The sequence below is a fragment of the Elaeis guineensis genome, chromosome 2 (assembly GCF_000442705.2).
Source record: "Elaeis guineensis isolate ETL-2024a chromosome 2, EG11, whole genome shotgun sequence".
NCBI classification, from domain to species: Eukaryota; Viridiplantae; Streptophyta; class Magnoliopsida; order Arecales; family Arecaceae; genus Elaeis; species Elaeis guineensis.
Window position 1 is genome coordinate 112,956,751 of NC_025994.2, and position 117,680 is coordinate 113,074,430.

At 39.9% G+C, this 117,680-nt stretch overlaps 6 protein-coding genes and 2 long non-coding RNA genes across 24 annotated transcripts in view; 4 read left to right on the forward strand and 4 right to left on the reverse strand.

Moving 5' to 3' along the window:
* The window catches only part of LOC105044328 (protein FAR1-RELATED SEQUENCE 4), a 4,710-nt gene extending 150 nt beyond the window's left edge, over positions 1-4,560 (forward strand). The window contains exons 1-6 of one of the 4 annotated variants that reach the window (XM_073252790.1): positions 1-215; positions 505-3,033; positions 3,146-3,217; positions 3,316-3,371; positions 3,803-3,971; positions 4,128-4,560. The exon at positions 1-215 is cut by the window's left edge and continues 148 nt beyond it. In XM_073252790.1, the coding sequence (XP_073108891.1) occupies positions 739-3,033; positions 3,146-3,217; positions 3,316-3,371; positions 3,803-3,830 (2,451 nt within the window). In that variant the 5' untranslated portion in view covers positions 1-215; positions 505-738 and the 3' untranslated portion in view covers positions 3,831-3,971; positions 4,128-4,560. The remainder of the gene's footprint in view (positions 216-504; positions 3,034-3,145; positions 3,218-3,315; positions 3,372-3,802; positions 3,972-4,127) is intronic. The other 3 variants (XM_010922184.4, XM_019849016.3, XM_019849017.3) reach the window with 3 other exon arrangements.
* A 1,330-nt stretch (positions 4,561-5,890) lies between these two features.
* On the reverse strand, positions 5,891-11,456 carry LOC105044352 (uncharacterized). Of its 6 annotated transcripts, none has more exons than XM_073252794.1 (13): positions 11,123-11,456; positions 10,428-10,504; positions 10,259-10,339; positions 9,468-9,596; positions 9,292-9,378; positions 9,074-9,127; positions 8,824-8,914; positions 8,661-8,731; positions 8,449-8,572; positions 8,024-8,076; positions 7,802-7,895; positions 7,237-7,334; positions 5,891-6,139 (listed from the first exon to the last, which is right to left on the reverse strand). In XM_073252794.1, the coding sequence occupies exons 1-13, from the start codon at positions 11,196-11,198 to the stop codon at positions 6,125-6,127; spliced, it is 1,050 nt and encodes a 349-aa protein (XP_073108895.1). In that variant the 5' UTR covers positions 11,199-11,456; the 3' UTR covers positions 5,891-6,124. The 6 variants fall into 6 exon arrangements, with proteins under 6 accessions (XP_073108895.1, XP_073108892.1, XP_073108893.1 ...); XM_073252791.1 differs by lacking the exon at positions 5,891-6,139 and adding an exon at positions 6,276-6,553 and having other exon boundaries at positions 11,123-11,454; XM_073252792.1 differs by lacking the exon at positions 5,891-6,139 and adding an exon at positions 6,276-6,553 and having other exon boundaries at positions 8,503-8,572; positions 11,123-11,452.
* A 4,331-nt stretch (positions 11,457-15,787) lies between these two features.
* Positions 15,788-26,229, reverse strand: LOC105044360 (protein tesmin/TSO1-like CXC 5). 2 transcript variants are annotated; one of them, XM_073252797.1, is made up of 10 exons: positions 26,009-26,229; positions 25,658-25,923; positions 24,997-25,023; positions 24,788-24,895; positions 21,245-21,422; positions 18,903-19,250; positions 18,413-18,516; positions 18,216-18,310; positions 16,833-17,234; positions 15,788-16,203 (listed from the first exon to the last, which is right to left on the reverse strand). In XM_073252797.1, the coding sequence occupies exons 2-10, from the start codon at positions 25,885-25,887 to the stop codon at positions 15,986-15,988; spliced, it is 1,710 nt and encodes a 569-aa protein (XP_073108898.1). In that variant the 5' UTR covers positions 25,888-25,923; positions 26,009-26,229; the 3' UTR covers positions 15,788-15,985. The 2 variants fall into 2 exon arrangements, with proteins under 2 accessions (XP_073108898.1, XP_010920528.1); XM_010922226.3 differs by lacking the exon at positions 24,997-25,023.
* Positions 26,230-31,064: 4,835 nt separating this feature from the next.
* LOC105044377 (golgin candidate 5) lies at positions 31,065-51,425 on the forward strand. 6 transcript variants are annotated; one of them, XM_019854071.3, is made up of 21 exons: positions 31,068-31,393; positions 31,490-31,544; positions 31,663-31,876; positions 32,664-33,673; positions 34,695-34,766; positions 35,395-35,469; positions 40,854-40,968; positions 42,461-42,522; positions 42,627-42,674; positions 43,685-43,969; positions 44,157-44,216; positions 44,320-44,403; positions 44,593-44,658; positions 45,077-45,175; positions 45,257-45,475; positions 46,251-46,365; positions 46,477-46,703; positions 47,712-47,771; positions 47,856-47,969; positions 50,958-51,032; positions 51,143-51,425. In XM_019854071.3, exons 3-21 carry the CDS (start codon positions 31,732-31,734, stop codon positions 51,176-51,178), a joined length of 2,967 nt encoding a protein of 988 aa, XP_019709630.1. In that variant the 5' UTR covers positions 31,068-31,393; positions 31,490-31,544; positions 31,663-31,731; the 3' UTR covers positions 51,179-51,425. The 6 variants fall into 6 exon arrangements, with proteins under 6 accessions (XP_073108901.1, XP_073108900.1, XP_019709630.1 ...); XM_010922262.4 differs by having other exon boundaries at positions 31,490-31,505; XM_073252800.1 differs by having other exon boundaries at positions 31,065-31,393; positions 31,490-31,876; positions 50,938-51,032.
* On the forward strand, positions 47,976-50,851 carry LOC105044369 (uncharacterized). The gene is made up of 2 exons (XR_831889.3): positions 47,976-49,242; positions 49,360-50,851. It is a non-coding gene; the product is annotated as an uncharacterized lncRNA (long non-coding RNA).
* A 1,967-nt stretch (positions 51,426-53,392) lies between the features above and the next one.
* LOC105044398 (uncharacterized) lies at positions 53,393-56,592 on the reverse strand. 2 transcript variants are annotated; one of them, XM_073252801.1, is made up of 7 exons: positions 56,452-56,518; positions 56,240-56,304; positions 56,012-56,062; positions 55,859-55,931; positions 55,678-55,743; positions 53,935-54,014; positions 53,393-53,751 (listed from the first exon to the last, which is right to left on the reverse strand). In XM_073252801.1, exons 3-6 carry the CDS (start codon positions 56,041-56,043, stop codon positions 53,955-53,957), a joined length of 231 nt encoding a protein of 76 aa, XP_073108902.1. In that variant the 5' UTR covers positions 56,044-56,062; positions 56,240-56,304; positions 56,452-56,518; the 3' UTR covers positions 53,393-53,751; positions 53,935-53,954. The 2 variants fall into 2 exon arrangements, with proteins under 2 accessions (XP_073108902.1, XP_019705088.3); XM_019849529.3 differs by having other exon boundaries at positions 53,393-54,014; positions 56,452-56,592.
* Positions 56,593-61,148: 4,556 nt separating this feature from the next.
* LOC105044405 (uncharacterized) lies at positions 61,149-81,684 on the reverse strand. 2 transcript variants are annotated; one of them, XR_831904.4, is made up of 5 exons: positions 81,006-81,684; positions 72,984-73,382; positions 68,338-72,848; positions 67,836-68,143; positions 61,149-61,484 (listed from the first exon to the last, which is right to left on the reverse strand). It is a non-coding gene; the product is annotated as an uncharacterized lncRNA (long non-coding RNA). The 2 variants fall into 2 exon arrangements; XR_012139145.1 differs by having other exon boundaries at positions 67,836-72,848.
* Positions 81,685-98,882: 17,198 nt separating this feature from the next.
* On the forward strand, positions 98,883-104,471 carry LOC105047365 (DEAD-box ATP-dependent RNA helicase 35). The gene is made up of 2 exons (XM_010926276.4): positions 98,883-99,971; positions 103,253-104,471. Exons 1-2 carry the CDS (start codon positions 98,962-98,964, stop codon positions 104,115-104,117), a joined length of 1,875 nt encoding a protein of 624 aa, XP_010924578.2. The 5' UTR covers positions 98,883-98,961; the 3' UTR covers positions 104,118-104,471.
* The last annotated feature ends 13,209 nt before the right edge of the window (positions 104,472-117,680 follow it).

The following is a 117,680-nucleotide window of genomic DNA, read 5'->3' on the forward strand; positions in this document are numbered from 1 at the left end:
GGTGCTGCATTGACTCGAAACGCCAAAGTCGGAGAATTTGTCCCACAAGCGGGACCCACGCCACATCATGATCGAAAGATAGGGCATTGCAAGAGGTGCGTGGAACAAAGCGAGGCAACAAAGCACCCGGCTTTCGTTCTTCCTCCTTTCCTCTTCTCTCTTCAACGCCCTAATCGCTTCGCCGGCCGCTGCATCGCGCCCTGCCCGTCTCTCTCGTAAGCAACCCCCATCCCATTCTCTTTTTCTCTTCCCTCTTTTTTTTTTCCGTATATATTGCAATAAAAATATTTATAAAAAATGTTTCCTGCCATCTCCAGCTTCTGTGAAAAAAAAAACCCATGAAAAAAAAAAAAGAAGCAAGTGATTGCAAAATCCATCCAAGATTATTTTTTGAACATATTTTTTTGATTATGTCATTACTCTAATTTTTTCCTCTTTTTTATCGCTTTTTCCATTTTTGTCACATAAAAGAAAATGTATATCTTTTTTTTTTTTTTTTTCCAGGAATTATATCGGCTATACCTTATTTTCATTTCGTTTTAGTGAGAGAAAAAGTTAACATATTTATCTTTTTTTGAATCGTCATCGGTTCTCTTCAACCATTTCACCCCAACTTTGTCAAGACCTGGGTATAGTTCTCAAAAATGTTATCTTGGATTGCTTCACCCCTTCCATCTCCCTATTTTTGTCACCTGAATCTCTGATTAGTTTCGAAAACTCACCTCCATGTAGTTTAGTATGGAAAGCACCCCCAATTTGGAATCTGAAATCGGATTGGAAGTCGATGACACCGAAATGGATGCCGAAACCAGCTTGGATGAGGATGACAAGGAACAAGAATTCGAGGAAGCATCCAAGAAAGGCGATTCAGTTTCCACAGCAGAACTGCATTCTCCATTAATGACTCCTAATAGCACCGAAGGAATCAATTTAGAGCCTTTCGTAGGTATGATATTTGAGTCGGAAGTAGAAGCGTATCATCTCTATAATGAGTACTCTAAGCGGATGGGATTCGGGATCAGAAAGAAATTGTGTCGTCGTTCGAAGGCCAACAATGATATCATTGCTGGATGGTATGTTTGTTCGAGGCAAGGCGCATACGCCCGGCGTGGAAAGACCGCGAACCCACGATTCGTCACCAGGGTCGGCTGCCCCGCCGAGCTGAAGGTGAAGAGAATGGCTATCAAGAAGTGGCAGGTGACCGATTTCATTAAGGAACATAACCATGAGCTTGATCCGGAGAACGCACGTTTGTTTCGTTCGCATAGGAAGTTTCAAGCACCCGAGCAGAATCTAGTGGAAATTGTGAGTAGAAATGTTGGAATTAGAGACCAGGTGAATGTTGTGGATAAGGAACAGCAAAGATTTCTTTCTGCGGCAGATACTCATGCACTGCATATGCATTTCATGCGCATGCATTCGAAGAATCCAGCATTTTCATATGCAGTGGATTTGGATGAGAAACAACGTGTGAGGAATGCCTTTTGGGTTGATGCAATATCTAAGGTGGCTTATACTCATTTTGGTGATGTCGTGATGTTGGATACTGCTTTTCTGACAAGTAGGTTTAAGATGCCGCTCGTGTCGTTTGTAGGAGTTAACCATCATGGGCAGTCTATTTTGCTGGGATGTGGATTGCTTGTAGATGAGACTCCAGCATCGTATGTATGGTTGTTCAAAGCATGGCTGGAAGCAATGTCAGGGCAACCTCCAAAGGCGCTGATCACCGACCGGAGTAATTCGATAACTGCGGCTGTTGCGGAGGTGTTTCCTGGGACTTGTCACCGGTTCTGCCTATGTTGTATCTGCAAAAGGGTCTCTGAGAAAGTGGGTTACCTATGGAGAACTCAAGCAAACTTTATGAAGAAGTTCTACAAATGTATCTTTGACTCTTTGACGGTAGATGAATTTGAAAAGCGATGGTCGAAATTTATCCAACATTTCGGTCTTATGAATGATGAATGGCTTCAAGGATTGTATGATGATCGACGAAGGTGGGTTTTAGTATATATCAAGGACACCTTTTTTGCAGGGATGTCTACTTCACAACGCGGTGAAAGCCTGAACTTGTTTTTGGATAAACATGTCAATCGCCACACTAGTTTAAAAGAATTTTTGGAAAAATATGAGCTAGTTTTGGAGAGCAAGTATGAAGAGGAAGCTCAAGAAGACAGCAGATCAGTTCACATAATGCCTGAGGAAAGAATGCATCCATCACCTTTTGAGCTACAAATGGCAAATGTTTATACAAGAAACATATTTGAGAAATTTCAAGCTGAGGTTTTAGGAATTTCTTCAGTATTTGCATCAAAGATCGAGGAGGATGAGGAAAATACTATTTTTGCAGTGAAGGCCTATGAGGTGCAAGAAGATAGTAGAGATAAAAAAGTGAAAGAAAGGGAGTACAGAATTATTTGGAATGCTGAGGCAAGAAGGATATATTGTATATGCCGTTTGTTTGAGTTTAAAGGTTATCTTTGTAGGCATGCATTGGCTGTCTTTCTAGCATCAAGTGTCGTAGAAATTCCATCTCATTATATACTGAAACGATGGACAAAGGATGCAAAAGCTATTAATGTGTTGAATGCTGGTTTGAATGAAAAAGATGACTGCTCAGCATCTGTAACGCAGCGTTTTAATGATATATGTGTGCGATGTATCAAATTAGCACAGGAAGCATCCTTGTCGAAAAAGAGTTATGATGTTGCATTGCAAGCATTACAAGAAGCTTTGGAAAAAGTTGTATACGAGAACAACCGCCCCAGAAGAATTATTCAAAATTACAACCCACGTGGTTCTACGTATTATAAGACTAATGAGGGAAGCCAAGCAAATAATATAGGGACCCCCATGTTGTATGTGCCAAATCAACCAGGGACCATGTTAGTTGTGTGCAATCCTGAAGCTTTTCAGATGGCAGCTACTTCCAATAAAAGGGTCAAGCGTGGAGCAGAGAGGAGAGGAAGCAAACAAAAGGAACATAAGAGTGGTGATTGCATGCAATTATGTCACAGCGTCACTACTTCCACAGAGGTTTGCCAGATTCAAGTTGACTTGATACTTATTTTACCCACATAACATTGCACTATTTCTTGTGATTGACATATTGCTTTTCACTGAATAAAGTATCATAATCAATTTCTAGATTCTTCATGTTTGTTCTGGAGTAAATACCATGCTCACTGGATGCAGCACACAAATGACAGTGGAACCCATGGTTTGGCATGCCTTTCCTGGTTATATATAATTGTAGCTCTGGTTCCTTAGATTTTATATATCAAGTTTTCTTATCTGTGAACAATGTTTCTCATACAGGACCAACTTAACCAAGAACCATCAGTCAATGCAGCAAATAACAATCAAGACATCAGGTTGTTGTACATGCTTGCTGTGACAAGTTTACAGTTTTCTTGAAAATGTGAAATGAGTGATTATTTTTAATCTATGCATTTTAGAATTGGCATGCTTTCAAATTTATCACATTAGGGCCATATTAATATTGGTGACTGAGGAATTTGAGCAAGGTGCTCCAGGATTTGCCAAGCAAAGCAACGATAAGTATATATGTATCCAGGATGCAAGAACAGATATATGCTGTATAAGTAAGGAAAAAGAAAAGATGTATCCATCTGTACCTGCAAATTTTAGACCCGGGAATTCATCTGTCTTGTCAGCAGTTGGTCATTACTATTATGTCATATTTGATGATAACCATCATTTTCTTGCATGGTTGTAATCATGGATTCTCATACTGACGTTGCTTGAGATCGCTAAAGAAAATAATACACATCCAATGTTTCAGGTTAGACATGGGAGACAACAGCTATTGACTAAATCTGCCAGTTCTGCTCCTCTCAGAGTAACATATCATGTTTCAAAGTTGAAGGCTCTTGTCCCGTAAACCAAATAGGATGGACTCAAAGAAGCATTGGCATCTTACGAGCTTGCTCAACTCTTCGTTGGAATTACTGGTAGGATTCCTTGTTGTTTTGGTAAGATATCATGCTTTGTTTAGGTGAATGGTATCACCCAAGGGTGCTGGGACTGACAAATTGGAGTTTTGGGCTATCTATCTATTCTTTTCAGTTTACTTTCTTGACAGTTTGGTGTTGCTGGCTTGTGTTTAGGTCATGTTCTGCAAGTTCGATCAGAAGTTGGATGGGGGATTTGGGAATGTGGTGTCGGAGTGAGCAAATTGTCATTTTGCGAAACTTGCTGGTGTTACAAGAAGACACATGCAGATACTCTTAATACACTTGTATTGCAGCCAGCAGGAATGCATTCTTTCTTACCTTCTTTTCACGACCTTTTTGCCCCTTGAAGAAGATCTCTTCTTCCAATACCCCTCCGCCTTCAAAGTCTAATATAAATTTTTACTACTTGATTTTATAGATTGTGCTTGCACAATGTCAATATGAATCACCACCAGCAAATTTTAGCTGATAAATGCAACTTTATGTTTAGTAATCTATAATTATTCTCTCATTTTTTGGTTGAGGAAATGCTGTACTGATGGAGATTATTTATTAAAGTTGCTCTGCTTGGAGGTTATTCCCATTTAATCAATGGTTGGAGTTTTCATGTCTTTTTTTGTTTTGGTTGGTAAAACATATTCATTCTGGTAAACATTTAAGCAGCTTTTCATCTACAATCACGAATTCCATACCAATTAGGATTATAGAAGAATCAAACTATTCAAGCTTCCCCCTGCTTTATGGCCAGCTTTTTGGGTGATTTTCATTGCAGCTGGTGGTAGCGGCTTCTCTAATGATTGCAACGTAAGAACAGGGTGGGTTGCAATGATCTAATTTCTCACTTGTATCAAATATAGGATCATAAAGTCTGCATGACATGTGCGTGGTTTCAATATCCCTTGCTGATAGCATGTTTTGCTAGATATAAAGAGCATCACAGCTCGATGCACACAAAGCATTTATCAAATAATTTTTGTCATTATGTTTTTATTTTTCATTTTAGATCTCTTATATTTTGGAACTTCAAAGGAATTGATATTTGTTTTCGCCTCATGTCAATATGGGGGGAAAAGCTGTCTGGATAAAACAAGCTGGGTTTTGGATGACACTTTGGAGAAGGGGATGTGCTATGTAGGTGGGTTTTACAGATTGGCTAATGCTTGTGCCTGTTCAATTCAAACTGTGTCAGAATTGATGTACCAGTATGTTCTTGAGCACGAGGGAGCGCTGAGAGCAGAGACATGGTGGTTCTAATATATTTCATGAATCAGGAGCACTTGAAGAACTCTCGTATGTTATTATTCTTGATCATCATTCCATAGGTACTTTATCATTTGGCTTCTGCAAATTTAGGATCTAAACAATAACAGGGAAATCTTCCTCCTTCATAAGCTTAAAATGATTTGGTTGAACTACTGGTTGCAATTCAGGAGTTTTGGGCTCACTTCAAGTGCCAATCACAAGTAATGTTTGCTTCAAACTTCAAATGACAGGGCAAGTATTATGACCTCGTTCAAACTGACTGTATGCTGAGCTGCATCAGCTTGATGCAGTGCTGTGCATTAATTTAGGTTACACTAAGATGTAATTAGAGCTGCTGTAGCTGGAGTGGCTGATGTCTGTCTCTATACTTCAACCCGCTCAGAATTAAACCTTTCTGTGTATAGGTCATCCAAAGTCATACTAAGTCCATTTTTACGCCTGTTGAAATATTGGACAATATGGGATGCAATGAAACTGTTGTAACCAAAAATGTTGTTATACGAGATTTTCAAGCCAGATGTACTGTTTTTTGTGTGAGATTTCTTTTTGGTCAGGTAGCATGTTATCTTAGGCTGCATTCTCGTGATAAAGAACCGCTCTCATTCTGATGCAGCATCTGTCAGACTAGTAAGATCTGTTTAAATCATTACACGTAAGAAAAGATGATGTGATATTAACCAATGCTGAGGCAAGTTGTCTTAACAGCTTATCTGTCAGTGTTGCTGAAACAGAGCAATACTGGATAACCATATTGAACTGTCCTCCAGGTTCTGCTCTTACATTTGTCATGCAAATTGTTGGATAGTTCCATGCTAGGGGGAACATGCAAGAATGGCCAGATTTTACAGGCTTTAGGCATATAAGCGTCTCGCCCATTGAATCATGCATCATTCTCTGCCCTCCTGAGAACATAAATAACATCAACCTGTATTATTTTCCCTGCTAATATGGGATTTAAATACCTGCAAGAATTGTGCATACATTTGCTAAAACACACATTTTTTTGTCAATGTAGACTAAGCTTTGTGAAGTGGTAAATGAAGATAATGACCCATCCCATTATTGACCAACTATACTATTTAAACTCATCGAAAATTTGCTTAGCTTAACAAGCTTTTGTTTACATAGAAGTACTAATATTGAAAAAGGGAAAAATAACAAAGAAGCCAAGGAAAGAACAAAAGATAGATCAGAGCACTCTGGAGCAGAAGGTTCACATAAGAGAATAATCACTTGAGGAACTTGTCAAACCAGTCACTTGCTTCCTTCACCATCGATGCTGTCATTTTATGCCCAATCCCAGGTTCTGCTATTAGCTGTACAATTGCCACTTAACATTTTAGCAATATGACCAAATAACAGCACTATTATACACCTTCCCAGATTGAAAATCACATTTATATTTGCCTACATAAGACTTCAGGAATACAACTTAGGAGAGAAGGAAAAAGGGGGCAGTATTACTTAAAGAGGAATAAAGGCTTTAACAAAATTAGACAAGATATTCTGTTACAGTAGACTTGACTTCATTAGAAACTCATGACAAAGCAGGGTTCCGTATGGCAACCCCTAATTAATGAGGTAAGCGTTGGTCATATTCAAGATTATGCATCAGCTGTTTGCTCTTGAATCCACCCAAGTGTGATGCTTATGGGTGGCAGGTGTCTAAGTATTGGAAATTTAAAATTTAAAATTATTGTTGAATGTTGCTGAAAATCCCTTTACTACATAGTGTAGCTCTTTTTGGGTGATGAATGTAGATTCGTCAAGCCTTCCCTTGCTCCATATTTCCCAAATGTCTTTCAAATGTAAGTGAATTTTGGAAGAATGTTCCCTCATTGAATGAGCTTAAACTGCCTGTTGAATTACACCACTAAGCATATTCTTATTTTAAAACCAGATAAATATTCTGATTAGATATTAAGTGATGCAGCAGTTGTTGTGATTTTTTCGGATGAAACAAGTTCATGTTTTTCCTACATATGATAAGCAGCCATACCTTAAATTTCTCTGGACAGTTAGCTCGTTTATAGGCCTCAACTGCTGTAGAACAAGGAATTTCTATACCAGCAAGAGGGCAGCGAGGATCTTCAGCCCCTGTTTTTCAGTGGTGGCACAGCATCAGTGGATGGATAACATATATCAGTCTCAAGATTAGCCATACAAACATTTTCCAACTTTCATCATTCGGCAATACAAGATTTAATTATTTGTGTAAGGTTTAAAAAATCATATTGAATAATCTTTCCTACCATATTTCATGCATCTATAATGATTATATAACATATTTGCATGTACATAGTGAATTGAGGACCATTACAAAAATATAATGTCAACTAATCTAGCCTGATAACGGCGACCGGTTAGCCAAGCCCAAAGATAGTGTTCAACCTATGACTTTACCTTCATCATTAGACTGACCATAAAATGTTCTCTTATATCACTAAGTAAACATAATATATTTAAAAGGAGCAACTTAATACTTTGAGCAGAGCAAAATGAGTAATCATTTTCTCTCAGAAAGAAAAAAGACTTATCATTTGAAACAGCTGTAGTAAATATACCATTTAAAATAAGCTGAGGGCGTGGTGCAATTATTGGGATTGTGTAAGGTGAATCAAACTGCGAGGCTAGACCAGGAGCGATTCTATCCCAAACCTGGATTGAACAAGCAGAAGCATGAACCATAAATAGCAGTCCCTGTCATGAAACTTTTTGGGTGCTTTTGCTTAAGAAAATATCCTTTTAAACCAGTATCAAAGCTACCAAGACAATGTTGTGCTAACCTTTTTCACAACTTCTTTATCAAGTGTGCTCTTGCCTAAATCAATACGTGCTTCTGTAACCAGTAAAAATAAATCAAGATTTCCATATCCAAGATCAAAATAACATTCACTATTGACTTCATGCTCACAATTTTAGCCAGAAAGACCAACTGTTTCTACAGAAAAAGTTAAATCCAGTAATTGTGGTTCAAAAGAGTAATGTCCAGAAAAATGGCTATGATGAATATTGCCTTGTATGCAACTTATCTTTCTGAGTTTGATGTAATTGTACATTACTGAAACTATCATAGTTAGAACTTATGGACAAGCAACTGGAGCAAATTCCAAAGTATAAAGTTTTTAAGAACATTGCCTCAGTATTATCCTAAAAAAGGGCACATGGTGAGAATCCCCAGAGGCCCAACTCACACTGGCTAGGCCATTACCTCGCTTGAATAAGATATGAAAGATGAGATTGAATCCCACACTAATAAACCAACCTTCAAAGACAGATTTTATACTATCAACTCGAGCCTGCCACTGGTCGTTCTCTATGGCCCATTGAAACCCCTAGAACAAACACAGTTATGATCAGCTAGATTCAAATTTTATTTACAGTATAATATCTTGAGAACAAGGGAAACTTTTATTAGCTTACCTGAACACCAATTATAGGAGCAACCACAGAGTAGCGGGTATCAGCTGCTGCAGCAAACCAAGCATGCATTCCTAAAACAAAGTTCCACATGAGCTCAAGCTGTTTCAACTCATTTCATTTTTTAGGTTAAGTTCAATCTGCTGTCAGCCTTATTTTTCCCAACCTCCAAGTGATTCACCAGTGATCCCGATCTTAGAAGCATCGATGTCCTCCCTCTGCATAAGATAATCTCCCAATTTTATCAAGTCCCACACCTGCCAATATGGTGATATACCTATATTAATTAGTTCTTTCTTTGGTTGTTGTGGTCATAAAAGTTTTGTCAGTCAAGTCCTAGACCTGCTAGCATACGTAGATGCACTAATTGGTACTGCATATATACATATATGTACACTTGAAGGAGAAAAGAATACCGTATCAAAAATGAAAGGCATCGTATCACCATTTTTCCAAGCTAAAACAAGAGCCTATTTCAAGACAGACCATGTTAAGCCAACTATGAAACTATCACAAAAGGAACTGGTGAAAACGTGAAATAAATTGTTGAAATTTCAAGAGAAAGAATGTGTTTAGTTCTTCTGACAGAAACCACAAGATATTCAATGGTGGAGGACAAGGATGGTTAAATTACATCTTGGTACGTTGTTGTGCTGCTGGCTCTTTCACCATGGTAGCGAGAATCAATGGAAACAGTGATGTATCCCCTCGAAGCATATGCCTTGGAAACAATATTACAATTAATGAGGTAGCCATGCTTCTATTAATTTCCTATGCTACTTCTGAAAAGGTCATGTTCACTTATTCTACCTCCAGTAATGGACGCAACCATTCCTTGCATTTGTAAGAGCTATGTAAAATTACAATAGCTGGCCTTCTTTGTAAAGTACTTTGCTTGATGCTTAAAATCAGCACAGGCAAACGACCCTGCTCACTTTCCTGCAAAAGGGGCAAATGTGTCAAGCAGAGTTAGCATAACATCTTTTCTTGTGACCATGTATTTGGAATGTTCTAAAACACTCCTTTTAAGAGTCTATACACAAGCTGTATATATAGTCTTATGAAACACTGATAATAGCAAGCATCTTGCAAGAGGCTGAATTTTTTAATATTGTTAAGTAGAAATTACATGCCAATTCATGCAAACCCAAATTTGCAGTTTGCAAAGTTGATCGAACTCTATAAATTTAAAACATACAAAGAAGATAATGCTCCTAAACTTTGTAAATGATTAACCGTAAACATGATGAGCTTAGCATGATCATCATGTGACTGAGCTATATTGGTAGGATACAGCAAGTTTTCATTCCAACTTGATCCATAAAATCTGTACACTCCACTAGTCAGAGACGACAACAAAAATTCACATTCCCAGCACCCAGTTTTCAGGCTACAATCTGTATTTGTTGTTGAGTATGAATAAGAAGATAGGCATGCTGAGTCTGGTTTCCAAAGCATCAGGAAGCATCCGCTACTTCCACTTTGATCACTAGGTTGTTTCATAATATCCTATTTCTCCTTAATTAACTTAATAAGTTACCACAAAATCATTTTGAATACTCAATTTAATAAACAAGGGAAGGGTAGAAAAATATATATACCTCAGTAATCAAGTAAAGATTTTCTTCGATCAACCTATCCTTGAAGTCCTCAATATTCTCCTTCGGACAAGATTCCATTACCTGCAAAGATGCACCAAAAGTACCTCATTGCTCGAGAAAAAAGGTAGTAGAAAGAGCACTGTATCAAGTCCTGTTAAGAGGTTCTCACATCCCTTGAACCCAATATAGTGTTCCCCTGATACATTGGATTTGTCACTGGCTTTCCAAGCTCCACTGAAAGAGGAACTGAAGAGAGGTGACAGCAAATTAAAAGCAGCACCACACAACATGACAACCCAACAACTAACATCCAATTGAAACTTCTAACAAGTTAATGCACAAGAGCATAAAGATGAAAGGTGTTCAAATACCATAGTGATAAAAAAACAAGAATCTTTATGAGTAATCACTGCACAATCACGAAAGAAATCAAACGACCAAAAGTAGTAGTATTTAGGACAATAAGCGTTACAGCCTCTAACTTCCATCTAAAGCACAAAACTTTTTTGTGGACGAAACCAATCGGCGGGAAAAAAATTCATCGACAAGAACTGATAAGAATCGCAAAAGAACAAAGGAACATCACTTTCTAATTGAATTTCTATGAATAACCAAATAAAAATCCCTCCTCACGGCTCAGAAATTGATGGATCTCATAAGTCAGAAATGATAGACACCCACAAAAAGAAAGATTCTTTCGGATAATCCCAAGCAAACTAAAATCCAAATAATTCATACCAAGATTTTTCTTTTTCTTTTTTTTTTTTTTTTATAAGCAACATCAAGATTTTTTTAACAGAAAAAAAAAAAAAAAGACAGGATTTTTTTTTTTTAAAAGCATGACGGTCGGGAGGAAGTGGAAACCGTCGGGATTCCGCCGCCGGCTGCGGAGGACTTGAAGGAAGTCAGATCGGAGCTTGGCTGCAGCGTCTTCTTCCATTTTCCGGCGAAGGAATCTGAAATCATTGCATTTTTCTCCATCGACTCCAACTCGGTTCTTATAGGTACCGCGACGAAAGCCAGTGCTCGGGGAGGTGCGGTCGCCGTAGCACGTGCTCTCCCGGCCGAAGCACGTGATGGGCGGGGCCCGCGCGTACGGCAGCGCCGTGGCAGTCGGTGGCAGTGGCTCCAAATGAAGTCCGGTCTGATCTCAGGTCCGCGAGCCTCGACGCTTCGTTAGCTAACCCCGGCGGATATTCTTATATATATATATATATATATATATATATATATATATATATATATAATTTTATTATTTTATTATTTATTTTTTTAAATAGAGGCACTGCTGTTACAGTAATTTAATTCTACGTGGAACGGAGTCGGAGAAGAAAGTCTTACCCCTGAGCATTTTGCGGTCTCGGGGCCCTGGGACGGGAAACCGGCGTTCAGACTTCTTGAATGCTAAACATACCCCACCTTTATTGTTACCAGAATCATTCAATCGCTCCCAAGCTACACGCTGGTCGCACAAGGTGGATGAGTATTGCTCGAAACAAAGGGGGTCTCTTTATCGGATATCTTCTTATTTCTTCGAACCGGAGGGCGTTTTGGGAAACAAAGGATCGAGACGCAGGATGCCACGCCATACGGCGCTTCATCTGTTGTCGATCCGGGGCCGATAAAAACTATATTATATAATATTTAATATATTATATTACTTCATTTTATATATAATATAATATATAACTCTTTAATTGCTGTTATAATATTATTTATATATAATTTTTTAATTGTCATGATATAATTCCATACGGAACATATTCAGGAGCATTGCAATGTCAAAGCAATGGGACTGGTCCTGCGCCATAAGAACCCCAAATTAATGTTGGTATCTTGGAAACAAGGTTTGCCTAGCATCAGCTGATAGAATATAACCAACTTCCGCTGGAACCTCCTTCTTTGGGTGATCTACAATCCCGAAAGATATAATCTAGTCTATCCTCCATTTGATTGCCAGATAGCATCTCCATTTGATTGCCAGATAGCATCTTGACCAAGCGCGGCAAGCAAATCACAAGTTAGCCAAACTTAGAGGACTACAAAAGAGGGTAATGTAACTGAAACGCATTTTCGACATATTTAAAAATTATCCATAAACTCTGAAAATATTATTAATAAAAAATACTTTAGCATTAATAATAATATAAATCAATAGTATTTTAATACATTAATTAAAATTAATAATAATGGTATCTTAATAAAAAAATAGATTTCTACTAACAATATTTTAACACATTAATAATTTTTAAAGTATGTTAATGTGCCGACAAAATTTTATTTTATTAAAAGTTAAAATATATTTATTAATATAATAAATTTTTTATATTAACAACTATATTATATTTTAAATAAATATGTAATTAATAAAAAATAATATATCAAGGATGATATATTTTTTAAATAAGAAAAATTACATGATGCCAAATGGAGAGCCCATATATAGGCGGCAAATGGAGAGACTCTTATATATTGAGCAATTAAAATGTTATAAAATATTTATTTTAATATATTAATAAATATTATTAATATTATTATTGATCGCATATAAATAGCCCGTATCTTTTTTGTAAGTATACATCTATTTTAATATTTTTAAAAGATTAATGATGTTTAATAATATACTAATATATTAACAAAATAATATTTATCAAAAACTAATAAAAATATTTATTAATAAAATAAAAATTTTAGATATTAATAAAGATTATTATTTTTTAAAAATTAATTAATGAAAAATAATATTTTCAAAATGATATATTTTTAAATAAAATATATATTTTTATGTATTATTTATTTTATATGCTAGTTCAAGATCCAAACTACTACGACATTAACGGAGCTCAAGATGGCTAAGAATATAAATCAATCTCAAGGATTGTTTTTTAAAAAATTATTGGAAAAATAATTTTTTATTTTTTTCATCACTATATTTTCATGTTTATTGTTTTTTAAAAAGAAGTTAATTAGTCTGAACAACTTACAAAATAGTATGGACCGTAGACGTTACGCCCTTTTTATTGTTAAATCTTACCGAGGTTGGTTCTGATGTTGGATCCCATGTTTAGGTTTCTTCAAAGTTCTCGTTTAAATTTAACAACTATTGGTATTAAAGAAGAGTTAGTGTTGGTAGTCTAAAAAGCACTACAAAAAAAGCATTTGCCATTATTGTAAAAGATCGCAATACCATGACAGCAATTATTAATTTGGCTGGATTGGCTGGAGGTGGCCCTTTCCATGCGCTCCCAGTGTTTTTTTTTTTTTTTTGGTCAGACGCTTAAGGAGATGCTTCTTAGATAAAGAAACATGACGACTAACCTGCGCCAAGTGTTTAATATATAACGTCTCTTTTTAACCAAATACGGCCGTGTTGGGAGCCGTGATACGTTGATCAGTGGCCAAAGCTGCCGGAAACTTTTGGTCCCATGCTTCAAAAGGAAGCATCGTGTCAGCTACCGACGACTTGCACGTAACCAACCGTGTCATGAAGAATGACTCCCAGTTTGAAAAAGCGTTAAAACCTGTTCCTCGTGTTTCCTTTAGCTTGCTAATAAAATAGGACAGAAGCGGTTTCTTTTGCACGGAAGAATGATGCAATTTTTTTCGTGCGCACCACCATTGGAATCCAGAATAATTACTTCAAGATTTATACGGGCGAATGAACCAAGAAATTCAAAATATTTTAAGAGCTATGCGGAGAGCTTTCCAACCCAACAATCCATGTCGTTAAAAAAAAAAAAGGAAAAAGACCAATCATCCTTTTCAGATTATATCTTTCATATAAAAAAATAATTAATTTTTTTAATATTATATAAATCTCAAAAAATTTTAAATATTTTATTTTATCTATCTTTATAGATTTCAGAAAGACTATTGCATAATTCAATTGTGCATGCCACGAAAAAAAAAATAAATCTTATATATAAAAAATAAAAATAAAATTTATAAAATAAAATTTTGATTGCTATTAATTTTTGTTTTCACTTGATCCTCCATCACTGTTGCCCGCTAAAGTCGAGCCTGTTATACTTCTAATCTAATCTTTTTTTCCTTCTTTTTCCTGATGCAGCTTTTTGTCTTTTGTGCCTTTATTTTTCTTGCTGCTTTCAAGAATGTTTTGCTTGCTATTTTATATTCTTTCTTCACCTTGATGCTTCATTGTGTCTTACTGCACATCAGGAAAAGTAAATGAAATTTTAAATTTTAACTTTCCTAAAGATTTGCTTATGAATTAGTATAAAATCATCCTTACAAGTTGGTTAGTAATGTCCGTATTGATCCATCCACTATTCTGAAATAAATAACCCTATACAAATGTTTAACTCAAACCCTTAATACCCAAACTGGCACTTTGTATGTCACATTCCCGATATCCAATTATTCCCAAAGTGGGAAGATATAAACCTTGAGATTTCTCCTATTATTCCTCTGACCACAATTATACCATTGAGATGGATGATGGGATTAAATACTAAATTAATTTGTATACCTCAATCCCTGTATCTTTTCACAGAATATAAAACATACACAATGTTGTTTGGGCTCCAACTGAAATTTTTCATTAGATCAGGGAAGCTCCCTGGAGAGATGCAGGTTCAGCACTACAGTTTTGACGATATACCCCTCCATCCGCGGGCCACACAAAAGAAAGGACAGAAAAACTGTTTGCGTTTAATATTAGAAGAAAAACCTACATACTGCCCTCATAATTGTGCTCATATCTTGATCAACAGCATAACTTCTTAGCACGCATATTGCGATTCATAAGAATACCCAAACATGCATTCTTCTCAAAAAAAAAAAAAAAAAAAAAGAAGAAGAAGAAGAAGAAGAAGAAGAAGAAGAAAAAAGAAAGAAAAGAAAAAAGAAGAAGAATAATGTAATGGTAAAACATAAAAATAAAAGACTAGATTTGAGTAACCAATACTAGTTTCAGATCATGCTCCTCCATCGCAAAGGTCTGTACTATTATAAAATGGGAAAATATCATATGCACATGCCAGAGCAGGATGTTGGGATTCAATTAATTTAACTGGATCATTATTCCACTAAAATTGAAACCGAACTGATCCTCCATAAAAATAAAAAAAAAACTTGAAACCAAAATAAATATTCAGTTTCATCTATTTCATATATAAAAATATAAAAATTAAAAATTAAATTCTATAGATAAATATACATGGACTGGGTTGGATTGGGACGATTTAAGTATATAAGTTGTATACGTACAGATAGATCGGGCTAGATTTGATCAGACCAATTTGAATTGATTTTCTAAAAACTCACATCAAAACCAAACCGAATTTAAAAAGACAAACCAGCATAAAACAAACTAAAGATCGGCTTCGATTGGATTCGTGGGTCGGCCCTTTTTTTTTGCATAAATACCCCCACCACTCATAGCATAAGCTAAATGGCTCCTATTAGTTTGTCAAACGGGTAAGGTTGCAGGGTATGTAAACAAAAAAAAAAATGTACATGCAGTGATTAACGGTCACGCTATATGCACACACAAACTCTAAAGCCAAGTGAATAAACTATTTATAAATTACATTGATTAATGAGTTTGAAAAGAGGGAAATAAAAAAAGAGCTCAATGGGCTCGATCAATTCTAAATCATCGATCGACTTCCGGCATAACCTTCCAACGTTCCCACACTGTCAGAAAATTATGCAAAGATGCAGCAATTTGCTTTGAAAATTGCTATATTTTTTATTCTTATTTCTCTACATGTCCAAATTCTCGGTCCGAGGCTTTATGTCTCCATCATTCCCTGGGATGGGTTGCGCAACAGGAGGGTACTTACTGGAATTAGCCGGGAAGGCTCTCACAGTTTGAGAAGTCTCTTCAGAATTCGACAAGTGGGCTCTATCAACACCATTAACAGTCAACTCCTGATGACTGGAAGGTTCAGATTTCATGGCCATCGATGAGTACTTTGATTCTGTAACAAAGAAAAGCAACTGTCGGTTCTCCCAACACTTAAACAGGAAAAAAAAAAAAAAAAAAGGAAATAATCATTTGAAAGGGGCGGACTGAATAATAGTATTTTATTCAGAATTTCAAAACAACTCTTTAATCATTTGAAAGGGGCTGCCAATTTCTTGTGGCATGTAAATTTAAAATTTCAGGCCACAAAAAAGTTCATCCCATTTCAGAAACCACACCAACGGCAGCCAATTTCTTGTGGGATGCAAGTTTAAAATTTCAGGCCGCAAAAAAGTTCATCCCCTTCCAGATACCACACCTTACTTTCTTTTTTTTTTTGGCAATTCGAAAACTATCACATCAATAGGGTGTGGTGGGCCGCTGAAGATCATACTCCACCCATCCTTCCTTTGCTTTAAGAGGGAGGGAGCATACTCCATCTTTCATTAGATTCTTAAAAACTAAACCGAAAGAGAAAGAAAGAAAGGAAAGAAGTAAACATGATCCAAGTGAATATCACCAAAACATGTGCTATTGTCATCCTTGAGGTAGCAAAAATATCAGTAGATAAGAATTGACTTGAAGTTGTAAACATGATTTCTATAATCAATGTCCATGAAGATGATTGTGAGAAGCTCGGTTTACCTTTCATTCTTCCACGGTTTACGAGGTTATGGAGATAGTCTCGGAACTCCATCAACACACATCTCTCTTGCTCTGCATAGACCTCTGACATATTCTGCTTGTAGGGAAATCTAGGAGGTATGCCATTGTCTTGAGCTGTCATGAACAAGGTGTCTTGCTCGTCACACATAAGTGCTAGCGTGCCAGGAGACATAGGCCTGACCCCTTTCTGGCCATCAGCAAAGTCAGATACAGATTCTTGCATGCTTGTTTTATCTGCATGAGTTCCACCTGAACATTCATCAGCTGATGCTTTCTGTGCATCTGGCTCCTGATGATGCTCACCTCTGTCATCGTTTGATAAGGCAAGTGAGCTTTCCGTTGGATCTTCCATCTCCCCAAGCTTCTCCTGAGCTTTTCCATCTGAAAAAAATTCAAATTAGAGAGTAAGGATATGAATAGAACCTAAATCTGATGACTTCTAACAAAACCTTGATTAGAAAAGTTGGTTGATTACCAAACAAATTATAATTAAAATGCTTGTAAGGGAAATTTTAGTCAGATCAATAATCCCTGCAACTAAATTTGATATTTTACCTTAATTGACTGAAAAAACACTCCTCTTGTTAAAGTACAAAGATGCAAACAGAAACTTGTATGCATGACATAGAAGCCTCATATCTCTAAAAAGATGTGAAGCCTAGGTACTCAATTTTCAAGAATGTAAAAGTAAACCACGGAGCATCCCTCTCATTTCCGCATTCAATTAGTCAAAAGCAACCATAGGATTAACAACCACACAATTCACAAGAATCACCAGAAATCGACCAGAAAAGAGGAGTTGAGAAAATTACACTGAAGTTTAAGTAAAGAACCTTCACCGCTAAGGAAAATATTAGAAAGAGAATGCTAGTCAACCATCAGGATTAAAAGGTAATTGTAGGAAATTATTATCCTCAACAATCTGCTCCAGAAAAAGTAAAATACTATGAAACATTTTCAAGCAATTCAAAGCAACAAAGTGAAAAAAAAATCATGAATCATGTGTTACTTTTGGATTTTATTAATAACATAAGGTGATCCTTGAGAGCTGAAGAAAATGTTTTCAAGGAAGAGACAAAACATGATTAAATTATAGGAGAAAGAAAGAAAACAGCCATAACTATAACCGCTCTCCTGATTATTCTGATCATGTTTCTGAAAGTACTGGTAGCACAGTATTGTTTGAGATGGTATGATAAAGTGACTGGTTACTAGCAAGCGGTGTTCGAGGTAAAAAAAAGCTTAATAACCATCTCAACATCATAAAATATAATACCACATTCATTCATCATATAGAAACATTATAAGTAAATTGATATGGACCAGTTACTACAAAGCTTCCTATTTTACTAGCGCTTGTACCAGCAAATGTTTTGGCAGCCTCTCCTGATACTGCCACCAAAACCTTGCACAGCTTCTTCGCATCCTCAGTGTGGACAACATCTGCTAGAAGAGACCTTCAGGATGCATGACAGAAGTTAATTCTCACAAAAGCAAGTAAAGAGTACCTTAACGAGAATTTCAACATAAATTTAAAAGTAAAGTAACTAATTGCCTACCTGTAAGTGACTTTAGAAGATCCTGATGGGGCAGGATTAACAGCACGGGCTACAGGAACAGAAGGAAAAGAGGCAGCAGGCACTGAAGTCTTTAGATGGCTAGCCTGATAGACATAGAAATTTGGTGAAATCAATAAGATTTTGCACACTTCATCAGTTTCAAGTTGGCATAAACACATTGATTCTTACAGCACAGGCAATGTGGTGGTGGTGGTAATTGGAGTTAATGCTTTAACATCTTTAATCAGGTGGGCACCACAAAAGGCAAGTAATTTTAACTATTCTACATCCCAAACCATCTTGCAAATTTCCAAGAAGTGGAGTAGAAGATGCTATTTCTTAATCTATTTATAGCAAGTGGCGTAAAGGAGAAATGCAAGCTTTTCATCTACTATTTCTCAAGCAGATCTAACTAAATAACAAATTTAAAAGCTAGCCAGTTACTATGTTGCATATGACACTTCATAAGAGTGCAAAAGGCCAGAATTACCTGTCCAAGCCTACGAATGGGCTGATCCTTTGCTGATGTGTTGAAGAAAAGCTCCTGGCTTTTCCTCTTCTTTGATGTTGAAGGAGAGATAAATCCAGAGGGTCCGATAGCCCCATTCAAGGCAGCATTGGCAGCATGCTGCATGTACAGGGCATTTCCATGGTCGCCACGGAATAGAGCTCTCCTCTCTTCACTCCCTTCATAGTTCTTGCAATCCATACATTTGCAATTTTCAGAACAGAGAATGTTGGCTTGGAAGCATTCACAGTACTTCTTGAGGCACCCTGACTTCTTGCAGTGGCATCCTTTGTTGTGTTTCCCCAACAAAGGGAGGTCACCTGCCTCCTCCTAGCATAAAAAGACAAATTCATGTTAGTAGGCAAACATGACTAATTTAATAATATATAAATTAGCAACAACACAGTTTGATTAAAATTCTTATTTTATTATTCTGAAACCCTGGGTCAAAATTATCCAAAGTAGATCTTTTATTGTAGTAACTTGAACTAGTTGTAACTATAAACTAGGCTTTCTCTTCAAGAAGGAATTGTCTTGGATTTCTAGCAGAACAATTTCCCCTATATTCTTAAGAGTTTGTGACACAATCGATGCAGTTCCAAGCCTGGTTGAAAAGGCAGAGAGTTGATTTTAGGTTGACCGGGAGTCAAAAAAACATGTCAAACTATAATATGCAAAATTAAGAAAGGATATAGAAAAAATTTGCAACGACAAAGAAGCAGCCTTTAATACGAGTGGATGGCAAATGAGGAATTTAAAAACCAACAACAGATAGTTAGGATGAGTCTTTTTTTCTTGGAGTACAAGATATTTGGCATAAGTCATTGTTCTGGCTATGGATATGGTCATCTTGAAATTGTGTGCTTGTGCACACACATTGCATATTTATATCACTTTGTTTCTGTAACTGATTGGCATGTGTTGTACAAGGAACGTGAACCAATGATAAATGCTTTGCCCTTGTGATATATATATGGTTGCCGTTAGAAAAAAAAACAGGAGCAAGTTCAACTGAAAAAGGTAACATAATTGGTGACATCGATTTAAATTTTAACAAGTTGCATCAGGCCACACTGCAGATGTGGTCTGGTAACTGCGCTATAATGGCATATGTCGTCCTCATGCATTACTAGGAGCTTGCATAGGTTCCATCAGTCTGCATATGCAACATAAGCCCTCGGTTGGTGAGCACACATTGTCATATGCTTCTCATCCCTCCTCTCCTCATTTGATAATTGATAGATTTGATCCTTGTGTTAGCATACTTGAAATTTAATCACATGGAATACTGAAACATTATTATTACTGTCTATATAAATTAATATTTTTATGGCCCTATGCCACTTTGTCCTTTACAAAGATAAAGGATAACAAAATATATTATACTCTCTTGCCCTTCTTAATAAACCTTTATGGATATCATGTAGTTAATTTAAAACTAAAAAAAACCACATTCATAATTGCACCCAAGCAGGGATGCACACCAAAGAATTAAAACATGTCTCTACAAGATATGTGAAATAATGTTAGATTAGAAGACATATCGACATGGCTCCAGATCTAGGCCAATCATAGATTTCTCAAATGAACAAAATAAATCTGAGAATTGGGCAGCACAAAATACCATGGAAAGATCCTTGATGTGCAATGCTTATCCATGCGGGAGATGATCGCGTACAATGTAAGACTTTTTGGTTCCAATGTAGATGCAATGTAAACAAATGAATGATTTCATGATAATAGAAAAACTTGATGGACTCATTCACTGAAAAACATGTAACTTTGGCCATCCAATGTCAATGACAAAAACATTCGACCATAACTCAATAATCTCATCGATCAATTTATCGTAAATATTTCACAGAAGGAAAACCTAAATTGGAAATAAAGAGCAATAACTCCTTTTCTTAATAACATGAAAAAACCGTAATCTGGAGAAAACAAAAACCACCCAAATATATGAGTCATGTTTTCCTCCCTCAGCTGGGGAATTGGGGCAGGAAACATGTCCTAATTCATTGATATAACCAATACAAAATCTATTGGATGTGCAAAAACAATACAATCGCGCAAATGTACAACTGAACATAGACAAATAATGCATTAATTTTGATGAATAATTCATGAAAAATTGATGAATTGTATAGCGTCAAAGGGCATCCTAAGTTAACACGCTGATTTAAAAAGCAGTAACCACCAGACCATCAACATACATGAGTATATGTATACACACATGTATATACACACATATATGCACCTGTGTGATTTGTGAAATAAACCATTAAGGAACCATTTTGTATTCCAGCAGATAAACAAATGCATACCCTGCTATCTCTGGCTGCATGTGGACTACTGCCAATCTTAGGCCTAAAAGCGTTGGGGTTACGCTCTAGAGTAGCTTCAACAGCCTCATGCCTCGCAGTTTCATTCTCGACATTGTTGCAACAGTTTGCACAATTGCATCCATCACAGTACACCCCAGATGCAAAACACTCACAGTACCTAACAATGCAAAATGAGAATCAATATCAAATAATGAAAAGGTAAACAAAAGGAGAAGATAAAATATCATTGTGTTAATGCCAGCGAATTATACAATACAAATGGCTAAATTATTAGCAAAGCAATGAAAGAGAGCATGAAGATAAAGTAGATAAACTTAGCATATCTTAAGTTTTTCAGGTTTATTTATTGAAATGTCAAAGAAATTGTTGTACTTGTAGCTATGTACGAGAATTAACAACATGTTTAACATTTTATTATTATTGAAGGCACTGATTTCAGTCCATACATTACCTTTTCCCAGTTCAGAATTTACACAAAAACCATCAGCAACAAGCATGTAAATCATCAATATTTTTGTTCTGCTATAAGCACTACTTAGCAGTCTGCAGTCAGCACCCAGCAGGAGACATCTTTTTTCTCCTCCCAAATTATTGCTGCTTAAGTGGGATTTTTATTTAAGTTAATTTTTTATTAATTATTTATGGGTATGAAGAGGAGCAAGAAATTTTGCACAGTGAAATGTTCTTATTCTCCATGTATGAGTATTCTATTATTGATGAAACAAACATGCAGCAGTTTCTTCTTTTTTTTTTTTTCAACTAGCTTTATATCAATATAACAAAACAAACTTCAGGAAAAAAATGAATACACATTTTTTCCTTAAAAATTGTTCACAACACAACTACAGCTTAAATGTGAATCCAACAACAATGGCAACCCCAAGAATCACATTTTTCAAGAAAAAACTAAACAGAATACGTTGATGACTGCAACTTCAAATGTATATATCTGTGTGCACAATATTAGTTTTATCTCGATTGCATGGTTAGATGAACATGCCACATGCATAGCATCACATGAACTAGTCACACGCTGTTGTCTTTAAATAACAATTATTTCAGGATTAATAATTATATTCATACCAAAGGAGGCAAGATATGCTGTGGTGCACATCTCACACCACTACCACCTTAAACATGATTTGACCAACACATTTATGCATAACTAAATTAGCAACAAGCTAGATGCATAAGCAACAGATGAGCATTACAATATAAATAAGCATGTATGTTTCTTGCATGCAGCATTTCTGGTTGTACAAACTAATCACCATACAAGACAGCACGGTGCAGCTTGGGCTTTATTAATGGGTCTAATAAGTGACCGTTACAGGATTGCTTGCCTGTGTCATGTTCACAAAAGCATGAAACTTTATGACTGATGTATGCCTGCATGCATGTTTCACACATGTCGAGTTTCTTTTTTATTGATCTTCATATAAGGCAGCACAGTACAACTTGGGTTTTATTAATGGGTCTAGTTATTGACTGTTACAGGATTGCTGCCCTGTCATGCTCGCAAAAGTGTGAAACTTAGTGACCAACATATGCCATAATTGTCACATGGAAAGATTATGTAGTTTTGAAATACTCAAGGTGGTCACAGCAGGTGTCTGATTCAAACTGCGGGCAGCTATTAAGCAGACATTAACTGAAAAAGGAAGAGATTATTTGATTGCTATAGCAAGTTTCATTCACAATGTGTGTTTTGTATAACCTTGAAATAGTAGGCCTAACAGCTTCTACACCAATAGACTTACCATAATTTAACTTATAATAGCTGTTAGCCATAATAACATGTTAATGGAAGCAGCAACTAAAGGCATATCAAAAAGGACGTCAACGTGGAAATCTAAAGGGTCGAGGAACAACACCTGTCTAGTGAGGAGCACAAACCCTCATGACAATATCAGTCCATGCCCTTGCCATTTCCAAATTATCCATCCCTGCATTTTGTGCTGACAGAATTCTTCATTTAGATTTTTAGGTGTTCAAAAATAGGAGAAGATTAGTGACTTTAGTTGGCCACTGTTTAATAGCATAAGGTAAAATTTAGGGTTGACAAGACAGTCAGCTCGCTTATGAAATCATCCGACATAATCAGCAACACCAAAAGTCCAAGTAAGAAAAAAGAATGGGGTTGCAGAGGAAACAAGTGGCTAGTCCTAAGAGAACCTTTCAGGGTGACATTGATAATAATTTAAAATCCTTACTCAACAGGGTTTAGTATTGGAAGGTAATTCTTATTTTATTTGAAAGTCAAAGCTTAGAGTCTAAAAGCCATATGAAATGTATTTTAAAGTGCTCCAGAGAACTTCCTGCATGGGACACCAAGGAACCCAAAAATTATCTTCCCCTTGGCTAGCAAAGAAGTGTCTTGACTACATGAAAGAAATCACACAACTCACCTGATTGTTCTAGTATGCTGCTAAACTTAAGCACGTGTTTTCTAAGTGTCTGTTTGTGCTGTGTCGGGAAGTGTAGGTTTGGACTTAAAACATAACAAACATATGTTACTTCTTACTTGCATATTATTTCGTTCATATATGTAAATCTTACGATATGGGCACTTTTATCATTGGTTCCGAGGATCATTGCACCTATTATAAGCCTCTAGTAATGATGAGTTGAAGCTGGCTTCTTTACTTTTAGTGGATTTCATGCAAGAATTATCTGCCTTGAGTCGCAGCACATTTAGAAGGCTCTTTCTCATTTCACTTTTAGCCACTTCCAGTGCAAGGATAAGCTTGTCTCATGCACTCCCATTATGTCCTTCCCTCTCTTTCAACACAGCCTGCCTTCCCAACTTCTCTTTATCCACTTACTTAAGACATGCTTGCTTTTTCCATCTAAACCCTCTCTAACATGTATCTAGTTTATTCAGGATGCCAACATCAGCTTCTTGTCTTGCAAAATCTTTCCACAGTACAATAGCGTCAATAGTAGTTGGAGTTCTAATACTTACACTATAATGAAAATCATAGACTCATCATAAAACACAACATGTAAAGGTAAATGTTTTCATGCATAAGGGTAAAAATTAAAATACCTAAGAGATCGTAGTACATCATAATGCAACACTTTTGTTCATGATGTGAAAAAAGGAAACTGCATACATTATGATCATCGCTCACTAATAACTACCACATAAGTATAACAAGCAATATTTAGGAACAGGCCAACCATACCTATGTTCATTAACCATCCTATCATTTGCTATCAAAAAACAATATCCCTTTAGCATGATAAGATACAGTCCAAAAGTGCATCATGGAGAAAACATTAATTGCGACTTAAGCACAACTAGATCAGCTATAAATCCTCAATATTTATACTTGATGCTGATAATGACTTTATTCCGTCATTTACCATAATTTGTCACACAATCATGTTAATAAAGTCATGCATGGACAAATCAATCATGTTAGAAAGTGTAATGCACGAAGTAATCAAATGGTAGTCAAAAACAGTATCCACAACCCATCCCAGAACTAAAATAAATAAATAAATCATTTGACCTACAGCTTCAAGCATCTTGAGTGTTTGCAGTTGCAGTTCTTTTTTCTTGTAGGGGTACCATCTTTTCCTTCATATAATGGCCGTGACCGTAATTTGGGAGACTCCGGTTTCCTGAAGAGATAAAGGGTTACTATGACAGTACTGTCACCAAAGATATTTATATGTCGCAGGGATACATCAATAAACTTCCAAAAGAATTTGTTGTTACGCACCCAATCCTTCCAGTGATCATCACTGTTCTGTATGTTAACAACTAAATTTGATAAGATGTGGGAGTGTGAAAAAGAAAAAAGGGAAAATTTTTTTACCATGAGCAATTAAAAATCTGGCCATCTATAGTAAAGCATCACTGATATGAAAGTTTGCTCCATAACAAAGAATACCTTCCCCTTGCTTTTTCTGAGCAAACAAAATATCCTTTTTTCATTAAATTCAAGTACGGAACTTTAAAGAAACTTCTCAACCGCATATATACAACCCAGAATCAAATACTATCTTCAAAACTCAAAAATTGGGCATTCTTTCCTAAAATCCAGAGGACTTTCAATTCATTACCTATATGGGGATAAGGAAACGAAATAACCCCTTCTTAACCCATCAAAAATTCAAATTGAATTAAAATAATCATCAAAGGAAAACGGTAAAAATGAGGCAAAGATGGAACTTTTCACGGTAGAGAGGGGAAAAACAATAAGAGCAAAAGTAATCATGCTGTGGATCGCCGGTTCACAAAAGAGAATCGCTTAGCATATGAAGCCCGAGAAAAAACAGAAAAATAAACCGAAAATAGAAAACCTAAGATTTTTTAAAAAATTTGCATATCACCCCAAAGAGATTGAAAAATTAGACCGAAACAATGAAAGAGACACTCACACGGCTATCGGAAAGGGAGGGCGGGAGATGGGCGGCGGCGGCGGCGGCAGCGACTGCTGTTGCTGCTGTTGCTGTGACGGCTTCTCGAGGGCCTTCGACACCGCCGCCGCGGCTGCCGCCATCGCAGGAGAAGCTCCACCGTACGCCGTCGTGAAATCAAGCTGCCGGACGAGCTTCTTGGGGGGCAAATCAGATGGAGCCGATGCAGCAGGTCCAATGCCTTGCTCCATCTGAGCCGTCAAATCCGAGATTCAAAAACCAAAAACCTATGCCAAAAACCAAAAGATTTATCCACTCCCGCAAGAAACAACCAAACCCTCCATCGACAAAGATTCCAAAGAATTGAAGCACCTCCAATCGATCACGGCTACATCGGAAATCGACGAGGGTAGGGTAGATGACAACAAGCGGCACCGGAGATCCTCGCGAGAATCGAGCCGCGGGGATGCGACGAGCGGAAAGGCGGAGACGGAAAAAAGACGGGATTTTTTTTTCTTGCGCTGCGGGAGATTTTTGGGTAAGAGACGAAGGGGAGGAGGGGACGAAGTAGCGAATGACCTCTCTTTCCTTCTCTCTTTCTCTCTCCCTCTCTACTTTTCAAATCAAATTCTAATATTGGACGGTCGGATTTCATCGACGAGGATATCGGACGGACGAGGACTCGCATATAGATCGTGTGGCTGGAATTCATAGGCATCGCGATGCCAGCTTCCTCCCCGTCGGATTCCGCGATGCTATCTTCGAATATCGGTTTCCTTTTTAATTTTTTTTAAAACTACACAAAAGCTCCGGGAGTGGGTATAGTATTCCCTAAAGGATAATATCAAATCGTGCGTCGCATCACGTGGTCAGAAATCTTAAACGTCATGTCATCCGTCAGATGGATATAAAATCGTGATTTGGACGGTGGAGATTCTGTGAGTTTCTGAATATCTGTACGGACTTGTGTGATTAAAACTTAATAAGCCTTCCCGCTAAAAAAACTACGTCACGAGTCGTCGAGGCGTGGGTGATGGGTTTTTGAGACACGTGTAGGGATGAGATTTGTTTAGACGTCGCTGGCTTGGAGGGCAACACGAGAGCTTCTAGATTTGTAGAGAGGCGAGTGGAGAGAGAAGAGTTTGGGGGCTATAATGGCCAGAAGGCTGATTTGGATTTACCGGAATGCGCCAAAATGGAAAGGTTTTACTCGACGCCAAAACGCCGAGGAGGCTGTTTACCGTAAACGGTTCTTTGCCGTAAAGTTGGGGATCTACGGTGAACAATACCGGGACTACATGAGCCTTAACTGATATTTTAACTGCCGGGAAACCCGGAATTTAGGACCGCTGACATCACCCGCATTTATCGCGACCGTTGGATGATAATTGTACGACTATAAATATGACCCGAATGTTTTAAAACACTTGGAGACGTTGAGGATATTGCTTAGATCAGAGCCGTCACTTTGAAGAGTATTTATGGGTTAAAAAATAAGTTTGAACTCGAAGTTTAAGTTGGGGCGGGGGGATGGATTTTCTGAAAAGTAAACAAAAAATTTTTTATTTGATTAAAGTTTCAAAAGGAGAGAGTGAAAAAAATATTTTTTATGAAAAATCACTTTTCATATTTTATGAAAAATAAAAATTCATAGGAAAGATGGGTTTTGGCACAAATGGTAGTATTTTTTTCTTCCTAAAATATCTTTTTAAGATTCATAACTAAAATTTAATAAAATATCGATAAATAGTTAGGATGAAATACTGAATAATAATATAATATTATATTAATATTATCTTAATATTTATATAAATATAATATTAATTTTTATTATATTTTAATATTATTTTAATATTTATATTATTATAATATTTTTATTAATATAATATTTATATTAATATAATATTTTATTTATATCTATATTAATAAATTTATTATATTAAAATATTTATATTATATTAATATATTAGTATTATATTAACACAATAAATTATTATGATCTAATGTTATATTATGATATATTAATATTATATTTATATTAATATAAATATAAAATTTATATTTATATAAAGTTTATGAGTAAAAAAATATGATTTTATATCTACTAAAGATATAATAGGTATTTTACACAGTTTTTTCAGAAAAATAGATGCTCATCCAAACATAAGCTATTTTATAATAAGTCATCTCCCCATGGTCAATCAAATATACCAAAATGCTATTCCTAAAAAGTAATTTTCTGAAAAATAATTTTTTGAAAAGAAAAATTCTTCCCACGAATCAAACGAATCTTATATGACTAATGGAGGTTTTTTTCTTTTTGGTGATATAGTTTCTCTCGGTGGATTTATTGTTATCCAAAAAATTAGGGCAATGTCTACTAAATTAGATTTGATCAAGATCTAATGGTTCTTTTTTTTAATATTTTGATGTGCATAAGGGATTTAAATGTGGGTCTTCACTTTTTTTTTTTTTTTTGTAACTAGGTGTTGACTCTTGGATATGATCAGTTGTAACAACTTAGTACAAATTATACTAATATTCAGCATAAAAATCCTATATTACCTTTTTACATTACTCAATAGACAAAAGTCATGTATGATAACATTTTTTTGTGGGTTAGATATGTGATTGTCACGCATCAAAGCTGGCTTTAAATGTAAAAGTGAAAATTGTATTTTTAACATGCTAGGGATGCATGACCATTGCAAGTACCAAAAAAGAAAAAAAATTAATGTTTCTTCTAAAAAAAGATTAATAATGTTGAATATTTTAAACTTTAAAAACTATATGCTTCCATTGTTTGTCTCATTTATAAAGAACCATTCTTGATGGATATTTATTATACTACATAAACAAAGTCTTATAACACAATTGTGCATGAGATGTGCTTGGTCTCTCATCTCCTATTTTCCATTTTATGCCATCTAGATTCTCCAATATCATTGGTTAGAGCATGTGGTTGCTAACCTAGAACATTCAAAACTTTGCTCTAGCATTTGTTTTATTTATTTATTTATGTATTTTTATTTTATCATTAATATATATATATATATATATATATATATATATATATATATATATATAATCAAAAGATAACACACGCTAAAATGGATGTATCAAGGATGGTTCTGACTTAGGTTGGGTTTGGGTGTTGCTTGATCTCGTCACACCCTTTTAGTAGGTTTGAGATTATATTTAAATTCATAATGCATCCATCCAAGATATTGAGTCAAATTTAATTTCTAGGTAGAAATCATCTTAACTATAGACTCAATTTTGGTCTGCCCAAACATGAATCGGGACTAGCCTGAGAACTCAACGCCGTCCTATTATTTTGAAAAGACAAATTTCTTCATACCCTCAAAACAATTCAAATCGTGTGAACTCAACATTCAATTAATAAACTTTATTAAAAACGAGCAATATAAATATAAAATTTTTATTCTATATTAGCTAAACATGGGGTATGGATCAGGTTAGTATTCAAGTTGCGTTGGGCCTTGATGGAAATCAAATAATTATATATGATCCTGCAGGGTCAAATAAATTTTTATTAGTCTCGGATTTGGACCTAAACAACTACATGGATCCATTCCCCGGACTCATATCTAACTTACATGCATTTGAGTCCATGCAAGTCGGATCCAACTGAGATCTGGCGGGGGTGTAATTTGTAAGTCCTAGAAATAGTGCTAGGTGGCCCTTGACAGCATCTATGGCTGTATACGGCTGCATGCAGCCAAACACAAGATCTCACATATCGTACTAGCGTTGATGGGTATGACTAGTTAGCCACAGCCACAAAAAAAATGAGCAGCCATCTTGGTTTGCAAGGACCGAATAAATGAGCCGCATTTACATATCCATGTTACGATGGCTTCAATCTCATTTGGTTTCTTATATGTTACATGAATACAAAACTATTCGTATATCATATTCGCAAAGATGCACATTGCATTGCATTTGTTGCATCCAATCAAGCATCTTAAATCCCCTAGACAAGAAATCTTAGCATTTTAGGGATGGTCGATGCCAAGACGATGACCTTGCCTAGGCCATTGAGCTGGAGTTGGAAAGAGATGATGTGGTGGTCCTTAGACGATCGGATGGAACCTTCAGGAGGCACATGCGTCTGTGCTTGAATCTTGTTCGCCTGTGAGTCGGGTCCTGCAAAACTATTAAAGAAAAAAAAAATCCTCATGTTAGAGATTTCTCTAATGGTGGACCTTCCGATGTCTAAATTAGTTCTTCGCGAAAGCAAACAGAAAAAGCCTGAATTCTTAAGAAGAAATCAATGATGATTTGGAGCCGAGTATAAGATTCGGTGAAGTTGAGATGGAGTGTGGAGATCCCACGAATGCCATATAGAGCAAGAGAGCATTCTAATGGAATCAAAAATGCTCAGAGTTTTGTGGAAGAGATGGATCCAATTCGTGTGGAATCAGTCTTCAAAGGAGGGCATGCAAGAGCATGTTTTCACTCATCTGGAGGTCTCGAGGAGTTTAGATTTTATAGGTGATATGAATGCTTGTCACTTTAGAGGATGTATGCCATTTTTCTCCCTCGAGGGTCGTAGAGGCATGCTCGAGTTGTTAGAGAATAAATAACTTGTACATTTCAGAGTTTGTTGAGATTATGGATCCCAGCGAGTGAAGAAGTGGAGTAGAGGAGCAGTCAGACGTTTGTCGCTTAGTGAGCTGGAGATTTTGAAACTCTTTTGGCACAACCGTAAAAATATAAGTGGTAGTCGGTCGGTGACTGCGCTAGCACTTTTCATCATAGATATGTGTGAGGCTATTGTTGGGTCGCTAGCACCACGGTGGAAGTGACATCCTGAATGTATTAGGTATCATGCCATTAGGATGTTGGATATTTAGATTCTCTTGCACCCATTTGAAATCATTGAACATCACATATTAGATCAGTATTTAGATTGATAAATTATGAAAGGGCTGTTGCCAAGTCAAGGTCCTAGACTGCCAAAACCATATATAGATAATAACTTTCTTATGATCTAGAATTCTACAAATGAACTTTGATTTAGTTCTCTTTATATACTGGATACAAATAATTATCAGTATTGATAATAAAGGAGTATAGATTTGAACATTCATATGTTCACAAGACAACTAAACATGCATGTCAGTGTTACATATAGTGCAAATTGAACCCATATAATTCATATTTCGGCTCAATCTAATCCAATGATGTATCGCCATCTTCATCTAAATTGTGCAGTTCGAGTAGATTAGTGAAGCCGAAAATGGACCCCACACAACTAGAAATCCAATCCTCAGCCTTTTATTATTTTCTCTTTCCTTTTAATACGATTCAATTTATTAATCTTAAGCCTTTACAGCTCATTTGGATTGAAAGGGTTCGCCGGATAAAGCCGTTTTATCCGCACCCAGTTAAACGAGAGTCGGCGCCTGGGTAACCGGATCTACCGACGGGTCGGTTGAGACAAATCATAGCGCACTTGCTCTCGGATCGTTTTGGAAGAGGCTGAACTGGAGAGACGGCGAGAATTAGGAGCTTCCCTTCGGTTTTTTTTGGCTCCTTTTTCGTTTCTTTCTTGATTTCTAGGTTTTCTTTTTCTTTTCCTCCGCCTTCGATTCGTCGGTGGAGATCGGCGGATTCCACCCAACCCCTCCGCGATCGATACCCTAAATCTCCGAATTCTCGACTTGATTTCCCGGAGCAAACCTTCGGATTGGATCACGGTATCCGGAACTTGGTTGGATCTTCCTCGAGGTTGGTGGATTTTATTGACCACTTTTCTGGATCCCAGGGCTTCTATACCTCACAGTCCCTGTAAATGTCTTTTTTTCGAATTAAATTACACTACAGTTCTACGGAATTCAAGGTGTGATATAGAGAATCTTGATCCAGCTCCCTGCAACGGGTCCTTGTTTTCTCATGAATAAATAGTTCTTGAATTTGGGAAATATGGTTGTTGAGAATTCCTTTGGAGTCTCCTAAAGATAGTCTATCGTAACATTGTACTTTGGTCATGGATGCAGAATAGATCCTTGTCTGTACGCTTGGCATTCTGACTTTGGATTGAGTGGGATTCTTGTCTCGATTAGAGAATGGCGTGGTTGGGGAAGGTCTCATTGGGAGGCTTCCCAGATCTTGCCGGGGCGGTGACGAAACTGAGCGAGAGTGTGAAGAACATAGAGAAAAATTTTGATAGCGCCCTTGGTTTGGAGGAGAAATCAGAAGCTAAAGCTGAAGGTAATGCTATTTTCCTACATATGCATGTGTTTGTAGATATACGAAACCATTAGTTTGCTAAGGACTAGGATGCTTGGATTTTTGAAAATTTTGATGTTGGTGGTGGTTCTTGATCAAGCATCCTTGAGTTAATTTCAACCTCATCCAAATGATATGGATGAGGATAGAATAACAATTACGAGTTTTACGTCAAGCCAGTTGTACCCTGCTATTCAAATGTGGATCTAGAACTTTAGTCATATGATTTCTCTCTCTCTCTCTCTCTCTCTCTCTCTCTCTCTCTCTTTTCTATTTTTGTTTTCGGCAATGAATTAAGGACTTTTAGATACAATAGTGTAAGGTGAGTCCTTCAAACTATGGTATATATACATGCAAGATGAGGACAGGGTCATGCACTTTTTCATGGCTTTACATTTGGTCTTTCATGTTATATATTAATCTGCTGATCTTGATTGGTGATGCTCGTATTCAATTCTTTCTGATTAAATCAATGGGACTGTTGTTAAAAGATCTCATCAAAATCATTGAAACTCTTACATACTGATTTCTCACACGGCAAATTGCCTGAATGCTTCAAATTTCCTCAATGTTGCATTTCTCGGATCTGTTAAGGTTCGTGGCTTAGACATTTAGTTATCTAACTTGTTCTAATTTGTCCTTGTTCAGTTGTCTTTTGTTTTACGACTTTTCCATTGACCAATGTTGTTGAAACATAATAAATTTATTTTCTACTACATTTAATGGACCAATTACTTTATGTGTTTTTTATTTCTTTTTCAATCGTTAGCTTCGGGAGCATGGGGAGCAGCATCAGAAAGGAAAGGGCTTTTTGATCTGGGGGCTTTTATGGGGCATATAGGAGACGGAAGTGCTCCTGAAGCATCAGTAAAAGCAGAATCATTGGTAAAAGAAGAATCATTAGTAAGAGCTGAAACATCAGTAAAAGATGAATCTTCAGAATATCCTTCATCAACTGAAGGACATGATAGTATTACTAACGAACAATCACATACATCTGCGGCAGAAACAATTGCTCCTGTTGAGAAGGAAAAAGAAGATTCTGAAAGCAAGGATGAAAATATTGATCCTCATAAAGTAGATATTTCGTCTAATACACCTGGAGAACTTGATGAAGACAGAGCTGATGCTAAATCAGATCATTCACAAGCTGAGAACAATTTGTCTACTGCTAGGAATATTGATGTAGCAGATTCTGTTCTTGCATTACAGAAGAAAGCAGATGCTGAGGTGGGAACCATCAATGAATTACAGGAAGGAGATTCCAAGCTTACAAGCTCAGATGGTTTAGAACATATCGAGAGCAATGTTCCATCTGCACGAAATGAGTTGCATCATATGAGGGATTCACAGGTATACCAAGATGAACATGAGATTGAAGCTGAAAAACTTGTTCATAAAGGTTCTCCTGATCATGCTGATGTGTTAAGTAATGGGCAAATGAGCCATGAAACAGAGGTTTCAAGTGTGATACCAGTTGGTATGCCAATGCATGAAACTGCTGATGAACGATCTGAAGATCCCATTCCAAATTCAATCAGCTTTGAGCGGGATCCAGCAGTAACTACTGAATCTATATCTCATGATACAGATATATCTAATGAGTCAGCAGAGATGGGCTTGCAAGGGAAGGATCTTGAAGCTGATGAGAAGAAACAATCATCGAGCACAACAGTGAATATACCAGTTTCTACGGATTCTTTGGTTGAAGTAGAGAAGGTGAAAAAGGAAATGAAAATGATGGAAGCTGCATTGCAAGGTGCTGCTAGGCAAGCCCAGGTGATGTTTTAAATACATAGACAATGAGAGTAATTAGAAAGTCTATAATTAGCTTATGCTACATTTTCTGTATTTTGTTTTGCGAGTCTAGTACTTAGTTCATTTGAGATTTTGAAGTTACCAATTCTAAATGTTTAAAAAAAAAAAATCAAGTGCATTTCTGTAGGTAATGCAGTCTAATTAGGATTTTGAACCAACTAACTTGAACAGGCTATTTTTGCATTTGGTCAATCAGCTCCAGCTGGTCTGGCTTATCCATGATTTTTGGTTGCTAAACCAATTCTCCTTACTCTAGCGGTATTCAGTGGCCCGACCAACAAAGCACAAGCTGTTCCTTTTCTTTACATGAGCTCCTAATCATGCTCCTCTGAGAGCGCGCCCCCCCCCCCCCCCCCCCCCCCAAAAAAAAAACAAGTTCTAACAAAATATGCTAGGTCGAATTGACATCTGGTACACAGACATAGAATGGCCAGAATTAATATATCATTTATATAATACATGTTATTTTCTTTCAACATAAAATGATAAAATAACAGTGCAGATGAAAAAGGACCTTTTGTTTGCGATTATGGTTTTAATGATATTATGTAGCTAATAGCTTTATGGTAGAAGAATGCACAAGGGGAAAAAAAAGATGTATAAAGTCTTGGCATCAAGTGGTTTTTAGTTCTTATGGTTTCATGCTTCTATCTGCATTAGGTCTAGAGCATCAATTATTTCAATAGCTTGTATTGTGTTTTTGCTTTCTGTGGAGCATTAAAATTTAAAACCTCTCATCTATGGGGACAGCACTATAGTGGAGGGAAAGGGGAAGCTCTGAATTGTAACCTTTATATAAGAATTTATGCACTTACATGATGTCACGTGACAAGTTTAATATCATCAGTGTTTTTATCTAGGGACTGCTGCATCACCATATAGTAATTCTTAGTTCATCTTACAATGAAGATGAATTATCCTTCAACCATCCTGTAGTATTATCTACCAGACATTATCTTTATATTTTCTGATCCTTTGGCAGGCCAAAGCTGATGAAATTGCAAAACTTATGAATGAGAATGAACAGTTAAAGTCGACCATTGAGGATCTGAAGGTAGGTATGGAGCTTGATTCTTTATGTTCTCTTGCTATTAAGAATATAGCAGATGCAATCAGTTGGTATTTGCGGCAAATTGTAATTTCTTGACTGCAGAAGTGCGGCTTTGTGTATGCATAGTCATGTTTTTAATTGTCCATATTTTCACTAGTTATGATTGAAATTCTGCTAATCTTAAGACGAATTACAGAAGCAAGCTATTGACTGCTAAGCCTATACCTATAAAGCTATTTGCTGCGTTGCTCCCTTGATCAATCTGCCCAGTGTGACAATGCCTCGTAATCTCATATAATTGATGGTACCATTGAACCAGACATAAAGCTGGCAAATGGCCAATATATTACCACTGACATAAATTATTCCTGTTTATGCTGCAACTAGATATTTGGTTCTTCAATTGGCTGGCAATAGTTCGATCCAAAATCACATGTTCTTACAGTTGTCCATTTATATTATGTTGGTGTTTATACTAGGGAGTAGGGACTTCTGATGAAATTTGGGTGCAAATTGTTACTTTAATGGTGGAGCAATAGTAGCAATTGTTTAATGACTACATGAATTGAGAATGGTTTCTAATACCTTTTTCATTTATATGACGTTTGCACTTTCGATTACTATATGTCAGAGAAAATCCACAGAAGCAGAAATCGATGCATTACGGGAGGAATATCATCAGAGGGTGGCATCCCTTGAAAGGAAGGTGCATTTCATTTGCACAATTTACTCATTTTCTTCATCTTATCCCCAATGTCTATATTAAACTGTAACAATTAGTCCTTGAATTCATGTTACTGTAATGATTTTTTTTTTTTTTTTTTGTTTATTACTTTGGAGTTGTGTTGGCTTTTTGCACAAAGCTTGCTTCATTTACATGTCCCAAATTTTTATGCATGGTATAATTATGGGAGAAAGCTTTTTAAAGATGGTCCATAAATTTAAATTTCTCTCAAAGACCAAGTACTTGATGGGAAAAGGAGTTAGTCATGCATATTACAGCATGAAGTTATCCAACGCCCCTGATCTTAGTATTTTATGGAGAGTATTCTAGACAACTAAATACAATATATTTCACAAAAATGATATTTTTTTTATGTATGATAGATAAAATATTTCATAACTTCTTGGAAGCAACCACTTTGTGCAAAAAGATGCCCAAATTTAGCTCTGTTCTATTTTACACCTTGCAAGATCCCAAATTGCCAGGATCATAACTGCGTATATTACTTTTATAACTTTGTGGATTTGTGGGAAGCCATCTCATGTTTATCCTCATCTCTATAAATATCCTCACCCACATTATGACATTGATGATGGCCACTAGTATTTGCATGATTCACCTTGCAATAGTAATGTGGTTTCGAATAGATAAACCTGATTTATTTATAACTCAGGTGTACTTGTCTTGTTAATTTATGCTTGATTGATTGATTGATATTTGGTATTTTACTTGAGTGATTAGTACATTCATGTAATATACTTAATATAGATTCAACATAGTTAATTTCAGATTGAAAAAAAGGCGTTCCAGTGCACGAGGCTCCCACCACTGCAGGGTTTGGGGAGGATTGGATGTGTGCATCCTTACCTCCTCGTGTGGAGAGGAGGTTTCCATATTTTGAATCTGCGACATCTAGGTCATAATGAAGTAATCTGACTATTGCACCAAAGCCTACTCACTAATTTTAGAATGAAAATACCCAAACTATCTATATACATTATGATTTTAGATAACTTAAGCTATAATCAAATGATGAGAAATGGCTTGATTATAGTTTAACTTTAGCCTAAAACTATCCAAACTATATAATTATGAACCTAGATAACTAAAAACACAATCAAATGATGAAAAATAACTAATGTTGCTTTATTTTTTTAATTATTTTTTTATTTTTTAGATTTTTTTTCCAGATTTTTTGGGCTAAAAGTCCGAGACCTGGTGTGAAGCTGCTGAAACCGGAACTCTACCCAAGGTGGCGAAACCAAAATAGAAACCAAGTTGTGAAACCTTTTTCAACATTAACACAGAATTAAAGCATTATAAGCACTAACTATTAAGAACTAATAAACACTATTTTACTAGAGTTTGACTGATATAAGGCTATCAAAATGGGTTGATCCGCATCATCCACTGCTCCTGCATCATATGTAGTACCTTGTAGTTATGTATGTATGTAGTCAAGTACTTTTGAATCTTTGTAATTGATTATCTGACTTTCAATAACTAAATTTGATTGATTCAACTGTTCAACTCCCTTTTGGATATTCATACACATACATAGAGTTTGACTGTGTTTGAATTTAACTTATGGCAGCTATTTTGTGTTCTGTTTTGCTAATAACTTTTTTTTTGGTTTTTTCCATTTTTCTTTCAGCATACCATTTGTGCCTTCTTTTAAGTCCATTTTGAGGAATTTCTTGAACAAAGGATTCATTAGGCTCAAGCGACACCTGTTAGTGTTTGGTTTTGTTGGAGATTAGTATCTCGATGGAGAGGCTTAATGGGTCCAACAAAGTTGTAGTCCTATGGTTGAAGAACTGTTTATTGGTTGGTTTGTTCAACCATCAATGGTAGACTCATGGGGTACGTATGTGTTCTGTTAGAAGGAACATTCTAGATGGCCTCTTTCACTTGTATATTTATGATTTTGTTAACTATGGCATATTATATTAAAAGGACAAAAGAAATATAAGGACTACAAGGGATTCCAACTCATGGGTGGTTAAAACCCTAGGCCAGGCCCGATGTGCTGTTTGCATGGCAAAAACTTGTCTTTAAACTACCATAGGATATCCTGATCCTGATGGGAAAAAGATTTTTTTTTTCCACTTATGATTACTGAGCTTGGCCTTTATCACCTTCTATCATCTCCTTTACAGGCATACTGCTTTTTCCATCCCTATTGTGTTCCATGCTATGATCACCATCTCAGACCTAACCATAGTGATCACCTCATGCCTCCTGTCTCCTTTACACTTCTCTCTCATGTATAGCCATCTCCTCCTCCTACCGCTCCTAGCATGCAACCTCTTATGGACCTTTATTACCCCTTCTTAAAGGTTGGTGGGGGGGGCATGTGGCAATGGAAGGAAAGTTGGTGTCTGTAGCTCAGTAACTTTTATGAGAGCAATGAAGAGGCAACATTAATTGACTGTAGCTTGGTGACTTTAATAAGAGCAGCTGGTTCTTGTGAAGAGCATTCTAATTTTTTCTGAAGAATTTTAATCAGGAAGTAGTCAATGGGTTTATACTGGTTCTTAAAGGAAAAAAACTAGCATGCTAAACAAAAGGAGATCCTCGAGAGAGTTAAAGGAGTGCAACATGTTATTTGGAATTATGATGTTTTATCCACATCTGCTTAAATAAGAGATGAAATGGAGGGTGTTTTGCAACTTGACTTACCATATTTAATAAGTTTAATACAAAACAGAAGCTCTAGTTACTTGGGTTAGAAAGTTATTATAGGATATTTGTCCTCCTGGCATCCAAATGGAGGAGAGGACTATAAACCTCAAAGATTATTCTCTTGTGGGATGACAGGTTTCATAACTAGAATGAATATATGGATTCTGCAATGGCTTTGTCCTACAGTGTAAAAATCCCAACTATGCAACCATGCCCTAAAAGAAATTATGCAGATTTAGTGTTGATGATCCAAACTATTGTTGTTCTGTTGATATTACACCTATACTCTGAAATATCTTGCATCTTGCTTACCATGTTCAAATGTCAGGATATAAAGGAAGTGTAATATGTTTTATACAGCTGTTTAAGTGAGCTAACTTGCTATGAAGTTTATCTGCTATTTATCTGCTTTTGTGGCCTGTTTGGCATGTTGGAGCTTGGAGTCACAAGTGGAGCAATTGGGAGAAATGAATGCCAGGCTTTATTGGTGCCTTTTGAACTATTCTAAGGGGGCATACTTGCATTGAATAGAAGTATACCCCAGTGCAAGGATATGAATCACACATATATAGTCCCTAAACAGAAAGTGAGTTGGGAAGCAGAATAAGCAAATTACCCATTGAAAGTAAATGTTCTGGAGGAAGTGAATTTGATTTTGATCCAATGCTAATAAGGTAGATATTAAACAGTGGATGAATTTGCTGAATCCACAGGAAAATGTTATGTTGTCTTAAACGAGTCCTTGCTGCAGCTAATGCATATTTCTAATATGGCTAAAGGGTGAATGCTTAGTTTTAACTTTTAAGCTTTGATTATTTATTAGTGATGCTGCAACTGTAACAGAACTCTATGTTTTCATCTCTCTATGTTGCAAACATGTATCTGCCCCTTTTATCACATTCCATTTGATGTTATTATGAGTTGCAAATGTTTGTAAACCAAGAAAAGACACCAATTGGGCTAAATGATACTTTGGTTTGTATGCAATTTATTCTCTCTAGAAATCTTTGGCTGAGTTTGGTGAAAACAGTAATGGAAATCATATCAATGCCTATGCCTTTCTTACTGCTATTCTATATATATATATATATATATATATATATATATATATATATATAGAGAGAGAGAGAGAGAGAGAGAGAGAGAGAGAGAGCCAAACTAGAATAAGATCGATCAGATTTGGACTTAGATCCGGTCAGATCAAAGTTCTATAATGGGGGGTTTGGATCTAGATTCGGATAGGTCAAAATTCTATAATGGGGATCCTACATCGATGGTTCAAGCTATTGGATGTAATTTACTACCTCAAAACTGCTTGCACATAAAAAATTATATGATTTGGAGACCCCTCGCCTATGCATAAGTAGTCAAAAATTGAACAGCCTAAATAAAATTAAATTAGATATATTTTTTGATTACTTAATGCATAGGCCAAAGATCTCCAAATTATATGATTTTTGGTGTGCAAGTAGTTTTGGGGTAGTAGATCAGATCCAACGACTTGGATCATTAATGTAGGATCTTCATTGTCCAGCTTTGACTTAACTGGATCTAAGCCCAAATCCGATCGATCTTATCCAATTTTGCTCCTTTTAAAAGGAGAAGGTATCTACTTCTCCTAGGTTCAGAATCAATAATCATGTATTCAAATTGAAGATCCACACCATTGATTAATATCTATACTACAAAAAAATGCCTAGAAACCAAAAATCACGTGTTGCTATGTTCTCTACATGTGCATTGAGTAGATAAAAAATGTATAGTTTTCATTGTTTGATTAATATCTATACTACCAAAAATGCCTAGAAACCAAAAATCACGTGTTGCTATGTTCTCTACATGTGCATTGAGTAGATAAAAAATGTATAGTTTTCATTGTGCGAATGTGCTAAAGTACATGATAAAGCATTTAAATTAAGAATTCACCTTATTGATCATGATTTGTAGATGTTAACATACCTATAGATTGACAATTAATAGATCCTATGCTTAGACCATAGCAAAATATGGTCCCATATCATTTTAGCCATTTATTTTGATGTCCAATATTGATGCATGAGTTGGAAACTACCAGAATACATGACTTTTGATTTTTAAGCATTTTTAATGATATAAATCATGATCAATGATGTGAATCTTTGATTTGGGTGAACCGATTATTGATTTTGGACATCGAAGTAGTAGATACCCCCTTCTCTTGGGAGGTGCAAAGTCCATCTCTTAGATATAGAGGGAGAACTAGAAAGGGATAAATCCTTGTCACAATTTGGGTGAAGGGGGGAATTTGTATTCAAGTCCTTGGTGCCAATTCCCAAAGACTTTACCAGCTACACTAGTTATAATGAAAACTTTCTTGTTCAACTTGCCTTTAAGTAGTCAAAGCTCACATATATGCTGTTGATAAAAGAGTAGTGCTTTTGACGTAAGAGTTCCTTGCTTTTGAAAAATATTATCAGCCATGTAGAATGTTCAGGAATAACAGGCAAGTAGACCAATTGTTTTATCATTTCAAAGCTCCATCAGACCACTTGATTTAAAATTGATACTTCTTCTGTATATAACTTTTCTGGAAAGGTTTTATATGTTCAGTTCATTCTTTTAGATAAGTTTACATAGTTATTGTGCTATATTATTCCATGGAAACAGCTTGTGTGGTATGAAATATACACTGCTCGTTACAGGTTTATGCTCTCACCAGGGAAAGGGATACATTAAGGAGGGAACAAAGTAAAAAAAGTGATGCAGCTGCTCTTCTGAAAGAGAAAGATGAGATTATCTGTCAAGTTATGGCTGAAGGTAGATATGAAAAGATCAATATGCATTCTATTTGTGCGAACCAAGTTGTAGACCTTGCAGTATTCTTCCATAATATCTGCACATTATTTCTTAAATTTTTATTAGTAACATTTAGGGTAATACTGCTTTGGTTACTGTATAATTTACTTTCATTATTGTTGTTATACATTTATATGGTCAATATAAGTGGATTTGGTTCGTAGGAGTAAAGGCTAGAGTTTGTTAAAGCCAATAAAAAAAGAAAGAAAATAATGTAAACTAATCTGAAAAAGATCATCACAGGAACCTCAGGAACACCTATGTTATACAACCATAATCGTCTCAAACTCCTGCATGTGTAGGTGTCACTGTTAAGTATATCATGTCTAATGTTCGACGTTTGATTATTTAGTTTTGGAATTTACTTCAAAAAGTTGGTATAAGTTTAGAGAATGCTTCTGCTGAGCTTCAGGCCAAATGTTTATAATTGCATTTCATTCTGAATTGTATTGGCCAAAATTGTCAAAATCAGTCAATAATTAATAGTAAATGTGTTACTAACACTGTTAAGGAGCCTGATATTTATACCACCCAATTTTTTCTTAAAAAAAAAAAGAGATCCAGAAAATTATTAATCGACTAGAATACAATAGACCTGGGAATGTAAAAAACTTTATTGAAAAATTATTGTATCATCGATGTGTGTCTTATAATGCCCACTTGCAATTCCCACTTGATGGGAATGAGGTATCAAATATTGGTTTCTAAAGAGCATGTTGCTTCTCGTTTGTTGTTTTCTATTATTGGTTGCATCACAATTTAGCCAAGGCATGTTAATGCCACGGATGTATGAGACTCCTTTATAAATGTATCTGGCAACTCTCCATCTCTCCCCCAACCCACCAGGCCACCACCACCACCATCAGTTGAACTGAAGTAGGCACTCTGTTAGTTCATTCTTAAACTTGTGGATATGGGATGAGTATGGGCTTAATGAAAATTTCATTAAACCTTGCTCCACTAAAGTGGACCTAAATTATAGAGCTAACTGTGTAAGCATAATTTAAAGTTCTTGGAAGAATTTTGCTGAAATCAAGAATTCACAGGCTATAAAATGAGATTGAAATCAAACTTCCTTGTGCATGAACTTAGTTTGCATCATGAATTTTCCAGGTAGATGATTGTCTACAAAAGTTCTAAAACCCAAATATTTGCTATATCATTTGTCTTCTGCAGAAAAAGTCATCATGATGTTAAGCTTCATTGAGAAAGCTCATTCTCATCCTTTTTTACACAAGTAGGAGATGATGCCTTCACTGTAATGGAGTGGCAAGAAATATGAGAGTCACTTCTACATGCTGCATGAATCTTATTTGAGATAGTGTGCTTAATGTTACTGTTTTCTAGTCTTAGTTGTTGCTTGATATCTGATGCATGGCATCTATTTGTGAGGTTAAAAGTATTCTGCAAATCTGTACTACTCTCTCATTGAGTTTGTTTTACTTTTGAACAGGTGAAGAACTATCTAAAAAGCAAGCTGCCCAAGAAGCAACTATCAGGAAACTCAGGGCGCAGGTATGGAATAAGATTCTATCTTCTGATCTTCTCATGTCTTTAACATTCTTATTTATATAATGCAAATTCTAATGTTATTTACTAATCTGTTGTATTGGAGCCAGATCAGAGAATTTGAGGAAGAAAAGCAAAGGCTCAACTCAAAGCTTCAGGTAATTAAGTGATTAATCAGTACTCTAAGTAGATGATACGGTAAATTAAATTGAGTAAAAATTTTCCTCCCACAAATACATTTTTCATATAAATTTTGAGATTGTGAATTTCTCATGATCTCTGTGTGTTTGTATGAACTGTAAGGTGTTCCATGTGCAGGAATGTTTTATTCTGATGTCTTCATTTTCAATAAGAAATTATAGTATTCTCCATAATTAATTTTATAAGTACTGATGGCCAGAAAAGAAAGGATGGATCTTAAGTGTCACTGCAGAAATCTCCTGCAATCCTACCCTGGATATTTCATGTGCTCTTGGACCTACCTAGGAGCTCGTGCACCTTTTCTGACAGAGTTCTCAAACTTTTTTGAACTCATAACTAGCAATTGCTATTATGTTTGTATGAAATCACCAAAGTATCCTTGTTTTTCCTTTCTCGAATCTAGATGCTACCAATCTTATGAAAGGAATATCATTAAATTATATATCAACTTTTACAGTGAATTGACTTAACTGCTTCCTCAGGAGTTCTGCTTCTTTTGGGTTTTAAGGATCATTGTTTCTCTAAAACTTCCAAGGTTTGCATCTAAAGCTAAAATATGAAAGCAGTATGGTTCCATGTTTTGTTTCAAGATTCATAAAGACGTATGTCAAGGAACTGGAGTGATAAGATACGGTTACATATTAGGCTTCCGGAATTTGAAAAGTTCCAATGGAAAACTTTACTTGAATTTTAATAAAGTTGGATATGTGTTTGTGAATCTTTTGAAGGATTCTAAATGAAAGTCCTTATGTTATTTGAATCTCAGCTTCCCATTGAGCAAACTGCTGCAGAAATTTCCATTTATCTAAGAGTGCATGTAATAGCAGCCTGTGTCTATTTTTATCTGCACTGGGTGCAGAAGATTTTAAGTTTTTGTTCAACATAACAATTATTTTTGACATTACTGGCTTGAATACTATTTTTGGTTCACATAAATTCTTATTCTTTCATTCATGGGTCATTCTAGGTTGAGGAGTCAAAAGTGGAGAGTATTAAAAGAGACAAGGCAGCAACTGAAAAGTTGCTCCAAGAAACCATAGAGAGAAATCAAGTGGAACTTGCTGCTCAGAAAGAATTTTATACCAACGCACTTAATGCAGCCAAGGAGGCTGAAGCATTAGCAGAGTCACGGGCCAACAATGAAGCCAAGATAGAGCTCGAGAGTCGCTTGAGGGAAGCTAGTGAGCGTGAAGCTATGCTGGTTCAAACGCTTGAGGAGCTAAGGCAAACTCTGAGCAGAACAGAGCAACAGGTACTTTTTGAACACAGTTATCTCCAACATCGGTTATTAGGAACTTCTCTCTGTAAACAGACTTCGTAAATTTTCTGTAGTTTTATAGACTTATTTTTGTCCCGTCTTATTCCATTAACCCTATTATTTATTTAAAACTAATCTTTCATGGAAAGTAATTCATTTACTACTGGATCAACTACTGCAGGCAGCTTTCAGAGAAGAAATGCTTAGAAGGGATATTGATGATCTTCAAAAGCGCTATCAAGTATGTGATGCTTCCTGATTTTGAAAGTTTTTTTATGTTCATACCTAGTTGTGGTTGATGGTTTTCAAGGCTTGTATCTTAAATTAAATTTTCTGATCTCCAGGCAAGCGAGCTTCGTTATAATGAGTTAATCACACAAGTTCCTGAATCAACCAGGCCACTTCTAAGGCAGATAGAAGCAATGCAGGTTTTTTATTTGTTGAAATGATTTGCTTATTTCTTGTCCTTGAGTCACCTTCTTTGTTTGTTTTCCTGATCAGCATGGTACTGATATTGTTTCATCAACATTGAAACTAATGATTGTCTGATCCTTCAGAATTACGTTTATATTATCAAAATTCATTTGTTAATGTTTTGGAATTTTTGATTTTAATAGGAGACAACTGCCAGAAGAGCGGAAGCCTGGGCTGGTGTAGAGAGAGCCCTAAACTCTCGTTTGCAGGTTGTTTTCTTCTTATAGAGATATTGCTTACATTTATTTCCAGATCTATTTGTCATTGCTGCTGCTTTAACAAACATCTGTAGAAATCTATTTTATATTGGAGTAGTAATAAGCAATGGATGGCAATAATGCCAGCATTATGGGTACGAGACAGTAACTGTTGAGAATTATGCCAAATTTTATGAAAAGCCTCTGGAAACTGGTTTTCAGTGGTTTTCCAGAAGGATTATATGCTTTCTCCATCTCTCAAACCATTCCAGTGGTTTTCCATGTTTGTTGAGGTTTTCTGCAAGGCATTTCCCATTTGGACTTTAGACCTGGTCAAATTAGTTACCAAGCTAGTGTATCAAAAAGCACCTAGTTGCATGTGGAAACACAGCTATGGTTTCTTCTTATCAGTACTCACTGGAATTGACAGGAGGCAGAAGCCAAAGCTGCAGCTGCAGAGGAAAGGGAGCGGGCACTGAATGAACGTCTATCCCAAAGTCTTTCTCGGATGACGGTTCTAGAAACTCAGGTACCTTTTAGGCCCTAGCTACTTTACTTTATTCATGAAAGTGATGGAACTAAGCTTCAATTAGTCCACGGGACTTTTCAGATCACATGTCTGAGAACAGAACAAACACAGCTGAGCCGATCACTTGAAAAGGAGAGGCAGAGGGCCTCTGAAAGCAGACAAGAATATCTAGCTGCAATGGAAGAAGCTGCGACTCAAGAGGGTCGGGCCAAACAGCTTGAAGATGAAATTAAAGAGCTTAGAAGCAAACACAAAAAAGAGCTGCAAGAAGCAGTGACACACAGAGAACTTCTGGAGAAGGTAACGTCTGTCTGTTGCTTGTTAATTATATGCATCATTTTTCCATTGCACATGGCAGTCATCTGAAATGGCACTTCACTTCTTTTATTAGAAGCAAACTAACTTCCACAATTTGTATGTGCTTATTTGACCAGCATTGGCCAAACCTCTTTTCTTATTATACTGACATAGTCAAGATGTGTTCAAACTCATGGTTCTTTTCTTATTGAGCAAACTGTCTGCTATCTGATTATGTGTTTTCCTGGGGAAATGAAAAGATTGAAGTTTTTAACTGGCATTCTTTGTCTGAGGTATTTGGAGTATTCATCTTTGAAATTTATTTGATTGTTGAGTTGCTAAGTATCAGCGTCTTCGAATCCTTCCTACTGATTGCTGTCTAGAGTTTCTCATCTCAATTTTTGCCAACCATTACGTACATCTTTGGCTGATACTACAGCCTTCTCTAGCTTTGTCTTTGCACAAGATCATACCATAACAATCAGTTCTGTATCATTCTTTATTTTTGTTTTTCCTTTTTTTCCCCTTTAATGTACTGAACAGATTTTGCAATACCACATTATCATAAACCCAATGAAGCTTTCACATTTCAGCTACGTGCATTATTGTGAAATGTCCTTAAGTTTGAGGTTATACCTCAATCCATAAATATAGAAGGTCAGGTTATTTGTGGTTGATTGGATGGTTGTAAGGTGGTTCTAATCTTTGACCTGTAAATTTGATTCAATATGTGTATATAACAACCATTTGTTTTATTTGAACTTCTGCTTATTTGTAGGAGCTAGAAAGAGAAAGAAATGCCAGATTGGAACTGGAAAAAAGTTCTTCTTGTGAACTTCCTGCTGTTGCCAATCAAGACCCAAGTAAACACACTAACTCTTTTGTTGAAAATGGTAATTAATAGATTCTGCACCTTTTCCAAACTATAGTAGAAGGATTTTCTTTTTCATGAAAATGTCTTACCACTTCGGTTTTATTTGTTATTTCCCTTCTTTTGTTTGCAGGTAATGTGCCCAATCGTAAGCTTTCAAGTGCTAAGAGTCTGAGTAGCATGGAAGAAAGTCTTTTCTTGCAAGCATCTTTGGACTCATCTGACAACTTTTTGTCTGAGAGGAGAATATCTGGGGAAACAAGCATGTCCCCTTACTTTCTGAAGAGCATGACTCCCAGTGCTTTTGAAGCAGCACTTCGTCAAAAGGATGGTGAAATTTCTTCATATATGTCACGCTTGGTATGGAGACAACATATCCTTTTGTTCATTTGGATGGCTTTCTAAAAGTTCATTGAATAATCTGGGTTAAAGAGAACAGTAGGCCAGCCACTTTTTATTGCAACAACAAGAACTTTTCTATAGCAAATCTCGAGAAGCAAGCGATATCTAATTCTTTAGTTCAGGTTTGGGAAAGCAAAGTTGCTTCCTTGCTGTTCTGCCTTTTGTGATAGTGTGAGGTTCTTAGTCTGATCTTATTTCCAAAAACTCATGTTGCTTGATAACTGAATCTGCAACTGTGGGCATAAAACCTAGAGCGGGACAGAGATATGAGGTTTTAAATACCGGTATGAACCCTGTACCAGTTTTGTCCTCCAACAGTATGGTGATGACGTGGTACTGGTATGGTCAGCAAGTACCAAGACTCCCAAAATCAATAAAATGAAAAATAACAGGTATGGTATCTTACAGACCGTTAGTACCGATCAGTTTCAGCATCCTGAGGATGGCACCAGTGCTGGTTTTCCATTGGAATGATACCGCCGGTATCATACCACTCAACAGTATTTATTCTGTGGATGTAAATTGTGGATTGATGCACGTGTGCCTGCATTTTTAGTAAGTTCTGTTTGTGTTCTATGCTTTCTGGTTGTCAAGAAAAACTTTCAATCAAATAATATATAAACTGATAGAAGTTCAGTATTCATGTGATATTTTCATTTATCCTTGATGATTATCTGATCTATTTTTGAGCAATCAATTTAATACTCAATCCAGGAATTCTAGGTTATTTTTGATATAGTTATTCATTGCATATTAATTTTTGGTTTTTTTTTTTTCTTGGGTTGTTGGTGTTGCTGTTGTTTGTTGCTATTGCTTCTACCTTGTTTCTTTGATCTTTTTATTTTTCAAATTCTTCCAGACCTCTTAGTGTATTCTGTGTGTGTTAAAAGTATCAAGGGTGAAACTATTTCCAAATTCTGAACCTGGGGCTGCATTGGTCTCACCACCTCTACTTATGTTCTGTAGGCTTCGTTGGAATCGATTCGTGATTCTCTGGCTGAGGAACTGGTGAAGATGACAGAGCAGGTAAAGTTCCTCGCATTTTCTTTCTGCAATATCTCTGTCCTGTATGATGCACAACTCTAATGCTGGAATTTGGCTTCTGTGCAGTGTGAAAAGCTGCGAACAGAAGCAGCTTTTTTGCCTGGCTTACGAACAGAGCTTGAAGCCTTAAGGCGAAGGCACTCGTCAGCACTTGAACTTATGGGTGAACGTGATGAAGAGGTATTCTTGTCTCTTGCACTCTTTGCATGATTTTTTGCTCACAAGAGTGACAAGTACACATGTATAGTGATCATTCAAAAGTTAGTTGATTTTATCACCTAGTTTTTTCTTATTAATGTCATCTATGACTCCATCCCTTGTTATAAAAAGCTCTTCCTTCATCAGGCAGAGATGCTAGTTTTATGCGGTACATTTCTTCAAAATTTGGATATTGCTTTTTTTTTTCTAGTTCAGTTAAAAGCTGCCTACTAATTTAATAGGTGTTACATTTTCCTGACAAGAGTTAGTTCTAAAATACATGCTGCTTTGGTAGCTGTTATTTGTTGGTAAATGAGGATTACCAGATGCATGATGCTGCAAATGGAAAATTTGCATATGTGTGTGTGTATCGGCTTTCAAGGTTCGCCTATCCTGATCAGTGTTTCTCCGATCATCTACATATCAGTTGAGAAACCCTCATTAGATGAGGGCCTTGATATCATCTTTTAGCTTAGGCACTTGGTATCATGCCCATGATCATTGTGGATTCAGCAGTATCTGCTCGTGCCTCTCTTCTCAGCTGAGGCCTTTATTTTTCAAGGCCAGCACAGATATCTCTAATCTCAAATTTCCATAAAAATTTGAGATCTTTGAGCATTAAGAGGCATGTATCTCTCGAACTTCTGAGGTGGAGTCCAAGGTCGTGTGGTGCTTCTATCTTCTCGGCTATGCTTTTTCCTTAGCTCGTCTTCTTCATGGCTCTTGTACTTCTTGCCGCTTTTCCCTCTCACATCCTCTTTTTGAGTAGCTATGGCTTCCTCAGTACAGGTGTACTTATTTGTGTGGGATAGGAGTTCAGCCAAGTCCATGGGAGGAGGCCTTTTCTCCAGCAAGAAGTTGAAGCATGAGGCCTTTGATTGGTTCATTGCTGCAGCTACTATGATGGAGTGATCTAACTCGTGTCCTTCCAGCATCTCAACATTGACTGGCTGATATAGCTTCAGGAGGATTTATCTTCTTTTTACTTGGTGGCAAACAGGCGAAGTTTTCCTCTGCCTCCTGCTGATGAAGTGGCCAATGAATTGGCAGCTGAGCTGATCAAAGGATTCGATCGAGCTAGTCGAATGGTTGAGTACTAGAGCTGACCTATCTTTCTGAGAGTGGTTGGGAAGGCTCAGTACATCATGGCATCAGTTGCTCCTAAAAGTAGCATGAGAGCTCTGAATCTGTCAACATGGTCCATTAGATCCGTGATACCATTGTAATGCTAAAATTGAGCCATCTTGAACTTTCGGTAAAGTCTCCTTCATAATCTCTCTTTTTTTCAGTACATCCTCCATAATCTCCTTGGTGAACGGAGGATTGCTCATCATCTTTGGATCATCCTTTGTTTTTGGCTTCGCTGTTATAGGGCCTTGATCTTGTTATACATTCGATCTTATGATCGAGGTTAGCCTTCTACCTGGAGACATTTTCACACCAGCACGAAGAGGAGTCGCCAAAGCTGGAACTAGTTTTGGAGGGGGAACTAGAGCGATCATGCCTCTGACCCTTGTCTTGGCCCTTGGGGTGAGGATGGCTACGATTTGGCACCATGTTGCCCTAGTGGTTCAATTAGCTAGAAGTGGGATTGATGATCCATTGTTGCATGTGGTTGAACTGTCCAGCATTGATAGCTCTCATGATTGGTTGAGGGGGTAGAGATCTTAAGGAGCCATGCAAGGAGCCATGAGACTCTATTTGGGCAGCTTCTTGATAGTTGTTCCTTTTGAGCTTCATGGCTTTTCTACTTTTATTCCCGTAGATGGCACCAATGTGTTGTTGCCGATCCTCGGATTGTTGACTTAGTTTGCTTCTATGGATCTATCAGACAACAAACGAGATCAAAGGATTTGCTAGATTTGCTTTGGCTGGACCGTCCGATGCTTAAGTCAAAGAAGATTTTTTGATGGGAGATAAGGAAGAAAATAGAGAGATGGAAAGAATAAGGAGTTTAATATTAAAGGTCGTAATAATGCTGGTATGGGGAATTCGCTCTCAAGGCATGTATTAGAGGACTCATGCCTTTCTTGTAGGGGTTCATGGCCTATTTATGGATGGGATCTCGATTCTTTTGTGAATAGTATCTTAACAGCTTGGAGTCATGCTATAACCATCTGGGATTGCATTGTAACCATCAGAAGATTTGACGTAACTGTGGGAGGCTGTTATAGTAATCTTCATCTTTGGCTTGATGGAGGGAATGCCTTTCCACTCAAGCTAGGAAGACCGCCAGCTGAGGTGATAGGATTCAGGTCGGCTTGGAAAGAGTGCTGAGCTGGAAGAGTATCCACCCTAGCTATGGGACTTTGCATCGGGTGACATGCGACCTTTGAGGTCTGCTGGTCTGCTTGTCCGGCTTCTTGGCTTGCCCGAGGTAGACTTGGTTTAGTCATGCTGGACACCACATCAGTTCCGAGTTGGACCAATCAGGTCATGCCATGTCACTAAGTTCATTTTCCACCATAACAATCAACACACGCACGCATGCATACATACTAAAAACTGGATGAAGCAACCTGCAGCTGATTGAATTCTGTAAGAACTGTGTTTTTTTCTTTTAAAAGAAAAAAATCTCCAGCTATGGAGATCATTGTGAAAAGGACTCATTATAGGCATGAATCAACTGTAAGATCTTGAAGTGTCCAAGGAATACCTTCATTGGAGTTTGCATCTGGATTTTTTGAGTTCCCTGTATGTACAAGGCTAAACATATGGTGTTATTCGTATGAACAATATGTGACTGCTTGCATGCAGTGCCATGAAAAGCACCTTTTTGTTTGCCTTTCTTTATGCTTCATCCAGTTTATTTAACACTGAAGTATCAGATTTATATGCTTCCTTTCAATGCCAAACATTTTCAATTTAGCACGTGTTTTGTGGTTGTGTTTCTCTGTGGGAACTCCGTTTGCTTTGTGCAACATGCTAGAGTCCTCGTTCTGCACTAAAGAAGTTGACATCCTATTGTAGTTGGAGGAACTCCGAGCTGACATTGTTGACCTGAAGGAGATGTACAGAGAACAAGTTGATTTGCTTGTAAACAGGGTATATCTGCTTAGCCACTGACATTTATTTGTTGAATCCTCATGTAACTCTGATCTTAGTTTTATGAGGTGCATTCTGATCATAGTTTTCCTCAACTTTTATCTGAGCAGATTCAGATGTTTAGTTCTTCAACTGGTGCAGCTTAATCAACCATTGGTTGCTTTTGTTGATTAAAATATGGCAGTGCCATGGTACTGGCTGAGAAATTTGTATCAATCTATTTCGTTACTTTGTCAAGCATATTATTTGAATCTGGTTGGAATCTGTAAGTGCGCATTCAGACAACAGCTCTCATGGAAAAGTCCTTTCTGCAGCCTTGAAACTTGTGTTCCTAAGCAGGAAGCAGTGTTGAATACTAAAATGTATATTGAAATTCAATTCTTCCATTGGTCATATGACAGAAATTTGTGCGCTTATCCCATGTATAAATGTAATCTTCCTATATGCATTTTTACTATTTTATATAACCTAAATAGAATTTTGTTTCCTCAAAGCTATTTCGCATATTTTCTTTACCTATGTAATAATGCCGTTATTTGGAGTAATTTTATTAGGTTCCTGTGGGTGGTCTTCGCAAGTGTTCCTGGTGCTTAAATGCATAGTTTTATTAGTTGAGCTTGCCCCGAGGGAGGTGTACCGTGGCTCACACACCGAGCTTGGTGTTGAATGTGCTGTATGCATGGAATATGGATAGCTTTTTGTTTAGGTATCTGCAGGTTATTTGCATTCCAGAGTTTAACTGAAAGTCAGATGCTTCATAAATTAAAAATTTCGTGGGTAGTGGGTTGTGGGCGTTGATAACGTGACATTAATTTACGTACTCATATTTCAAAGAAATCATATGAGAATTTAGAAGGTTATTTTTCTGTTTATAATGGTTTGTTGGTTGTTGGTTTTATTTACCATTGTTGATAAGATCTCAACTCTGAGGTTGGTAAGCATTCGAGCCAGAGGTCGGATAGAAATCGATGCTGTAAAATTATTTCATCTTAATTTTTTAAATATTTTTTTTGATGTTCAAAAATATTTTATTGAGTTATCGATGCACACCCGATCATAATCTAAAAAGAAAGATCGGTTGATAATCTATAGCATAGATCATTGTACATAATAGTGGATTTGGGCAGCTTGCTGTGTGACCTAGCACCGTAGTATAATCACAATTATTTTCCTTGTGAGATTGCATGCATGGTTCGTGGCTTCATGTTGGATGAGACCCTAGAAAGTGTCAAAAGAGGAGGGATGAGTTTACGGGTTGGGTTGAGCATCGAGATTCGAATGCCTCCGGTGATTGGTTCGCTGGCCCAGTCCATTCAAAAGGGCACCGGTGATTGGACTGGACGGGATTGAACCGTGGAAGCGAGAGCGCCTCTGCACTGACATCACCGGCCAATAAAATAATTTAACTTATTATCAGAAATAAAATAAAATAATTTAACTATTTTTAGTAAGCCAAAATTACTTAATTAATTGCCAGTTGTTGGTTGTCATCTTTCTGGAGCGAAACTCGCGAAATTCTCCGTTATTATATTTTAATATAATATTATTATTAAATATATTAAAAAATACTTTATCTCCGACATCCCTGTTTACAATCGTTTATTGAGGTCCAGTATTCCATACTTTCTCAGCTTATACACATACATTTTAGTTCTACTTTTTTTTAATATATTATAATAAAAAATATAATATTTATTATATTTATTATTAGATCATCTAAAAATTATATTCTAAATAATAAAAAGATAATAAAATTATATTAAAATCAAATTAATCAAATATTGATTCAGATCCGATCAAATCAAAACTCTATAATATGAATCTTACATCAATGATCCAAATTGTTAAATATGACCTGCAATCTCAAAACTGCTTGCATATAAAAAATCATATGATTTAAAAATTTTCAATATGAACAATCTAAATAAAATTGAATTAGATATATTTTTTGATCACTTGACGTATGAACAAAAATTTTTCAAACCATATATTTTTTTTTGTGTATAAGCACTTTTAAGATAATAGATTACATCTAACGACTTGAATTACCGATATAAGTCTTCCATTATCTAATTTTGACCTGAGTGAGATAGGCCTTATCCGAGTCTGTCCCAAAACAATATATACATAAATATAATGATATATAATAAATAAAATATAATAAATATTATTTAAATAATACTATTTATTACACTATATTATTTATTCTTACATGCTATTTAGCATATAAGAATTATATCATGCGTTTCATATGAAGGATTACAACATCAACAACGGCAGGGTCCTGAGGCATCTCAACAAGATAAAAAGCAAAGACCTCCAAACGGAGGGAGACAAATGACCTGACAAATCCTTCGATGGTACATAACCAACTATATTATTCTTAAATACCAAGAATTCCATCACTAGCTGTCTTATGAATGCAACACGTAATTTTACATGCGCATCTGGTGAGAAATATGAAAGGAAAGTTCATAACAGTCATGTGCCCTGCAAGTACAGAAGCACATCAATCCAAAAACCCTAAACTGGTTATGTTTTTGTTTTCCCTACTATGCGAGCGGCACACGCCCCCAAACTTTTGGCAGATCTACTGTATTCCTTCACCTGACAAGCACGGTCTCATACCGAGGATGGTTGTAAACTTGTAATATCATTTGATTAAAGATTTTTATCATTGCTTTCAGTTGATAAATTTGTCCTCCTTTTCTTGCACTCCCTTTGTTCCTCAAAAAGAAAATAAGAAATATATCACTTTTGGGAACACACAGGTTAGCCTACTTGATGATTATGACAATTGATTCCTCAGAGTGCAAAAGCTATGCAGTGATGAGCTGGTGGCAGCAGCTTAATTTCAATGGTTGCACCTTATGAAAGGAAAGCCTGAGGAACGAGACAGTACCAGGGTGATTTTCCAGTTTATCAAGGTGCCTGTGGGGACATACTTTCACCTTTTTTTGTATTACTTTCACCTTTATTCCCCTGCAAAAGAGAATGGGGGCAAGTAAAATAATTGACAGAAAAAAAAAAAAAAAAAAAAAAGAAAACTAGACAAAATTTAAAAACAAGATGCTTATACCAAAATTATTAAAGAATGCTTTCTACCTTCTAATTCCATCTAAGATACCAAAACTGTTTTGTGGAAGCAATCAGAAAGGCATGCAAATAATTGTTTGAATATCTTCAAAGACATCCAGATCCTTCTTGGAAATGGTGATCCTATATACACGCATGCATGCTCATCAGGAGGCTACGTTATACGAAGAGGTGATTGGAACATATGTGTCGAACCAATTGGTGATAAATGGTGGTTTGAAGAGGCAAGTCCAGATGATCCCATGGAACAAAAATGTGCTTTTCATGATAGGTCAATCATGTTGGGCTACAACAAAACAATATTTTTACCAGATTTTTGCTTGAAATAACCACATATTGTTTTTCTTTTCAAAGTCTCCACTAATTCTATGCAATGTTTATTTTTTTAAAAGAAAAATGCATAGAAAACTGACACCTTCATGGTCTTAGCCACACATGAAACTATGTATCACAAACCCGGTTTCTGGATACATCTCTCTGTTAGAAAAAAATAGAAAATCAAGAAGGACGTGAAAAATGATCATGGCTGAGAGAACTATAGACGACCTCTGCAAAATCTTCAAGAAAGAAAAATGATACAAACGTGCATGTGAATAGATAGTCAGAAAGATAATTAAATATACAGAACACCAGCCACATGCATAACCCCTAACTGTAACATATTTTAGAGGTATATTAAGAACCAAGCAAAGCAACTCTGGTCCAAAACTGAGACCACTTTGGTCTAGGCCAACCTGCTTGATATGCATCGCCAAATATAAGTTTGGCATTCTATATGAATATTTGTTGCTTCTATGGCGACTACAACAATTCTACAATAATAATGACGAGGCTCCCACTAAGGAGAGGTGCTTAAAATATAAGTTAAGAAACTAGAAAAACGATTTCCAACCATCATGATTTATTTAAGTTAAAAGCTATGAAAAGTTACATCAGCAGTTCTGTACCTCTGTAAAAAAGATTGAGTATGCTTACGATAGCAGAGTTATATGAACAGAACTCAGCATTGATGAAAGCAAATCACAAGCACATATAGCCAGCCTCAGCAAGCCCCTTCGGACTTGTAAATGCATCTTTTATCAATAGTGCACTACAAACTACAAAATGTCTAAAGCACCAAATGTGACCATTGATCCTGTATTGTTTATCGTATATTAAGAAAAGTACTTCATCCTGTTTTGACATTACAAGAGTTTCTTCATCCATCTGAACAATCTAGTTTGATATTCATATTTTCCACAAAAATCCAATTGTGACCTCACACTAGGCCTAATTTTTAGGTTCCTTGAACTTTGTCAGGAAAGAGTTAATATTTTAATGGGTCAGCAGCAGTTTCAGCTGTCACTAAGTCAGCTAAGTGCTAAAATTTGAGAGTATCCCACTTCATGCCACTGAGCTTTGATTGCTGACATGTATTTTAGAGATAACAATAATCAAAATTTTATTACTATAAGAAATGAAACAAAAATGTTCAACCATGTTTATAGCACATAGATTCCACTCGAGTGTATAACTGCCGACAGCACAACAGAATGGCAACAGAATGTACCTTTTTAATTAGGCCTTCAGCAGACATGAGTTCGTACAGTTTGTGCATAAGCATTTCTTCTTCCACCTTCACATCAATGGGCATAAAATCAGCAAGATAATGCAAAAATACCCATCAAAGAAATCATATATAGCTCGCATATAGAACCTAACAGAAGAACTTCTAGAACAGATATATCAACCTGAAGTCTATGTAGCTCATGGGACATTGCACGATAGGCTTCCATAAGGACTTCACTTTGCTTCTCCAGATGTCTGCGTATCAAAGGATGATATAAACCTATATAACAGTGCTAGAAATGTTCAAAAAAGAGAGTTGCATGCGAAAATTTTACTTAAACATTTCGGTTGAGTGTCTTGCATCCATTTTCAGACAGAAAGTGATCCTGAAATATAAGGTTTGATAGGCACAAGAAACATTTAGAAAATTCATGGCAGATATTGCACATTTGGGGCAAAGAATAAAAATTAGAAATAAGACATTTTAAAAAAAGGTCCAATTGAAGAAGATCAGACTCCGTCAGGAAAAAGATATTAACAGAAAAACAACCAAAAGAACTCACAGCTTCTGATCGTCAACGATCTCAAGCTTCTTCTGGCACCCAGTCGTAGAATTCGCGATGCTGAACTGCAAAATTAGGGAAAAAATCAACAAAAAGTGGATAAGGCAGTCCAAAATGAAGCATAAGTGATCCAAAACAACCAACACCGATAAAAAGAGACCACAAAATAAATGAAAAATCGCAGATTTTAGCCAAATATTCAATTCCCTTACACCAGGGCTATCGAAGGAGTGGAACACGAGGGTACAGGGAACCGCGGCCGCTAGGTTTTGCTCCGAGGCTTTGGAACGCTTCCTTCTGGGTGTTATGTGGGGAACCGGGATGGTTAGGGCTTGGTTATGTCCCAATGATCTGGGCCGTTCGCTGTTGGAGGGATTGGGTGATCTGTGCCGTTCGATTGCTACCTCAGATTGGAACCTGAACCAGTTTGCCTGAAGCCCGTCTGAGACCGAGCCTAATCCAGATATCAGCGGTCGGGCTATAATCAGATCTAAATCACATGCTCCAAATACATGCTTGGATCGAATCAGTGTTCCCAACCCGTTGGCTCGAGCAAAGCCGTTTTAGTTGCCAGTCAACCTAATAACCCATAATATCATAATTAAAAAATAAAAAAGTGAAACTTTATTTCTTAGAAAAATATAAACGTTACAATGATAGTTTCAATCAATAATTTTTTTTTATTATTTACATAGTAAAATGTAAATGCTCACATTACTTACATTTTTTTAAAAAGAAACGAATACTTTTACTCATAGACTTTATATAGCTTTCTCCATCACAAATCCTGTGTTTGATTGGGGTCATGAGAGAGTGGATGAATGGAATTGAAAGGATGGATAGCCTCCATCCACTGTTTAATTCAAAAAATTACAGAAAAAATGGATAAAAATATAGAGATTGCTTGTTCACCATGGTCTACTAATTTGCATCCTCCTAAATTGGAAGGATGGATGGAGTATTGAAGGATAGACTTTTGTGCCCATAAAATTATCTCTCATTTATTATTTTTTGATAAAACTATAATACATCTTTACATTTTTATTCATATTATTTATATATAGATATTTATATATACTATTAATCATATACTATTAAATTTAGTCATTATTTTTATTTTAGTATATAATTTTTATAATTATAATTAAATAATTAAATTATCTTCTATTTTTCTATTTATATTTGCTATTTTTTACTTAACTATTTATATAATATTAATTAACTATTAAATTAAAATATAAATTAATTAGTTATTTATATAATTAATTGATTAATATTTAATTTATAAAATTATAAATTAAATCAAATATTTATATATTTTTTATATAATTGTAAATTATAAAGATTATAAATTTACATACTGTTTACTTCTTTAGTATAAATAAGTATTATAAATTGATAATAATAATATTTTAATTAAATGATAGTTTAGTAATAATATTATATAAATATTATCTCTGCTTTCTCTCATTCTTCTTATATCAAACAAAGAAAAAAATCATTTCCATCCATTCTTTCGTGTTTTACTAAATATATGAAAGGATGGATGAAAAATCCATGCATCTTTTTCTCCATCCATCTATCTTTTCTTTAATCCATCATTCATACCAAACAAAAGAAAAGAGTAAACAAGAATAATCACGTTACTTTCTCCAATCTATCATTCAGACCAAACAAAAAGAAAGAGTAAACAAGAATAATCACATTACTATACTGCAGTTGACCTAGTAACCAACTTGCTGGCTGATAACTTTAATTTAAGACTGCCGGAGCTAACATAGCTATACTCTCTTTCATAAGTTGATACCTAGTTAGATGATGAAAGAATTTTGAGATAATAATACCCCACTATTTAACAGAACTGATATAGTATATGGAGAATATACCTTGCCAATTTAAGAAATTAAGCTTTTTATGGCACCTAAGAACATCCAAATGGTCTCGTGGAAGATTAGAGCTGTCAAAATAGGTCAGTCCAGCCTACAAAGGCCTAAAATTTGATGGGTCGAACCGAAATAGGTCCAGCTAAAAAATGAGGCAGCATATAGTTGGCCCAGCCCAACCTTTTAAGGGCTGTGGGCCGGATCGGGCTAGCCCATCAAAGTATAAAAAAAAAAAAAAAATTGGTACAGTCCGGGAGAGAGCTTGGAGAGAGATTGCGAGAGCCCAAGAGGAGACAGAGATCAGCATCGTCGATGCCACGGTCGGATCGAAGAGCCTGGAGTAGAAGAGAGGAGGGGGCATACAGCATACCTTGCAATCGGATTCCGAGACAATAGTGCCAACGAACGAGGAGGAGGAAGAAGAGGAGCCAAGAGGAGAGGCACTAGATAGAGAAATCAAGCATGGAAAGGCATCACCGCGATCGAATCTGACTCAGAGGTGGCGGCACCAGTGACTAGGAGGAAAAGGAGGGCGATCTGACTTCTAAGAGCCCAGAGGTTGGATGGGGCGTCCGTCGGTGGAAGGGAGGAGGGAGCGTATCTTGATTCGTGATTGGACTCAGAGGCGGCAGAGCCAGCAATGAGGAGGAGGAGGGATCTGAGAGCCCAAAGGCTGGCGGTTGGATGGAGCGTGAGATGAAGATGGATTGATCGAGAGTCAAAGGGATAGGAACCGGCGGTCGTCCTGTGGACCTGCGACAGCGGCGAATAGTGAAAACTGAAAAAAATGAATAGAATTTTTTTTAAAAGATTTTTTTTTTAATTTTTTTGGCCCAATTGGACTAGTCCGGTCCAACCCATCTTAGCCCTTGGGCTGATGTGGGGGGAGCCAAAAAGTCCGATTGTTATTTAGACTATTAATATGGTAGCCCAGCCCATCTTATCTACAGAGTTGGGTCGGGCCTGCCCTGTGGGTCAAGCCCATTTTGACAGTGCTAAGGAAGATAGCTGAGTGGTTAATTTTTAATATGAAAATACTATACTAAAATGATTAGAGGTGAATAACCCTAAAGAATCAGGGTTGGTACCAGTTTAGGAAGCTGGTTTGGTGATGGTCCATAAGTGATTTTTTTTTTTTTGGATAAAAAAAATTGAAACTTAAAACTTTTTTCAAGTTTTAAAAAACTCTTATGAAAACAGATGAAATTTCCTCATCTATTGTATTTCTTGGAATATATTTACATGTTCTGACATTATGTTTGATGGGAACGAGAGAAAGATTTATGTCCTGATTTAAGCTATGTATAATCAGCTCCGATGAGTCGAGGGTGGTGTTGGGCAAGAAGGACCTGCGCTTCCAATTCTCTGGTGCTAAGGAGATCGATGTCGATTTTTGGCTAGTTGTGAATGATATAGGTTTGGATTTGATTAGTGTTTCCTCCCCGAACATCAACTGCGGGCAGGTGGAGGGGTGGGCTCTCTTTAATGCGATGAGAGAAACCCACCAAAGGCAAGGATGGTGGACCGTAGGAGGAAAGATTTCGTCATTTATTCTCCATAAGAAACCTATAGATAGAGAATGGAAGAGGATTGCTAAGTTCTGTATGGGAGAGGGTGGGGGGTATTGAGCTAGCTGGAGCAGCATTTATAGCAAGGAACTATTGGCATTGGGTAGCTTTGGATTCTCTGCAGTGCATTAGAACGGTCACTGTTATTGGACTCCCTGGCCTTTTTCCAATCTTTTAATGATTGAGGTGACTTGGGGATGGGCTTCTTCTGGGAAATTCTCTATTTTTTGGTTTAAAAAAAAAAAGAGAGAGAATTCCCTTAAAAGTGTTCATGATGTCTCAACTTTGGGAAATTCTCTATTTTCTGGGAAGCTCTCTATTAGAAGTGTTCATGACGTCTCAACTACGGGAGAATCAAACATACGCTCCCGTTCCTTTGAGGGTGAAAACTTCTAACCGTAGAAAATTGAGCCGAGAGAGTGGGCAGTCCCTCCTTCCTACCTCCTTTAGCCGGCAGCCAGAATTTTGCCTGCATATTTTATCATTAAGAAATTATAAGACCGATCTTAACGTTCTCAATGCACGGAGGACAAAACCATTACACTCTGTGCAACATTAGCCTCTGTTTGACTATGCGATGTTTCACAATACTGTATCAACAGTCTGGATAAGTGATGAGATTCTTTTTGTTTTGGCCTATCAAAATCAGGCTGTGGAAGTTCTCTACTATTTGAGTAAGCATCCAGAGTCCGACACAGCATTACAGTAGCTACAATCAACAGCATTACAGTCTACAGTCAAAAGGTGCAGGAGGGCAAAACACGTCCATAGCATGCATACCATCTCAAATATACCATGGTGATTAATTTAGTTATTTGAAGTCCAGCAACATGTTTCAGGGAGCATAGCCTAGTCTCATACACTGAACGTACAAACTCATAATAAAGCCTGTGTAGTTCTCGCAGACTTAACTTTATAACTCGAGGCAAAATTATTTATATTTTCGATTGGATCTTGTATTACTTAAAGGTTCCCAAAATACAAGTCTCATGCAACGTGACAAAAACTATGATGTTTTGGATCAGACTACAAAACATCTAGAGACTGTCTGAGGCTGCAAGATTTTATTTTCTTTTGGTAGGGAGTATATGTTGCATGACGCTAAACACTGGAAAACACAGCGAGCTCTGTCCATACTCCATATACAAACATTCCAGCAACTAACGAGGGAAATGGACTGTAGGAATTGATACTAGGGTCTTGATGGACTGTTGTTGATCCAAAGTAATGCTTCACAAGTTCTGCTCGACGATGTGTCTAACTGTAACTCACATTTGACACATGCCACAAACTTACTGCTTTGAAGAGGAAAGATTATTAATTGGATTTCTGCGACCACATTAAGAAACAAAGTTTGAAATCAATTTTTTTCTTTAACCAATAGTAATTTTTTCCGTTTAAAGAATGTCTCAGAGATGAAAAAAGATGCAAGTGATGAGGGAAGAAGAATTTGGTGGACTTAAAATCAACACTCAAATTACTCAATCAAAATGTTATCAAAATGATTGCCACTCAAAGACTGTATCCATGCAAATCCATGAGATTCAAACATAATCTCATGCTAGTAGTCGTCTATGAATCATGAACAAGTATCCTTATACATATTGGTAGCAGCATTGTGAGTCAAGTCTTGCCAGGAAGAGAAAAATTGTGCAAAATCTTCATTATTTTCTTGCCCATTTACTGCGACGTCAGCTACTGGAATATATCCTCCAAGCAGAGAATCGTTCTTCGTCCAAACCTACTCATGATCACGGCATATGATAGATCACCAGCTAGGCTTGTTCTTCGGATCTGTCCAAATACCATGATGATGTGGAAGCACCATACAAACCAGGATGACTATTCTTTCTCAATGCAAATTAAGTTTCCAGATCAAGTAAATACTGCTAACGAATGTAAATAAACAATGAAACACTTATACCTCATCAAAATGAAAGCAAAAACAGTTTATCAAGATAATATGCACAGGTAGGAATTTTAATGCAAGGGCATGCTTTGTCCTTACAATATATTATGTATTTAGAGTAGAGAGTCCCATTTAAACAGGAATTTATTAATGGAGCACCTGTAATATCAGCAATTGACTCCTAGATCCCTTACAGGCATAGTTATCTGATCATTAGCCTAGAATCAGAAGTTGAATCCATCCAAGTCAGAGAAATGTATATGCCAATACAAAAGACTATGGTCTAACTCCCACTGCACTTCTTGGTAGTAAATTTCTGCACCCTACACAATTTAGCTAGCTAAATTCCAAAAACAGATGTGACACTTTTTACTTGACATATGTGTGTGGTACAGATGAGCCCTGCAAAGAAAAGCTTGTCCTGGATCATTAGGGTACCAAACGATAGATATTTTATAGAGGGACAAATCAACAAAATCTAACATCTTTTATTACATAAATATTATAAATAAATAAAACAACTAAGTGAATGCCTTTGCTTCGAATAAAATAGGCTGATAGTAGTAGCTAGGATGAACTAAGAATTCACGCATCATGACATCCACTATTCTGGAATAGTGATGTATTTCTACATTTTGTTAGGTCCTTCATACTATATATTTCTTACTGGTAAGTCAGCTGCACATCAGGTATATCAAACTAGGTACATCTTTAATTTTATATGTAAGAAAACCATATGTGCTAACTATAAATCATTTTTCCGAAATTATATTAAACAACTAATTTATTTCAAAAACTTGAAAGTCTGAATCTCTTATTTTTATAATCTAGTGGTGTGTTGTGAGGACAACAATGACACTTCAAAAAACTTTCATAAAACGTTGGCGAACTGATACATAGGCTCTGATTACTCACTTGATAGCCAACCATACTCAAGCAAGCCAAAGTTTCACATATTTAGCACAGATATGATTATTACTGTAGACTCAAGAAATTAGAGATTAAGAAATAAATATCCTTGTAATGAGCAATATGCAGAACATGTTGAATGAGATTAAGGGTAGCATTGTAAAATGAATTGAACAACTTAATGCATCAGAAATTCTTAATCCTATGATTATTGTGAAATCTGATGTTTCATTAGTATAAAAGAATTAGCAGCTCAACGATAGAACTGTTAGTTACTGCTTTAATAATGATATATTGGTTTACAAAATCTATATTTCAGAGTGTTTGGTATTGTCTATGTCCATTTTTGTATGCAAATTTACCATTCACTCATTGTGGATAAAAAAGGCAACCTAGTTCATAAGGCTCCCACCAGTGCAGGATCTAGAGAGGGCTAGATGTATGCAGCCTTGCTCCTGCATGCATGCAGAGAGGCAGTTTTTATGTTTTTAAGCCATAACCTTCTGGTTACAATAGAGCAACATTATTGTTGCACCATGGCTCACCCTCGATTCATCCATTATTGATGCAACTTAATAATACATAAACATTCTCAAAGCATCATAATCAACCATAAGCATTCATCGGTAGGTTTTTTTATGCATGAAGTTTATGCAATTCTGCTTATGTGCACCAATAGAAAAGTTACAAATGCAATTCCACACGAAATGCCAATTCTCTCGAATCTTTGTAGTCATCCAAAGGGTTTTGAGTGATAAGGTGCATCATGAATGTGCCAAAAAGGAAAAGACATTAATTCAAATCTTTTTATTTGAGAAAGGACATTTCTCTTGAATCTTCGAGATCATGCAAGATATTTCAAATCATTATGAGCATTTAAAATTGAATAATTTCGAAACTGCAAAAAATTGTTATATTTTGAAAAACTATATGCAACATGGATATGGTAAAAAGAAAATAAAAATGCATAAATGCAATTTCTTTTGCTTAAACCTTCAAGATCACGTACAAGATTTTGAACCATTATGTGCATTTAAAAAATCGAATAATCTTGAAACTGCGAAAAAATATAAGGTTTTGAACAGCTGCACGCATAATAAATGCACTGCAAAGGACAATACATAAATGCTCGAATCTTCAAGATCATGTGAGAGATTGCAAACCATTATGAGCATTTACAATCGAACAATCTCGAAACTACAAGAAAATGCTATAAAAGCAATGGCTAGGAAAGCCTTACCCGTAACCTAACAAGTTCATCAACAAAGGGAAGATGCCGAAGCTGGATGCTGCCCCGCCCTCCTGGGGAGGCATCCCCATTTCTGAAGCCCTTCAATTTGATTCCAACCAACCTCTTATGTTTTGTCCAATACCACCCTTACCTAATGTTGGGAGCCCACAGCTCCACCCCCTCCACCAACAGAACTGAGAGACACCCCTCAGCAGTCTCATCCATCCAATCCCCCTCTACATAACAGCTGCCGATGGCCCATGGCAATGAATTACAATGCAAGCGCACATGGACCACCTGGCTGGGCAATCCAAGCACTGCCCAACTCCGACAAGATGCATGGGGAGCATGACTGCTAGAGCAGCCTAAAGAAGGGCACAGGGCGTACCGACCCTTCTCCTCCAACAAGGATCCAAGACCAAGAGGAGAGGGGCGTACAGAGAGTTCAGTAACGCCATGAGTTGGGATGCTCAGCAAGGATGTAGTCATGTCTTTATCAGCCTCCTTGATCTTGGGGAGCCAGCTGCGGATCGTCTTCTACAATGTCTCTTGACATGAAGGGCAGAAGATGGAAGACGGTGAGGGCATCAAGTTCTGGTGTATGGTTTGTGAGGAGCGAAGACAAGAAGACAGGATCCTAGATTGTGCTGCATCTTGTGCCATGGTTGATTTTCATCTCTACGACTCTGACAAGCGCCCGAGCTTGAAGAGATAATAGTACAGATGGTGAGCTACAAGCAAAATTCAAGCACTCCGAATTTTGCCATGTGGTGGTTGCCGGTGTTTGGAGATGGAGGAAACCAGGAACAAGATGATGCTAGAGATGGGAAAGGGAACAGACAGAAGCAGCTGATGGGCCAAGGATTTATTTAAATTAAAGATCTCTTGGGAGCCGTAAATTATTTGTGTCCTTTTACATAACTTGTAATAGAGCATTTTGTAAAAAGGACCATTACATTAGGTTAGACTCAGATTTGTTTGCATTTGTACCTCTTGGAATTCACATGGTGTTAAAATCATATTAGTCCCTGTTTGGTCCATAAATTACTTACAAATCCCCAAGTTTCAATTGCAGACTTGACTTTAGATGGAAATATGTTGAAGATATAAAATTATCTAAATGATCCCTAATTGGATCACTCGGAGTTTTTTGTAGATGGCTTTGACCCATCAACCAACAAAAGGCTTGATACAGGTCATCGGATATTTAATAATTTTTTGAGAATATGGTATGATAAATATAGTTTTATTTCAGGGAGGAGGATCTTAATTGGTTTGAATGTATCAGAGAAAAAAAGGAGGAATGCAAGCTTAAATCAGAAATCACAATCAGAAAAAATCTATCAACTAATTTTCAGCCTTTGTGTCTCTTTGACCAACAACCATAGAGGAGAGCTAAATTTCCTATATTTGAACTGAACACTATGGATAATTTCAGGGCATGGCACAAAAACCTGAGTCAAAACCAAACACTCTTATGAGCTGCTGGGATATGGCATAAAGTAAGATAATTTTGAAATCATTTTAGCAGTTTTATCGACCCATGCATATATCTGAACATACAAAAGTGTAGTGTTACAGCAGTACCCCAACCACTCTTTGTAAAAGATATCTTAGTTATACTGACAATGGAAACATACTAACCAAAGAAACCTAATGAACCATTTGGTTGATGACCAACACCTGGATTCACTTGGTTTTTGCAATTGTATAGTTGCAGATTGTATCCATGAATTCAGAAATTCCCTTGTACCATGTTGCTTCGGCATCGAAAAAAAATGTTCATTTCTAATATCAGAACATTAGGATCTTATGTTAGCTCAATTAAGACTTCTAGATTGTTTCAAACTGAGGCCATGTGGCTGATTGATCCTTTTGTGGATGTAAGCAGCGCCTGGGAGAAACAGCAGCAGCTCGACTTCATCAGGAAACTTTTCAATGGTGGGGATTAACTCCTCTTTTTGAAGCTCCAATTCCATTGGAAAACACTGAAGTGCCCTGCTCCAGAGAATGGAATGTGGAGGATCCCTATGTAGCAATATGTTACCTATGCTTTATGTTTCTCTTGTTGACTCCCAAGGATTCAATATGCTCTGCTTTGAGTAAGATATATAAGGTGGTTATTCTCTGTTTTGAGGGCTAAGCTATATAATGTGGTTTTCTTCTTCTTTGAGACTAGGGAAGGGTTCTACCCCATGCCCTACCCTATACCCAACCCCCTCCAACCCTCTTCAAAAGGTCTCTAGGCAAACTGAACCTAACACTCACTGAACTTGAGTAACTGGGGCCAAATCGAGGGTCAACACCCTGCAAAATAGAAGCCCTGTCCCTTCTAAGTGCCTTATGTTCTGCACTATTTTACATGTGAAACTTTTATGACTTTAGGCAGTTTCTTATAGATGAGGCATGTTAATCTCCTACCAGTCATGTTCTAGATGTTTGCTCCATCACGCTACAGAATGATCAAATGGTTGATCCGCCCTTTCCACTTAAGAGGTGAGCAAAAAAAATGAAGTCTTTACATTCAAATAATGCATCTTGAAGTACTTGCATAATAAGCAACAACATCCCAAAACTAAATTTCCATCACTTTGCACTGCAAACCCTCCTGACTTGGTAAAGTTTCACAACAAAAATATGCTTTACTTTGAGGTCTAAGCCATATAGGATGGTGTTACTTTTATCCGAAACTAATGTGAATTTGGGCACTTTCTTACGGCTTGGGCATGTTAATCTCCTACTGGTCATGTTTTACATGTTTGCTTCATCAAGCTACAGATAAATCAATCGACTAATCAGCCCTTGCCACTTCAGAAAGGAGGAAATAAATTCTTGACATTCAAATAATACAGCATCTTGGAATACTTATATAATAGGCAACAACAACACAGAACAGAATTTCCATCATTTAGCACTGATTGGAAGCCTCCTGATTTGTTAAAGATTCACAACACAACCTCATTGCATGAGATACTCTCTTTGGGCACCATTGCTTTGAACAGGATGCCCACTGCTGTAAAGTATGATTGACAAAATTATTATTGTAGCTTAATTCTAAACCAAAAATACCTATCATACATAAAAAGTTTTTCCACATGAAGTTTTCTTGAAAGGGAAAAGGTATAGAGATAATAAGGTGGAATTACACAGGCTCGTATATAGACCTCAAAGAGAGTCTAATCAATATATAACAATATGCAGTAATAAATCCTTCAAAGTAACTTTTAATCATGTATAATTATATCCTCCTGGTTTTGCATATGCAAGAAGAAAACAGTACAAATTGAAATCTCATTGGACTAATTGTTTAGAAAATAAATAGCCAATTGTGGTTGCATCTCTGCAATAAACAAATCATGCAATTACAAAATTAACAAATACAGGCAATAAGGTTGATAACCAGAAATACTGCTGACATGAAAATGTTCATCCAAGCAATAATGTGAAAGAAATATATGGTTCATGAAACATGCGTATAAGTAGAATCAGAATGCATACAACTGCATGATTACATTGAACACAGAAGCAAATCACTAATATATGAATGTTCCAGAAGCATCAAGAACAAATATACACACACATCAACACTTAATATACGATGGGAATTTACCAACTCTATCAACAAATCCAGTGGAAAACTAAAAAATATCAGTCTATGTATTCATGAAATGAAAGTTCTCCGGAAACTTCATGATAACACCCAATGTCTCAAACAATTATTTTCACCACGAGTGTGCTACAATAGATAATATATAGATGGTGCTGACATGGAAAATATTAAATGCACTTCCATTTATGCATGAAATAACCGATTCTCTCAAACCTTCATGGTCATACAGGAGATTTGAAACTGTTTGCGCATTAAAAATTGAATCATCTCAAAACTGCAGGAAAACATTATAAAGGCATATGCTGAGGAATACTAATAAACCAATAAGTTCATATATATAAATACAATTACTTCTATGCATGCAACTGCAAATTCTCTCGAACCTTCGTGATCATGCAAGAGATTTCAAACATTTCCGCATTAAAAATTGAAGAATCTTGAAAATTTAGGTAAACATTATAAAAGCATATGCTGAGCAAGCCATACCTGTAACCTAATAAGTTCACTGGAGAAGGGAAGATGCCAGAGACAAATTACGTCACCACCCATGTGGGCAAGTATTGCTTTCTATAAAGCTCTTGCATATGATCCCTTCCACCCTTTAACGGTTTGTCTGGTATTCTGGGAGCACCCAACCTTGCCTCCCCCCCTTTCTCAAGCAACTATGTGGCCTCTCTGTGTATGAAAAGCCAATGGTTTGCTCCTCTGCAGAATCCCTCAACCCAAAGGCAGACTATTCTGATATTTTTCTAGTTTCTGTGCCTCCTCTTCCTGTAGATGAGTCTTATTCTTCTCTGTATCATAAATATAGAAAATTTGTTTTCTTATACATGTAATAAAGCTTACATTATTCTTCTTATCTATAACATGCTTCCAAGCATTTCAGGGTAATAGGAGTCACTACGAAACATGTGATCAAAGAAAGGGAGACTATATAAATGGAGATTGACAAACTGATTGTGAGAATAAGTTTTAGCGTGTGTCCTACAAAGATAAGAAGAGGCTCCCTGTCTTTGATCTGTCCTGCAGCACTCACATGCCATCTCTACAAATCAAGAAAATCTCAAGCTTGAACTTGGGCAATGGGAGGAGAAAGAAGAGAGATGATTTGAACAATGGCGAGCTCGAGTGTTAAGAGGCTGCAGCACTGGGAGGGTTTTAGGTCCAACCGTCATTAAAGTCTCATGCCACCACCGAATTCATCGAGCAGTTCACTCTGTAGTTCTGATGATTCACGTTCAGAGTCTGCACACAGTAAACGTGTAAAAGAGAAAGAAGTATTTGACCTTATTAGTTTTAAAAAAAATAAAGCCAAATTTTGTATCATTATAATTTATTTTCTTAAATGTTGGCAAGGTGAAAATACACGAACATTCTAGAGAGAGTGTTTTATGCATGGTTATAATCTAACTGATGAGCAAATTACAATGAAAATACTGCTCTTATACAAATTATTAGGCATGTTTTTTGGCATGCATCTGCAAGTGATCGAGTCAAGCACTATTTATGGAAGGGCTTTCTAACAACAAAGAAAAAGCATGAGATAGGTAATCTGACATTTAATCTTTTGTTAGTATCACATAATAAATATGACATGTTCAGGGAGGTGGATTTAGTTTGTTTACAATCACAAAACAAAAACAAAAAACAAGCAATGCTAGCAAAAATCAGAAATTTCAAACCAATAGCAGTGACTAGCTCATCTTTTTTAAGACTTCTGACCGGCTCTTAGGATCCTCATGCAACAGATGGACTAGCTTTGCTGGATTCTTCTCTTCTGTTGACCTCCACAATCCAGTATGCTCTGGATATACTGCAAAGCACAGGTTCGTTTTTTGATAGACAACAGGATATCATATCCACCAGTTACAGCACAAAACTAGATCTGCTTGTATATTAGTATATACATCATTTGCAGAGCTCAATTGAATACTATTGATGGAATTATAGCTGAATGATACAGTACCATGAGTTATTGCTTACTAGAATTCATCATGTGCAACGAACATGGGTAAGAAACGATAAATTTGTGGAGCTTTCACCAATGCAATCTGTAGAGCTTGTGTTATATCATAAAATTGATATATATGGTTCACAATATCTGCATCTTAAACATATGGCTATAATTTCACCATATATTGATGAAAGCATTAACGCATGAACATTTTAAGCATGAAGAATAACTATATCTGCTTATAAGCGATTTCTATTCATGTAAAATTGATGCAAGCTTACCAACATAACCTAATGGAAAAATCATAAATGCAATGCAATTTGACACAAAACAACAATTCTCTTGAGTCTTTGTGATCATGCAAAATGTCTTGAACAACTATGTGCATCATGAATGTGCCACCAAGGAAAATACATAAATTTAATTCCTTCAGTCCAAGAAATTATATCTCTCTCGAACCTTCAAGATCATGCAAGAGGTTTTGAACCACTATAGGCATCTAATAATGTAAAAACTGCAAGAAAATGTTCAGTTTTAAATCCTTATTTGCATCATGAAAGCATTGCAAATGGAAATACATAAATGCAGTTCATTTTATTTGAGAAACAGGACTTCTGCTGAACCTTCAAGAACATGCATGATATTTTGAACCACTATGTGCATTTAATACAAATAATCTCGAAACTACCAGAAAACGCTAAGTTGTGAATAATTATTTGCACTGTGAAAGCATTGCAATGAAAAATCCACAAATGCAATTCCTGCAACAGATTTTGTACTGTTATGTGCATTTAAAATCGAGTAATCTTGAAACTGCAAGGTGTTAAGTTGGAACAATTATTTGCATCATGAAAGAGTTGAAGAGGAAAATACATAAATGCAATTCCCTTTAGTAAGAAACGACATTTCTCATGAACCTTCAAGATCATGCGAGAGATATCTAACTGTTATGTGCATTTAAAATAGAATAATCTTAAAATTGCAAGAAAACATTAAGTTTTGAACAATTAATTGCATCATGATGTATTGCAGAGACACATTTTTGTAATTTTTTTTATTCGAGAAATGACATTTCTCTCAAACCCTTAAGATCATGCAAGAGCTTTCAAATCATTATGTGCATTTTAAATCAAATAATCTTGAAACTGCAAGAAAATATGAAGTTCAAAATAGTTATCTGCATCATAAACCACTGCAAAGGAAAATACATAAATGCAATTCCTTTTATTTGAAAAACAACTCTCTTGAACTTTCAAAATCATGCTGATCACAACCATATACATTGAAAATCAATAATCTAAAAATTATAAGAAAACTTAGTTTTGAACAACTATCATTGATGCACCACAAATGGAAACACATAAACAAAATTCCTTTTTATTTGAGAAACGATATTTGTCTCAAAGCATTGAGATCATGCAAGAGACCTTGAAAGTTGAAATGATATGGTGAAATTTAAAATCGAATAATTTTGAAACTGCACGCTAATGTTGCAAAAGCATTGGCTAGGGAAGCCTAAATCCCTAACACTGTAAGTTCAACAAAGGAGAGATGCTAGAGATAGATGCTATCCTGCCTGCCTCGGTGGGCAGACAATGCAATTCCTGAAGCCTTGCAATATAATCCCATACATCCCATATGGTTTGTCTGATGTCACATCTACCTAATGTTGAGATTCCGCAACCCTGCCCCTCCCCCAGCAGCACCAAAATAGGATCAAATGGCATGTAAGTTGTAACCGATTGGAGAGGAAGAATGATCAGCAACCTTTGTGGTTGACTACTTTTCATGAATGACCGATGTTACCATAAATTGAAAATTCAATTAAATGGTCATTCAGCTGATGCAGAGCATTTCTATCTGTCCCTTTGAAGGGCAGCCACCGAGGCTGCAAACATTTTTCTGAATGAATTAGATCCTGCAGATCCTACAAAGACAAATCAAGAGATGACTAAATACGCGAAGTTTCCCTTGTAGAAAATGCCAATTTAGACAACCCTGAAATCAATTGACCAGTTTCACCAGCACATGCATTTTCTTGAAAATCTAACATACATAATAACATAGTTTAATATCAGTTGCTGAATCATCATGTGAGTGTAAGGCGTCACTTGTACATGAAAACAAATCAGCAGGGAACCTAATAGACCATTTAGTTTGTGTGTAGAACCAGAATGCACTGAGTTCATGAAATATCTGCAGTTGTAGCTTGTAGCCATGAATTTGCAAGTTTCATTGACACATGCACTTTGCTCAGGCATTGAAATCCAGGTTCACTTCCCATATTGGAATGCATAAACGTTAACACAATTCAGTGTTGCTAGTTCAATTAACATTTCTGGGTTTTATCAACTAGAAGTCACATGGTTCACCAGGAAGCTTTTCAAAGCACTAGTAGAGGAAGATGACTCCTTTTGAAACTCCGAAATAATACAAAACATGACGGACCTGCTCCACAGACTACAGTTTGACTTTCAGCTGCTTTTATGTCCAGGAGCCTTATTGAAGGGGAGTTTTTTGCACCACTTAAAGAGCAATATAACAATGATCCAAATTACAAAGATCACATATTCCATGATCTTGCTATGTTGACAGGCAATACTTGCTCTTCTTAGGGAGCAATATTATAACAAATCTATTTAGGGCATGTTTGGATGGTTGGGCTCAAAATCCTATAGGATTTGTGGCTCTACCACCAAAAATATAGAATTACAAATTGTGCTCGGCCTATTTTATAAATATTCAGGGCCACCTTTTGTGTGGACCAAATCCCATAGGGAGAAAAAAAAATGACCTTATAGGATTTTGAGCCCAACCACCAAAGATACAGAATTATAGACTGTGCTGGGCCTATTTTATAACTGTCCAAGACCACATTTTGTGTGGGCCAGAGAATCCCATGGGGAGGAAAAAATGATCTGTTGAGGTCTTTTTTTCTCCAACAGGTCATTTTTTTCTCCCTATAGGATTCAGGCCAGCCCACCAAAAAGGTGATCCTGGACAGATGTAAAATAGGCCAAACTCAGTCTATATTTCTGTGTTTTTAGAGGTTGGGTCACGAATCCTATTAGATTTTGGGCCCAACCATCCAAACAGACCCTTAGGAAGATTATGTAGTCAGTGATCTTGATATATGATCCTTAGAATGCATTTTCTATGATTAGTAAGTTGCACATGTTAAGCATATTGAGAAAGGGATCATGCCTTCCAACTCTTTAAATAAGAGAACATTCAAAAGTGAATATCTAATAAACGCTTTTCCAAAATCACATCACTCATCAAATTGCCCACTTAAGCAAACAAGCAAATACTTTCACAACTACGCCTTAGAGACCTGGACTGTCATCAAAAATCACAGCTTAGATTGCTAAAATTAAAAGAAGAATTAAATAAAGAAGTGCCAATACACAAGCCTCATGTTCAGTGGCTGAGAATGAAATCTGGAAGCTGCCAGATTATGATTGAAATCCAAGCTAACTTGCTGCTGATTGTTGCTGCAACAATATACTGCCATTCAACTCTCTGTTGGAGACCTCAATGACCACCTAAATTTAGTAAAGGGCATAATTGTGGACATCAGAATTCACAGCACTATGAATCCCAGCAGTAAAAATTAGCATATCGATAGAATCGATCAAATGAGATTATGACAAGAGCTGAAGTCCCTAAATTGACAGTACCGATGGGTGACTGCTGATGGGCCACTGGCTGACAGTAAAGAACTGATTAGACTGATATCCTCCTCCAAATGGAGAAACTTAAAGAGTTCATTAGATATGACCAAAAAAATCCAAATACTATACAAAGGCCCCCCTTGCTTAATTATGACCCTTGGGCCCATGCTGATAATAAGAAAATCTCCATCACCCTCAAGGCCTCAACACATCAAAAGACTTCACCAGGCAGGTCCGTGCTTGCAGGCTTCATGAAGAAATATTCAAATAAAAATGAGCAGACTAATTTCTGATCATCTGCTAAAAAAAACAGGCAAAGAGCTCTTGAAATATCCCATCCTTAGATAAAATTCGTGATGAAAACTAATTCTAGAAGAATCTGGAATGATCCTATTATCAGATGGCCTGCATCCAAACATCAAACAGGCAGACACCATCAAGAAGAGTATCCAAAAGATCTCGTTTACCAACAGTAAGTGATGGTATATTTGTCATTAATATTAAAAAACAATAAAGCAAGTATATATCAACATAATTAAAAAAAAGTGATAATTAGCCTGCATTCAAACATCGATCAGGCAGAGACACGCCCAAGAAGAGTATCCAAAAGATCTTGCTTATTTTGACAGTAAATGATGGTGAATTTGTCCTTAATTTTGAAAAAGCATAAAGCAAGTATATAACAACATAATTAAAAATCACAATGGATTACCTAAGGAACTTATGTCAGAAATTAGAAGCATTGATCAAAGTATTCTGCTGTGTGTATAACAATGCCAGTAAGTTACCAACAGGCAACAACTGCTAAGTAACATAGGAATTTTGCAGTTGCTGTCCAACTGGACGCTAGCTTTGTTATTTTTCTTTTCCTGTTGTGTTAATAAGTATCTCATTTAAAAGATATAGACTACAAGTCATAAATTATAAGGGGCTCAGAGCAACTTGTGCCCAGTTTTTACCTACAAAAACTTAGTAATTGCCACATTCCAAACCCACCACAGGTATCTTCTCAAATTGGAACACTGCAAATTCCAGGAAATCAATGTCCAATCAACTCAAACCCACACAACAGTTTCACGGTACTAATTGACCTTGTTATCATTATAAAGCATGCAGTAAAGGCTGGTGAAAGTCCCTGAATCACCACTTGCCTTCCTGCTATGCAAAAAGCCAAAAACTATGCATACAAGATCTTTTGCCTGAACCACTTCTCACCATGCAGAACTAACCCTCTAGATCTTTTGCTGTAAATTTGAAGCAAGTACAGAAAACTTTTTCATTCAAGAGAATGTTTTTGGACCAAAACTTCCCATTCAAATGTAGATCTATCCATATACATTCCAGTCAAACATAAGACAGTTAAAGAAAAAGACCAAATCCCTATATTGCTAATATTAGCAAAAGATACCTCGACTAGTGCAATCACAAGAGGTGAGAAAGCACAAGAATGCATGAAAAACATCAGGAAATGCTGCTAGAAGTGTGAAGAGAGTGTTTCCAGCTCCACAACTAAGATGGGATCAAGTCAGCATCAATAAAGTGAGGACTAACGTGAGAGACCAATAAGCAAATGCATCTAACAGAAGTATCGAAGATCTCTGCTATTATAAACCAAAGAACTGAATGGTACCAGGCAATCATCTCTATACCTCCTTTGTTAAGTGGAAAGCTGACAAATAAGATTGCACTTTGTTGAGATATCACTTTTGTCTGAAAGAGATATGCTAAGTGCATATCCCATAATACAAAAGTGCTAAACTAGAAGCAGTTAGTAAGACCAAGTAAGCTCAATTTAATCATGGCCATCATATGACAGCAATACATCAATCCATGCATGACGCTAGTTTTGACTTTATAAAGTATTAAAAGACATCTAATTCCATCACTTTTCGGTTGGCAACAGGCCCTACTTCACCATAATTCCAATACAAGGCCAACTCCTTTCAAAGTAATGAATAGATATAGAACTACGAAGAAATATATCCATTCAAATAATTGCAGATTACTATAACTTCTTATAACTAATTATAGCTGATATTGTATTTCTAGAAGAGGGAAAGGTGAACAATAAAGAAGTCTTCAGTAAAAATGAAATGAAAGAAGGTAGTTCACAAGCATCATTGCAACATTCACAGATTCATCCAGTGTGCTCTTGAACTAATATCTAAACCTTGTATCACATCATAATCATCATCATACAAACCTTTGCTCATCATGTATAATAACAGCTATTGAGCATGAAACTAAGAAGATTACAAACTAAAATTAGATTAAAAACTGATGAACTGGATATACACATCAAGATGGACAGCAAAAATAAAAGAAAATAAACTAAAATACAGAATACAAAACTGAACTTGTGAAAGTAAAAAGAAATATAGACCAGAAATTAAACAGAAAACAAAACGAAAACAAAGAAAATATAAACTGAGTGGAAGAATGCTGTGGTGAGCCTTGCTGCCACAACAAACTTCCCATGCCAATGTAGAACCAGCTTGACCAATCCCTTGTTGATTGCACCGGCACCAATAAACTGCCCCAGTCCACTCTGCTATATGGTGTCAGGAATGTTGTGTGATGGACTTAATGATAGCACTACTCTTTCAAAAACTGAAAAGAAAATATACAAAACCAAAAAAAAGTAAACCGGATAACAAACTAAATAAAAAATAAAATAAACTGAAATTTTAGTATACAAAAAAAGATAATAAAAGTAAAAGAAAATAAACTAACAGATAATACAAAACTTGCTGTGAAAATGAAAACAGACAACAAAAATAAAGTTGAACAGGAAAGAACACATGAAACTGAATTTCAAAAATGAAAAATGCTACCTCCGTCACACAAAAAAGTTTACTGGACTAACATGGCATTAACATGCCATATTTGACCCTTCATTGATAGCAACCACCCCTGCAAAGTGCACAATTTTCCACAACCATGCAGTACCGAGAACTTTTCATATGACTAAATGATATCACAAGCATTCTTCTATCAAAAATAGAAATATAATGAAAAACCAAACTAATATACAAAAAAAAAAAGTTCATAAGACTCAATAACACACAAAAAAAAAAAGCAAAAAAAAAAATGAAATGAAATGATTGACACAAAATAAAATAAAGTATAAATTGAACTTGTGAAAGTGAAAAATAAAGATGGAAAAAGAAAAACAGAAACAATGTTCAATTAAAACTGAAAAGTAAGACCAAAATTTCCAAATGAAAATTGTTATAGGGAGAAAATATCACACAAAGTTTTTTGGAATGACATGGAGCAAACTTGTCACATTGTTATTTGACCAATCCCTCATGAATGGCACCATCCCCCTCAAATAGGGATGGAAATAGGCTAGGCGGCCTGGCCTGCTGTCAGCCTGGCCTGACCTAACCTATTTATCTAAATAAGCCAGGTATAGGCTTTTAAAAAGGCCTGTTTAAATAAATAGATCAGGCCTAAAATTCCAAAGACTGGCCTGAAAGCCTGCAGGCTGGCCTGTATAAATTATATATATATATATATATATAATTTAATAAAAATTATTATTTTATTAATATATATAATTAATTAATTATTGATCTTACCCATCAATATCTAATTATCTTAGTCCTTTCAAGAATCAAGAAGACGGAAGAGTCTTTTTAAATCGGCTTTCAGGCTAGGCTAGGCTTTTCTATTTTGCAAAACAGGCCAGACCGAGCCTCATTTTAAGCCTGAACCAGTCCAACAGGCCAGGCTCAGGCTAGTATTTTACAATACAGACCTGGCCTGTTTAAGCCAAAGCCTGGCCTGGCCTATTTCCACCCCTACCCTCAAATCACCACAATCTCCTCTTAGTCCTCTACCACCTGGAACAAAGAAATTATTGTGTGTTTACGCAAAGCATCAATCTCCCTTTGACAAAGAGGGAAAAAAAACCACTAATGACATGGTGCAAATTTGCCACTGTTATTTGACTGATCCCTCATGACTTGCAGTAGCCCCCTCGAATCACCATGATCTCCCTTACCACATGGAACAAGGAACCTTTTGTGTCTCAGTGGCAACTCAAAGCATCAATCTTTCAAAAATAAAAGAAAAAAAAAAAGCAAGAAAAAAGAAATTTCAAAGCAGTCCATGGAACCATATTACAAAATTAAAATACATAATAAATAAACTTTAAAACTGAGGATATAGAAAAACAATGACCAAAGAAAAAGAAAACTTCAAAAGAGAGAGAGAGAGAGAGAGAGAGAGAATACAAACCTGAAATTGTGCAATAAAAATGGAAAATAAACCGATTGTAGAAAGTAAATGAACAGGCACCATGCAAAACTGAATTTTCAACAGATAATGCTATGAAGCACCTCTCTGTCCCACAGAAAGTGCCCCAACCTGACATGGCACTGTCATGACACATACTTATGCAGCCAACCCCTTTTTTAATTGCACAGCCCCCATGAATCATGCACCGATTTCCTCCATGTAGGACAAGGGAATTTCGTATGACCAGGTTGCCTGCCACAGCATTACTCTTTTGGAAAAACAAAAATAAAATAACGACCCAAACAAATACGAAAAAACAGATTATGGAAAAAAATAAACAGATAACAAAAAAAAAGTCAAAGTTTGTGAATATGAACAAGATAACAAAATAAAAAAAAAAGAAGGGGTAAAAAACATAAAAATGCAAAGTGTACTTGTGAAATGAAAATTAAGGGGAAAAGAAACAAAAGAGAATCCAAAAAAAAACAGACAAAATTCCAACCATGGCATGCTGCGGCACCAACCTGTCAAATACATAGTTTGCTTCCACAGGCATTGGGCATCATTGTTTGACGATGCGGGAATCTAGCACCGGGCCCTGGTGAATTGCACAAATACCCTCTGCCATATGGCAGGCAGAATTTTTTGGGATTGAACCAGCCCCACACACCATTACTCTTTTACCCAAAAAAAAAAAGAAATGAAATACCGAAAAAATATACGAAACCAGATTAAAAATTAACAAAAATAATTAAAACAAACCAAAAACTGTATATATAGAACAAATAATAGAAATAAAAGAAATAAACTAAACTTATCAAAGTAAAAATAAAGTGAAATTAATAGAGAACACAACAAAACAGAATAAAAAGTAAACCCTAAGTTTTAGAAACTGAAATGCTATAGCACACCATTCTATGACACAAAGTACCTATGCACCAACAAGGTATTGGCAAGTATTTGACCAACCTTAGCAGCTTCCCTAAATTGCACACAAGTTCCCTACTCACAATATGGCATGAGGAAATTTTTTCTATCACTGAGCAGCACCCAAATGACTATTGTACCAAACCAAATATATTAATATACAGAACTAGATCGAAAAAATGGAAAAAAAAATTAATAACAAACAAAATAAAGCATTGAATATACGAGAAAAATAAAAAAACGAAAAAAAATACAAAGTTTATTTTGGAAAAGGACAATAAAAATGGAAAATAAACAGAAAATGGAACAGAACAGAATTAAAAAAATTAAAAAATTAAAAAAAGAGAGAGAGAGAGAGAGTGAGCTTTTGGAATGCACCATTTTGTCAACAAAAAGTTCCGCACCCAAAATGTGCTAGCTGCAGCACGTTGTTATTCAACCAACCCCTGAAAAATCAAAACAACTCCTAGGCCATGTAGCCCAGGGAACTTCTTTTATGACTTAAACAGGTGCCAATAGCAAAACTCTTTCAAAAAATATCTCTATATATAAATGAAATACTTGATAAGTATACAAAAACAAGCACCATTTTATAGAAAATAATAAAATAAAACCAAATTTACAGAGATTGATGATAAAATAAAGTAAAAACCTTAAAAAAAAAGAAAAAAAAAAAGAAAAAAGAGAAGCTTAACTGAACTTGTGAGAGTAAAGACACAAAAACAATAAACAACTAAAAGGTACAATCAGCGTGGCAGTAATAATAACAACAATAGCAATAGCAATAATAAAATTTAAAACAGAATATAAGTTTAAAAACCACTCTTCTTCCATCTCTAGTCTTAAAACACACTATTTGTTAAAAGAAGAGCAAGAAGCAGAATTACTGCAGTAATGATATCTCAAATAGAGATTTTTGCATGGCTTTAGACAGAAATAAGAAGTGGAGCTAGCATACGATAATTATAATAACTAGATTTTGATAATACAAATCAAGAATTCTAAATGAGGCTTTTTTTTTTGTCTTATTCACTTAAAATGTTCCTTCCCTTGAAGATAGAGCAAGATCTGAAGTTAGGGAGGTTATTTATAAAAGAAGTATTTGTGGATATTGACCTTGTTGATGGAACCAAGGAGTTGTAGGATAATAATAGTTACACGAATAAACAGTATCTTCATTAGGTATGGAACTAGAAAATAGAGAGTTAATGTGATGATTTTAAGAACAATGAGGACAATATTGCCCTTAAAATCCAACTCATGCACCATATTGCCTATCACATACATGGCAAGAAAATGCTTTAGAAATATAATACAAAGAAAAAATCAATGGAATTCATGAAGGCACAGAGAAAAGTAATGTTCAATGTCTTAGAGAGTGTGTATGTGTCAATGAGAGAGAGAGGGGGGGTGAGAGAGAGAGAGAGTAGGCCTACTATGTGTCATGGGAAAATGTGCATATGAGATGGAGGGAAAGAGGGAAGCGAGCAGGGAGAAGGGGGAAGATAGAGAAATCCTGATTCCAACCGGAAAGAATCCTGTTATATTGATACTACTAACAAGAAGAGTAGATACTACAAACAAAAAATAGATAAAAATAGATATTCTCGCACCCATCCTTCTACTTCTCTTCCATCACCAGTCTTAAAAACATATTATTTGGTAAAAGAAGAGAAAGGAGTGGAATTACTGCAGTAATAAGATCTCAAATGAAAAATTGCTGAATGGTTTTAGACAGAAATAAGAAGAGGCACAAACATATGATAATTATAATAACTGGATTTTGATAATACAGGTCTTGTAAATGAGATATTCTGATTCCAACCAGTCAGCAAGTTAGCAGAAGAGAAACCTATTATATAAATCATAACTAACTATATTCTCTGAGTGAGAACAAAACAGAATTCTGAAAGTATATTTATGTAAATCAGTGACCCATCAAATCACTCCTTGCATAACTTATTATGTATTACATGAGCTAACTAACATGTCATCAGATTATAAGATCACCGCCATTTATGAATTTATTACTTCTTAATCATGCATGAAAGGTGCTGAGTTCAAATTTACAAAAGCTAACCTCATTGAGGAAGGTTTTTTCACAAAATATAGTTTTGGTCACGTAAAAGTTAATGGTTTTCCATATGGCATCTTTGACAGGAGATATCTTAACGATGCAATGTTACAAAACATTAAAATAATTTATATCACTAGATGAACTAGACAGATCTTATGCTTTTTATCATTTTTAACATCTTTGTCCTTTTCTACATTTCAAATGCATAATACATAAATGTGCCATGGAGCAGTAGTTACCATTTAAGATAATCTAAAGCAAGCATACCAATAGGTACCAAAAATATCACAACACATCTTTATCACCAATTGCCATATTAAAAACAAAATAATTACATAAAATAATCAGAAAGATCAGTTCACTAAGGCAAAACTTTAAGATCTTGTAAGTTCCAACGACTACATGCATCCAGAAAAAACAAGCATGCAATATCACTAACTACCAGATCTTGGAAGTTCTAATGAACAGATCGTTCTAAAAATAAAGCAACAATATGAAAGACAGATCAGGAAGAGAATATACGGTTAATATTAGCAATATACTAAACCATCATTCAACAACACAAAACACAAAGTTGCGATGTAAAATATACTACAATTAGGTTAACATGCAGCATATTACACCGACCAACACAAGGGAATGCAAAGCAATATAAACTCAGATGCGTGTAGGTTAGGGTTAGGTCTCAAAGCATCGGCTGTTTTGCTTTTGCCTCAGCCCTATAGCCATGTTTGTTTGGTTCACCTAATTAATCAAATCAAGATTTCCACAAAAATTACCGTCAGTATTGAAAAGCTCAAGCGAAGCATAGGAGAGGGACGATCTTCAAAGAACCATGCCAAGAACTTGACAAGTTGGTTACTACTGACCGAGAAGTGGTGTCCCAAATCCTTCATCGTGCCGATCTTTAGAAAGCTATGCCAAGAACCCTTTGATCAAATCAAGAACGCAGGAAGCGCAGAGAAAGAAAGGAGACGAGAGAATAAAGGAGAGAGAAGACTTATTCTGGTGGTTCTTGTAGATGGCGTCCCGATACCTGGTAAGGTTTCTATCGTGTTTGTGGTACTGCGGATCTCTGGTTGTGCAAGGAGAAGAATGGGTTTGGAGGAAGCGGCAAGAGGGCAAGATCTGGAGGTGGCGCCACTCAGAGGGAGAGGAAGATCGCCGGCCCCGGCAGCAATGCCGGACGAAGGCGAGGGACAATGCGCCACCAGGCGGGGAGGGAGATCGCCGGCACCGGCAGCAATGGCAGCGGAGGAGGGGAGAGGGCGCCACAAAGACGGAAAGGGAGATCGCCGGCAGCGATGAAAGTAGAGGGAGAAGGAAGCGGACGCTATGTAGGGTTTCGCCCACATCGCTGTTCGCTCCAACGCCCATTCGGCAGTCCCGGTAGGCGATGCTTTACATAGGCGCCTATCCATCGGCCTACTCCGGCGGGACAACGAAATGCCTCGGGCCTTTTTATTTTCCATGGAACTGTTAAGAAAACGTTGGAAGTCGGCGACAAAAATAATACATAAGTCGGCAAGTCTCTTACCGACTTTAGTTATATTAGACGTGCTCCCATGAATTCGTTCAGGGCCGCCGACTACATAAGACGACATGATACATACGTTCAAAGTCGAGCATCTGGTTGCCTATAAATCTCTAAGACACAAGGTTTCGCATAAAATCAACAGGGCTTGAAAGTTTAAGATAAGAAAAATTATTTGAATAGTCTTCCTTGAGCCTTGTTATATCTTCTGCATTACCAAGATATAATATACAAGCTTGTGCCAACTTTGCATTACCAAGATGCATTAAAAAAAAAAAAATTATCAACAGATGCCTCGTTGAAGCATAAATTACCTATAAATTTCTATGTCAAAAGCTGTATGCAAATCAGCGCCACTTATTTCATATAAAACATGTCAAGAGGACTTGCAAATGAATTTTTATTAAACCTTAATACTAGTAGAATTCTACTCTCCAAGCTTCCCATAAAATTGGTAAAGAATGACATAATGTCACATTGCCCCAAATATTAAAAATATTATTTTAATATTATAATACATTACGAGTAGTGCACATGATAATAATATGTCATTGTCGTTGTCATCAAATTTTCTCATTTATTTTAAATTTTATTATTTATTATTTGTTCTTCGTAAGGTGGTAGAATTATAGATACAACAAAAAGAATCGGATAACAAAACATTACAAAGAGGACTAAGAAAAAAAATGCAGTAAAGTCCCAAATCACATGGCTTGAATGGTTAGTTACAAGTAATACCACCTAATTTGCTGTGCCATTTTCTTCTTAATAGATATGCTTAAATTTAAAGGCTTCCAAGGGTGCATTAATGTCCTAAATATTTTGCTAAGAACATGTGAGTACTTGTAGATTGAGTAGCATAGTTTTTTATCCATCTAAAGATCCATATGGACATATGTTTAGTCCTACATCAGTTATTCGTCGAGCGCATCTTGAGTTGTTATACATGATTAAATAAATCAAATAATATCTTATAGCTAATCTTTATATATGAAGTTTTAAATTGTCACAAATAATATTAGAGCAGATCAGCTCATTTATTGAAAGACACTTCCACTAGTCCTTTACGGATGCTCTCTTCTCATGTGAGTTGCCGCCATCTCCTCCTCCTTGTATTGCTAATACCTCGGGCATGTGTTCACTGCTGAGTTTCCTTTTTCTTCTTTTCAAGCTTTCATTTTGATTGCTGCAAAGTTATAAAGTTGCGATCTTGGTTGATTTCTATGCTACAGAGTCATGAATAAGCTACTCGAGAGCATTTCTAAGGACCTTGGTTTTGCAGGGAATGCCTTGGAGGAAGGTACTGGCTGCTTGCAAATTGTCTGGATCTTTAGACATCTGATATTTGATTGGTCGGTTCTCCGCATTTCCGCTAATAATGATTGGATTCTGGGGTTGAATGCAGGACTTGTGACGAGCATGTGTCTCGGTGGTGCCTTCATGGAGTGCTTGTTTAGTGGCTGGATTGCTGATAGTTTTGGGCACTGCGGGTCTTTCCAGTTCATTGCATTGCCTAATAATTGGAGATTCTATAAGGTAATCTAACTGCAATTTAAAAGTTTATTGCTCATGAACATGGTTCTAATGCACTTCTTATTTAATGCATGTCTATGTGTTCAAAATTTTATTTTTCCGGATTGGTAGTAATTTCATATCTTCTAATTTGTTCGGTGGAGAAGCAGCCCTACGAGATCTTGTCCCTGGGCCAAGAAGCCCCGTCTATTATATATAAATCTTAGACAATTTTTGTCTCATTTCAATAGCAGAACTTCCTTTTCATTTGGTAGACACCTGTTGTGGGCAGGCCACGGGAGACCTCCCTTAAAAAATCCCACATCGAGCAAACTCTGGAGTGACATGTGCTTAAGTGGTGCGGGCTCCTTCTTGCCCACGTGAGGTGCCTTTTGCCCAGAGGGGCCGAGGGGCAAAATCGTGACTCCGGATGTGTGCGCGTCCAAAGCGGCGGTGCTCCTGGGGAGAGCGGACAATACCTTGCATGCGGTGGAGGGGGGAAGGTTTCGTAACCTTAACACATGTGCACAACAGTGGCACACTAGGGAGGAGCCATCCGCCCCCTGTCTATGGCATATGCCCTTCCGAAAGGAGAGCAATGTCTCTCCAGAGTGGAGGGCTATATTGTAGGCAGGCCTCCAGAGTGGAGGGCTATATTGTAGGCAGGCCGCGGAGGGACCTTCCTTAAAAAGTTTCACATCGGGCAAACTTTAGAGTGACATGTGCTTAAGTGGTGCGAGCTCCCTTTTGCTCACGTGAGGTGCCTTTTGCCCAGAGGGGCCGAGGGGTAAAACTGTGACTCTGGATGTGCATGCGTCCAAAGCGACGGCGCTCTTGAAGAGAGTGAATAATACCTTACATACGGTGGAAGAAAAAAAATTTCGTAACCTTAACACTTGTGCACAACAACACCCATCTTTTTTTCATAGACTGCTATGAGGTAACTTGACTAAACAGTTTATTAATGGTATACCATCTAATCATGCATTTACTGCGATATGAACTTCAACCAATCTTGTTACAAGCCTGTCCAGATCAAATTCGACCAAGACGGGCAGGAAGACTGGGACCATCAATGGACTGATCTCCTGGTCCTGGTTTCTTATCGTGTACAGTATCGACGGTACCATCCTCTTCTCTCTTTTTTTTTCTTTTTTTTTTTGGGGGGGGGTACAAAACGGTACCATCCTGTTTTAGTGGGACCTAAATTCTTGGTTAGAGCTCTAAATGTAATGGCTTCCCTACCATGCTATATACTTGAATCCTCTGCATTATATTATCATCACTATAGTGTAATTTCTGTCGCGTGGGAGTGCATTTGTTAGATTAATAGTTAGTGTGAAGAATTATAATTATCTAGAAGATATTATTGTAGTCACTTGGTGACTGCATTTCCTTCTGAACTAGATGAGTGAATCCTTTCTCTGATGAGTTTGTGGGTGGAAACTAGAATGAAAGTAAGACTCTCATATTGCAGGGCACATTTGTCAAGCTATAAAATGGGGGCATGGATGCTGATGGAAGAAGCTATCAGTAGAAGGTTTTAACGCATTATTAGTGTTAAAAATATAAGGAATCTAGAGGTGTCCTTGTGACTATGCTTTTATATTTATCTGCTGTATTATGACTGAAATGCAACAAAACAATTATCAACTTCTTTTTTTTACAATCACTGAATAAGAGATTTTCTGTCCTTTTAATGCTGTCTAGCGTGGCAAAATTGTTGGGTCCCCGGTGCACTCAAATGGAGAAATCAGCAACACTGGACAAAAAAAAAAAAAAAAAAAATCAGCTGTCCCCTTTTCCCTATCTTCTTCCCTGCCCCATCTCTTTTGAAGCTTAGTAATCAAGATTGTGTAAATCATCTCAGTCCTTGGATTGGAAAAATTATTGCGGAGATTGCAAGAGAAAGCTTGCCAATGGAGGGGTTTGAATTATAAGTAATGTAATTTCTTTGCAGTACATTACCTTTCCAGCGTCCTGCCCGTTTTGGCCTCTGAGAAAAGTGGCAGCTCTAGATCCAAGTACTACAGTTGCAGGGCAGTTTTACTACATCTTATAATATTCAAGACAATTTTAATTGCACACCACCTTCTAGTCTCAGTTGATTTTTTTGCTGCCTACTTGCTCTCAATAATTGAAGTCTTGTACTATGATTGATGGATTTATGTAACTACTTCGTGCCTTCACAATTCAATTCCCTGTTTCAGATAAAGAAATGCATCGTACGATAGGAAGGCTATATTTGGGTCCTCAAATTCTATTTATTAGTGGTACTGATGCCACGAGATAGGCAAGCAAGAAGAATAAGCTTGCCTTGGCATCTCTAAGACTGTAAATATAATAGTTCCTCTCAGTTTTGGGGCTGGAGGCTCTCTTTTATTGCATGCATTCTTCAATGAACTGACACCTGAATAGATCATCAATATCAAATATAATTGCAAAGACATCAGATTAAACATTCAGACTATTTGAATGGTTTGCATTATTGTATGCCTGCGTAGAAGCTGGGGGAAGAAAAGTGCTTTCTCACAGTTGCCTATGATTTTCTTGTGTTTATCCCTCTCTCAACGTAGCAGTCAATTTGTCTCTTTAAGTCCTTAGTCATAAGCTACATAAAAGCAGCTAATCTTTCAATTCGAGAAACAATCCTAATCAGATCAATCCACTAAAAAATTAAAAATATATATAATAATTTTGAATAGTATTCTTTTTTAAAAGGTTTAGAATATTTTGCTCTTGTAGAAGAATCGATTTTAGTGCTGTTGGACCTTGAGAATATCAGTAACTTTAGTTTGATTTCTTCCTTGAGAAGTTTTTTTTTGGTGGAATTCTTCCTCGAGAAGTTTGAAATATTCGATATTTCAATAGACCAAGGGATTTTAACACTGCTTGAAATAATAAAGAATAGAGACGATATGGAGGAAAAGAAACAGTAATACTGACTTTTGAACAAATACGTGAGAAAAATATGAAACGGACTAGCCAGTGAGGCGAAGGTGAGATTCAATGAGAAGACATATATATATATATATATATATATATATATATTAGGTATTTTTGAAATTTAAATTTAAATTAATTATTTCAATTATAAAATCTCTAAAACTCGCACGTTTGCATGTACATTATAACTAGTATCCAAAAATATGTGCCTGCTATTTGGATATTATGGCTGTTTTGGATCATTAGAATTTGACGATGAATCTCCGGATTGAAATATAGAGGAAATGGTTGGCAATCAAGCCGGTGGGATTGTAAGCGTCTATCAATACTAACTAACATGCACAAAATACATGCTGAAAAATTTTTTATGCATCAGGGGTGGTGTAAAAAATGTAATGTAGAGTGCACCGCTTGATATGATTCGTCCACATAGTCATTATTTTTTAATGCATATTTAATATCTGTAGTTCTGTTTTTTCGTTTGAAAATTTTTAATGATAAAAATATCTTTGTTCTTTAGAAAAAAAATTATGACATCCTATGTATATATTATGATATTCTGTGTGCAGAAAATTATAATTTTGACGTAGAATTAATAATATACTATGAGATGTCATAATTTTTTCTAAAGAGTAGAGGTATTTTTATTATTTAAAAATTTTCAAATGAAAAAAATAAAACTGTAAGCATTAAATACGCATTGGAAAGTGATTGGACAAAAATATCCCTTCTATATTATGACATTTTGGACCATATTATAACATTCTACATACAGAAAATTATAATTTAATACAGGATGTCATAATATACCACATGATGTCATAATTTTTTAGATCATATTATGACATCCTGCGTGTAGGAAATCATAATTTTCAAAAGACAAAGATATTTTCGTCATACAAAATTTTTAAACAAAAAAATAGAACTATAGACATTAAATATATATTGAAAAGTGATGGCTACATGGACCAATCATATAAAATAGTGCGTTCCACGATGAATTTTTTATACATAAAATGGTGCACTCCATGTCAGATTTTCTACGCCACCCACGGTGCACAAAGAATTTCTCAATACATGCCAAATACAAGCATCTACAATAATAAAGCCCAAATCTATGTAGCCCATGTATATCTGCCCTAAAGAATTTTGTATTCCTTAATTGAAAAATCTGATGCAGCTGTGGAAGAGCGACGATGGAAAGCCGAGTAGGAAGCGGGTGAAATTGAGAAAAGAGAGCCATATTACGGACTTGGCAGGGTAAAACAGGCCTATACAACTTGAGATGCAAATAGATATCTACAAAATATTTTAATGAGGACTCGGAAATATTTTTTTAAAGAGAGTTGGCATTTCCTACCTACTTTAAAAGCATGATTGGTATCAAGTAAAAAACCTAATGGTAATTTTCTCCAACATTGGCAAATTTAAGTACTTTTACAAGAGCTCGTAATTTCCCGCTCTCTCCCCCCTGCTTGGATTTGGATGTCCTCACCCGAGCATCTTGTGATGTTCCAGCTGTTGCGGCCAATCCCCTCGTCGCCTGATCATCGAGAACGAGCGTCTGCAGAAAAGGAAGTCCACACTGATCGGAGGCAGCTCCGACGCGGACCCTCCGACGGTCAAGTCAGAGAGGTGACTGGGCAACAGTGAAATGAAGACAGAGAGCTCAATCGAGAGAGAGAGAGGGGGAGCAAGCCTGTGATTTTTCCGTCGAAGTGAAGATGCCCTGCACTGTTGCCTTCCCCGATTTATATAGTGGAGCGTGGTATGGCGCCGTCATTAATGGCGCGGATAATTGAGGAATTGTCAACTCACTGTAGACTGTCAGAGTCGCCGTAAAAGTGTCATATCGCCGTGGGGCTGTCAAATCACTAGGGTTGACAATGCCCTAGGCGGGATAATGCCCTTAGGTGGCAGTGCCGCATGTTGCTGTCAGGACTGACAAGCTCTGACGGCTGTACGACGATCGGAGGAGTCGACCGACCCTAGGTCGGTGGCCATCTGTGTGGCGTCGGGTGGAGATTCGGGCCCCTTTGTTGGTCAGCGAGTCACGTTGCGAGAGTCGGCCATCAGACTCCCTGGTTCAGTCGGCCCGGAGAGTGGAAACCCGATCGACATATCCACGGACGGAAAGGGGCCGTCAATCGATCGGTCGGTCGGTCGATCCCTCCGGCAGTCGGTCGGTCGGTCAGTGGGTCGGTGGGTCGGTCCCTCCGGCAGTCGGTCGGTCGGTCGGTCGGTGGGTCGGTCCCTCCGGCAGTCGGTCGGTCGGTGGGTATTCCCCAACAGTTGTCCCCCTCCACTCCTGAGTCGGATGGTGAGCTAGCCGATGCCATTGCTTGGACAGCGACGCTGGGCGACAAGGAGTGGAATCACTGTGTGCCCAATTCCGACCGTACCACGGGTTGATGCGATGTCAGGCGTCCTATGAATGCCTTGTGATCCGCTGGCGTCAGGCATCCAGTCGGTGTCAGATGTCACGTCGGCGTCAGGTGTCACGTCGGCGTCAGGAGGTCGGGTGCCGGACGATTCGGTGTCAGACGATCGGATGTCCGGCGCCTTCTGGGGAATGCAAACCGTCGCCCAGCACCGATTCTGGGAGCGTGGGGCGCTGTCAGGCGTCCCATCGGGAACGCGAATCGCCGCGGGTGCTTTAATTCGGAACCGTGGCCTCTTTCGCCACGTGTTGGAGGTGGTTGGGCCGGCGCCCCTCGCATTAAATGAAGATGGTGCGGCCGTCCCGGGATGGGCGCGCCGAATCATCGGGTCGAAGGGAGGGCCCGGAGGCCGCCACGTGTCGCACATCCGTGAGACCTTGGTCGGCGTGGGGGCATCTCGGCCGTTGGACGGCCCTATATATATAGGACCATCCGCACTCAATACCCCATTCTTGACATTTTTGCTGCAGAGACTCTGTCCGGGCGATTTCTCCATCGTCGCCGGCAGTCGTCTCTCCTCCCGCTCCCCAAAGGGTCCATTTTCGGTTTGTGATCTCCTCTTCTTCCTTCCTCTTCTTCTTTGCTTTTCCTTCGGTTCTGGTGCGATGGCCGAAAATCCATCTCGGGGAGCTCGATCGGGAAATCCGACCGATGACTCTCGATCGACTCCGGAAGTTGAGATTTCCTCACTTTCGGGGCTGAACGTTGATCGGCTTCGGGAGCAGTATCGCATCCTGGAGCAGTTTCAACTTTCCGCCCCAGGGGCCGACGGTCGGGTTAACAACCCTCCGCCGGGCCAACTGGCGCTATACGTCGAAGATCTCCGCGCGGGTCTTCGGCTTTCGATTCCGGAGTTCGTCCGAAATCTGCTAGATTATTATGGACTCTGTCCGACGCAACTGGCGCCGAACTCCGTCCGACTGATAATCAGCTTCGCGCTGTTGTGTCAGCTTCTGCCGACCAACCCTCGCATCTCGCTCTTCCGGGCATTTTTTGTGCTCCGACCCCATCCTAAGGCCCGAGGGTGGTGGCTCTTCAACCCCCGGAAGGGTCTTTTCTTCATCACTGGTCTTCCATCGTCCATCCACGGGTGGAAGAACCAGTTTTTCTTCATCTCATCTCCTTCTCCTTGGGGCTTCCCTTCTCACTGGGGCGTGCCCCGAACCGAAGCAAACGACAACAGTCGGGTGGAGGCGGACGACCGGGAGGACTTCCACCGACTTAAAGACATGTCGATTCCGAAGCAGAGGGAGCTTGTTACCGAACAAGCTCTCTATGACGCCGGCCTGAGCTTGGTCCCCCGACTAGGTATCGCCCGATCCCCCGGTCCTCTTTTCATTCGGCCCTTATTCCGGTTCTCAGATTAATATTTCTGTCGATACCGCAGGGACACCTCCGAGGATGCGGCCAACCGACGTCGAGATTCGGCAGTACGCAGCGAGGAAGAGGCCGGCATCGGGGGCAGGACCTTCGCGTCCACCGAAGAAGCCCACTCCAGCGGCGCCGACCGTCGAAGCGTCGGCGACCGACCAATCGGAGCCGGTGATAGCGCTCGCGGCTCTGGCAGCGCATCCAGAGGAGAGGCCGGTGGAAGAAGCGACCGAAGGAACATCGGCGGCCTCGCCGGCGGGGGTGGCGCCAGATGACGTTCGGGAAGCCGAACACCATCCGGCGGCGTCTGCGGCCGCAACGGGGGGTGCCGGTTCAAACTCGAGCATCCCCTCCCTGCCGGTTCCGTCGGTCGGGGCGGTCGATCGAGGGAAGGCCCCGATGGACCCCGCGGACGACACGAGGTCGGGGAGTCGCACCGTGCCGCCCAACGCACAGTTCCCCGAAGGGGCGTCGGTGTTGGCCGACCACAACCTGGCCAGGAGGCTGTGCCAGGGAATCCTCCTCCCAGCCGACGTGGAGGCGCTAAGGTCTCGGCAAGTGACCGAGATGTTATCTTCATTCTACCCGACCATGGTCGAGGTAAGTTTCGTTTCGCCTCTTTTTACTTAGCATTTTCGTTACTTTGTTTTTCTGACGAAACGCTTGCGTCGGCAGTTGATCTACACCATGTCGGAACTCGAAGCCAGATACCGGAGGTTCGGAAACGTCCGGGCGGCTTGGAAAGAAAGGTCGGCGGCGGCCGAAGCCGATCGGGCAATGCTGGTCGACCACTTGAAGCAGTCGGCCGACCGGGAGGCCAAGTTGGTGGACGAAGTCTCCCGCCTCGGGTCCGAGCTAAGGTCGGCCAAAAAAGAAGCCAAACGCAAGGGTCGAACCGTGCACCGTCTGCGGTGCGAGCGCGACGGTGTTGCCGCCGAACTCGAGGGTGAGCGCGAGCAGCTTCGAGTCAGCCTGGAAAAGCTTGCCAAGGCTGAGGAGGATCTATCAATCGCCCAGGCCGATGCCGACATATCGAAGGCAGAGGCAGAGTCGGCAAGGGACTCGCTCGGTCGGGCGGAAGCGGAAGTGAGGTCGGCGAAGGAGTCGGCCAGTCGGGCGGTGGACGACTTTCGCGCCACCGACCAGTACCGGGAGGAAATGCTGGAGTCTGGCTTCGTGTCATACCGGGTGGGGTACGAAGACGGTCGGGATGCGGTCCAAGCCCTGTACCCGGAGCTGGACCTCAGCAGTATCGTCCCGCCGGGGGTCGAGGAGCAAGTCACTGAAGAGATGGCCGACCCGCCATCGGGAGGCGTTGTCGTGGCGGGGGAGGCCATCCAGGAATAAGTGGCCGAAGGAGAGACGGCTGCGACTCGTGTCCCGACACCGACTGCCAGCTCCCCACCGACCGACGATCCTGCTTCGGCCGTCGACCCAGCACCGATCATGGTGGATACGCCGGTCATCCCCGATCTTCCGTCGGTCGAGGAGATCGACTCGGAAGGATGACCGCGGTCTCGTCGGCTTTTATCTTTTTTCGTTTTACTTCTTAGAACTATTGTAACTGGGCTTCGGCCCGATTTTGTAAACTCCTTTTGACCTTGAATGAAATCAGTCCTTTACTTTTTTCTCTGCTTGTTCTTCTTTCTCTTATGTGTTGTTGAATGCCTTCGTAAGTCGCTAACTCATATAGGTCGGTTAGGACGTTCGGCAACTCGTGCCGCCACGCAGGTAGGACAAGTCTCGACTTTGGACCGGCCTTCGGTGGTCGAGGTCGTAAGTCGGGCATCCTTCCTCCGGCCATGAGTCGGGCGCGTCCGTTGAGTCGGAAGCCGACCAACCGTGGGATAAGTGCGGTAGTCGAGTCTCTTCCGACGCGTTCAGTCGGATGTCGTCCGGCGTATTTAGTCGGGGGAGCACCGATAAGTCGGACCCCGATACTCTTGTGCCGGTTATCCGTACTGCGCCTCACGATATACGATGGTAAGCCGAATATCTTTCGGTCGGTCGTAGTCCGGTCGGTTAATCATGAATGCGACCGAGGTCGCATCGTGCGATAGACGGTGGCGAGCCGAATATCCTTCGATCGGTCGTAGCTCGGTCGGAAGTCGCGACGGCGGTCACGCAGGCATTCCACCTTTCTTTGGTCGGGGCTCGATCGGCATGTTAGCCGATGGTCTGGTCCGAAAGTTTGACCGTAGAAGGAGTGTCAACTCCCGTCAATGTAGATGCATCGATCCTCGTAAGAGTCCGATGTGTCGTCGAAGGTCGGAGGAGTGTGACCCTCGTCCATGTAGATATATCGGTCCTCGTAAGAGTCCGATGCGTCACCGATGATAGGATCGTCGGTTTCAAGCGGATACCAAGTCCGAGTCGGCATGTCGGGGCTCGATCTTGGTGAGCGCCGATCGTTAGTCGAAGAGTTAAAACTCCGAGATCTCAAACTGGATTCGTATTCCGACTGGACAAGTACAAAGTTCATTGGTGATACAACTTCAGGTTGTCGGCGTTCCACGTTCGGAGAATGGGTTTCCCTCCCAGAGTCTCCAGTCGGTAGGCTCTCGGACCATAGGTTTCTGCTACCGTGTAGGGCCCTTCCCAGTTTGGAGCCAGCTTCCCTTGGTCCAGGGGCTTCGAGACTTCTGCCTTTCTCAGGACCAAGTCACCAGGTCTGAAGAGCTTTGGTCTAACTTTGGCATTGTAATACCGAGCTACCTTCTGTCGGTATGAAGCCATGCGAATTTGAGCCTCATTTCGCAGTTCGGGGAGGAGGTCTAGGTCGGCCCTTCGACAATCGGAGTTGTCTGGCTCTTCATACCGCTCGACCCTTGTAGATGGCAGTCCAACCTCGAGTGGGATCATCGCCTCCGTCCCGTAGGCCAAGCTGAAAGGCGACTCCCCGGTCGGAATGCGGGGGGTCGTTCGGTAAGCCCACAGGACGGAGCCTAGCTCGTCGACCCAGAGGCCTTTGGCTTCATTTAGTCGGGTTTTGAGTCCGTGGAGTAAGGTCCGGTTGGTCACCTCGACTTCACCGTTGGACTGTGGGTGCCCGACTGAAGTCAGTCGGTGCGTGATGTGAAACCTTGCGCAGAAGTCTCTGAAGTTTTGGTTGTCGAATTGTCGCCCATTATCGGTGATGATAGTATGCGGCAACCCGAACCTGAAGATGATAGATTTTTGGACAAAGTCCTCCATCTTCCGCTCGGTAATCTGCGCCAAGGGTTCGGCCTCCATCCATTTGGTGAAGTAGTCGATGGCGACAACTATGAACTTTCTTTGACCCGATGCCGGAGGAAAAGGACCAAGAATGTCGACCCCCCACTGAGCGAAGGGCCATGGAGCAACAATAGGAGCGATTTGGCTGGCCGGTCGGTGTTGAACGTTAGCGTACTTCTGGCAAGGTTCGCACCTCCGGACCAACTCGACCGCGTCCTTCCTCATGGTAGGCCAGTAGTAACCCTGTCGCAGGACTTTGTAGGCTAGAGACTTGCCCCCCAAGTGATTTCGCAGATCCCTTCGTGCACTTCTCGGAGAGCATAGTCTGCGTCGGTCGGTCCCAAGCATCTAAGCAAGGGGAGGGAGAACGACCTTTTGTAGAGTCGGCCGTCCATGATTACATATTGGGAGGCCGACCATCGGAGCCGCCTGGCCTCCGTGGGATCCTCAGGGCTGATCCCGTCGGTCAAATACCGAACGATCGGGTCCATCCAGCTTGGTTTGGCCGCTAGCTGCTGTATTTCTTGACTCGGTCGATACTCGGCTGCTCGAGGTTCTCCACGAACGTCCGACCCAAAGAGTCGAAGGCCGAAGTCGCCAGTCTGGAGAGTGCGTCGGCACGGACGTTCTCTGACCTAGGGATGTGGGAAATTTCAAAATACCTGAGGCGCGCCATGAGGTCCTTCACTTTCTGAAGATATTTGGCCATGATCGGATCTCGCGCCTCAAATTCACCTTTGACCTGCCCCACGATCAGCTGAGAATCGAAGAATGCCCGGAGGCTGTCGACGCCCAGCTCCCTTGCCGTCCTCAAGCCGGCAAGGAGTGCTTCATACTCGGCTTGGTTATTGGAGGCCTTGAAGTCGAATCGGAGGGCGTACTCGGTGACTACCCCATCCGAATTTGTGAGCATGAACCCTGCCCCACTCCCCTGAGCGTTTGAAGCTCCGTCGATGTGCAGTACCCAGGTAGAGACCGGGTCTGGCTCGGAGACCGCGTCTCATCCCGGGTCTGCAGCTCCCGACCCTAGGTCGGTGGTCGGGCATTCGACGATGAAGTCGGCCAGGACCTGAGCCTTCAGGGCAGGCCGCGGCCGGTACTGAATGTCGAACTCGCTGAGCTTCATCGCCCACTTTGCCAGTCGTCCTGATGTGTCCGGTCGGCGCAATATCGCCCTCAGGGGCTGGTTGGTGAGAACCACTATGGCATGAGCCTGGAAGTATGGACGGAGTCGCTGTGCGGAGACGGTCAGGGTGAAAATCATCTTTTCGTCTCCGAATATCAGGCTTCGGCACTGTGGAGTACCTTGTGGTATAGTAGATAGGCTGATGGGTTCGGCTCTCATTTTCTCGGACGAGCACCGAACTGACCGCCTCAGAGGATGTGGCCAAATAGAGATACAAGGTCTCCCCGACCTGCGGCTTTACGAGCAGCAGCGGGGAAGCCAAGTACTTCTTCAAATCTTGAAGGCCCGTTGGCACTCATCCGACCAAGAAAAACCATTTGCCCGTCGCAAAGTTTTGAAAAATGGGAGGCATCTTTCAGCTGATCGGGAAATGAACCGGCTAAGAGTGACGATTTTTTCGTTCAGCTGCTGGACTTCCTTCTTGGTGTTCGGATGACGCATGTCGATGATCGCCTTTATTTTTTCGGGGTTGGCCTCGATCCCTCTCTGAGAAATGAGGAATCCGAGGAACTTCCCCGAGGTCACCCCAAAAGCACACTTGGTCGGATTAAGCTTCATTCGATGTCGTCGTAGAGTGCGGAAGGTCTCCTCGAGATCCCGAACATGATCCGAGATCTGTGCACTTTTCACCAACATGTCATCTACGTATACCTCCATATTGCGCCCGATCTGGTCTTTAAAGACCTTATTGACAAGTCGCTGGTAGGTGGCGCCGGCGTTCTTCAGCCCGAAGGGCATCACCCGATAACAGTAGAGGCCCTTGGGGGTCACAAAGGCAGTGTGCTCCTCATCTTCAGGCGCCATCCGGATCTGGTTGTATCCGGCGAAGGGTCCATGAAGCTGAGCAGTCGAAATCCGGACGTCGCGTCCACCAGCTGGTCGATCTTGGAAGTGGAAAGCTATCTTTTGGGCAGGCTCGGTTCAGATCGGTATAGTCGATGCAAATCCTCCACTTCCCGTTGGCCTTTTTGACCATGACAACATTGGCGAGCCAATCGGGATACGTGGATTCTCGGATGAAGCCGCTTCTAGCAGCTTGTCCACTTCTTCGTCGATGGCCCTCTGTCTCTCTGGAGCGAAGGACCTCTTCTTTGCCTCACCGGCCTCATCGTCGGGTCGACGTTGAGTCGGTGGGTTATTGTCTCTGGGGGGATGCCCGACATATCTGCTGCCGACCAAGCAAATATGTCGGCATTGGCCGTTAGCAGCCCGTCAATCGTCGTCGTTCGGGGTCGAGCAGTTGAGACCCGACCCATACCTTCCGGTCAGGATTTTTGCTATCGGGATCGACACGAGCTGCTCGGCCGGCGAACCCCGTTCTTCCTTCTCCCGTTGGTCCAGTTTGTCGATCGTCAGGGAGCCCCTCAACTCGTCTTTTGAGCGGAGATCTGGAAGCATCGACGAACGAGCTGTTGGTCTCCGCACATCTTCCCGACCCCGTTTCTGGTGGGAACCGAACGAGGAGATGGTAAGTCGAGACAATCGCCTTGAGGGGTTTAGTCCGGGTCGTCCAAGTATGGCGTTGTAGGCCAAGGCACTTGGACGACCGCAAAAGTTAAGGGGACCGTGCTTTGTCGTGGTTCGGTGCCGGCCGTCACAGGCAGGGTAATTTCTCCTTCCATCGCGACAGCGTCCCCGGCAAAGCCGATCAAGGGCATAGAGACCCTCTTAAGTCGGTCGGTTGACAGTTGCATCCGAGAGAAGGTCGAGTAAAACAAAATATTTGTCGAACTTCCATTATCTATAAAAATTCTTTTTACATCATAGTTTGCTATTGTTGCCGAAACAACAACAGCGTCGTCGTGGGAGTTTGGATGCCCCGAACGTCTTCCTCCGTAAAGGTGATCACGTCGTCTGGGCGCGGCTTTTTCGTTGGCTCCCCTCCGCAGACGTCCTCGGGCCCAGTCACTTGGAGATCATATTGATGACCCCGACCGTCGGCTGATTAGTCGTCGCTTCTTCGGTCGGCTGGGGTCGTCGGTCGGCAATGGTTGGGTCGACGGGTTCTTCGAAATTTACCGAGATACCTCCGGGGATGAGGGCTTCGATCTCATCCTTAAGCTGGATGCATTGCTCGGTGTTGTGGCCGTGGCCTCGATGGAATCGGCAGTACTTCCGTCGGTCGAGGCCTTTTGCCTTCAGAGGCGGAGGCCGTCGCAGGTATTCTTTCCCCTCGATCTCCATCAAAATCTGCGCACGGGGGCAGAGAGAGGAGTGTAGGAATCATACCTGGAGCGTGTCGGCCTTGGAGTCTGCCGCTGGGGCGACTTTTGGTTCTGTCGCGGTGTCGAGACCCGACTATGGTCGGGGGCCTCTGGGTGCAGCGGGTTCCCGACCCTTCCTCCGCTTCTCCTTCGGGCCTCTGGGTTCGGCCAAGCGTCGGTCGGAAGCTCCTTCATCCGCGCGCATGTACTTGTATGCGCACTCCAGCAGCTCGGCGTACGTCCGGGGGAGGGTCTTGTCCAGAGAATAAGTAAATCGGGACGCCCTCAGCCCCGTTTCATGGCTGAGATAGCCATGTCTTCGTTGAGGTCCCGGACCTCAAGCGTGGCCGTGTTGAATCACGCCACGAAGTGTCGGAGCATCTATTCTCTCCCTGTTTGAGGGAGAAAAGGCTGTCCGACGTTCGCGGCGGCTTCCGACTGGTGCTGAAGTGAGCCACGAAAGAGTGCTCGAGCTGTCCGAAGGAGTGGATACTTTCCGATCGAAGATCGGAGTACCAGGCCCTGCAGCCTTGCGGAGTGTGGCGGGGAAGCCGATGCAAAAGAGAGCGTCGGTCGCCCCCTGAATCGTCATGAGAGCTTTGTAGCTCTCAAGGTGGTCGATTGGGTCAGTGGAGCCGTCGTATGGCTCCACGTGCGGCATCTTGAACCGACTGAGATCGGTTCGTCGAGAACGAGTCGGGAGAGAGGTTGGGCGGTCTGGAAGTCGACGTCGTTCGAAGACTTCTGGCCGTCCACCTGCAACTGCGCAAGCCGACGGTCGATTTTCTCGAACCTGCGCTCGTAGTCGTCCGTCCGTCGGTGCTGAGAGACCCCAGGAGTGGAGTCTCCGGAAGATTCCGAGAGGGAGGCGGACGGCGTTCGCAGTCGCTTCTCCTTCCTCGCCCGTTCCAGCAGGGAAGGAGAGAGCTGCTGGGACTGTCGGTCATCGCGCCATGGCCGTCCCTCCTCCTCTCCGTGGGAGCGCTGTTGCGGGCGCTCGCACGGAGGCGTCGGGGATCGGCGCGGCGTCGGCGGCTGCTCCTGGAGGGCATCGGACGGGCCGTCGGTTGTTGCTGGAGGCTCTTGACCGCATCCGTCAGTACGGTCATCTGCCGTACGATGGCCGCGATCTGCGCCTCCGTGGTCACCGCGGGGTGTGGAGAGCTGGGCTCCACCGCTGAGGGTGGCGGGGAGGCCTCTTCCCGGCGGGAAGAGCGCCTCGCCGACCCGGTGACCCTCGATCGCTGGGCTCTTATCTTCGTCATCAGTATCTTCTGCTTGGGGAGGTTGGTGCCGTGTCGTTTCCCCCTTCCTGGCGCGCCAATCTGTTGCGGCCAATCCCCTCGTCGCCTGATCGTCGGGAACGAGCGCCTGCAGAAAAGGAAGTCCACACTGACCGGAGGCAGCTCCGGCGGGGACCCTCCGACGGTCAAGTCAGAGAGGTGACTGGGCAACAGTGAAATGAAGACAGAGAGCTCAATCGAGAGAGAGAGGGAAGGGGAGCAAGCCTGTGGTTTTCCGTCGAAGTGAAGTGCCCTGCACTGTTGCCTTCCCCGATTTATATAGTGGAGCGTGGTATGGCGCCGTCATTAATGGCGCGGACAATTGAGGAATTGTCAACTCACTGTAGACTGTCAGAGTCACCGTAAAAGTGTCATATCGCGTGGGGTTGTCAAATCACTAGGGTTGACAATGCCCTAGGCGGGATAATGCCCTTAGGTGGCAGTGCCGCATGTTGCTGTCAGGACTGACAAGCTCTGGCGGCTGTACGGCGATCGGAGGAGTCGACCGACCCTAGGTCGGTGGCCATCTGTGTGGCGTCGGGTGGAGATTCGGGCCCCTTTGTTGGTCAGCAAGTCATGTTGCGAGAGTCGGCCATCAGACTCCCTGGTTCAGTCGGCCCGGAGAGTGGAAACCCGATCGACATATCCACGGACGGAAAGGGGCCGTCAATCGATCGGTCGGTCGGTCGGTCTCTCCGGCAGTCGGTCGGTCGGTCGGTGGGTCGGTGGGTCGGTCCCTCCGGCAGTCGGTCGGTCGGTCGGTCGGTCGGTGGATCGGTCCCTCTGGCAGTCGGTCGGTCGGTGGGTATTCCCCAACACCAGCTATCCCTTTTCCTTGCATTGCCCTGACCTTTAAAATCCAATCAGATCCGAATCCGACCCGTTTACAGTTACCCGAATCCAATCCCATCAGATATGCCGATCCGAACTCGGATCCTTTAAATTGGAGACGATCGTGGAAAAAGGGAGTTCGTCTTCCTTCCGGCTCCCCCTAAAACCCCATTCTTTTCTGAAATCCTTCTCCAATCCACCGCCATCGCCAATGGCCACCGCCGCCCTCGCTCCAAAAGGCCCTCCCGGCGGTGACGCTGCAGCCTCCGACAACCCCGAAGACGACGATTATGTCGAGTATATCCCGATCAAGAAGCGCCGAGCCATGGAGGCCCAGAAGATCCTCCAGCGCAAGGGCCGCCTCGCCTCCTCCTCCTCCGCCGACGCCGGCGGAGGAAGCGGTGGCCATCCGTCCACCACCGATGACGACCCAGACCGCCCCCGCCTCGCCCCGGAGGCCAAGCCCAGCCTCCTCGTCAAGGCCTCCCAGATGAAGCGCGACCTCCCGGAGATCAGCCCCATGGAGCAGCGCGTCCAGCAGGAGAAGGAGATGATCGAGCATCTCTCGGACCGGAGGACCCTCATGTCTGTCCGCGAGCTCGCCAAGGGTATCACTTATACCGAGCCCATCCCAACCGGCTGGAAGCCCCCCACTGCCATCCGCCGCATGCCCGCCCGGCATGCCGACGCCATCCGCAAGCAGTGGCATATCCTTGTTGATGGTGAAGACATCCCCCCGCCCATCAAGAACTTCAAGGACATGCGCTTCCCCGAGCCCATCCTCAAGAAGCTCAAGGAGAAGGGCATCGTCCAGCCCACCCCCATCCAGGTCCAGGGCCTACCTGTCATCCTATCCGGCCGCGACATGATCGGGATCGCCTTCACCGGCTCCGGCAAGACCCTTGTTTTCGTGCTCCCTCTCATCATGGTCGCCCTCCAGGAGGAGGTGATGATGCCCATCGTGCCCGGGGAGGGGCCATTCGGCCTCATTGTTTGCCCCTCAAGGGAGCTCGCCAGGCAGACGTTTGAGGTCGTGGAGCAGTTCTTGGCTCCTCTCAGGGACCATGGGTACCCGGAGCTGAGACCGCTGCTGTGCATCGGAGGGGTCGATATGAGGTCACAGCTGGAGGTCGTGAAGAAAGGGGTGCACATTGTTGTGGCCACACCCGGGAGGCTCAAGGATTTGCTAGCCAAGAAAAAGATGAACCTCGACAATTGCAGGTATGCTTACTGCAGCCTACTCTAGTTATATCTTGTTAGCCAATCTGGATATACTGTTAAATTTGGTAAGTGAAGAATATTTAGGTTTGTTTCTGTGAAGTTTGGTGGAGAATTGCTAGTAATACACTTGAAATTAGCCTGGAATGAAGAATTAAAAGTTAGTTTTCAGAACACTTTTATCAATGTTGTCAGTTTTCCTTGCAAACTAAAGTAGAATTGATCAAGATACCATAGCAACAATCCTCATAAGTTTGTTATCCTAGGTTCTCTGGACAGGAAATTGCTGATGTGAAAGATGAAACGGGAATCTCTATTAGGAGGGTCAACAATGTTATTTGTCTGCAATTCTGTTGTCCTGAAGTAATTTATCAGAACACCATTGACAATTATTTATCATTGTGATTGTCTATTATCAAGAAATTTAGCAAAACATATGGTTTTGGCAACTGGTGTTGACCTTGAGCCATCAATGATTAATTGAACTTGAAGCTTTGTTAGAAATGCCACAGCAAACCTGTTTTATACCATCTTTTTGTTTTTTACCCAGCCATTCCCTAGATGAAAGTTGGAGCATCACTAGAAGAGTTCTTTTAATCCAAATGCCTAGAAATTAGATCACCGTTCTTATCATTCAAAGGAAATGGTGTTTGTTTTCTTTGCTAAACTGTTACCTATGGCTCAATTCTAGGAGTGACTAGAATTCAAGATCACCATGAAAAATTAACGTTATTACTCATGCTATTTAACTAAGATTTCACCTTTTATAGGATTTTTTTTCATCACCAAATTAGTGGCATCTAACATGTGCATGGGCTTAAATTGTTGTACCCTGAACATGTCCTTATAAACAATGTATCTGACCCTGGGTGTTAATTTGTGAAAAATTTTACAGCCAGGGTCATGCATGCTTTTTTGATTTTTTACCCTTTCCTTTCATTATTGGCTTCGATTTCTTACTAGGACACTTGTTCTGCGAGACCGGCCACCGACTTACACACATTAGCATCCAACTTTGGGTCTCGTCTCCCCTATCATTGGATGCTTGATGGGAATCTATCCATCTGAGGCTTTTGCAGCCTCTTCCTTTTTTTCCCATTTGTTCCTTGCTATGAGTATTTTTGTGAGACTAGCTGCCTAGTTATGTAAATCAGCCCCTACCTCAGGCCCCATTCCAAAATTTCTTCAATTGGGATCATCTTTAGATCAACCATCTTGTTAAGATGAAACAGAGAAAGTAGAGAGGGTGTAGGAAGGGGCTGCCTAGGGGCAGGTTGAAGTCTTCGCAGGTTGAAGTCTTCAATTGTGAACATCTCCATAGCTATGTCTTAAAGAATGTTGGTGTCAATCCCTCTGCCATTAACATGTCTTTAGTTGTGATAGAGAAACAAAAAGGAAGGCATCTTAAGTGGAAAAAGGAAGGCATTGAGGAGCTGTCATTGCTTGCAATTGTCTATGGAAGTGACCTGTATAAAAACTGAGAATGGGATGCATGTCTTATTTCAACTTTTGGTCATAAAGGAAAAGATCTACCTTAAATACGAGCTTCTGCATATTTCTTTACATTAGTCACTAACCCAAAGTTTAGCTCTATTACCTCCAGGTGGTCATAATGTAGTGATGCAGCAATTATTCCTTGATTCTTGTGTCCACCTTTTACGGGAGAACCTTATTAAAAGCAACTAGCATATGTAAACCATTTTGTACTTTTTTAAGTTTTGCAACTGGGCCTTCCATTACTAAAACATAGTAGGTAATCTTAGAAAATTGAGATCGCCAAATGAGCCCTGAATTTGCTTCCTATTTTTAGGAATAAAGGATGGAGTAACAAAGGAAAAAAATAAAGAAATCTTGAGGATAAATAAGATGTGCACTACATTTAACCCTTGTACCTTTTGGTTCTACTATCATTAGTTATTTGATTAATTTTAGATTATGTATTGTATTTAGGATAGTGATTATGATTTATATTAATAAGTTAAGTCAGTTTTGGTCCCCCCCCCCCCCCCCCCCCCCCAATTGATCAACATATGAAAGAGGAAGTAGAGAGCCTGCTATACAAACACTTGTTTTTTCTCATGTTGGCACTTTTTGCGTTTATCAAAATTGAGAAAGTATAAACCATTAGCACAATAATTACTCATTGGAGAATTGTTGTTAACAAGTATGCATCTTCTAATATATGTACCTCTCCATGTTCAAAATTTTCCTAAGGATTGATTTGTCTCCTGTGTACATTTGAAGTACAATGTTACTTGTATGACTGTGTATCTCTCCCAACACATGTTCATTATGTTGCCTATATCTGCCCTTTCATTTTTGTCTATACCACAAATACTTCTCTTTTCTCTTCTTTCATTCTAAAGGCATACATGAAGAATAATTTGCAATGTATATACTTAACCTAATGTACATGCAGCATTGTGGCAACTTGTCATATTGTGAGGGTCGTTGGTGACCGTATATGCATGCATGCAGCATAAGTTATCAAATATGTACCTTAACTAATATTAATGCACCATGGTAGCACTATAGTATTCATGTCGACTCTGTTCTTTCTGACTGTACCTGCTTGGTTTACAATCCTAAACCGGTATTTCACTCTAACACTTGCCCCTCAAGTTCAAGATCAGTTGTCAATGAGAAATTTGTCTTATTTGTGCTTGGAAAATGCATATGATTTATTTATATTTCCATTCTTTGGTTTCTGTCATCCACCTTGGAAGCCATTATTAATACCAATGGATAAAGTGCTTCAGTGCTGAAAGTTTATATACTGCTATTTTGCTCAACATAGTAACCACATCAGATTAAAGGATCTATAAATACCATTTAGAACAATTACTTGGTGTGTTAAAAGGCATGATTTGCTGAACAATTCTCATTTTATATGTTTTGTGTGATGATTGATGAATATGACCATTTGTACAATGACAAGAAGTAGAAGTGCATTTATGTTTCTACATCTTCATGTCAGAAGATGATGAGTCAGGTATATCATGTCTGGATCATTAGAGATTGTTGTTAACCAGTGAGACTCAATCTGATCATGAAAAATCTTCTGTTGGTTGGGGCTTGTCAAAGCTTAATTTAAGCTGCTTGGGTTTTTTTTCTCAGAGCTACATTTCATTTTTCTACTCATGAAAGCACCTGGAAAAATAAAACATATTGGCTTGAGGCCCTGTAGTGGTTGTCTAAGACCATACTGCTTTTCTCAAAATGCATTGTCCGGTAACATTGCACAGTCACCTATCTCACCCTTCTCTTATTGATCCCTATTGCAGGTATTTGACATTGGATGAGGCTGATAGGCTGGTTGACTTGGGCTTTGAAGATGACATCAGGGAGGTTTTTGACCATTTCAAAGCCCAGAGACAAACCTTACTCTTCTCTGCCACCATGCCAAAAAAGATACAAACTTTTGCAAAAAGTGCACTGGTGAAACCCGTGACTGTGAATGTGGGAAGGGCTGGAGCAGCAAATCTAGATGTCATACAGGAAGTCGAATATGTGAAACAAGAGGCTAAAATTGTATACCTCCTCGAGTGCCTACAGAAGACCCCACCTCCTGTTCTGATTTTCTGTGAGAACAAAGCTGATGTGGACGACATCCATGAGTATCTACTTTTGAAGGGAGTAGAGGCTGTTGCCATTCATGGGGGCAAGGATCAGGAAGAAAGAGAATATGCTATCTCATCCTTCAAATCTGCAAAGAAGGATGTCCTGGTTGCCACTGATGTGGCTTCCAAGGGACTTGATTTTCCTGATATCCAGCATGTGATCAACTATGATATGCCTGCTGAAATCGAGAATTATGTGCACCGAATCGGCCGAACTGGGAGGTGTGGAAAAACAGGAATAGCAACAACGTTCATAAACAAGAACCAAACTGAGACAACTCTTCTTGATCTGAAGCACCTACTTCAAGAAGCAAAGCAAAGAATCCCACCAGTGCTTGCGGAGCTCAATGATCCAATGGAAGATGAGGATGCTATAACTAATGCAAGCGGGGTGAAGGGTTGTGCCTATTGTGGTGGGCTTGGCCATCGTATCCGAGATTGTCCCAAACTGGAGCATCAGAAGACCATGGCTATTGCAGGTTCAAGAAGGGATTACTTTGGCTCAGGTGGTTATCGGGGGGAGATATGATCACGCCTCTATGTGTGTGTATATTTCTGGAGCAGCTTTTGGCATTTCCGTAGCTGCATGGGTGCTCGTGTTATTTATTTAACATGTCTAAAAAGCCTGCTAATCGGAGGTCGGCCATGGAGGATAAAAAGTTGAGAATGCATCAGCCTGCGGTTCGAGTATTTTGAGTTTCTTTGTTATTGCAGCCAATGATCTTGCTTGTTGGTTCTGGGCTTTTGCTTCTATTCAGGCCAAATTCAGCAATTGACATATGATTTGCTTTCCTCGTATGCTTGTAACATCAATGCAACGTTATGTGGTATTTGTTTTGAGATCAATGTGAAATGCAATCAAATGCTGCTGGACATTGGACAATCTCTTTAGTTTTACTCCTGTGGAGTCAAATGCTGCTGTAACATGAGACTTGTAAGAGTGCTGTGTATTGCAAGCCATGCAAGAAGCAGGAATACTGTCCAGCCGTGCGATTTCTTTGTTTGATCATATACCTTTTGTTGTTTGGCTGATAAGTCGTTGTGTGAATGTTTCCGAAGCTGATAACTGACCAGTTCTCACGTGGTTATGTCATTAATTTTGTCAACTGCTTATGGGTCTTCACAGAGGGACAAAATTGATCTGCTGGCTCCAGGACTGGTAGTGGTAAAGCAGATTCGAGCTTTGGCTTCTGGCAGGCAACTGGTAGATTTTCTGGAAGATTCCTGTTTGGATGCTTTTATGTCCATGGCCCATGGGTTTCTTGTCACTGGCCGGAAGTCAGAAACGGAAGCGTGCTCTGGAGCATCCTGGAGCATCCCACTCTTATTAGACTTGGATTCTGGGTTCTTCTTTATATGTGATTTACCTTATCCCTAGACTCTGGGAATTAGATAATCATACCGTGTGCTCGTCTCCTCGATTTCCTACAGGGGGCATCATGTTCAAGGATAGACGCGTGGTCTCTTTCCTTTTTTTTTTTTTTTTTTTCCTTTTCCATCATCCAACAAAGCCCTCGAGTCTTTTCATGCGTGGAATATCTGAGTCTCTTGATTACGCTGTAACTTTGATGCACTGTGGACCGTAATATCCATGTGCCAATGATGATTACAGAAATTCTCTGTGGGTCCACGGAAAACCGATCATGCACCGACTACAGCTCTCAAAGCTGCCAGGCGTCTCAATTCTTCGAAGTGTACGGTGATGTTCCATTGATTTATTTATTTTGAGGTAAATTATATTCATGATTTCTAAATTAAATCAATTTTTTTTATGTAATTTTTAAACTATAAAATTTTAAACTTAAGTTCTTTAATTATCTAAATTCGTTTAACGTTGTCTCCGGATAGATTCCGATCGTTTTCTTTTATCAAAAATTTAATGTGACAAAATTCAACGTCGACGTGATAAAATTCGATGCAGATGTGGCAAAAAAATAATATTTTATTATTATTTTAATTTTTTCTATTGTTTTTCTTCTCTCTACCATCGCACCACCCCCTCTGGCTTGCCACCTGCGCACCACCCCCTCTGGCTTGCCACCTGCGCACCCCCCAATCGGCCCACCCCTTCGCCCTTCGGTCCCCCCTCCAGTGCTCGGGATTTCTGCCCTACCCCAGCACACCCCCGTCCACTCCGATGCATGTGGGTTGTGCATTAGCATTCCTCTAGCCCCATCCTGCCTCCAGATCGGCCATCCCTTATCCTTCACCGCCGTCCCCTCTTTCTCCTCCCTCGCCTCCCGCCGAGCCTCCTTCCCACCATAGCCAACATCCTCGATTGGCAGATACCCCTCGGCCACGTGCCTCCTTTCCCCGCCCTTTGTCACTCATTCATGCTCTCCTCGCCATCACCTCTCGCCGACTTGCATTGTCGTCCTCCTTCCCATCGTCACCGACGTCGGCCTTCTCCTCTCGGATGCTTTCCTTCCATAGATCTTTGAAAAAAAAAATGAAAAAAAAGAGAAAAAAATGTCCAACATAAAACCCTAGTGGTCATCTAAGTTTCCCTATTTTGTCGCTCCAAGCCTCCTATCTTGTTGAACCGGTAGGGGGGGTGTGGCATAGAACCCACTGGTGGTGACGGGGTGGGGTGTGCCGGGGCATGGAACCACGGGGGTGGGGTGGGGGGGCACTAGCATGCAACCCATCGGCGTCGAGGTGGGCCGGGGGGCGGAAGGAAGGAAAAGACTCCTTACATGAGTCTTCTTTGTTCTTTTTTTTTGATGCTTTGCGATTCGTGCGAGGGCAGAAAAAAAATAAAAATAATAAAAATAATAATAATACAATATTATATTTTATCACATCAGATTTTATCCATATTAGTATCAGATTTTGCTACATTAAATTTTTAGTGAGAGAAAACGGTCAGAATTCACCTCAGGGGCAACATTAAAAGAGTTCAAATAGTTGGAAGACTTAAGTTTAAAATTTTATAGTTTATAGATCACTTAAAAAAATTTAATTTAATTTAAAAACTATGAACATAATTTATCCTTTATTTCTTTTAGCCTCTTATACAAAACATCATCCAATTCTTTCACAGTGAACAAAGATTTGGATTCAACTGTACCATTGGCAACTTCAGCACTTAATTTCCTTCCCTCTCAATAAAAAAAAAAAAAAAAAACTATAGCACTTAATTTCACTGCTGAGCAATAAAAAAATAAAAAAAAAACTATTTATACTCAATGGGTAAAAAAAAAAACTACAAAAAATCATTCTAAAATTAGAAACTAATTATACTTATATCTAATAATTTGAAAAGCCTATACTTATCTATATGAGATTTATTTTTGTCCAATATTTTAAATTACAATTTAATAGAATATTTGTTGAACTATTAATCTTAAAGAGGATCTAAATACCATATCAGAAAAAATTAAAAAAAATGATCAAAATAATCTTGAGTGTTATAACAATCACAAGAACATAAGAAAAATATATGTATTCTCTTCTCTATTTAGGGATCATTTTGATTTTTTATATGGGATAAATAATTTTATTAATATCAATAATTTAATCGTGTGTGTGGTTTTTATAGACCATTGTGTATAAGTGGAACAAACTAAATCTCAAGAGATTTATGTAATTTACTCGAAAAAAATAAAGGATGTACTACTCTCAGCCATGCGGTGGGAACCACCGCTACTACCCGAATGGAAATAGGTGCCAACCAGCCAAATCAGCCAGCTGTGGCTGGTTGGCAAACGAAGCCTTCCACCAGCAGCGCATGAGATCTCTTGAAGAAGAGTGTCCAAGTTAGAAGAAAGACATAGGAATGAGATAAAGGATCAAAAATCTGCAAAAGTTCTTGAATTTTAGTTGTTGAAGATGAAGCAAAAAGGATCTAAAATAATAAGCCATATGTTGAACATTTTCTTTAGTTTTCCTAGATCAGTGAAATATTAATAAGATTTTTGACTTTTCTTTTATTTCCTTTCTCGGTTCATTTTTTCTTTTTCTTACTTTCTTGACAGCGAGTCCCTGGGGCCTAGGCTGAATACTTTCAGCTAATACATTCATAACGGTGCCATCCATTGCAGTATCCATGTAGATAATCCCACAATAATTTTTTTGAGAAACAAATCCCAAAAATAGTTACAGTATTAGTTTATTGTATTAAATTTTGTTGGTGCAGAATTCCGTCGATGCCAGAGAGGCAGGAGTCGAGATGATTGCAGCCGCTGCTAGAACCTACAAGAGAAGTCTAAATCGGAGTTGGGGTGCTCCGACAAGATCCTCCGACGCTCAAATCAGTACTCTGCTTCAACAGAAATGAAGCACTCAAATGAAATTTTGGCAGAGTTTCGAGATAGAATTTTTGAGCTTAGAGAAGAACGTATCTGGAAATCTCTTTTATAGATGGGAGAGTTTAACTGATTGACAGCGACGTCCGTAACTACCTGGTAGTGGGCCGTTCAGGGCCACGCGGAGTTTGTTACGGAGAGTGGAGTAGTGTCCGTTATCGCGACTTGCCAGAGAGTGGTAGGGCCACGTGGAGTTTGTTACGGAGAGTGGAGTGATGTCCGTTGTCGCGACTTGCCAGAGAGTTCGGGCCGGACGGTTGAAGCTCGGTTGGGACATCTGGTGGAGCAGAATAGCTCTCTGCCTCAGCAATCTGAGAGAAGCTCGGATGTTTTCGAGATTGCTGACGGGTTAACTGTTGTTGGGTGCTGTTGGTGCTGCAAACGGAAGTCATCTGCTGTAGAAGCTCGGACGAAAACTGCCTGTTGGAGAAGTCCGGCAGGAGTTCGATTGCTGGAGAAATCCGTCTGAAATTTTTATGATGTAGAAGATTGTTCGAAGATTTGTTTGCTGGAGAGGCCTGGTTGCACAAGGAATCCGGCTGAAGGTCGGCCGACAGAAGAGTCCGAAAGGTGTTGTGGAAGTTCGTCCGCTGGAGGAGTCTGGAGGATCCTGTGAAAGTCCGATTGACGTTGTTGAAGTCCAGTTGGCGCTGTTAAAGTCCGGCTAGCGCTATTGGAGGTTGATGGCTAGAGAGGTACGAAAGACACTGGAGACGGTCGGTCATTGTTGAAATCTGGCTGTTGGGGCCCGTCTGTTGTAGAAGTTCGTCTGAAATCCATCCACTGTAGAAGTTCAGATGGAGACTGCTTATTGTAGAAGCTCGGCTGAAGTTCGCCTGCAATAGAAGTTCGGAAGGAATTCGCTTACAGTAGAAGTTCGGATAGAATTCGCTTACAGTAGAAGCTCGGATGAAGGCCACTAGTTGTAGAAGCTCGGATGACGTCCGCTTCTTGTAGAAGTTCGGATGAAGACCGATTGTCGTGGAAGCTCGGATGAAGGCCAATAGTTGTAGAAGCTCGGATGACGTCCGCTTCCTGCAGAAGTTCGGATGAAGACCGGTTATCGTGAAAGCTCGGATGAAATTCGGAAGGCGGTCAACCACCGTAGAAACTTGAATGGAGTCTGGTTGCTGTAGAAGTCCTGCTGCTGGAGAAGCTCGGTCATTGACGAAGTCCAGAAGAAGTTCGGAGTAAAGTCGATCGTGGCTGGAAGAAGTCTGGAAGAGATTCGGAGAGTAGTCGATCACTGTAGAGAATCGACTGAAAGCGAAGCCCAGAGAGTATTTGGAGCAGTCCGGTACATAAATGGAGGAGCTCATTATTGGAGAAGTTCGGATGGCACGATAGGGGTTCGTCCGCTGGAGGAATCTGGAGGACACTGTGGAAGGCCGACCGCTGAAGGAGTCCGGATGGTATTATGGAAGCTCGGACGGTCGGAGAGGTTCAGAAAGACGCCACATAAAGTCGAAAGCTGGAAGATCCGTGAGAGGGTCGGCCTCTTATGAACTTCGGTCGGGTTATTTTATACCCAACACCAGTCTCCCTACTTTCGAATTCGAGTTTTGAATGAAGAAAGTACAGAAAAATTTTCAAAGCCAAAGTTGCCTCCTTCGATTTTCGTACTCGATTGTATCCAGATATTTTAACGTTTGGCGCACTGGTGCTGGAGTCTTTCCAAATCGAGGAGATCCGAAAATTTTTTTTCGAAATTTTCGCTGGAACGTTGCTCTAGATACGACGCAATAATAATTCTGTCAGCTGTCAGCCGCCTTCGGCCGTCTGCTATGGTGAGTGGGACACGCGGCGAGTGTAGATCGGTCAGAGGAGATCCGCAATCATTACTGCGTCAGACCCTGTTGCCTATTTAAACCCGCTCCCCTCCTCCGGGGGTTTCACTTTGCCTGAGAGTTTTGTTGGTGCCTTTCTTCTTCCCCGAGAGTTTCGTTCTACTCCTGAGTCCCTCTGGGCCTTAGGCGTTCTTCGAGTCGGTCTCCATCTCTGCATCTCTGCACCTCCCGGACCAGCCTAGGTTAGTTCCCGATCTCCCCTCTTTTTTTTTTTTCTTCCTTGCTGTTCTTCCTTCGTTTTTCTTCCTTTACATTCCGCCTGTTCGGTTTTCCGCGAGCGCTCTATCTCTTATTTTTTTTTCAATTTTTTTGGGATTTTTGGGGTTTTTACTTGATTCAAAATGTCCTCCAACACTTTCTCCTCAAGCAGTTCTAGGAGTTCGTCTGTTCCAGTCCCATAAAATCCTAGCTCTGTAGAAGAACCTCGTCTGGTCTTTGTACCAGACACTATTTCCAGCTCTCTGATTTCGGAGGAACTCTCACTGATTAGGATTCAGTACGGGATTCCTCCGTAGTACGAGCTGGAGCTTCCCGGACCAACTAGCCGGGCCGCTCCTTCCCCCGGCTGCTTCTGTTTATACCAAGAGTTTTCTGCGTCGGACTTCGACTTCCGCTTCCATCTTTTGTCATTATTTTTTTTCGCTTTTTAAACATTTCTTTAGTTTCTGTAGCTTCGAACTCCTTTAGATTTCTGATAGGGTTTCTTTTCCACTGTCGCTTAGCCGAAGTCCAGCCAACCTTTTCTTTGTTTAGAAATTTTTATACTTTCAAGCGTCAACCTTCGGCAAAGGACTGGTGGTACTTCTCCCCCCAGTTCGGTAGGAAGGGGTTGTTGAAAGGCGCCCTCTCTTCTATCCACAACTGGAAGGAGAGATACTTCTACGTTCGATGCCCGACCTTGGAGCTGGGATTACCCCCTAGGGCTCCCTGAGGGATTTCGTCCGCCGGGCTTCTAGCCTGGGAAGGGACGACCTTGAAGCCTCCAAGAAGCTCGAGGCCTATCCAGCTCCCCTCCTCTCTGACCTTCTGAGGGAGCAACTCTTATTTAACGTCGGTCTGAGCCCTCTCGACCTTGCTGGTATTATTATTATTTTTTTTTTCATTCGCTGCTTTCTCTTTCTCTTATTCTATTTCTGAGCCGTGCCGATCTTCTTTTATTGCAGACATGGACACAGACGTGGCTCGGAGGCTAGCCAAGGGTCTCAAGACCCACAAGAGAAAAGGCGCCGCGATTTCGGGGTCGGCGAGGAGAGCTAGGACAGAAGAGATGAGCTCGGCCGTGCCTGCCCAAGTGACCGTTGCCGTCGATGCCCCCTCTGACGTCGAGCCCGAAGTCCCCCGAGCCTCTTCAAGGAGCCCCTCGGCCGAGGTTCCCACTCCAGAGGCTTGTCCCGAGGGGGCACCGGAGGCCGAAAAGAGGAGGAGGAGGAAGACCCTGGCCCGCAAGAGGCGCAGCCGCAAGGCTGTCATCGAGGGGGCCGACGGCTCCGAAGAAGATCCGGGGGTTTATCCCTTCAACAATAGGAATTTAATAAAGAGGTTGATTGAAGGGTGCGTTCTGCCTGAGGTCGTCCACAGGATCGTCCATGTTGATCCTGAGCAGCGGGCCTGGGATTCTCTGGAATCCTTTCTCGAGGTAGGTCAATTCATTTTTTTCTTCTTCTCGCTTCTTTACTTAGCTTATTCCTTAGCTTTTATATTGACTCCCCGGCCACTCTTGCAGATTGGATACCAGCTCATCGCCAACATCGAGGCGATGAAGAATGCCAAGGAGAAGGCAGCCCATGCGGAGGAAGATCGCCTGGCTGAGGCCGCCTGCCTCAAGGAGAAGATCGTCGAGGTCGCAAGTCTCCAGGAGGTGCTACAGGAGGAGGGACAAACCTCGTCCGATCTGAGGGCCGCCTTGGAGGAGGAAAGAAAGAAGGCAGAGGCTGAAGTCTCCGAGCTGAAAGTGCAGGTCTCCAAGCTGAAGGCACAGATCTCCGAGCTGAAGGCGCAGATCCCATCCCTAGTCTCGGAGACAGGGGCTCGAGCAGTGGAGGAGTTCAAGACCTCCTCCGAGATGAAGGATCTGCAGGTCCAGTTCGGCCAGGAAGCCTTCATCAAGAGCTTCGAGCTCTGCCAGGAGAAGATGGTCAGAAAGTTTTTCGAACTGGATCTCGGCTTCCTGGACGAGGCATCCAACGATGAAGCCGGACCTTCCGAAGCCGCTGTCGGTCCTCCTCCAGTCGGGATCTCTTCGACTGCCGCGGTTGTCGTGACCGACCTTCCGGGGGTGCCGAGCCCCTCCACTTCTGCCCCAGAGGTCCGAAACCTCTAAATTTGTATTTTTTCTTCATGGTGACTTTTCTTCGTTCTTTTGTACTTAAAAACTATTTAATCAATGAAATCAGATCCTTCTTTACAGAGAGCTCTTTTTTCTTCTTCTCTTTTATTTTCTTGCACTGATTTGTGTTGTGACACTCTTATTTTCCAACAACAGTACCCTGTCGAAGCTCTTCCCCTGCCGCAAGGGATCTCTTTGAAGTCCATGATCCAGGATCTCAAAAGGAAAGTTCGTCACCTAACGAAGAAATTAAAGAATTTGGACGATGAACTTCATTGGCTGAGGAAGAATCATGCGGAGGCCATCACGGAGGTTACTCGCCTTCAGGATCTCCACAAAAAGAGCTTCATGGATTACACCCGGAGAAAGGCCGACTTCATGAAGGAGCTTGAGGAGCTCCAAAAATGTGCTAGCGATCGATCTTGGACTCAGGCTTCCAAGATCAGCTCCCTCAAAGTTGAGTTGGCGGCTGCACGGAAGAAGATCGGCCAATTGGAAGGAAGCTCGTCCTGGCTCACAACTCAGGCCGACCATGACCGAGACTGGTCGAAGAAATTCTCTGACCTCCAACAGCAGCTACAGAACGTCGAGATGAACTACAACGCCTATCGAGTCGGTTGGTGTGGACAAATAGACAACTACTGAAGGAGGCTCAAGACGGCGATCGATGAGGTTGCCTGCCTTCAGAGGCAGTTATCCGAGAGAATCCAGGCCGTTGTCCGACGAGCTCCGCTCCTTGAGGGGGACAATGGAAGGACTATCCATGGCCCTCGGGTAGGAGAAGGCCGAACTGCAGCGACTGAAGATTCAGTTGGCCTACGAGCAGCAGACAGTCAAGGATGCCGAGGTAGAGTCCGAGGTTCTGAGGAAGAGGCTTCGAGAGTCGGAGGGCGAGAGCCGACGGTTCCATCAAATGTATCGGGAGATGCTGTTAAGAAAGAAGGAACTGGAAGAAGAAGTTGAGAACTTAAAGCAATCCCTGATAATGGCTGGAACCGAGAGTTCAAAGTCGGAAGAAGCCGAGCTTCCTTAGAGCTTTTTCTTTTATATCTTTTGTTCTTTCATGTATTCTTTTCTTTTCTTTTCTCTTTTTTTTTTGGCCTTCAAAGGCTTTGTAATGCACACTTTACTAATGAAATGGAAAGAAATTTTCTCATTACCTTGTCTATTCTTGCTTTGAGTTGTTGTTTACCGAGCTTCTTTCATCTTTTATCTTATTCGATGTTGACGTTGTTTGAAAGTTCCTGATCGTCGCCGTGTTGATTTGCCCTTTTTGTTCATGATCGAAGGTCTTTTCAAGGCCACTCGAGTTTGATGCTTCCTTCCGGTGCTCGAGCTTGGAGGCCCAAATTTTTCGTTACCTTGAGAAAGTTGATTTTCTCCTGTCAGTGTCGGGTTCCCTCTTAGAGACCGAAGGTTTTTGACAAGGATCTCCTTTCTCGTTGAAACGAGGTCTCTTGTATCTTTGATGTAGTTTGTTTTTCTCTTATCACTGGTGTAGTTCGTCGCTTTCCCTTTTTATCTCTTCTTTTTTTTTTTTATATTCGAGTGAGAATTTTTCCTCTGCTCTTAGTGGGATTGTAGGGATGTAGACGAGCCATTGAGGAGGCTTTTCTCCTCATCCGATCTTGAACGACCAAGTCTTCATTTGTGTCAGGATGAGGTTCTCCTCCTGTTTTCGATGCAGTCAATTTTAGCTCATGCTAGGATGAGGTTTTTCTCCTGTTCCTAACAGGGCTGTGGGGGCACGTAAGGGCCGTTGCAAGGGCCTCTTCCCCCATCCGGTCTCTAAATAATCGGACCTTCGACTTTGCTCATGTTAGGATGAGGTTCTCTTTCTATTCCTAACAGGACTGTGGGGGCACGTAAGGGTTGTTGCAAGGGCCTCTCCCCCCATCTGATCTTTAAATAACCGGGCCTTCGACTTTGCTCATGCTAGAACGAGGTTCTCCTCCTGTTCCTAACAAGGCTGTGGGGGCACGTAAGGACCGTTGCAAGGGTCTCTCCCTCCATCTGGTCTCTAAATAATCGGGCCTTCGACTTTACTCATGTTAGGACGAGGTTCTCTTCCTGTTTCTAACAAGGTTGTGGGGGCACATAAGGGCTATTACAAGGGCCTCTTCCCCCATCTAGTCTCTAAATAATCGGACCTTCGACTTTGCTCATGTTAGGATGAGGTTCTCCTCCTGTTTTTAACAAGGCTGTGGGGGCACATAAGGGTCGTTGCAAGAGCCTCTCCCCCCATCCGGTCTCTAAATAATCGGGCCTTCGATTTTGCTCATGTTAGGACGAGGTTCTCCTCCTGTTCCTAACACGCTTGATTTCGATTGTATGAGGGAGTTACTTCTTGTCGTTGTAAGCTCATGCCAAAAAAAAAGATATGCAAATATGAAACTTTTATTTAAGATAAGGTTATTGGTAATACATTCGTAGATTTTTTGAGTTCCATGATCGTGGAAGGACTGCTCCCCATCAGGGTCCTCCAGAGATGGTGTTGATGATCCCGATTGGAGGTCGATCTTCAGGTTGTTCCTCCCTCCTTGGTGGCTCCGGTTGTGGCAGAGCCCTCGATCGATCTTTCCTACCTACAGACCGACGTCGAATGAATCTGTCGAGCCGACCTCGTCTGATGAGCTCCTCGATCTCGTCCCGGAGCTGAATACATTCCTCCGTGTCATGGCCGTGGTCATGATGATAGAGGCAGAACTTGCTAGGATTGCACTTTTCGAGGTGTGTGCGCATCCTTTCCGACCTTGGCAGCTGCTCCCTGACCTCCATCAGCACTTGAGCTTTTGGAGCATTGAGGGAGGCGTAGCTGTGGAATCTTCCTGGGGGAGAGCTCCGCCGAATCCTGCGGTCCGGGCTCCTCTGCCTACAAGCTCGGGGGGGAGTTCGGACATGCTTGTTTTTGGAGGAAGTTTGAAAACGTGGCCGAGCTTCACTCGCCCTTTTTTCAGCTGCGGGCTTACTGGAGTCACCTGCCTGTCGCTCCTTCGCAGCCTCCTCGTCTTTCATCTTGAAGGCTTCCTCTGCTCGGGCATATCCTTCGGCCCGAGCCAGCAAATCAGCGAAGTCCCTGGGATACTTCTTTTCCAGGGAGAACAGAAGATCGTTCTTTTGAAGACCGCTCTTCAAGGCGGCCATTGCAACTGATTGGTCCAGATTTCGGACCTCCAACGTGACGGCGTTAAAACGGTTGACGTAAGTTCAGATGGATTCTCCCTCCTTTTGCTTGATGTTGATGAGGGACTCCGAACCTCTTCGAGGACGTCGGCTGCTAACGAAATGAGCCACAAACTGGTGGCTCATTTGATCAAAGGAGAAGATGGTACTCGGCTTCAGTGCCGAGTATCAATTTCTTGCTGCTCCCTTCAAGGTGGATGGAAAAGCTCGGCACAGGATGGCATCTGGCACGCCATGGAGCAGCATCATTGTCCGGAAGGCCTCCAGGTGGTCAATCGAATCTGAGGTCCTGTCGTAGCTTTCGAATTGGGAGAGCTTGAAGTTCAACGGGATTGGTTCCTGCATGATCATTTGAGAAAAAGGAGGGTCAGTACAGATGTCCTCACCGTAAGCAGTGGGAGCATGACGGAGCTCTTCGATCCGTCGGTTCATCTCCTGGAGCCTTTGATCCAGGAGGTCCTCTCGACTGCGAGTCTCGAGGGTCTTCTGATAGAACGGAGATAGGGACCCTCCGGGGGTGGAATCGTGATCGGACGGAGGACTCTCTGTCTTCTGCTTCCCCTTTCCGGGGAAGACAGGGCGACTGGCCCAAGTGGCCCGCCCGATCGCTGGGTTCTGAAACTCCGACGATGTTCTTTCCAGCCACACTGATGCCTGCGGCTGCTGCTGTATGACTTACACTGCTTCGGTGAGGTCCCTGACCTGCTGAACCAGCAGGTCAAACTGCTCTATGCCGACTGCCGCTGTTGGAGGAGGAGTCTGAAAAATTGGAGACGAGGCCGGAGCTTGCGGATCTCATTGGGATCTGGCCGCGGAGGCCGTAGATCGCCTGGTGGATGCCTTTCGGGGAGGCATCAGGTGGAGATCTAACCGGAGAAGAAGAAGAAGATGTTGAAGAAGACGATCGGAGATAATCCCGTTGAGTACTCTTTTAAGAACAAGGGTCCTGCGAAGACACAGACCCTTCCTCTAGTGTCAATTCTGTTGGTGCAGAATTTCGTCGATGCCGGAGAAGCTGGAGTCGAGATGATCGCAGCCGCCGTCGGGACCTGCAAGGAAAGTCTAAACTGAAGTTGGGAGTGCTCCGACAAGACCCTCCGATGCTCAAGTCAGTACTCTGCTTCAATAGACATGGAGCACTCAAATGAGATTTTGACAGAGTTTCGAGATAGAGTTTTTGAGCTTAGAGAAGAATGTATCTAGGGGATCTTTTTTATAGACGGGAGAGCGTAACTGATTGATAGCGACGTCCGTAACCGCCTGGTAGTGGGCCGTTCAGGGCCACGCAGAGTTTGTTATGAAGAGTGGAGTAGTGTCCGTTGTCGCGACTTGCCAGAGAGTGGTAGGGCCACGTGGAGTTTGTTACGGAGAGTGGAGTGATGTCCGTTGTCGCGACTTGTCAGAGAGTTCGAGCCGGACGGTTGAAGCTCGATTGGAACATCTGGTGGAGCAGAATAGCTCTCTGCCTCAGCAATCTGAGAGAAGCTCGGATGTTTTCAAGGTTGCTGATGGGTTAACTGTTGTTGGGTGCCGTTGGTGCTGCAAACGGAATTCATCTGCTGTAGAAGCTCGGACGAGAACTGCCTGTTGGAGAAGTCCGACAGGAGTTCGATTGCTGGAGAAATCTGTCTGAAATTTTTATGATGTAGAAGCTTGTCCGAAGATTTGTCTGCCAGAGAGGCCCGGTTGCACAAGGAATCCGGCTGAAGGTCGGCCGACAGAAGAGTCCAGAAAGTATTGTGGAAGTTCGTCCGCTGGAAGAGTCTGGAGGATCCTGTGAAATTTCGATTGACGTTGTTGAAGTCCGGTTGGCGCTGTTGAAGTCCGACTGGCGCTATTGAAGGTTGATGGCTGGAGAGGTACAAAAGACACTAGAGACGATCGGTCATTGTCGAAATCCGGCTGCTGGGGTCCGTCTGTTGTAGAAATTCATTTGGAATCCATCCGCTGTAGAAGTTCGGATGGAGACCGTTATTGTAGAAGCTCGACTGAAATCCGTCTGCAATAGAAGTTCGAAAGGAATTCGCTTACAGTAGAAGCTCGGATAGAATTCGCTTACAGTAGAAGCTCGGATGAAGGCCACTAGTTGTAGAAGCTCGGATGACGTCCGCTTCCTGTAGAAGTTTGGATGAAGATCGGTTATCGTGGAAGCTCGGATGAAGGCCAATAGTTGTAGAAGCTCGGATGACGTCCGCTTCCTGTAGAAGTTTGGATGAAGACCGATTGTCGTGGAAGCTCGGATGAAATTCGGAAAGCGGTCGACCACCATAGAAACTTGAATGGAGTCTGGTTGATGTAGAAGTCCTGCTGCTGGAGAAGCTCGGTCATTGACGAAGTCCAGAAGAAGTTCGGAGTAAAGTCGATCGTGGCTGGAAGAAGTCTGGAAGAGATTCGAAGAGTAGTCGATCACTGTAGAGAATCGACTGAAA

Coding starts and splice junctions, on each gene's coding strand:
- LOC105047365 (XM_010926276.4), top strand. CDS start 98,962: ATGGCCACCGCCGCCCTCGCTCCAAAAGGCCCTCCCGGCGGTGACGCT. Junction 99,972..103,252: donor ATGAACCTCGACAATTGCAG/GTATGCTTACTG, acceptor TCCCTATTGCAG/GTATTTGACATTGGATGAGG.
- LOC105044352 (XM_073252791.1), bottom strand. CDS start 11,198: ATGGAAGAAGACGCTGCAGCCAAGCTCCGATCTGACTTCCTTCAAGTC. Junction 9,379..9,467: donor GGTTGCGTCCATTACTGGAG/GTAGAATAAGTG, acceptor ATTGTTTCCAAG/GCATATGCTTCGAGGGGATA. Junction 8,077..8,448: donor TCATATCTTATTCAAGCGAG/GTAATGGCCTAG, acceptor TACTGGTTACAG/AAGCACGTATTGATTTAGGC.
- LOC105044360 (XM_073252797.1), bottom strand. CDS start 25,887: ATGGAGCAAGGCATTGGACCTGCTGCATCGGCTCCATCTGATTTGCCC. Junction 19,251..21,244: donor ATGCAGCCAGAGATAGCAGG/GTATGCATTTGT, acceptor TTTTTATGCTAG/GAGGAGGCAGGTGACCTCCC. Junction 18,311..18,412: donor TCTTCTAAAGTCACTTACAG/GTAGGCAATTAG, acceptor TGCATCCTGAAG/GTCTCTTCTAGCAGATGTTG.
- LOC105044398 (XM_019849529.3), bottom strand. CDS start 56,043: ATGGATGCAAGACACTCAACCGAAATGTTTAA. Junction 55,932..56,011: donor CACTCAACCGAAATGTTTAA/GTAAAATTTTCG, acceptor TTTGATACGCAG/ACATCTGGAGAAGCAAAGTG. Junction 54,015..55,677: donor CTGAAGGCCTAATTAAAAAG/GTACATTCTGTT, acceptor TCTCTTTTGCAG/GGGAATAAAGGTGAAAGTAA.
- LOC105044377 (XM_073252798.1), top strand. CDS start 31,732: ATGGCGTGGTTGGGGAAGGTCTCATTGGGAGGCTTCCCAGATCTTGCC. Junction 46,704..47,711: donor CTTCATATATGTCACGCTTG/GTATGGAGACAA, acceptor TATGTTCTGTAG/GCTTCGTTGGAATCGATTCG. Junction 47,772..47,855: donor TGGTGAAGATGACAGAGCAG/GTAAAGTTCCTC, acceptor GCTTCTGTGCAG/TGTGAAAAGCTGCGAACAGA.